The sequence below is a fragment of the Notothenia rossii genome (genome assembly GCF_949606895.1).
Source record: "Notothenia rossii genome assembly, chromosome: 6".
NCBI classification, from domain to species: domain Eukaryota; kingdom Metazoa; phylum Chordata; class Actinopteri; order Perciformes; family Nototheniidae; genus Notothenia; species Notothenia rossii.
In genome coordinates, this window is record NC_136909.1 from 69265120 (window position 1) to 69405249 (window position 140130).

Genomic DNA, 140130 nt, shown 5'->3' on the forward strand with positions numbered 1-140130 from the left:
TTCTTGTGAAAATACCATAACTGTCGTAGAACTGTAAGCAATTGCAGAACGGCTGTGTCTCATGGAAGTGCCGAGTACAGTCACAATCAACAGATGGTGAGCACTGCTTCTTCCCCCCTAGGGCAAAAGTAAAATTGAGCTTGTGAAATCTGTCACAATCCATGGTGGTAAATGTCTCGCAGTTCCTGCAAATGCTAATGAAGCTCATGTGAGGTCCAAAACTGTGCAGGGGTGGGCAGAGTGAGATGGAGTCCAATTTAAAAATGACACGTGTAACAAACTCTTCCTTCGAGAGGCCAGAGTTTTCTCTGCCCGGTGGACATACATTCACAAATGAGTGCCGCTCAAAGATGCCAGTGACATTCAGGTTGCCATTGTGTCCGTATCCTTTGAGACTCCGACACGTTCCATCAGAGGAATGGATAAAACATGCCAATGCTGGCAAACACTCGCCTTCATTGGATGGGACTATAGCCATGAAGTTAATTACGTTCTGCTGCTTTGAGTGAAATGAATTTTAAAACAGTGGGGATGCAGACATTGGACATTTACAAAGACCTCCACTCAGCTCTAATTTAACTTGAAAAAGGATCCTTGACATAAAGCAGAGGTGCCCAGTACGTCGACCGCGGTCGACCGGTCGACCGCGGGGGCAATGCTGGTAGATCGCGAGTCATTCATAAATAAAAAAAAATCCAGCTCCGTTAAAATAGACAAAACAGGTTTTGATCCCTCCTCCCTTGGCCTCCCTGCCACTTAATTCAGGAGTTGACTTGATTGACAGAAAAAGCGACCTCTTGCTTTCCAGTCTGTTAACCCAGAATGCAAAGCGATACAAAATCAGTCAAGTGCCGGGAGAGACAAACAACAAAATGAGTGCGGGAACGAGCAAAAAGCTAAAGACATACCACTTCCACACAGAATGAGAGGGAGAATCTTTTTTTGTGATGTCACATTCAAAGGTTATTTGCCTTATTTGTAAAGCAAGCATCGCTCTGCCAAAGAAAGGTAACGTGGAGAGGCATTATCGGAGTGTTCACAAGGCATATGACAGCGACTTCCCTCCGAGTAGCGAGTTGAGAAAGAGAAAGGTCATGTATTATTGCTACACAAACATTATCTCTTAGTCTTAGTGTCGCCAACTCGTTTCTAAAATGCAAAAAGACAAACAAATGCGTCTATGGTCGGTGTATTTTCTATCTTTCCAATCCAGAAGAGATCTCTCTCCCCCGTCTGTTTGCAAGGGGGCGGGGCAGTTTACACACACGCATCTGCTACATGCAGCAACACACGGAGGAGATGGTGGAGAGAAGCGCTCCAAGGTGTGGTTACATGTTACCCGTCTTGAGGTGGACAATGCTCGTCACCAAAAGTGTTTAGCATGTAAGGGCGGTAACACGAGCAATTTGTCTAAACATTTAGCAAAAGTGCACCACATTCAGACGGAGGAATGCACCGGGTTCGACTGTCTTTCTAGTAGCTCTGTAGCCCCATCCACGAGTCACGTTTCCACGTCAGGTGTTATGTATGCTAGCAGCAACACACAGAGTTAACTCAATTATACAAACATGGGTTAATGATTAGAGGTAACTGAGTTATTTATTTTGTTAAAGTTTCAGCTATTCTGTTTACAGTTCTGTCATCAGATTATTTAATAAGATTTGTTAAAACATTGTTGTTTCTTTTGATGTGAAATATTATTTATTTAATTAAAATAAAAAGCAATGTTAATTTTGTTCACAATTTGTTAAGTTAATTTAATAATATATGTATTTTTGAATCAAGTATTGATCTTTATTGTCTTCATTGTTAGTTTCCACATGCCTAAAACAACCTCAAACTAAATCTAAAAGTTGATGGCTAAATAAGAGCGTTTGAGAAATTGTGCAAGGCACACAGTAATAGTCCGAATAGTCGATTAATCGTTTCATTAATCTATAGATTAATCGATAATCAAATGAGTCGTTTGTTGCAGCCCTATTGTAGTTAACCCATGTAAAAATAAAACGTGTTATTCAGCAACCCTTGCAATTTGGGATTTTATTTTTGGTTGGTAGACCTCGGTTAGCTGGTCATTTCAAAAGTAGCTCACCAGCCAAAAAAGTGTGGGCACCCCTGACATAAAGCCTTCAAAAAGAGAGGCCTGGTGTGACTTTGGTTTTTACAAATGAAAATACTCAGAAGCCATTTTGCTTCGCATCACACATAAATTGCCATTTTCTATTATTAGCAATGTTTCGGTCACTGATTCAAAAACGTCATTATTCAGAAAAGTTGGTTAATGTCTGAGAAAACAATGAATACAAAGACAGCAAAGCAGCTGAAAACATCAAGAAATGAAAACTACCTGCCAGGATACACAATGACATTGCAAGTTTAAGACACGTTTTTAGGCAGAAGCCACTCTACCATGCTGCATTGCGATATATATCAAATGCACCCTATAGGACTCATCATTGTACACTGTATAGCCTAACTGGATGGTCCTCATTTAGTATGCTTAGGATGCAGCATTGGTTTTTATTACTGTATAAATAAATCCATTTTAGGTAAGCTTCCACTGTATATTAGTTGTAGATTTGCTCCAGTTTCTGACTCATACAACCTCAGAACCAGTGCACTGGATACGGATCCAGGTGCCGTGCGGACTGAGGCTGGAAAAAGGAGTCTTTTTTATTATGATCCTTGGTCTTGGAATGACCTTCAATCAAGCCTCAAACTGATAGCACTTGTCCCAATAGCCAGTTTTAAATTGAAGTTGTCTGAGGTCCTTACCACCAGCTGCTCTTGCAGTAATAAGTAGTGCACCTCACTGTCCTAAATGTGCACAACTGCTTTTCATCTTTTTGTTTACTTAGTTGTGTTTTCTGTATTTTATATGTCTCTTTGTTATGTGTAAGAACGTGTAACGTTGCTGCCTTCTTGGCCAGGTCAGCATTGCAAATTAGATTTTGTCTCAGTGTTTTCACCTGGTTAAATAAAATATCAAAGTAGCAAACAACAACTGTGTTTAATGACAAAAGAGGGTGCAATTTTTCGGAAAACGGACCACTTTCAATAAAATCACAGGTGTAATGAATAGCAACCCACTTCTAGTAAGACAGTAGGCTTGTTTGAGACAAGCGAGACCTGCGCAGACCTGCGCAATTTCGATCAACGTCTTGCTCGTGCGTTGCATGATGGTTAGTCATTTTGTCCGACTTGCCCGGTTATGGCTAGAAAGGATCCGTCTAGTGTAAATATGACGACACGTTCTCGTTGTAACTCTCGTTGTAATCGGAGCAGCTCGGAAACACATCTACAGCAGTAACATGATGCAACATACACATTAATGCAGCAGCAATACTAATAGAGAAACATCAGACTTAATAGCAAAACACTGCAAGGGAACATTTTATTGCACCAGGAGCTATCTTGGGACTTTTACTGCGACAATGTTGACTTGCCTGTGAATAAAAAATAAACCATAGTGTTGGTAATCTACAGTGTTGTCATTCTTCTTTGAACACTAACAAGACCGCTAACAACCTATTTCAATAATCACACTCCCTGTCATTGACATAATTAATAGATAGTTTAGCTTCTCACCATCATTTGCTGTGGCCAACTGATGTTAACGATCGTAACTGAAAGGCTGCCTGCCAAACGTAAACATTCAGCCACGTGACATTCAGCCAAACTCTCGCGAGGGTTTTACACAAGACGGATCCTTGCTAGCCATAACCGACTTGCTCTGGAGGCTCGCTCACATGAGACGTTGAAATCTCGCGGGACAAAGACGCCCGCAGCCTTGAGAACGAGGCGCGGCGGTTCGAGGCGAGGCGCGGCAGTTCCTAGGCTTGTTTGAGACGCGTTGCGGCTCGCCTCGAAAGTAGACGAGAATAGCCGATCGCAGCCGGGGGAGGTCTCAAAAAGCTCGCCTGAAGTTGGACAGCTCCGAGTCGGCGGCGGCTTCTTCTTCTTCTTCTTCTTCTTCTTCTTCTTCTTCTTCTTCTTCTTCTTCTTCTTCTTCTTCTTCGGTGGTGGATGTGTGTTTGAAGAGGGCAGAGGGAATTTCAACTTTAACTCTTTTGTTTCTGTTTCAATCGTTTCTTTAACTGTATGATCTTTCGTTGGGATTTTTGTACCCTTTGCAAGTACGGTTAATTTGTTAATTTAGTGTTTTTCCGTGCCTCGTGGCGGGGATGGCGTCCTCCGGGGCGCCGCCGGTGTCTCTGAGACACGGAGTGCGGCTGGTGGCTCAGGCCGCAAGCACAGTGGAGCAGGTGCTGCTGGCTGTGGGGGACCAGGTCGGTCATGAAAATATCTCCTATGCTTCCCGCATGAACAAAGCGGTCGTGGTCTTTTTGAAAGACCAGAAATATGTGACGGAACTTATCGAGAGCGGATTAATGCTAAACGAGGAATACATTTCACCGCTGGCGACACCGTCCACGCGGATCACTGTGTCTGGCGTTCCTCCGTTCATCCCGAATGAGGCGCTGGAACGGGAGCTAAAGCGTTTTGGTAAGTTAGCCAGTAATCTCCGCACTGTTGCTCTGGGGTGTAAGGATGAAAAGTTAAAACATGTCCATTCTCTGCGGAGACAGGTTTTCATGTTTCTGAATTGTCCCACTCAGACACTAGATGTGTCCTTCCGGGTGAGGCACGAAGAGGGTTTTTATATGGTTTATGCGAGCTCAGGGAGCGTAAAGTGTTTTGAGTGCGGGGAGTCGGGTCACAAACGTGTTGCATGTCCACAGAGACGGCACGCCGCTCCGCCGGGTGCGGCTGGGCCCGGGGCCGCCGAGCCGGGGGCCGCCGAGCTGGGGGCGGCCGGGGCCGCTGGGGCGGCCGGGCCGGGAGCCGCTGGGGCGGCCGAGCCGGGGGCCGCTGGGGCGGCTGGGCCCGGGGCGGCCGGGGCCGCTGTGGCGGCCGAGCCCGGGGCGGCCTGGTCCGCGGCAGCGGGACCCGGTGTCGCGGGGGCTGCTGCTGCTGCACCCGCCGGGGCCCCGGTGGCTGCGGAGGAAGTAGGGATGAATATCGTGAGAGATGAAACAGGGACTGTAGAGAGTGTGGCGAGTGTGAGAGGAAAAAATGTGGAAACAGGTAAACGGGTGAGAGATGATGTAGCAGGACAGGTGAGGACTGGTGCTGTGGGACAGGTAGAGGCTGTTGGCACAGAGAAGGAGCTGCCGTCTGGCTCTGGGCGGAAAAATGAGCTTCAACAGGCTGCAGACAATAATGAGGTGACAGAGATGGACACAGACGGTGAGGGGGATTCTGACTGTGGTTCAGTTGCAGATAGTCTCTCTCAGAACGCAGAGATATATTCTTTGGAAGAGATTAATGTCTTTTTAGACGAGTCTTTTGGCAAGTCAGTGGAAGTGAGAGATTTTTTCCCTGACATTGACAAGTTTCTTCATACAGTGAGAACTCTTCAGAAAGTTGTAGGGTTAGACCTGCTGGATGAAAAGAAACGTTATCGTCTCAGGAGGCATGTAACTGCTGTGAAAAAAGATACGCCAGGAAGCAAAAGAGGGAAGAAACTGAAAAGGTCTAAATAATTTCAACATGATCATGCAACACTGGGTGTCTCCTCTCTGCTGTGTGTACCTGTCTGTTCTTTCTCTCTGTCTCCTTCCTCTAATGCAGACTTTAAGGGTTGCTTCCTTGAACATGAACCGGGGTAGAAGTGCACAGAAAAGAGCTTTAGTGTTAGAAGTCTTTAATCAGAAAAAATTAGATTTGATATTTCTGCAGGAAACGCACAGTGATAGCCTGAATGAGACGGACTGGGGGATGTGGTGGGGGGGTCAGTATGTACTCAGTCATGGCTCAAACCTTAGTGCTGGAGTAGCTGTTTTATTCTCCCCCTCTCTAAATGTAAAGATTTTATCCAGCACTGAGATAGTGGCAGGTAGAGCCTTGATGGTGAAAGTGGAACTGTTAGAGTTCAGTTTCACCTTTATTAATGTGTATGCACCCAATCAGGGCCCTGCACGTGTATCTGTGTTTCAGTTATTAAAAGACAAGCTAGACACTAGTGTACAGGGGGAGTGTGTTATACTGGGGGGGGACTGGAACGTTTGCACTAATGTCACTTTAGACAGAATAGGACGGGAGCCTCATCCTCAGTCGTCCCTTTTAATGTCACAGGTGATAAGAGAGGCTGACTTAGTGGATGTGTGGAGGATGAAGCATCCCTCCGTTAAACAATACACCTGGATGAGAATGCTAGATGGGGGCGTCAGTGCAGCCAGGCTAGACAGATTTTACATGTCTTCTTCTTTTATTACTCGTGCAGTGAACTGTCACATCCAACCTGTTGGTTTTACAGATCATCAGCTAGTTTCTTTGGATTTGGTTTTATCCAACACAGAGAAACCTAGATCGTTCTGGCAGTTTAATGTTAACATTTTACAAGATTTGATTTTCTGTGAGAATTTTAATTTGTTTTGGATCAACTGGAAATCAAAGAAAGAGTCTTTTCCCTCCCTGAGTCAGTGGTGGGAGGTAGGAAAGGCTCAGATTAGAGTGTTCTGTCAACAGTATACAGCCTACTCCACTGCAAACACTAGGAGAGCTATAGAGCAGTTAGAGAGAGAGATCAGAGAGTTAGAGAGTGTGTCTGCTCGAAATATAGAACAGTCCCTCCTAAAACAGCTTAACTGTTTTCTTCAGGAGAAAGCCAAGGGAGCTCTGATTAGAGCCCGTTTTACTTCCATGAGAGACATTGATGCACCAACCACCTTTTTCTTCAACCTGGAGAGGTCTGTGGGCCAAAGGAAGCAGATGGTATGTCTGCGTCTTCCCGATGGACAGGTAACCTCTGAACCTGCTGAGATGAGGAGACATGCAGTGTCCTTCTACACGGACCTGTTCAAAGCCGAAGGTTGTGACGTGGAAGCCGCTGATGAACTTTTTCAGGGTCTTCCACAGCTGAGTCCAGCCGAAAGTGACACCTTGGGCTCTGACATTACGCTGGAGGAACTGACTTCTGCGGTGACACAGATGGCCTCCGGCAAGGCTCCGGGCATAGACGGTTTACCTGCAGACTTTTTTAAACATTTTTGGAGCATTCTAGGACATGATTTGTTGGATGTATTGATGGAGTCCTTTGGGAAAGGGACTCTTCCAGCTTCCTGTAGGCGTGCAGTGATTTCACTGTTGCCTAAGAAAGGAGATCTAACCCTGCTGAAGAATTGGAGACCTGTGGCTCTCTTATGTACGGACTATAAGATACTGTCAAAGGTTTTAGCTAACAGACTGAAGTGTTTTATCGAACTTCTTGTTGGTACTTATCAAACATATTGCATCCCTGGCAGATCAATTGTGGACAATTTGTTTTTGATGAGAGACACTTTTGATGTTTGCAAACTGTACAATATAAATGTTGGTATTATTTCTATTGACCAAGAGAAGGCCTTTGATCGTGTGGATCACACTTTTCTGGCTGCCACATTGCAGGCTTTTGGTGTTGGGGAGCATTTTTTGTCCTGGGTGAAGTGTTTGTACAGTGATGCATGTTGTGTTGTGAAAGTGGGGGAGGGCTGAGCAGACCTGTACCAGTTAAAAGGGGGATCAGGCAGGGCTGCCCTATCTCAGGCTTATTATATAGTATTGCCATCGAGCCACTTTTGTGCAGGCTTAGAAGCCGGATGAGGGGCCTGAGTCTGCCAGTGTCAGCTCAGGCCCCCCCGGTGGTTGTATCAGCTTATGCTGATGATGTCAGTGTTTTTATCCAGGGTCAGCGAGATATCCAGGAGCTACAGGACAGTTTAGTTTTGTATAGGAAGGCTGCCTCAGCCAAAGTTAACTGGGAGAAGAGTGAGGCAGTTTTGGTAGGTCAGTGGAGTTTAGAAAATAGGCCCAGTCTTCCTGGTAACCTCAGCTGGGGAAACGAGGGTTTAAAGGTCCTGGGAGTTTGGTTGGGGTCTGAGGACATGGTGGCACAGAACTGGGAGGGATTGCTGGGAAAGGTGCGAGCAAAATTAGCTAAATGGAAATGGTTGCTACCCCAGCTGTCCTACAGGGGAAGAGTTCTTGTAGCCAACAATCTGGTTGCCTCATCTTTGTGGCACAGACTCCAGGTGTTAACCCCACCGCCGGACCTCATGAAACAACTGCAGCGGCTCCTCGTGGATTTCTTCTGGTCGGGTCATCACTGGGTGCCAGCATCGGTCCTGTACCTCCCTGTGGCGGAGGGGGGGCAGGGCCTTGTGGACATTACTGCGAGGACTGCTGCTTTTAGACTGCAGGCAGCTCAGCGGCTGCTGTATGGTGCCTCTCCCTGCTGGCTGGCTATGGCCCGGCTGTTGCTCTGGAGGGCAGGGGGCTTTGGTTTTGATAAACACCTGTTTCTGCTGAAGGCCCCTGCGTACAAGATAACTGGACTTGCACCTTTTTACTGCTCAGTCATCAATGCCTGGAAGATTCTGAGTTTTACCAGACCACCCGACCCCCGGCCTGGGATGTGGCTGTTTGAGGAGCCCCTGTTTGACACTGGTTTTCTTTCCGGAACCATTTTCTCTTCAGCCGCCCTAAAAAATGCGTTCATTGAAGCGGGAGTGGTAAAACTTGGCCATTTGACAGGGATCTCCACGGAAAAACTGGCTGAGGTGACGGGCATTCGATCAACTCGAGTTCTGGAGAACCTGGTAGAAGAGGTGTGGCAGTCGCTGTCGCCATCCCACCGGACTTTTGCTCTGGATGCAGATCTGGCCGACCAGTGGAGAAAGGGACATGATTATGTTTTTCCTGCCTTGAAGGTGGGTCCTGCGGTGGGGGAATGAAGAGAGGAAGATGATCTCCTGCTATCACTGGGGACTCTAACACCTGGAATGTTCAGCTCCTGCAATGGGAAGAAGCTATATCTTAGCTGCGTAAAGGTGCTAAACCTCAGCTCGCTCGCAGGCGTCAGAGAGTCGAGGTGGACAGATGTGTTTGGTTTGGGCTCTTCCCCTCAGGGCAGCTGGCGGATCCTGTATAAGTCTCCCGTTGAAAAACGGATGGCTGGCATCCAATGGAGAATTATACACGGTGCAATAGCCACTAACAAATACAGGGCTCATTTTGACCCAGGCACAAGGGGGGGCTGTCCGTTCTGTTTTATGGCAGAAACATTGGAGCATTTAGTGGTGTCCTGTCCCCGGTTGGCTGGTCTTAAAAAAATGTTACAGGAGTGGGTGGAGGGGTTCGGGGAGGTTTTCTCCATACCACTTTTTGTCCATGGCCCCAAATACATCCTGAAAAAGAAGGAAATCCTACTATTGATCAATTTCTTGTTTGCTAATGCAAAATTAGCAATCTGGAAAAGTAGGAAGAACAAACTTGCTGGAGTAGGGTGGACGGATGGAGTGCTCTGTCTGAGGGGGCTGGTGGCAGCGCGTCTGAGGGTGGAGCATGCATACTATACGCTGATCAATCATCTACAGGGGTTTCTGGATGTGTGGGCTGTTGGGCAGGTTCTGTGCTCACTGGGGGAAAATGACTCTCTAATATTGAAGTTTTAAAGCGTAGGCGAATTTTTTTGTTTTTAAAGTGTGTAAAAGATGATGTTTTGAAATGGGTAAAACGTTTTCAAATGACATTTATTTGGTAGACGTGAAAATCTGTTTATTTATTTGATTTGTGTAATGTTTTTTGTTTCGGTGTATAGTTAAAACAAATGGAAATAAATGTTGTTTTAAAAATCAAATCTTCTTGGTTTTTTGGCGGATTGCAAACAACTTTAAGGTGCATACCGCCACCTCCGGAGTCGGCTTGACTCGGTTTGCATTTATAAAGAATGCACACATGTCTTTAATTGTTAATGTCAGATATGTACTAAGTAAATACATTTGTTCCTGCTCAAGATTAGATTCAACTCTATTGTTATTGCACAGATTACAGGTACTGAGACAAAGAAATGCAGTTTAGCTTCTAACCAGGAGTGCAACAAGCAGTAAAGTGAAAAGTGTACACAATCTACAGAATAAAAGATAGAATGAAGTGAATGATGAATAAACAGTGAGGGGTATGAATACACTAGATCAGGGGTGGCCAACCAGTCAGAGGTTAAGAGCCACATTTTGTCTATGTTACTGCAAAGAGCCACATCAAACACACAGTCACTGATACCACTTGTTTCAGTTTTTTGTTTTCTGGAGACAAGATTTCAACCACGTCACTGATGCATTTTTGTGGCATTGGGATATATATTTTTTAAATCCTCTGAAGCAGAGAGAGGAGCTGTGGATTATTGTTATTGATTAATGCATCAGTGTTTCTTAGGGTCAAAAACACTAAACTCACAACTTAAAATGAAAGCGTTTAGTTTATTTAATAAAAGAGCACATGTTCAATGTGAAAAGTGACAGTACTGTAGTTATAGATTATTTGCAATTTGATGCTATATATATATATATATTTAAAAAAATAAAAATATTTATATTATTTAAACACCTTGAATTTCAGGGGGGGGCGCGGGGCTCAGTTGGCGGAGCGCAGCGCCCCTCCAAGACAATGGTATGGGAAACACTGGATAATGTTTAATCAACGATAGGTTTCCCCCCCCCAAAGGTGATTGGTTCACTGCATCGCAGGTATTATTGTGATTGGCTCTTGGGCCACATCAAAATTAGACGCGCTGTCATCCTCTCATACTGACACCTGACACCACACATACACACGTAGCCGAGAGCCGGGACGAAAGTAACACGGGAGGAAAGTAACAGAGCGATTTTATCCGAGCCAAAACAACTTTAACCGGCCAAATTACGTCCGAATGATCAGCATTCGATACTTAACAGACCTACTAAATATCAGGTTTAACTGTCAGGAGTAGTGTTGTCACGATACCAACATTTTGGTTTCGATACCAAGTCAAGAATTCCGATTCTTTTTCTAAACAGTCTTAAATGTAATTATTGTGCTTTATTTCACACCAGAACCATAACTATAACACAAACTTTTAAACAATGAGAACAATAAATAAAATAAATGACAAGAATTCGTATTAAATAAAATTAAAACATTTCTTACAGACAGGCCTCGTGTAAATACATCAACATTTCGCTTCTGGCCTCTTTTTTGTCAACAAGCCGAGGCGCAGCAGCAGTTGCACTCCCACTTGCAGCCATGCTTCTCGTTTTCTCACATGCTCTGGCAGCTAGCGCGTGCACGAGAGAGGGGAGGGACTTAGAGGGTGCTTGAAAGGGGCGGGACTGTAGGCACGGCTGCAGTGCAGGGAGTGGAAGCAGAGCGCTGAACACACACGGCTCTTAGTAAAACAGCGCTTTCCCACCGGAGTACTTTCCCCCGTCATTCTTAAAGTACCATACTAATGAAACGGAGGAATAGTAACGTTTTTAACGGCAGGGTATCGCGGTATACCTTTCAAGTATCGGTATACCGTGCAACACTAGTCAGGAGTCAGAGTCTCTCCACCAAACTCACACATATAAAATTCGATATGAACTGAAGAGCCGCATGAAACTAGGCAAAGAGCCGCATCCGGCTCTAGAGCCGCGGGTTGGCCACCCCTGCACTAGATATACACAGCAGCCTGTGAGCAGTATGAACAGTGTGTATGAATATGCTAAGATATATAAAGTATAAAAACGGTAAGCAGTGCAAGTATAGTATAACATATATAGATATTAATTTCATGATGATAAACATTGTGGAACAATGATGAAAAATGTGAATGGAAGTGGCGACGTAAAACTGACACCAAACAACAACTTTTGCCGAGCCAATTGGAGTTTCATCAGCAGCACGGGGTAAAAACCACCAATGAGCGCTCAGCTCGAGATACCAGCGAGTCGTTTCCCAACAAGCATTTCGCCTCCGCAGCCCGTGGAGAGGAACTGCGCCGCCTCGCTCTCGCCTCGCTCTCAAGGCTGCGGGCGTCTTTGTCCCGCGAGATTTCAACGTCTCATGTGAGCGAGCCTACAGAGCAAGTCGGACAAAATGATTAATGCAAAAATTATGCAACGCACGAGCAAGACGTTGATCGAAATTGCGCAGGTCTGCGCAGGTCTCGCTTGTCTCAAACAAGCCTAATCTCCACGGGCTGCGGAGGCGAAATGCTTGACGGGAAACGACTCGCTGGTATCTCGAGCTGAGCGCTCATTGGTGGTTTTTACCCCGTGCTGCTGATGAAACTCTCCAATTGTCTCCGCAAAAGTTTGTTGTTGACTGGTGTCAGTTTTACGTCGCCACTTCCATTCACATTTTTCATAATTGTTCCACAATGTTTATCATCATGAAATTAATATCTATATTTGTTATACTATACTTGCACTGCTTACCATTTGTATACTTTATATATCTTAGCATATTCATACTGCTCACAGGCTGCTCTGTATATCTAGTGTATTCATACCCCTCACTGTTTATTCATCATTCACTTCATTCTATCTTTTATTCTGTAGATTGTGTACATTACTTTTCACTTTACTGCTTGTTGCACTCCTGGTTAGAAGCTAAACTGCATTTTGTTGTCTCAGTACCTGTAATCTCTGCAATAACAATAGAGTTTAATCTAATCTTGAGCAGGAACAAATGTATTTACTTAGTACATATCTGACATTAACAATTAAACATGTGTGCATTTTTTATAAATGAAAACCGAGTCAAGCCGACTCCGGAGGTGGCGGTATGCACCTTAAAGTTGTTTGCAGTCCGCCAAAAAACCGAGAGAAGAAGAAGAAGGCAAAGAAGAAGGCGAAGCAGAAGAAGAAGAAGCAGAAGAAGAAGAAGAAGAAGCCGACTCGGAGCTGTCCGACTTCAGGCGAGCTTTTTGAGACCTCCCCCGGCTGCGATCGGCTATTCTCGTCTACTTTCGAGGCGAGCAGCAACGCGTCTCAAACAAGCCTAGTATGCTAGCGCCCACTCTATCACCTTACTAAACGGCTCCATCCAATTATAAACACGTGTGCTTTTCCTGCTACAAATAAAGGTTTAAAATCACCATAAAGTAAAGATAGACACTGCCGTCCTTTATTAAACTATCAGTGTCACAAAATAAAAAAATAGTCGAAGAAAACTTTCCTCAAACATACCAAAAAGCTACAAATTACCTCGATAACACAATGTGTTCCGAACAAACCTCGTGGCTACAAGAACCTAAGCTAGCTGATGACAGTCGTTGCTTTAGCACACGACAGAGCCATTTAAAATACATTAGCAGTAGCAGAGAGTACTTAGCTTGTTGGAGTCAGGCAGTGGTCCCCTTGAGAGAAAACAAAGTGTTACAGCTTTGGTCAGTCATCCAAACATTTGTGCATTTGTGGCGTAACGTTACAGGTGACTCAACACCGTTACAGAGCTCTCAAGTCTCACGCATTTCACTTCATTCACACGCCACACCTTGTATTTCTCACGCAGAGAATTCTTTCCAGGGTACCGCCCACCAAGTTGCGCCGCAATTTCGCGCACTCCACTAGCACCCGTTGACATTCGCGATACAGAGGGCTTCATACTCCACTAGCACCCCACACCCCCCGTTGACTTTCGCGACACAGAGGGCTTCATACTCCACTAGCACCCCCCCCCCCCCCCGTTGACATTCGCGGTACAGAGGGCTTCACGGGAACTTTGAGTGGAGCCAGAAGTTGGAGTACCAAAATCTCACTCTGAACTCTGTTCAAAACTTGAGAGCCCTGCCTTTAGCAGCTATGTGGCAAACACATACATCTATCCTCCAAAACGATGTCCAACACGGCTGGGCTGTTAGCAGTCAAGCATGCAAATAGTAGCAGCAGGTTTAAGTATTTTCTGCAGGGTTTGCAGCGCTTAAATACACTGCCAGATTAGAAAGGGTGCGTAGGATATAAATTGCAATTTGTAGCAGTGGAGTTAACTGAACTGGCCAACAGTGTCATAAGTATAGCACATATACGCCTACTACACATGATGTACACCCTTTATTCTTCAAGAGCCCCATTTTAAACTTTAAAATGTATCTAGTGTTTCAAATGTTATCTAGCAGCCTATTTTGCATAATTAAGGCTAGTGTAACAACGAGGTGCATTTTAAAAGAGTATGTAAAAACACACCAATATAACCTACATTGAATGAATCTGTCCTACAGTAAGTGGACAGATGATCACAAAACGCTGTGCATCAGTAGCCAATTGAAAGAAGCTGTTTGTTTAATTCCAATTAGTAGTTATAATAGTTAATTGCATTTGAAAAATAAAATACAGCAATAGCACCTCAGTATTTTTGGTCCGATATATGGCCTTTAGCCACACAGCAGTTTGTCTTCGCAATATAGGGCAAACCACCAGCATTATAAATGATCTTTCTGATCTGCTGGCCTCTTTTCCAAAGGCCACTACCAGGTTCAATTGAATAACAAGCTCCTTTGAAAGATTAGTTATTGGAATAACAAGATGTTTCTTATTCCAGAGAAAAGCTGAATGTGTAACCATTAAAGTAAGAAAAGTAAAGTAAAGAAGAAACAGTGATTTTAAGATTGCCAATGCAAAACTGATTTGAAACCTATATAAACATCATGAGGAGCAATTTACACCTAAGCAGTGGGTCGTGGATTTTCCTTTAAAAAGGAAACGTTAGTGAATCATTGAATTTATGGGGTTGCTATATGCAGGCAGAATAATAAGGATTGACTCAACAAATATTTAGCCCATCAACAGCTAAGCAATAAGAGAACTGACTGGGTCACGTTCATATTCTAACAAAGGAGAAGGTAAACAAATTATCTTGTTATGTGCTGTCAACGACTGTGCGTATTAGGCCCGGAGAACCCAGTGGGAAATCACACAGAGTAATGATTAGAGATTCAGAGCCTGCCAGTGGGTCTGTGTATCTGCTGTCTGAGAGTGAGCACTTCCCCTTAACCAGGCTGTGCTCATCCCGAGCTCCTGTCTATTTCAGATGCAGGGCGGTCAGTGAACTAATGGGATAGCCGATTTGCAGTGGTTTTTCATTTGGACAGAATAATAAATTCCTAAACATTGAACGATGACAGTTGTTGAGAAATAATTCCCTGGTAGTATTGGGAGATTATTCAAAACCCCTCGATTTACATTCCAGAATAATTGTCTCACAAATAGCACACCGAAAGTGCCACGTGATACAGGGGAGGCGGAAAGTCTAATGAGATATAAAGCCTACCTTGAGAATTAACAAAGTCACCAGCCCACATTCAAGATGGCATGGCAAGAGCAACCACTGATACATTTTGTATTATTTATAATAGTGTTTTATGACACAGAATGAGCTGCTGAACTCCAAATACTGAAACGATTCATTTCCTCATCTGCCGAAAGACAAGATGCAGTTAATATTAAAAACTAGCACCATATTACTGTCATCCTAGCTCAAATCTCCATGCTACAGAGTGTGATGCTTTTTATTCAGACCAATTTTCCATTTCTCACGCTGGTGCAGAGAAGCAGACTGATTGCACTGTATTGTCCAGGTAATTTTCCAAACTGTAGGGGGTCTCAGTCAAGACGTGGAACAAACAGTCTTTGGCTCTGATTCTCCCAATGTGAATCAGACTTGGGTTCTTTCTAAGAGATGTAGCAAGCTCGTCAAGCTATTTAAAACATCTCTCATACAATGAACAAGCTCAGTCCTGGAATAAGACGATGTTGACTGGCAGGGATGAATCCATTGAGAAATTGTGCAGGTAGATACTGTGTGAGAGGGGGCTTACCTTGACCTAAGATTGACTAAGTGTGGAGGTTGATGATAAGATAGGAATACAAATGTATGCAGAATCCTAGATACTGAGGAGGAGGCTGCAAGTCAAATTAGGAGCCAACACCGAAGCTCACAACAGAGAAGAGAGTAGGAATAGAAAGAAAGCCTGATGGATATGATCGCAAAACAATGTATTAGACAAAGCCGTGAAATGCATCAGGCCCCTAATTCTTTGTTTTTGAGCTAACAGATCAACCGTCAGAGCTTATGATAAACACAACTAAAGAGCAGTATTGGATTTAGCATTCTTTTATTTAAACAAAATACTTTATTTAGATTTTTCTATAAAATATTTGAAATTGGGAACATCTTGACATACACATACAATTTAAGTAACCATTTCAAGGAGATTATTTGGTAGGATTTTCTATCTAAAATCCCTTTTTAAAATGTTACAATACCCATGAAACAAACAAAACCAGTACAAACAGGTTTTTAATCCTGAATGTCAAGATAATTATTTATAACATCCCACATTAAACTGACAACCTTTGACAACAATAATAATAGGGGGCTAATGGTTAAAGAACAAAAACAATACAAGTACAAAGAAATGTAAGGGGTTTAAAGATAAAAGTGCTAAAGCCATGTATTATTAAAACGACAAACTTTAAGAAAAACAAATCAAAACGGAAACTTCAAAATAGTTAATAGTTTAACTGTCATTTAGCAGTGAAGCTGTCCTCTGCATTGTCTGGTTGGGATGCACTTTTGCTCCCTGTGATTGAGAGTTTTCGAGCTGGGCTGTTCATTACTGGCTGTTCAGTCCTTGATCAGACATTTGACAAGTGCTTAATCAGGAAAGCGGCCTCAGAGGAGCAACTGAAAGTTAATTTCCACACTTCGGCTTGCGGAGATGAATCTGAAGCGTGTGCAGACGGGCTAGCTGCCTTAGTCATGCTTTCAGGGTGACCCCTGCCCCTCGCATTTGCCAAGATTACATCCAGACTGACAGCACTGCGCTCGTCTTCATCATGCACCAGCACGCAGCGCACATCTGAGCACTGACGGAGTGTTAAGTCATTGAATTGGGGACGGTGGGGCTCTGTCCTGACAGAGCGTGGAGTCGGGTAAAAGACAGCATCCTCCTGCACCATGCCGCTGGGTGTCAGTGACTAAAAGCTGGGCCAGGGGCTCAGTGTAGTTATTGGGACTGATCCGCACCCCAACACCTGTGTACAGCAGTATCTGCACTTCGCCTAGAGATACTGTTCCTTCTTCCATGTTACAATGGAGAAAGTACACCAGATCAGCAAGACTTTTCTGAATCTGGCAGCAGACCTTTAAACCAGCATCCAGCAGCAGGTCAGGTACAGAAGCCTGCCAGTCTAAAGACAGCATCATCGGGTTTCCATGAAGCAGCGGGTGCTGAGACACCCTTCTGTCCCAGGGGCAGATAACACCAAGTATGGCCGAGCACAGGTATTTGCTAAGGTTCTGGCTGTGGGTGTAGACTCCCAGGATGCTCTCCTCTGAGGAGCCCATCAAACGCTGACTGTGGGCTGCTAAGCCTATCTGCACCTCTTTCAGCTGCACCAAGGGGAGCTGATGGAACATAACCAGGTGCCCGGAGTCAGCAGTCAGGGTGAAGAGGCCGGTCTCTGCCAGGACCAGGATGGCGGGGCGAGGCTCGGGTTGGCTGCACTTGGCAACATTCAGCCAATTGAGAGCTACAATCTTCTGGGAGTTGTGCAGTGAGGTGGAGATGAGCGTCTGAATCTGAAGATTTGTACGTCGTTTGTGTTGTGGAAATGTATTGAGTTCTCCAATGCCTGATCTTTGTCTTCAGGCGAATGGATAACCACTGGGTTACTGATGTGTTTCACTGGTAACAGCTCTGTAGTGAGTGTGTGTCCTTGTTTGAAATGAATATCAGCTTTGTCTTGCTCTTGTGGTAGCTGTAGATCCTCAATACTGTTATTCCTTGTCGACGTATCTTGTGGAATTAGCTGAATGTCATTTGGCATTTCTTCTACCATTTTCTGATGCGTCAGTATTTATGCAGCTCTGACTTATCTTGACTTCTTCATGCTGAAGGTATCGAGTGAACTCCGTGTTGATGTGCTGTGTGATAGAAAGATCTTCAACCATGGAGAAATGTGACTATCCTTTACCAGAGAGAAGACCTTGCTGTCCTTCACTACAGACATATATTGACCCTCCCTGACCAGAGAGAAAACATGACCAGCGGGCCCCAACATGCTGTACACCCTCTTTCCTGACATGCTTCAATACTGAGGGAGAGCTCCACAGGAGATGCCCTGCACCCTGGTCCCTGGACCAACCAAGTAACTCTGCTGACCAGAGAGCCCAGCCCAGAGTGTTGAATTGAGGCTGCTGCAGTCTCTACCTCTGTTGTAAACCCCTGCAAACCTCCAGATTCATCCATCTCTGCACAGCCAAAAAGGCCCTCGAAGATAGTTTTCTCAGGCGGACAGCGGGCTGCCTGACTGCAGAGGGGCTTTATGTCGAGCTGAGGATGAGTGCTGTTCTGTGGGAGGACAGACGTGGAGCGAGTTCCTCTGCTGCTCTGCAGGTGGGACATGCTGCTTAATGAGCTCCCACCAGAGTCAGGTCTCTCCTTGTAGCAGTCAGCCACGGCGCCTTTGATCTTGTTAGCATTCCCCTCTGGCTTCGTGCCACATCCATCACCCGGGCCCAGGACACTTGTCTGCTGGAGGCTGGCATCCCCTGACCAAACCTCCTCTCTCGCTTTCCTCCGTGGCCACTCAGACAGGAGCCCCGGCCCTGATTTATGACACAAGTCCCCCTCCTGCTCCCGGCCATCCCTGGTGCTTATCCCATCCTGTAGTGTGTCTCTATCCATCTGAATACTGGTGTTAGGGACAGGATCTTTACCAGGTATGACCTAGTTTGAATTGTGTAAATGGATGAGAAAAGGAGAAACAATGAGGAAATAAAACTTCTGTACAGAGCATTTAAAAAAAGTCCTAGTTAATGTATGCAATGCACTACAAAAATAAGCACTGCCATTGCAGAGAAGGAATTAAAATAACCATTTCATTCAGCCCCATTTAAAAAGGCCTCTTTATTAATGTTTTCAATTATATTTGAACAATAAATACATGCAAAGGAACATTTTGTGAAAAACATCAAGGTACGTGTATAAACAGGAGTACTTCAAAAGTGTTCTCATTGCCATGTGCGTTGGTAGAGTGACTGTCATTTAAACCCTATTACACTTTTCTGTAGGGGTTTCAAGGAAAATATGTGCATAATAAACAAACACAACAAGCCAAGGGAAAAAGTATTTCATGTCTCGTAAAAATCTCTATTGAGCCTGGCTGGAAAGGGGGGTAGGAGGTATTGACATTTTCTGTTTTGCAAAAGACTAAAGGGAATAGTACTTCAGTTGCACAGTGACTTGTTCAAGACTGCAGAAGACATTTCTTACTTTTGCAGACTCTACTTTAGCTCATTCAATATCTTTAAAAATAATCCCAAGTCATATAATTCATGCAGAAAATACCCATGGCTCATTGATTAAATCCTTATTTCATTTAGATCTAATCAAGAGAGGGATTTGTTTGGAAAATTAAAATATGAATACATACTGCATTGATGAGCTTTTCTATTGTGGCTGAGGTTAGACAGCTGTGTGGCACTATGGACGCGGCTGTCTCTGCAGACTGCGTTTCCATCTGGCTGAAAAAGGACACAGTGAAGCGACAAGAATTAAATAATATCTTTTCATATTCTTTTAGAGAACAAAAGTTGCGTCTTGATATGGGGAGGTGTGTGCACAATACATATGTGTTTATATGCCTATCCACAATGCCAGCCTCTTTGTTTTTAAAAGCTAATTTCATTATTTGCTGTGGTGAGACACTGGAGACTTCAGTTTGCAGCCAAAAGACAAAACTGCACAAACCCCAAACCCCGCCTTCACAAAAACCATCCATTAGATTTGAAAAGCAAACAGCCCAAATGGCTGGATGAGATTAGAGCCTCTCTACTAGCTGTGAAATTAAATAGAATGTGTGCATGTTGATTTGAGGATTTACATACAATTCTCAGCACTCTAGAGGGGGGAGCAGAAACCAAATATACAGCTCAGAATGATTTCTGACAGTAAACAGAGGCTTTGGCTCAGCGCTGTGTTGTGGCAGCTCGGTGAGGGAGGAAAGTGGGAGCGCTAAAGCATTGACAACATCAACAAGAGGGATCACAGGCCGGGTCCTCGTGGTGATTAAAGGATTTTTTGCAGATCCTGAGGATCAGTACAGAGGATGTCCTGCACTCGGCAGATGTTTGTCTGCTCGCATGAACAAATTGAGGGAACACTGATCTGAGATTTCTAGTCTCAGAAGCAAGCCACATTTTCTTGATTCCATTTTGCTCTCATGCAGAGGTTTACAGTGATCTTGCTGTGGAATGACTGCTGGTACACAAACAATGATTCATTAACATCACCACAGAGAGCACAGTTCGCCTCCATCTAACTCACCCGTTGCCAGTCTCTTCCATCTCTGCCCCTGTTGCCTTTCTTTCTGCTCTCGATTGATGGGGAGCCCTACTGTTTTCCTTTGAAAGTCTTTTGATGTCCCGGTTGCGTCTGTTCAGGTTTTCTTGGACCTGCAGCCATTCCACCTCCCGCTGGTTGAGCTTCTCTTCCATCCTCCTAGTTATCACATCATGCATGCACACCCACACAGATTTCACGGAGAAGTCCTACATCCCTTCATCTGCATCACATCTCATTGCATACATTTCTGGATCATTTTATGAAACTCCAACCCAGATATTTGAAAGAGACACATGGGAGGTTGACTAAAAAGCTTTAAAGTAACACAATTATGAAAAAGATAATCAAAGCCTTCAGAGCTACATTGTTGTAGGTAGGCTTGCTCTGTCTGCACTAAAGCTAGAAGCTGGAGGTGTGGCACAGGAGCTCCTAGAGTGATGGATGTTAACCAGTGTGAAAACACAATTTCAGAAGATTCCAGTGTCTAATAACAGCCTGTCAGTGGTCAGAAGGCGGCAGAGAGTAAAGTCGCCACTTGGCCTTCTGGCCGGAGTCGGCAAATACTGAGAGGGTTGTCAGATGAGGGACTTTCAGAGCTAAGGGTGCCATTAAAAGCTGCATGGGTCAAATGCCAGCTAGCCTGCTCCATCACTGAGCTCTCAGAGTCCAGACTCTGCCGTGTTTGAAAGAGCAGTATTTGAACTTGGCTCTGGTTACACATCCATTTCAAAAGGAAAGAACACACTGGACCGACTTTTACTAGTGCACATGAGTGTGTCTTTTGTGGGGTCATGAACTAATGCACATTGCAAAAGCATATGACCTCGCAATAACAGACAAACCAAGCTTTCTTGACTCTTCTAGGAGTTTCCATCTCATGTTTCCAAAATAAAAGCGCAATTTAATTGGTTTCCTACACCTCATGCTTAGAGGCAAGGCTACATGAGAAAATCTGCAGTCAGCTGACATAAATGCTTCTTGACATCTCATAAATAAAGATCAGTGACTCAAACATCTGGATAAAGATACAAATGTGAAGTTTTGCAATGTATTGTTAAAGCAGCTAGCCTTTTTCCTGTCCCAAATTTCTAGTGAGCAAGTCTGTGATCCAACTGATGTAGACAATAATAGGAGGCTTGCTTTGTTGCAAAGGAGCAGCCCCTCCAGCATCGGCAGGTCTGTTCAATGATATCTCCTGTCACTTCCAGAGCTGAGCAGATATCCAAAGCAACCATTTGAATTTAAAGTATTTGCTCTTTTTTCCCCACTGAGGCTCATTTCCAAGATGATCGGGCGAACTTAGAGATCAATTCTGTCCTTGCTGCAAGGGATTTTATGCTACATGGACAACAAGCAGAACAAGGATGGAATACATATCCAAGCAATGAGAAGAATACACATTTTAAAAAACCTTCCCTCTCTGCCAAACAGATGATAGTACAGCATGGATGAGAGGAGGTGGGTGTTTAGAGGGAAATTAATAAGCAGTGTATTTTGCAAAATGTGCTATACTTCCGTATTTGCCTCTGTGTATGTACACTGCAAAAATAAATAAATAAACGTATCAGTCCTGCTGCTAATCTTCCATCAAGCTGTCTCAGTTTCCGTCAACCACAGACTCCCGACTTCAATTCTTCTCCATCTTTTCGCTCACTCTGCGATACCGATTTCACACATAAACCAAGTGTTTTGGACACAGTGATGAAAACAGGCTATGTGTTTGACTAATTGGGGCATTGAAGTTATCCTCCAAACACTCAGGTATTTACGCCTCACATACAGGTAGTGTCAGACCAGCAGATCGGGGGAAACGGTTCCAGGTGTCGGACTGAAGGCAGTATGAATCACCTGAGCGGGGATACTGCAATGAGAGGGAAATTACATGTCAGCCAGCTCTACACGCTGTAAAACATCAGGGAGGGTTATCAGATCATGAGACTCGGGGTGTCTCAAATTGCTCACTTTCTTCAGTAGGTGGTGAATCACTAGAGAGTGAATTGGATTTTGGGCACTAATTCAATGAACACTGAGTCACTGACAGATCAATGACCTGTCACACAGTTCCAAGGCAGTGGCAGCGTATAAAGATCAGTCACATTAACACAGTGCCTTTCAGAGTTTGGTAGGCTGTGTAATAAAAAAATAATAGTGAGGAACCATAACTGACAAAAGAAAATATGTCACTTTTTGTTAAAGCTACCGTAAATACGATTTTTATGTATTTTCATATATATATTTGCTTAATATTATTAATGAATGGCAATATCCAGATATAGGTTACACAAAGGCAACTAACATATTTTTTTGCCCAATACAAAACACAAACCTCGACACTTTACCTTCAGCCCATTGGGAAAACCAAATATTAAAATTGTACACTAAGACTAAGGTTTAGGAAAGCATGATTGAATCACTCCAGACATAATAGTGTCAACACTAAACTAACAAAATACTTTCCGTATGAATAAACGCAGTATGACCAAAGGCATTTTGCACACCTAGAAAGTTTGATACATCGAAAAAAAACAGCTCAAATTTTCAAGAAGGGCATTTTGTTTTGTATATATTAACCACATGTGCAAGATATAAATGACTGATTTAAAGACATTAATTTAGTGACATAGATTCAGAAAAACAATTATATCAGGGGCTTATATCGTCTGCAGTTATCACTAGATGCTGAGACACTTAAATGTGGACTTTGAATTGCTGCTATGGCCATAGCTGATGGTATTTCAAAAGAATGCAGATTGAAAAAGAGCTAATGTAAAATGGATCTGGTGGGAGTGGAGCAAACAAATTATGTAACTTCCCATCAGTACTGCTGCTTCTTCTTCTTCACTCTGCATTTTAGGAGTTTAGGGGAATCTGAACTTTAAGTGCACTGCAGTAATTTTGGAAACGGGACAGGGGTAGTTCCCTACCTGCAAAACTCAAGGCTTTTTTTGGACACGCCCTTGGGCTGTAGAAGTGGAGTTTGCCTGCTGTGTTTTCCACTGGCTCAGCATTAAGCATCAAAATGGCTTTTTTGTATGTTCCCACCTCTCCTCACAGAAATGCTGCCATGATTTATGGCTTTGATTTGGTTCATGCGCCCGATGAACATTGCTCAATAAGCAGGCACAGTGTGGAGATTGAGGTGGACAGGGTTCAGTTATGCTTGGGTCACTGAGAGTTGAGAGCTATTACACATGTCTGCATGCGTCTCACCCTGGGTTCTGCAGCATAGCCTCGGACAGAGTCTCTGTAGAGTTGGACATGTCAGTCAAGGGCAAGCTGAAGGCAGACGGCAGCCCGCTCTGCAGACAACAGAATGAGACAGCACTGTGAAATGTAAATCTGGCAGTGTGAGAAGAGTGACAGCTGCCTGTGGTTGATTTGCAGTTATGCGATGATTCAATTAATAGTATAGGCTGTATGTCTTCAGTGTTCATCACACTGTTTTTCACAAAATGTAACAGGATAGATTGAAAAGCTTTGACAAAATTAAGAGGGATGTCAAAATCTCAAATCTGGTTAATCAAAACCCTTCCAAATGAGGGCAAACGGCATGAAGATATTACATATTCCTAAAATAAGAAAGCACCTTTAATATATAACTAGGTCCATTTAGTGGTTCTGTAATATTCACATTTAATATTTAACACCGTTAGACTGCAATTTGCTATTTGAAATATACCGTTTTAAAACCAGAGTTACACAGGGCATTTTCAGTCTGCTGGCATATTTTAAGACTGAGGAAATGTAGAACTCTAAAGACCATCTCATTTGAGATCGATGTTAAAAATGAATGACAAAGACTCTTCTCGAGACCACAGCGACACCATTACAGCCAAATAAAGTGGATGTCTCCACTTTATTTGGCTGTAATGGTGTGCAATTTTCAATAATGCAGAGAGCTGTCAGAAAACAGAAGTACAGCTGTGTCTGTAAAATGGTTCCTGAATACATTTTGCAACATAAAATGTTATAAAGCAAGAGGAAATGCTTAAAGGAGACAAGATTAGAGTTGTAGGTAAATTGTACCAGACTGGAACTTACTTTTTAACTTGCAGGCAGCGTGAGTGTTACAGCAATCTTTTTCAGATTGTGCAACTGCAAATACAAATGCTCACTCCTAGTTTCGACAGAGTTTTTCCCTCTGCCATGAAGCCGAGTGGTGCGGCACCTAGGAAACAGTATTTGTATGCACTTTGTCTACCATCTTTGGAATGGAAACCTGCATACTGGCCTCTTGGTGTAATCTGCTTTGTTTGTGCTCCTCTCACAGACACATTCAGTTTCTGTGGATGGTTAATCTAAATAGATTTAGAGTTACAGACATAACTTCAGTTTTATTTTCCTTCACCCGATTGGGGTTGTTTTTAGTACATTTGGGAAGATTTTGTTTGGAATATCCTTTTATCTTCATGATGTAGGTGTTAAGAAATGGACAAACTTACGGATACTGATGTATTTAACCTCGAATAATTAATCAAACCTGAAAAGACAGAGGTGATCTTAAGAGTGGAGATGGTCTTCAGTTAGAGATTTGTTTCTATTTATCCATTTACCATATAATGCTAATGTGATTTGATACTGTCTAACAATAAAGATGTACTTGACCTGCAGCACACAAGTAAAATGTATACAAAAGTTATTTTAGAACAATATATACACAAAATACTTCTAATCTGCAGTGACCGTACCCCTGTTTTTTATGTGTTCAGAACAACTCCGGGCGTCTGCCTCTCGCCTATAAAAACGTAGTAACCAGATGCCGGATTGTAAAAAATGGCAGACATTGGGTTGAGAAAAACATAGATATAGTTGGACAAAGCTTGTTTCCAAACGAGAGTGAATCGGAGGTTGGTTCGCAACCGCGAGCAACAGAGGCGCGGGAAGGTATTTTGAGTGGGGGTGCTGAGGTGCTGGACTCCAGTGAACACTATTACGGGCACTATAGAGCACGCACAAAAAAACTCCCCACACGCAAACACACAGTAAACCCGCGACTGTTACAATGAAGGCTCGATAATCAGCTCACGGCATATAGGCAGGGGTAAAGTGCTATTTTTTACGAGTGGGGAGCGGACCTCACCTCCTCTAGGGGGGTCCGGGGGGATGCTCCCCCGGGAAGATTTTTTTTAAATATTGAAGTTAAAAGCATCAATCTGGTGCACTTTGAGAGCAACATTAAGAGATCTATGGATACATCTCTCAACACCCAGATGAAACACAACTATAAGCAGATGTTCTTTTTCTTTATGGATATTTTACAAATCACTCCCCTTTCAAACTGTATTCTTGTTTTACTTCCATATAGTATTTCATAACTGTTTTTTCTTTATTCTCTTATGTTTTTTATAACTATAATGATCATATGAAGGTGTGCCCGCGGAAATAATCTTTTGAATAATTTTTGACCAAACCGTTTGAGACCCACTGAGATAACTTAGACTAAAGTTAACTATTTAAACACTCAGAGAGTCCTTTAGCTCACCTGAGCCTCTCAGTCTGAGAGGAGAGCTCTCCTCCAGCTTGTTGTGGAACAAACAGCTCCGTATGTCCGTTAGTGCAGCTAGCTAACCAGATGCTAACAACACGGTCCCTGCTGCTGGCACCGGTCCCTCTCTCTCTCCCCCTCTCTCACACACACTAAATGCGCTATTTCCGCACACACACAGAGCCGCGAGCTTGAATGACACAAGCACACTTTTATTTCCACGCAACTCTCTGATTGGTCTGGTGTCTTGCCTCTGTTGCATTCACTGAACACGGGAAATTACAGTCCTGCCGTCCTTTCTAGTGTCTTGATGAGGTTCACGTAAAGCAAGGTTAATGTATTATATTATTGAGGTAGAATTGTCCGGGGCTACAGAAAAAACATTCGGGGCAGGCCAAAATATTATTTTACCAACAATGTGGAATTTATTGGCTACATATTACACAGATTATGCACAGCGGGAGCAGCAATACCCGTCAAATAATAATTCAGACAGGGGAGCTCCGCACCCCCTGCCTGCCGCTAGGGGGTGCTGCAGCGCCCTCAGCACCCCCCTTCCCGCGCCCATGGCGAGCAAGCATCCTGACCCATAGAGCAGTGATGTGGCTTCTAGTGTCATTGCAATCTGTAACCAGCAAATCCTACTCCTTCTGCTTTTAGTCTGTCAAGCACACAACCATTGTATTATTAATTCAACCACTTATACAGTCTAACTTAAGAATACTTAAACATAAACAAATGATTGCAGAGGAACACTGGTTGTGGTTTCTTCAGAAGAAAGGGTGCCTTCACACACAATGGCTTTTTAAAAAACACATGGAAGTGAATGAGAGCCAAGAGGGAGCTGTTGCAGGTCGGGCAAAAAGCAGCGAGTTTTAAAGTGACTGCACCTGGCTTCCTTTCAGAGAGAGCTTCTCTGAGGTCAAAAACAGTTCAATATTTGGGAGAGATTGCTCGCTGTGTGCAGGTCTGGTGCTTTTTTATGAGCCAATTAATCAGAACAAAAGGAGTAGAGTTTAATGCTAAACAGGCAAAAACAAGCAGAAAAAGCCGAGAAGCGGGCAGTAGTTTGTATTCTGATCAGAAAAAAAACCTGCATGGGTCACACACTGGCGGTGTTATTGTGGAGTTTCTGATGTGGAGTGAAGTGTGAATTAAGTTCCACATGAGCCACGTTTGCTGAAGAAAGAAAATATTACAGCTAGTAGATATGGAAACAAAGTGCATGTTGCTGACTGGCTTTACACAATTAATAATAAGGAGAAAAGGCAGCCTCTTTTCTGAAAGAGGCTCTCAGCTATACAAAAACAGCAGGATGGCATGAAGAAAACACAATAGGACTGTTTGTACCTGAAGTTTCTTTTTGAGCTAGGCAGCTTCAGTCGGCTGGTTAAACCGGAGTGAAGTTCCACCGCCTAGCTTTGGTGATATCACCTAGAGGGGACAGGAGAGGAATAGCATGAAAAAAAGCAACTAATTTAGTGGCTGAAGCTTAATATTTGCAGCACCAAACACTGAATTATGTAATACACTGGGAGAAAGACTGGCAGAAGTAAGAAACCTTCAGGAATGGTGCTGCAGGCCTGCCAGGTAACCTTTGGAGGTGTGGCAGTATCTATAATGCATGAAATCAATCTGCAGTGAACTGTCTCTGCACTGAGCTTGAGGAAAAGTTGACAAATTGCATAGAAAGTTCTCCCAACATTTTCCTCTGTTGAGGCAAAGTGAATGAATTGCCATGAAGAACCCAATCCCAGACTGATTGGCAGTGTCCTAGACCAGGGGGATGATTTACCAGAGAAAATGGGAACTTGAGGAGTCTTGTAAAGCTATAGAATTGAAGTGATATTAGGGTTTATAAATCAGACTCGCACTCATATGGCCACATCCACAGATTTTCTTGAGGTCTCCTCTTCATTCCTCACCTCCGCACAGCAAATACTAATCTTGCCACTACTAATGACTTCTGACGAGTGACAAAGTACCTGAGAGGGCAGCCTGTGATGGATTCCAGCTGCCGTCGGACTGAAAATTACTATCATTTGTTCAAGAAAATACCTTCAGATGCCGCCGTTTCTGAAGGGGATATTGGATAAATTGAAATGGTTATAAAAGAGACTAGCGTAGCCAGGCCCTGCGCCGCCTGGTTCTGTGTGCAGTTATTATCTCTGGAAAGCAAAGCAGTGTGGATGAGGAGGTAGTAAGCGGGGAAAAGCTTCCAGCCCCGGATAGAAGGGTCTGCTCAGGGGGGCAGGAGTTTCAGCTCAGGATCGGCTCTGTCCTTTCAAAGGTTAATGCTCTGGCCCACTTCAAACCTGTCGGGCCTATCAACTCCATCTGCCAATTAAATGGAGGGCCTGAGGCTTTGTCTGGAGCTTTGTCTGGGGTCCCTCGCCCTTCAAAATGTTTAGTAAGAGAAATGGCATCTGCCCTGTGGAGAGCTGTTTTCACAATCCACTCATGCCCCAAGTGTGTGCTGCCGTGGGGGTGCCAGGGACACAAAAGTGGATTTCATTTGCAGATGTGATGCAGTGATCTCATATCACTGCATTCAAAATGGATGAGCGGGTTACTGCGTCCCACCAGCCAAATAATTGGGAATCTGAATGAGAAATCTTCATTATTACAGGCACGCCTCCCTCCCCCCCTCCCTTCAGGTTCATTAAAAAAATATCAAGAGCATATTATTCTTTGTAGAAATACTTACCCTGGGTCAGCTGGCAGGGCTCAGTTACCACAGAGCTGTGGACTGAACACAGCGCACCATCCCGCGGGATCAGATTCACAGGCCCAGCACGGTTCTCCAACACACAATGTTCACTGAGAAGCCCAGGACCACGAAGCACTACAATACAATTAAAAATGAAAGCATAGACATACAGCTAATTATCAGTTTAATACAGAACACAGCTGTTGGGAACATATCGCACTATCCTTGACTCACCAATACCCTGACTGCATGAGGCTTCTTCACTCCCAATCAGCGTTCTGCCCTCCTACAGCGAAGATTAAAAGGTCATGATATAATATGCAAGCTGTTTGGCAATTAACGGAAGCAATGGACCTTGACTGGTAATGATTTGAGACAAATGTTGAATAATTTGCGTATTATGTGAAGTTCAAATGATTCACTTTCAGATAATACAGGGCAATTCCACCGCTGAGCATGTCTTCATCAATGCCTATCAGATGAGGCAACTGGCAGCCCAGGAGCACTCCACTGCCTTTCTTCTTCAGAGCCACAGTCTCCTCCTGCAGTGAATATACCATGGAGGGGAATAAACTCGTTCAATAGCCTGTAGCAGGAATGGCACACAATATAAAATAAAAATGCTGACAGACATTTAATGGCAACCAGCAGAAAACTGAATTCTTTATGACTGCTCTTCCTTGTCTGAAGGCCAGGCAGAATAGCAGCGTTCCAACCATGTGTCGCCGTGAAGCGGCAGAGTGGCTAACGGCAAGAGAGACACCATCAATCATTCAGATTATGGTGGCGAGAGTCGAACTGTACATTGTGTTCAGCGAGCGAAACAGACGCAGTGCTGCCGGTCACATACACATACACACAATGGGTTGTATAACATGCGCCATTGCCTTTATGGAGACAAAGCCATAAACACTGCATGTGAATACTCTCGAGCTTGTATAGTATGTCAACTTTAGATAACAGCAACAAACTTCAGGTAGTTCTATGTCATTTACAATGTGTCTGATGGGAGTATTGCATGGAAGGTCAGACTGAAGTGAATTCCTGTGAGGGAAAATCATGTCATGGCAAAAAATGAGTACTATTTGTTGAGGACAGTGAATAAGTGTACTACAATTATTCATTATAAAACTATTTCATTGGGATTTTTTCATTTCCTCCAATAAAACAGGGCATTTGTTTAACATAAATGCCAAATCTTAGAAATAGAGATTCAATCTCTATATTTCACACATGGGCTATTGATTAAATAGTGACACACAAGCAACATTACAGTTTCATGAGAGCTCAAACTTGACTGATTGCATAAAAAGAAAAAAGAAATCATTTCATACTGCTTGTCCAGAAACCTTTGATAAAAAAAAAGGTATTTAATGGTGTTACAGCACCTCTCTACAGAAAGGCGATAAGAGGTAGAGAAATTGATTTAATCATTGAAAGCCATTTCTAAAAGCACAGGACAGCTACACTTAAAGATCTGATCTGCTTCACTGCCTCCAACAATTGTTGCGGAGGAAATGTAAAAGCCTGAGTCACACCACCTTACAGCATGCGTGTCTGTCAAGGGGCGATATTCATTTAACTTTGTATAAAGAAGTCATTTAGTGTTATATTTGTATTTCTTACTTGCAAATTAAGCTTTAGAAAAGACCAGACAGGCAGCAGACAGAATGACTTTGTTGAGGAGTTAATTTGCCGATTAAATACTCAGCCTTCGACAACCTACAGGGTTCAAAAGGCATTCTGAATTAAGCCATAAAAAGAAACCCAACTCTCGAGGCAAAGTGTTAAGGCCGCTAACCTTTTCCTCCCAGGGCAATGGCTGTGGTTCAATAACCCAGAGTCTACCCAAGCATGAGTGGCCCCTATCAGAAGTATTCTTCTGTTAAGCTGGTGGACTAATGCCTCACATTGCCATGGATTATCATAAGTACCCCCCTAAGAGGCAAAGCAGAAAATCTCACATATGGAGGATTCAGAGGCAACACTCTGCATAAACTAGTTTCCCTCTCTTTCAACCTCCTCCTGCTCTCCTTCGTATAGATTGGGCGGTGAAGTGAGAGACGTGTCCACCACCAGCAACACCTCACTCATTGGCAGTTGTGAGAAATCCTTTTTTTTCTTAATGAAGAAGGAGAGACATCGACCCTGGCCCCTGTACTTAATTAAAAGGGATTCTTCACAGACTTCATTAAAAAGGTGAGGAGGAGCCTGGCAGATTAATGCACTGTGTCACTCTCCACGGACATCAGGAACAGATGAGATCTCCCAACATCCACACACAAAACACAGAGTTGCTCCTCACCACACCCAGTCAGTCAGTCTCGTCTGTGCGGGTGCTATGAGGACAAAATGAAGTCTGCTTTGAGATGGAGGCAGCTGGTGAACATACTGTAATTAACTGTGGCCCAGACCAGCAGCCAGTCTCGGGCAGCATTTAGGCTCACATTAAAGCCATCATCTGTGGTTGTGCAGAATTTTTTATGGGTTTTTCTCAGCGCTTTGACAGTTCAGGTTCCTGCCTTTATTAATATGCATTTCAAAAACACACTATTCCAACTAATCCTTCTTTCCAGACTGCCCATCAGCCTCGTCAAGTGGAGCAACTCGCCAACAGAACAGATAAGCAGCAACTGAACCCAGGCCAAGAAAAATAACGTCTGCATTTCAATCTTTCTGTTACATTAAAAAGGTTAATTTCCATGAAAGAGCTGTATTTATACCCAAGAATATTGCTCTTTATAAAATTTCAAATGAAAGCGCATGAAGGGAAAGGCAATTACATGGCCAGCTTTTTAAATGGCATGAAGCCTTATATTCCACAATGGTAACCAACAGAGAGGGATTGGCATCTTATTAACAGCCGTTTCCATTTCTTACTCGCCCCCCTTTATGTTTTTTTGTGGGTTTTTTGCATGTGAAAACAGAATCTCAAGCAGAGAGTTGTTGTTCTGGCCGTAGTGTGAATGTTCTGTGTAATTAGCTTGATATGCACTCTGGACATCAGCATGTTGCCATGCATGCAGTTTGTTTTAATAACTAGAGAGGGATTCAACTCAATAAAACGATCTGGGCTCCTAATCAGTTTATATATTCTCATCTATGTGTCCCATTCAACTCATTTTCAATATATTATTGAAATTGTAGCCGAATTCTTATTATCTGTGTCATTCATTTGTTTGAAGAATGTGAAAAATGGACTGGGTTGTTATTAGTAGAATTTATATTTGGGCCTCAGTTGGAGATGTTAGTCCTTATGCATGAATGGCATTTATAACACATGTGTTCGCCATGTGCATTTCAGACATGGCCAGATGATTTCTTCAATTTAATTTAAGAAAAAGTCAATCTAGTTTGGAGCTGACTGTGAACAATCAAAAGGTGAGCTGCTGATGAGAATATGTAAAGGTCATGAAATGCAATAATGACCTGAAAACTTATAACTGCTGACAGTAGGAAGTACATTGGCATTAAACAGAGCCAGGCTGAGAGCATTCAAGGCTTAGGTTGCGTCTTTGTGCTGATTGCAGCGTGTTTGGGAAGTACAAAAAACACTAAGATCAAAGAAACCCCGTTTCATTTTATCTTACTGAAATTGAGGTTCCTCCCACCACTGTGTTATAATGGGGAACTGAAAGAGTGGCTGGGGAGCAAACTGCACTCGTGAAGTAGAGCTACTCACAAAATCTGTGCGTGTGTGTGTGTATAACCCTGAAGTAGAACAACATTTCACTTTACCCTCTTCCTGCCTTTTTTGTTCTCTCAATCGGTCGCCGTCTCTGTCTGGTAAGAGGCTGCCGTGGAATCCATCTCATATTAATTACTTTCTCTTTCCCACATGCCCTGTAACCAATCTGGGAAGCTGACGATGAATAACTTTGCATTCTAAATCTGCTTTGAATACAGAATTCTAAATTCTGTTTACACCCCTCTTGGTCAACTTGTCTCCTTCCGGCCCAGGCAGAAATGTTCATCTAGCTCTCAGCAGCAGCATTTACTGAATTAAACCCCCCCAAAAATATGAGAATCGAAGAGTTGAAGAAGAAGAAGCTCTTAATTTAATGTGTTAGGTGATGTAGAGTATGCAATATGTATAGCCCCATACACAAGGCCATTTGTTAGGAAGAAACTACTTTAAATAAATTCCCCAAATGTGATTAAGGTTTTGTTTGTATGGTATGTGTGCTGAATTTTGAAACGGCCACTTCAAAATGGGGCTGGATGTGCTTCTCTGTACCGAGCTGAGCACATACACCACCTCTAACGTCTGTGCAGAATGCAAATGCACAGCAAGACAAATGTCAAATCCATAAAGTCATTCATCAAACACTTAGACTTTCGGCCACAACAGAGGGCTTGCTGGTCACCAGTACAGTGGCCTTTTTTGCCCCGGTGTCACGTTGCATCGTGCATCATAACAGGTGCTTCTACATGAATGGGCACAGCTCTAAATAAGGCATATTTTTCATCTCAGCCAGCAGAGATGGACGATGTTGCCTCCGAGCACAAAGCCATCAGTGCTTGACCATGTGAACAGATTTACAACGCTGTAACTTGAAATAATATGCCGGATAGTCAGAAACACAAGTGCCATATGGCAATAATCAAGACCTTTTCATTAGGAGTACCGACAGCTGCTAATGAGTTCAAATACACTGCCATTAATAAAGGGCTGTCACGCAACCCAATGTTACCTGTGAACCACATCATACAGTATGATAATGTTACAAATCCAACACGCATATATAGCCAACATTCATGCGTAGGGAATTTTAACGTCTTACACAATGGCTTCCTAAATGTGTAGCTTCACTCTGCCATTCTGGTGCAGAAGTCAGAAATGTACAAATCTTTCCATGTCCAGGAATCTGCTAGAAAGAATCATGTACGATCGTGACAACATTTCTCTGCATACTTTCTGACTGGCACGCTTCAGAGTTCAATGCATAATGCAACAGGCTACTTGGCAGAGTACAATGAGTCCCAAACAGATGACATTTGGTGTTATTTGAGAGGTTGGGCACAAATTCAACAGGAGGAAATTTGTTCCGTGTAAACTCTGCAGTTGGCACACAGAGGAATTTTTTGTTGCAGCTCGGGGTCTTATAAAAGATGCTGCCACCCTGTCCCAGCTTAGAGACACCATATTGGGTTGAAAGAGAAGGCACGTCTGTTCTGTTTTTCTTTGTCAGTCTCCCCAAACACTGTCACGCACACTAACTTCACGATCATTACAAGGACTCAGCTTTGGGATGCCATTTAAACCCTAAATAGATGGAAAATTAAATGTAAATGTCAGGTCGACTCTACTCTCATTAGCCTTTCCACTCCATGAAGTGGCTGTGGTTTACAAGACTTGCAGTGACACCAGCTGGTAGGTTGTCTTTACTGCAAGCAGCACCATCTGTCAAAACTGCTGCTGGGAGAATTGTCGCTTTGTTGATTGGTAACTGTTAATAGATTTATATTATATCTATATTTATAGAGAAAACCTTCACACTTTATGTACTCAGTAGTTTCTATTTTACGTGCATATATCCTTCTGTACCAATCTTAAAAAGGAATCAGTTTTACATTTCAAATAATAAATTGCGGTTCGGACTTTGACTTAACTAAATTGGGGCCAAGAAAACAAAGCAGGAAACAAAAACGTAAGGGCACCTAACAAACTGCCGCTTTGAGAGAAACAACAACGCTCCAAATAATATAATTTAATTGTATAAGTGTAGGTGGCATTTTATTCTGAAATGTTAACCCATCTCTGTTCACAAACAAAATGATAGATGCCAAGCAACAGGGTTTTGCAGGAAGTCTTTGGTTGTCTTTAAAGTAGTAAGAAAAAAGTAATGTATAAAGAAATCCTAGTTATCCTCGAGCTCATTTCAAAGAATCGAAACAAACAGAATCTGGCTTTTGTGGGTCAAACTAACTGCTGTTGAATAGGTCAAAGGGTATTTGCACCATAGGTTACTTTTCTTATCTCTTTTTTAGTAAAAAGGGTTGTAAGAAGAGTTTATGTCAACAAATTTGTGAATCAAACTCAGGACAAAAGTATTGTGGAAGTGCCTGGATGTTTTGGTGGACGTAGTTATACTTGTAATATAAATAATTACAAAGAAAACATGGATTTGTAGACTTGGTTAGTCTTTTATGATAAAATAATGTGTCTTTGGGCAATTGTGCATCTTTTGTGGGAGCATTCTCTTGTTTTTCTATACTTAAAAACTGTTTTAATATGATATATTAAATGTTGCTCTACCTGCAAAATACTGCGAGTATCGCCACATTTGCTGGTCGACTCCTTGATCAGTTCTAGGAGCTAGGGGGGAATAGCAGGTGTATTGTTTACAAAGAAAAACATAAAACCTCCCCCACATTTCCGTTTGGGAGAGGATGACTCACCCTCGCCTCATTCTGATGCAGCTCCTCCTCTACCTTCACAGAGGAAGATGGCTCCACACGGGAAACCTGGAGAAGTAGTGAAAAGACAGCCAAACCTACAATGTAACCTTTGGATAAAACACTGTCAGCATTCATATTGCAGTGTGCTCAATGGCCTTTTATGTGAGCTTGAACATATGCACTGCAGGACCTGATCAGCTTCTTCTAGTAGCCCTCAGAGTCTGGAAACCTCTGCCCACAGCTCTCTGATCACCTTCACCTTTTCATCTTAGTTCACCGTGGGAGAGTTCACTGTGTTTTTAGCTCAGCTGGCGTAGCGCAACGTGCTCAGGGTCTCCAGGTAGTTCACATTGGCGGGGGAGATGGCTGCCACGAGGAGGGAGGAAAGCACACATAAGATATGTGGAAGAAGATATGAGCAATGAGTGGGATGCACACTTACTACACACACTACTGGAAACAGCCTGAAATGTCTTGGTGTCAGGTGGAGTTCACATACTTGGGATCATAGCAGTCAAAGAGTTTCCACCCAGGCTGTCTTTCAGTAGCCATGTCAGCACAGAGTCTCTGTAAGGAATGAAGTTATTCTTTTTTGTTGACCGACCTCCCACACTAAGTTCAGCTGGAAGGTCACACAGAGAGAAAACACTGACTCAGACAACTCCAGTAACAAGTGAATGTTTTTCTCAAGGTCTATAGATAAATGTTTTGGGTTGCTGGGTATGCAGACAATACATTGAATTGCATATGTAATTCCAGATATGAATTTGTCAAGTTAAATTTTACCTTCCAATAAATATTTGGAATGAAACCTGACATCCAATTACAGAATAAAGAAACAAATAAAACTGTGTTTTATTTTTGAAAAGAATGGATCGATAAGAGATAAGGAATCATTGTATTCTATACTAGGTCAGCGGTTTTATCCACTAGTCGGTATGGTGGATGAAATTGCTGCCTTCGCATTAAATTATTGATTGGATTGGCTGAATACTAGAAGAAGATTGTGTGTCATGGTGTGTCAGTCCTGCTGTAACTGCCATTTACCCAGAGCAGAGATCACACTGCCCAGGCAGGATGACCTGGGATTTGTTGATGTTGGCGCCTTCCTTCAGCCTGAAGTCTGCTCTCTCGCTGCCTGCCAGGTCCACCAGGTGGAACTTACTCAGCGTCTCACGGGGCACCTCCGCATCAAACCACGCCTGTGGCATGAAATAACACTACTGAGCCATCCCCAGTTCAAAAGAGGCAACTACACATGGGAATACTTGTATGCGAAATGGCAACAGTGCTAGACTTTGAAGATGAAGTAAGCATGTTGGAAATTATCAGTACATAAAACAGATAAACAAGGTTAAAGAGCTCCTAAGGGATAACCTTTACGAACACCCAAAGAGTTTGCAGGAAAACTTTTAAACTGACAACAAGCTCACCTGGGTGAACCTGATGGTGAAGATGCCGTGGGAGCAGCTGCTCGTGCCGTTCATGCCGGTGCTGGCTGTGGTGCGGTTGGCATTGCCGAGATTTATCAGGTCCTCCATGTCATTGTGATTGTGAACTAAGTGCTGGGACAGATCTACAAACGAGTTGTAGTTTGCATTAGATTTTCCTGAAGTTTCTACAACAAGACATAGACATAAGATGGCACATAAAAAATACTCTCCATAGGGTCCATCCCTGGGGTGCACTCTCACTCTCAAGCCTCCATACAGTATGTCGGTATAGTTTTCTTGATGAGAAGGTCCTGCACACATTCATTATAGATCTCCAAATAACTGGTGCCAAGACAGAAAATACAAAACCAAATACAATCTACGAGATTGTACACAAGGCCACAGATTAATGAAGGTTTACAGTGCTATTATTGATGGCAAAGCACCAAAAGGAGAACAAAACAAATTGCTATTTTTCTTGTCTCTATAAAGATATGCACAATAGCTTTAAGGACAAATTGTTGTGCATGCATTGTTCTCCTTGCAATGGCAATGAATAAACAAACATTATGCAAAGTAGGTTTCGGCAGAGCACTTCAATCAATACTGGGTGTGTGCAAGAAGCAAAAGGACTATTCTGAGTGGCTGACTAAAAAACAATTGAAGGCATGGAGCAATCAGGCTTCATGAAAGCGTGACACTGACGGAGTGATGGCACATTCTGAAACAGCTTTATGCCATGACATCACACACACCCTATCACAATATTCGTATTAGTTTAATGCTTTAAATAGCATACAATCATAATAATATCATGCACCAAATGGTTGATCATTTGTAGCCTTATGGAGGATGTGAATGATCAAATAATAAGTAAAGCCATACAATGAAACAGTCACTAAAAATACACTATATGTGAATCGGGTAAACAAAGGCAATTTTAATAATTACCATATTCTGTCTACTAAAACCAAACATTCAAATAACATCTGTCTTTCTGTCTTATCTGCAAGATGAAGGTGATTATTATTATTTGGAAAGTAATGTGTAACTCACATTTCTGCTGGGTATAAACCAAAAAATAAAATAAACTACAAACATATCAGCTGTAAGATGAAATCAAAAAATACTTTTCAAACTATTCAACATTTCTCAGGCAAGGCTTTGCAAAGCCAGACAGTTACAAATAATTCTACAGATGAATAAAACCCAGATAATGTGCCAGCAGCACACATGATACCAAATGGCAAAAATAATACTTTCGCAGTAGCTTGATGGGCTAAAAATCCTCAAATTATCTCCCAATATAATCATTTAGAAGCAGAGCTGGGACATTTAATAATGAAACGGATATTGCGATGAGTCTGTTTATTATCTGGGACATTATTGTAATAAAACCTTAATGTTGTCTTTTATGACAAATGGTCTGCATTATAGTTTGGTCGAGTCATTTTCTGAAGTGAAATTAATGTCTTTACCTGCTTCACCATCATATGATATTTAGATCATTCCACCGACAACAACAAGAACAACAACAGGGAAAAACAGCTCGTTACCTAGAAAAGGACCTATCTTTTCGATATGTTTCACTTCATTCTGACATTTTGCTGTCGGTATCAGCTGGAAGGAGCACAATTGTAATCTACATGTGTGTACTCATTTTTGGGTGGGCACAATGCCTTTGGGCACACATTAAATGCACTGCAGTTTAATTTTGAAATAATGAAAAAAATAGTATCTGATTCTGCTTTTTCTTTATTTACTGGCCATTTTCCCAATTGCATCATAGAGCATAACGTACAAAGGTAGGCCTTACTTTTGTATTGAAACTGCAATACTGACATGTCTATATCCAACACAACATTACCTCTCCACATTTTTCACAAGATAAATGTTTTAACTTGTGTACTCTCAAATGGCATCAAAGAAAGCCAATTGAACTCTGATCCCACATGTTTTTTGTGTGGAGGGCAGACAAGACAAGCTGACATGCTTTTCCACATGATGTTTGCTTTCCATTTTTTTTGTATTTCATAAATGATGAGCAAAAGAGTTGTAGTGGTGTTGAAAAAGGCTTTCAGTAGCAGTTTCTTAACCCTTATATTTAGAGATCTGCAGTTACATCTTCAAGTTTATCATTTTGATGATCGGAAAATGAACCTAGCTTCGAATTCACTTCCATTAACCAATTTGTCTTGCCAACTCTACATGCTAAGTACCAAAGAATGCACATGCCCAACCCCTGCTGCCAGTCTCTAATATGTAATGGGTAAAATACTCTCCTGAAGTCTTTTTGAAGGTTTGATGTTTAATGACTAAAGTGCAGAAGTAGATAAGAAGTATTGCTATATAAATGCATGATGTTGACCTCTGTATGGAAGGACACGGCATCAATCTTGGCTCTACGAGATATCTCACTGAACAAGCCCTCACAGATCTGTGGGATTAAACCTTTGTTGTTCTGGGACAACAACAAAAAATGTTGTTAAAGGTTTTTTCTTTTTAGAAAACATTAGTGTAACAGTGTTGTTTAAAATTATAATTTCATTTTGCTCCTGTTGTGTTCTTCTAAATGTAGGTGTGTCTTTGCCATTATGTGACCCCAACTCCGCATATGCAAAGAGTGCTGAACAACAGATCATCTGATATGGAGTTACTGAAGCATAAAAGCAATTCCACTCTGAGCTGCATGCCCTCTTGTTTTAATTACAAAGTAACAGATAGAAAGCATTAAGAGCCATATATAATTATCTGGGATGTTGACAGCAGCTTTGCTGATGACCTTGCACAAGTCTCCTGGTAGACAAGCAGAAAGGTCATTTGTTATGTGAAATGTCCATTGCCTTGCAAGGTGAAGAGAGAAAAGCCCTGGTATGCTGCCCTCATCACATTTTCTGATTAGTGTGGAGAAACATGGAGATAAATGGAGAGACTGGGAGGGACGTCTGATGAGACTGCCATCACTTTCTAATGTGTTGAGGAGTCAGTGCTATGAGCTCGAGTATTCTGCAACGTAAGCTCTACAGTGAATTTGGTGACATCCTGGGTCTCCCTGAAGATTGAGGGTCTAATTTAAAAAGGGCACGTTTGAGATGCAACTTGGAAAGCTATGAATGTTTGTAGGATAGCTACCTTTCAAGATACATTAAAAACAAAATGACACATTAACCTTGGTAAGAGTGCTGAGAAAGCTGAGAGAAGGCCTTACTGCGTGACCCATCATGGTGTAGGATTTTCCTGAGCTTGTTTGGCGATAGGCAAACACACAGTCGTTGAAACCATAGACTGTATATATAAAGGTTGAAACCCTCAAATGCAGCTTTCAGGACATCAGACCCCAAGTCAAGAAAAATCTGATGCAGCAGAAAAAAAGTTAAAATATCACTTAATTGGCCAACAATACAGTAGGCTACAAATCATTCAAATGGTTGAAACTGATAAAGAATAAAGAAACCTTTTCCTGGGATCACTGGCGGCACATATCAAACCCGGGCCGGGGGGCGGGGCCACATGACCGGGCCCTTTAAACCCAATAAAGCTTGACAAAAATATCGGGAGTCCGGGGTATGGTAATCTGATGCTCGTGCGTAAAAAGTCGCTCAGTCAGTAAGATTAAAATTTAAAACAATGTTTGAAAGAAAAGTAACTAAAGAAAAGGTGTAATATTTAAGATTTCGTTTCTGCAAAGGGTATAGAAACGAAATATATATCAGAGATAATAATGATATAACATGACATAAAGTCCAACAAACCACAAGGACAACGAAAACCGACAGCCAGCCGCCACCATGAGAGCACAGCAGTGTAAAATTGGCACGGCGGCCCATACATTCACGTACAAGTAGGCTACTGTACAAAATAAATTTGAAGTGTACTCCCCACTACTTGAAGGGCACTCGGCGAGCCTTGCGCTCCGCGAACTCGTCCACAATCCGCTGTATGTCCAATTTCTTGGCTCGGTCACTTTCGATGGACAGCAAGGCCAGTCCACTCAGTCTCTCCTGTCCCATCGTGTTACTCAAATAGTTTTTGATGAGTTTTAATTCGGAGAAAGAGCGCTCGGCGGTTGCCAAGGTGACAGGAAGAGTCAGAAATAAGATGAAGGCTGTGCAAACCTCACTGAATGTAGATGTTACTGCTGGGTTGTAAACAATGAGCATTTTTACCAGATCCGCGACAGATTTTAGTTTTTGTATTTTGTCCCTGAAACAGGTTCTGAAAGAAAGCAGCTGGCCAGGGAAGCTGGCGGCGATGTCCCGACCGTAGTGCTCTCTAAGCCGCTGGGCAGCTTGGTGTAAATCCTCATCCTTTGCTTGTAGTAGTGTGTTGGGGTGAATTGCCTCAAACATGTTCACAGTTGCATTTAAGATGGTGAATCTTTGGGACAGTTGCTGGATGATTATATCGAGACATGCATTGAAAACGGTCACCCGAAAGTTGCTCTCTGCGTCAGTGAGGCGGCTGTCTTCAGAAAGTTCATCAAAGTGTCTCTTAACTTTCCTGGCCCTGGTTGTTTCAAACTGTGTTTGACTTCCCCATTTAGTAGCCAGGGTAAGAGTGGCGGACTTCGCCTCATCAAATTGTACCCTATACTCCACCAAAACACTGATGGCATTTTGCAGTAGAGTAGATGCTTTGAGAATATCCGCGTCTTTTGCTTGCATTAACTGTGAAGCACAATTTATGCTTTCCAAAATCTTGGTCTGCATGTTGACCAAAAATAGAAAGCTAAATTTGCTTATGGCATTCTTGAGTACACTTGCTTCATTGCGCTCATCCTTTTTGTCACTGGTAAGGGATATTTTGACGAGGGCTTTTATAATGTCTCCATATCTGTGCCTTAACGCAACAAGCGCATCATGGCGAGATGACCAGCGAGTGGGACATAAGCGTTTTAATGTGATAGTTCTGCTCTCTGGCGTGATTAACTCACTGAGCAATGCCCATCGTTTGATACTGTGACCAAAAAAGTTGTAGAGCGTCTCTACAGTGTCATAGAACTGCTTCACTCCAGGGACATTTTTAACAGAGTCCTTGAGAGCTAGGTTGAGATTATGAGCAGCGCAATGAACATAGTGGGCAAGGGGCTCCTTCTCGGCTATTCCTGCTTGCACGCCTGAATACACACCACTCATATTAGCCGCCCCTTCATAGCCCTGTCCGCGACATTTAGACAGATCTAATCCGTTTTTCTCTATAGAACCAAGGATTTTGTTTTCAAGCTCTGAAGCTGATGAACCTTTAGTCACTTCAAAACCCAAAAAGACTTCATTGATCTGTATATCTGTTGCAATATCCATGTCGTTCTTAACAACAGTTATGTCGCGGTAAACCTGACTCAACTGGTCTATCTTTGACACATCTTGCGTTGTGTCCATGATGACGGAATAAAATGGGGCTTCGTTTATTTCATCAATGATGTCAGCTTTCACACGTTGAGATAATATGTAAATAATCTCATCTTGAATCTGGTGACTGAGGTATTTCACTGACCCTTCTGTTCGGTTGATTAGCTCTTTCAAAACAGGGTCGTAGCGAGCCAATAATTCTATTATTGACAAAAAGTTGCCAGCTTTTCCCTGACCTAGAACCTCTCGATGGCCCCTGAATGCCAAGTTGCTTTAAGCTAGAGTGAGAGTTACATTAACAATGCGCTCCACGACCTGTCTCCAAAATTGGGCGGCATTACGCACATTCCTCTCCATGTCAGCGTCTATTGTGCCGTTGGTTTTCCACTGCTCATATACTACGCATGCACCAAGGTGTATTTGAGTGGATTCATGCCTCTCAATTTTAGTAGAAAGATGTTTCCAGTCTTTTATTCCGTTTACCCATGCATTGTTGTAGAACGGTGCCTTTCGGTTGGCAAAAAGCCAGCAAGGCTCACAGTAGCAGCAGTCCAATTTTGGGGAATAGCACATCCAGCTGCGTGGAAATTTCATCCCAACTTTAGTGGTGGAGGTGTAATAGCTTTCTGAAAAGCAACGGTTATCCTTGTCTTTGGGAAATGTACCTTTGGGTTTGCATGGGCCCATTTTAAGGATATATCTTTTGATATTGGCGTCCTCAATGTTTTCAAAAATAGTTTTCCCGATCAGTCGGAAAACGCTCCAGAGGATAATTGCAGGACACATCATGATCCGTGGTCTGAGTTTCACCCGTAGGAATAGCGTGAGGAGGAGACCTGTTGCTGCTTTCATTACCAGTGTCCAGTACTTCTTCACCTTGCGGTTCAGCAGGTAAGGAGCCGGAGGGGGAGGGGTGCGGCTGGTCAAGCGTCAGGCCTGGCTCTCCTCTAGACGAGCAGCTAGCAGCTGCTGAGTCGTCCCCATTATTATTATTATTATTATTATTATTATTATTATTATTATTATTATTATTATTATTATCATCATCACTACAGCCGAGAGACAGAAAAGGAAATAAGCTAGGCGGCCGAGCTACACGAAGTAACCACAACCATGATATCAACATTTACCACAAACTCACATTTTCTTGTTGACAGTGTGTGTCCGTGATTGTAGCCTACCTGTAAATCTGGCTAACCCCCACTAACGTTGTTGGCGGGCTGGGGCTCGGGGATGAAACACGGCTGGCAGTGGCAACAACTTCAGGTTCATCTCCCGCAGCAGGAGGAGTAGGGTGAAAAAAATATCCATCTAGCTTGGACAATTTGGCTTTTCCTTGGTCCTTTTTATGTTTTTCTTTGCGTTTTGTAGCTCCACTTTTGTGTTTATAACTGCTCATGCTTAGACAGTGCTCTGTTGAATGACAAGTGATTGATGATGACGTTGACGTTCATTTATGTATGATGTTGATGGACGGCTGTTGATGACGATTTTACCCAAAATACATTTGGAGACAATAGAAGGGATTCACTTGCAATTTTTCATGTTTTAATGTTAAATGTGAGTGTGAAAATAGCAGCACAAGTTCAACTCATATTATAGGCTACAATGCTTTATACCTAATATGACCAGGAACGTCAGTGCACTCAGTGGCGCGAGGCAGCAGGGCCCGCCGGCGAATATCTCGGGGGCGGAGCCTGCTGCCTCGGCGACGGGCCCCCATTGGGTCCCGACCGTCCCGGGCCCGGGGAGCCCTGCCCCTACAGCCCCCCCTGAAGCTCCGCCCCTGCCTGGGATATACATGTGGGTTTTCCTCTGTCTGATGAATCATATGAGAAATCATATATAGCTAAAAGTCTTCACTTATTCCTTCGACTCGTCCCCTCGATTAAGTGAAGGCTACAAATTCAAATGCACAACATTTTTTTATTAAAACGTTATCAATTGCAGTACAACGAAGAGTATTTTTTATATTTAGGCCTACCTTGTAAACAAATGTGGAGTTTCCCTTCATGTGAACTATCACCTTGGATGATAACTGCTTTTCTCTGTGGAAAAGTGAATGTGAATGGCACTAGAGTTTATCAAGGAGAAAATATAAGCAGTCTTTTAAATTACCTTTTGTTCAATGGACGAACTCGGACTGCTACTCTCATAGAAGCCATTATTGATCAAAATCCAACGGAACACCTCAAATGGCCAGTCCTCTCCAAAGAGAAGTTGGCCTTCAGTGTGAAGGAATCGCCGTGAGCATTATGCACCTAATTACCTCGCTGTGCTCACTTTCTCTATACACTACCTTATGGCGCTTTTCCACTGCAGGACTTATTACGGTTTAGTACGGTGTTGTGTCAAATTATGCACCCCCTGGCCTGCCGGAAAAAGCGCCTCCCAAAAAAAGATGCTTCTATTAATCCCACCCTCAAGCACTTTGGAGGGTATAGTTGTAGGACTAGTACCAATAAATGGAGCAAGTTTCATGTATGTGACACGTGTATTGTCAGTGATCACCCATACGTTTTCACATTTTTTGTTGAAAAAAACACAGCTCTCTACACACATCAGATGCTAGGTTTTAGCTCCATATTATGTTAATGAATCAATGTATAAGCGTTGAACATCGACGTTAAATTCGATTTGCATGTTAAATATTACACAATTAAAATAATTGTATTTGTCCGGGATGTTCCAAAAAGCAAGCATTAAAATACACGATTCATCTGTAAAAACAGCTTCCACGCCTCACAGGAATGAACCTTTAAATATAGTCTTAAATGTACGAATTTGTATGTATTTGTTAGCACGTTTTAGGGGGACCAACCATGGGACCAACTGTATTTTCAATGGGAATCTGTTATTTTCGATTCTTTCGTTTGTAACTTGAACACAGCATCGTCGTCATTCCACGTTTCCCATGATGCATTGTGAGAAACACACGGTGGGGACATTCAAAACTATGGCAGGAGTATCGAATATATTTAAACTAACATTAAACTCTGAAGACATGGAAATCCCGTCAGCTATTAACAGCGAAGATAACATTATAGCGAGGCGCCTGTCGTTTTCTTCGGAAAAATATGTTATTACAACGGAGGAACCAAACATGACATGTAAAGAAGCCCTAACGTTACAAAGTGTTCCCGACGACAAAAATTCATGCGAACCGTCTGCGGAAGTAGACCAACAACTTTCTACACTAGCCGTAAACACATGTTTTAACGTGAATAATGAAATTGAATTAAAAGATGCCTCCCCTAACCATCGACTTAATTCAAAACAGCAGAGCGTAAACAACTCAGAGGACAAGGAAAACGCCGCTTTACCGTCCACACCCAGCTTGCCCGGTGAGTCACATCCATGGGACATGAGTGTGAAGCTGCATTGTGAAAACACTGCATTTCATTTTGATAGTCGGGGTCAAATTCAGGTTGTTTAGAGTCATCCTGTTCTCTAATTTAAGTTCGATACCGTATGTCTCAATAACATGTTGACATTATCAAAATAATGCATATTCAAGACAGACATTCCATTTTCAACTTAGTTTTTCTATTTTCAATTTAGTTTTTCTCTATCTTCAACTTAGTAGTTACCAAGCACTTTAAACTAGTACTGAACTTAGATTCAGTTTTGGGGTACTTCCAATATTTTAATAAATGTTTACTACTCCATTACAGTTATTAGGATACAGCTGGAGCATATATTCAATTATGTTGAAACGATTAATAGTTTGAAGTAAAGGGTGAAATCATCTGATCCTAGTGTCCAACTGTTATTATTTGTATATCCTTTCTGTTTTTTAAATAATGGTCATTGTATATGAAGATGACGTTTTGCTTTTCTTGGAAACTCGAACATTCAAGGCGATAAGTTATTGAAGTGACTGTTATTTTGTATATATTGATTGTTGTGCTTTTATTGTGTCTTAATGTGTGCATATGTATACATGTGTCTGTTGATATATATATATATATATATATATATATATATATATATATATATATATATATATATATATATATATATATATATGTATACAGAGTTTTATACATCTTTTTATATATCTTTGTTATTGTTTTCGGGATTCGATCTCTGTCTGTACACACAAACTGAAAGATTGACATTAAAGTTGACTTTGACTTGATACTCTAACTTTAGACACATATTTTGCAAATGTTTGCTTACAGAACAGTAATGTCAACAAAGATATTCAGAAAGAATGGCCCTACGCTGACCAGCTGCACTAAAATGCTGCTTTCACATTGAGGCATTAATCATTTTAATCCAGAAGTTTAACATGACTTATACAAACATAAACTATACATTTATAATTTAGCAATACTTGGAAAGCAGGACTTTAACTGATTTGACTGACAATTGCTATTGTTGCCTACGAGTATCTAAATAATGATTCCACTGCTGGCAGACAGTGGTATGTTAAATGGAAGTGTGGACAATGGTTTTATAGGAATACTGGCCTTGCTAAATTGAATTGACCTTAACTAGCTGAAATTGGGCAAGAATGGTCTGTTGCTCACCCTAATGACATTATTCTGGTTCTTATTTGGACAGATAACAACCAAGAAGAGGACATTTCTGGTCAGAGCAGTGTGACTGCCTGTCAACAGCTCAGTAACTCAGAGGACAGTGATATGGAGGTGATGAGACGAGCGCAGGTCAATGACTGTGTGAACGTGGTTTTCCCTGGAACTGTGACTCAGGAAGGCTGCTGCCGCTTCGTCAGTGAGATCCTAAAGTGCATCCTCTATCAAAGACAGCAACTGCCCATGACATATGACCAGCTGGTGTACTCCCAGAAGAAACAGCAAGCCTCCATGCAGGTGAATTAGGAACACATGTGTGCACCTTCAAGATTCAAAGGCTTTATTGTCATATGCAGCTACAGCGAAAACATCCTAAATTCCAAGCTCCTCCAACAATGCAACATATATTATACCATAAAATAATTAAAGTAAAAAATTGTGCAGATCATATAATGGTGCAAGTAAAATGCAGAATTAGGTAAATTATATACAGGTAAACTCGGGTGAGATCAGACAGAATACAAAATGAAATACTGTATATTGCACTTATATATAAGTATGTTAAACATAATCAGATGTATGTGCTATAAACTTATGTAAGTGATTGATACAAATGCATAGTTGGATAGGATCTTGAGACATGACAGCCATACAGGGTGGCATTTTGTGCAAATGTTAAAAAATGAAGAAATGATGTTGATTTGAGATGAACTTAAACAGTTTGTTTAATGTTTTGCTTTTTAGGATGAAGACATAGTAGCTCGGAGGCCGGGGCAGTCTGCAGACGTGAGCTGGCGCAAGTGTCAGCAAACCCTTCAGGAGCTGGAGGAGGTGCTGCAGCAGCTGGAGGTGCTCTTCTCCCTCAGCAGGGTGCCCCGCGTGCTGCTGCTGATGGGTGGCTCCCTCACCCTCCCCAAAGAGCTCTATGAGATCAACATGGAGGCCCTGGTGTTGGCTGGTGGAGACAAAAGTCTACGGGTGTCCGCATGCTTAAGGCAACTCTTCCGGACTCTGTTTGTGGCCGACCTTTTGTCGGACACCAAACCTGTTCGTTTGATTCCCACCACGGTCTTGGTACTGGCCCACAGGGACTGCGGCGTAGGGTGGTTCCGCCCTAAACTACAATTTAAAGTGCCAACCCGTGTAAAGAACCGAATTATCACTCTGTCTAATGATCCCAGCACCTGCAAGGAACCAATGGTCCAGGGGTCCGACTGGGAGGATTATGTGTGGTTTCAGGCACCCATGACCATCAAGGGCTTCGGCAAGTGACATCCGGAGTTGGGAAGCACATAGTCTGAGATGCGGATCTCTGTTTGGAGCCGTTTTCCTACAATTTTATTTTATTGGTGGTTCAAAGGAATTAAAAACTTGAATTTTTAACTGACCTGTCCGTATTTTGAATGAATTATGAGTAACATGTTTTCTACTTGACACTTAAAAACAAAAGTGCATTTATTGACGCCGGCAGTAAGGTGTATTATCCTCTTATGAAATACTGAGATAATTTGTTGATAGGAACCTTTGTTGGCATAATCTGTTTGAGCACATTGTGTATTGTTTATATTTCTGAAGAATGTTTTGCAGAAAATTCTAACACTTGCTAATTGGACATCAAACATAAAAACAACACATTAATGGTGCAATACATTTTTAAAGAGCGAGAACTTGAAGTGTCTATCGTTTTAATAATTTTAATCGCTTTAATCTTATCTTTAGATATATTCAAGTGAAAGTATCATCTGTGTATGTGTTTACATTTTATTAAAATGTGAAAACGATTTAAACAATGCTGACATTTCTTAACACAATCAAGCAATGAGGTGCATTGTAGTGTGGAAATAATCTTAGTAAAAATTAAGTGCATTCATATCTCATTTGGAATGAGTAAACAAAATCGAATAACAGAATTAATAATGAACCGATGTACCATAATTACGTTGGTGTTTAAGTGCATTAACACGGTCAGAACTTCTCCACTTTTTTCACAAACTGGACAAAGTCGTTGGCTAGCAGCTGAGGCTCCTCAAAGGCAGCAAAGTGACCGCCTCGTGGCATGTAATTGTACGACTGGATGTTTCGATACCTAATCTGTGCCCAAGACTTTGGGCAGTGCAACAGCTCGTTGGGGAAGGCGGCAAGTCCAGTGGGTACAAATATTCCTGTCCTAAAACACAAGAGGAAACCGAATCAGAGGTATGACATGGTTTGATTATAAGGTTGTCAAATTTGTAAAACAAATGACAGTTTGGATAATAGGAGCATCCAACCACATACTTTGCATCCACTCTGTTGTCTGGATTTCCCTTGAAGTTCTCTTTGTAGAAGCGCATGGAGGAGACGATGGAGCCTGTGGTCCAGTAGATCATCACGTTTGTCAGGAGGTCATCCAGGCTGAATTTCCTGTATGGATGCAGACATTATTTAACAAACAGCCAGCAACAATCTTTGTTGAATCTATCATACAATATATTTATATATGCCTAAAAAGGCAAAACTGAATGTTGTCTCGTACCTCTCCAGCCCACCATCCTCGAGATCTCTGTTCCTATTATCAGTCCAGGTGGAGAACTTCTCCAGGATGTAGGCCGCCAAGCCTACAGGAGAGTCATTGGCTCCACAGCCTGTAACCACAGAATAAGATATTGGAGAGATAGTTTGGATGTTTCAAATTAGAGTAATATGAGGTACATATCCAGAGTTAGTGTATACAGATGTTAAGCATTGTTCTCTTGGGGCTGGGATCATCAGCAACATTTATTTTATCCCCCTAAAAATACCCTTTTGTCAAAGAAACCTTATTTTACCTTATAGGACACTGAAGTTGCTGGTCTACCGCTGCCACAATCGATCAGTTTGTGATACTGTGTGACTGATGTGTTAAATGATTCGTTTGGATTAATCAGGTCAGGTCAAATGACTGTTTTAGCAAATGGAGTAAAGTTGCTTTAATGGAAGCATAGACAGTAAAGGCTTCAGTTCCCTGTGGATTGATGACATTTGCCCTGTGTTTTTCTCGAAACTGAATATGGATAAATACTTCATACAACACCACCTAAAAAATCGGAACTTTCACTTAAAGCGCTTAATAAATACTCAACTGAGATAATAAAATACTAGCAACTGTTTGCTTGCCTCAGGTGGTTTGTCTTTGGCCTGTCAGCAGTGTCAATATGATCATCAGAATGTGTCCCCACCTGCAGTGTCTGGTTTAGTGGCCTGGATGTGAAAGTAGCCGCTTTCCTTTAGGATTTCCCAGACATTCTTCTCAAAGAAAGGGAACAACCGGCGAACATCTTCCCGACTCAAGCCCACCAGGAAGGGCAGATAAGGTCCAATAATGAGGGAAAGCATCACTTTGAACCCTTTGTTTGACATACACATGTTTAAGTGCAGACCTTTCACGCATCTGGAAAAGATTACAAAAAAATCTAAATTACAGTTAATGTGTAACAGGATTTGAATCTGTAATTAAGTTACAAATTAAAGCTAGAAATGCTAGTTTTGATCATGTTTTTTCTTTTGACCTTTCTCCAGCCTACAGGAAATTGTCGTGCAAATAGTTTTGGTCGATTGTGAACTTTGCACACAGCAAACACTGTTTCACATTTCTGTCAGAATCTCACATTGCTCCCTTTTATTAAATAAACAAGTGGGTGTGGGAAATTCCACTGAAGTGATACAACTTGAGGCATGTTATGGCTTGTTTTTTGTCTTACTGCGGTTTCATCTGTGACATGTTGGTGGTGATGAGAGAGCCCCAGTCTCCACCCTGCAGATAGAACTGGGAGAATCCTAAACGCTCCATCAGTGTCAGGAAAATGCGGGCAGCAGCGAGACTGTTAAATCCTGAAAAGATACAAAAAAAACACATCTGTTAATCTGCTGCTCTAGCAGAAATACATACATTACTTAGAATCCTCTACCTTGTTTGTGGGAGGCTTCTGAGAAAGCGTAGCCAGGGATAGATGGGCAGATGACCTCAAACACAACACCATCCTGGTTCTCTGTGAGAAGTGGCAGAATTCTGTAGAACTCATAGAAGGAGCCAGGCCAGCCGTGAACGAGCATAAGAGGCAGAACCTTCTGGTTGTCACGGTGTGGTGGTCGCACGTGAATGAAGTGCACATCCAATCCTGCATCAAAGCAAAAGCATTGGTGCTTAAAGAAAGTAAATAGTGCGTGGAATGATTCTTTAAAAATGTTACTCAAAAGCAAAACCTGTTTATATAGCTTGGGGCTGTGTGTACCTTCTATTTTGGTTTTGAAGTGTGGATACTTGTTAAGCACCTCCACCTGCTTTTTCCAGTCAAATGTGTGTCTCCAATAGGAAACCACTTTCTTGAGATGTGTGGAGTTGAATCCATACTGGAAGCAGCTATCTTCCAAAGGATCAGCATAGCGGGTTCTGTCAATGCGCTCATGAAGGTCCTGTTGAGTAAGAGCACTGTTGATTACTTGTCATAAACATGTCTTAATGCTACTTTAAAAATATGATTATTAAACAGTTTGTTAAGAGCTCAAAAAGGACCTCTATCTCTTCATCTGAGGTTTGCACTTTGAAGGGATATATTTGATCATCCTCTGACAGTGGCTTCTCTCCTGCTCCCCACCATCCTTCACCAAGGGGGATACTTTTGACTTGTCTTCTCTTCTGCACCATGTATGCCAGTATGCCCCCAGCTGCCACTGCTGAGCCTATTAGGAGTTGCTTTTGGAAGGCATCCAAACTGCAGAATGTTCCCCTGCAGAATGTGGGAAAATAAGAAAACAAACACATTGGAGATAATCACAGCTGTAGAATAAGTATATATAAATATATTACAGATATATAATAGGTATACATAATTAGCCAATTGGGGAATTAGTCGCTTATCCTACTTACCTCAGAACCTGGAGTCTTTCCATTGCGCAGTTCCAAAGGTGAGTTTTTTCTAGCCTGCACTTGTAGGGCAGAGGTAAAAAGTTTCATTTTCCGCTCCGCTCATCGAATTTTGTGCAAAGCAAGCCAAAATCCAAACCACATGCGTTTCAACATACCTTGGTTGCCTCCTCTAAAGTTTTCCCTTCAGATAATGTAGGAATGTGCTCAAGTGGTGGTGGAAAAGGCCACTACGGGAGTCGGGGATGAACAAATCGAACACATTCGCGACTGGCTAAAATGAAAACCAAGAGGGAGGGGTTTGTGTTGCAGAGGCTGATGATTGGCTGCGAGAGGTGTCAATCCCCGTGAAAAAAAACAGCCGCTGCCTTGTTGTTTAGATAAAAGGGAGGAGAGACGTCGAGCTGTTGTTTTGTGGTATTGCTTATTACAGTAAAACAGTAAGAGACATGATGTGGAAGATTGTCCTCCCTGTTCTTGCGGCGGTTTTTGCCGTCGGCTCATCGGAAAAAATGGTCGGGGGGTATACAAACATAGATGTCAATGACGAAGGGGCTCAAAATGCCCTCAACTTCGCTGTCGTCGAACACAACAAGCAATCCAACAGCATGTTCCTCAGCCAGGTGGCGGAAGTGGTGGGGGTGAAGAGACAGGTTGGTAACCTTTAAGCTGGGCTTTAAATGTCTTAAGATTTGACTTTACAGACATGGTCAAATCAAGATACTTTGTTTATATGCAACCGTTGTCGTGGGCCTGCTTTTACGCCTGCGCCCATCAGGCTAAATGTTTCCTTGTCACTCCTTATCCACATAAAGGCACATACAACAGCAGAGGGGAGAGAAGTACTCAGATCTTGTAATATGTAAAAGTACCAGATTTGATTATAATTAATGATGCATTAATGTGTTTATCAAAACTGGTAAAGGTGCAGCTAGTTTTAATTACTTTGTATACTGTAGGGTAGTTACTGAATGTTACTCCAGATGTAATTTAAGTATTATTTATTTTTCTCATCATTAATCCAAGTCTGCAAAGTAACTAGGCAAGGCAAGTTTATTTATCTAGCACCTTTCAACACAAGGCAATTCAAGGTGCTTTACAAAAATGAAAGACATTGTTGACATATTGTGTAGGCAACTAAAAGTAGCCTACACAATAAATATAGTGGAGTAAGAGTACACCATTTACCTCTGAATTGTAGAGGTACAAAGTGTACTCACTCCGTGTCTCAAATTGTACTTTAGTTCAGTACTTGAGTGATAATCTCTGTATTTATGCACGGATACTGAAAGTAAATAATGGATTTGGACATGTTGGCCCTTTGAGCACAGACACCCCTAATCCAATCAAACTCTGTTTATATGAAGTCTGAATGTTTGTCACTATAAGATGTCATGGAAGACCACCCAAGCTTTTAAAAATGCATAAATGAGGCATTAAGAATCTGATCATGATAATTGTTGTGATCTTTTCAACTTTGGTGGGATGTAATAGCTGACAGTTTTGCCTTGATTCTGCATTGCTAAAGGGCTTTATCATAAAGGTTTTCAATGATTTGTTTTTCTAACAACAAGTTCTTCTTACAGTTGGTTGCTGGTTTGAAATACGTCATAACCGTGAGAATGGGGAACACCCCCTGCAGAAAGGGCACTGCAAACGAAGTGTGTGCCATCCACCAAGACCCAGCCCAGGCTCTGGTAAGGACTTTATTAAGAGGCTCCAATCTCAGCTTCAGGAAGAAATAAGCCCCAATTGTATTTATTAATTGGAAGCTTTTAGACGTAATGTTTAAATTCCATACAGTAGACTTGTATTGCTATCCTCAACAATAGACTACAAACTATCAGATTGTGAAATAATTTGGTACTTACTTCCCCTATATGAGTCATCGGGTTTTGTTTGTTGCTTTCTGCAAAGAGAAGTCAGGGAGGAGAACTGCCTTTACATTTTAACTAGATGACTAAGCTTAACAAATAATTCTACATTTGCCTATTAAAAACTAAAGAGGTCCATTGAAAGAGGAAAATATTTGATTACTTAAATAAAATCTGATTCTTAAATAATCAGGATCTTTGAACATGGGGGATGATAAGGTTTGCAAGTTATGCTATGTTGATCTTTGACTTTGATCTAATCTCAAAGTTGCAATGCTATATTCTGTGCTACAATGCTATACATATATATATATATATATATATATATATATATATGATGTCACTCTTTTTCTTTTTCAGCCCTACCAGTGCGAATTCACCGTGCTGGTCGTCCCATGGCGTAATGAGACTAGGATGCTCGGGCAGAAATGCTAGAAAGAGAACTACGTGGAAAATCTCCAGTGCTGGAATTGTTTGCGGAATATCCCTCAATCAGAACAATATGTTTTCGGTTAGATAAACCAGAAAAATATTAACTTTTCCATTTTCTGCCTAAGCTACTATACTTTATGCTAAATTCAGTACCTGTTGACTTTTCCTATACAGTATTGCAATGTTTGACATTGACATTAATTTTAGAAGAGCCACTTTGTACTGCTTAATCACTTAACCTAGCAAATACCAAATAATTATTAACTGAACTGTTGATTAGGCTATTAAAACATGCTGTTTTGAAATGAAAATAAAGCATCTTGTCAACTTACATCAATGTGTTCATGTGGTGATTGATAGTACAAATAATTAGGTCAAATGTATTCAGATTGATATTTTATAGAAACATGTTTTGTTGTGATTCTTTAGCATACATTAAAGGTTGGGTAGGTAAGTTTGAGAAACCGGCTCGAGTTACACTTTTTGTTATATTCCATGGAATGCTGTTAACATCCCGATAGCAATGAATATCTTAAGTGCTTTGACAAAAAATCCATTAAAAAATGTCATCTGTGGAAGCCGTAGTACTGTAAAAAGCACGACCAATCATTTTAGCCGGCCCGGCTAAAATAACTGGATGGCCTACCTGCCTGTCAGCCTTCCATCTGTGGTGCCCTCATTGGTCATGTGCGCGTTCGTGTGTGTTGGAGGGGCTCTGTAAGGAAGTAGCAGATTTCTTCCGGCTGTGTATTTTCAAATTTAAAAATTACCTATCCCACCTTTAACTGAAGTGGCCAATAAGATAAAAGGGTTATTTAAGATGAGAAGTTTAATAACAAAATTAAAAAAACTTCTGCCTCTGCAGATCAATTACCTCCTTAAATATATTAACTGAACATTTCTATTTATTTATTTTTTATTCGAATACAGAGCATGAAACTAGAGTGTTTTACCAGTTCTAAACTCTTGTCCCTAATTGGGCTTTTATTTTGAAAATCGATAGCGGATGTTTGAACTTTAACAGTTGGCAACTTATTAACCATCAATGTTTCAGCTTTATTTATTTTTGAATCATCTCTTCTTAAATAATTGCACAAATGGGATGACTCAAAATGGGATAAAAACAAAAGCTTTTATTTTCGGACAGGAAGTATTTTTCTGTTTAAGTATAGACCATGGTATAGACACGTCACACGCCCATCTGGTATGAGTGACAACCACATATTGAACACAGGCAGGACCAACTGTAAAATGAATGATTTACTAATGCTGAGACCATTTTTATTGTAAGTGAACAGTTAAACCGATACTCAGGGAAACTGCATTATTAAAGAATCTTCACTCCCGAAGCATGAAGGTCCTGAACAAAGACGAACTAAAGGTTGCAGAAGGAGTTCTTCTGAAGCACTTACCCAGGAGTTTAAAGGTAGGCTATACGACACCAGCCAATATGTCAGCGTACTCGCAGGGTCTTTAATCCTAATATAGGTAATTATTGCTCTAAACGACTCTTGTTTTCAGGTATACGGTTTCCTCTATGGCATAAACAGGAATAAACCAAGCACACTGGAGGTAATCGTTGATACATGGCCTAATTTTAACATCATAATTTGTAGACCCGACCCAAAGGTGAGTTCAAATCCCATTGGAGATTTGGATACGTTGTGGACTTTATTGACATTATTTCTAGATCTAGTGTTTACTTCACAGAACAAGCGCGCTCTGGAGTTCATGAAAAAAGTCACGTACTACAGCATGGATGACCAGATTTTAAGAAAAGTGCTGACAGAAGAAAACGCAATTGACTGGAGCACTTATTTTCTTATTGGAGGTGAGTTTATATCAGTGCTTATCATTCCACAGGTAGTGCAGGTTTATGTCATTGGTGTAATGTAACTACAAGTAACCCTTCATTAAACCAAATACTTTAGGCCTACATAGGTAACCGTAATATTTCACTGGTCACTTATGGCTTTTAGCAATACTACTACAATTCAAAGTTAGCCTATATTTGTACATGTTTTATTTGCAGTTTGTGAAGGAACCATATTTTCTCAGTCCACATTGCATGTAGCCTACTTTGAACTCTAAAATATTAAGTGGCTTTATTATTATTATATTACCTCCACGTGACCGTGATATAATGTATATTATTATGAAAGGGGCCATTCTGCATGGTGAGAACTTTTACTTTTGGTAAATTATTTATATTTTGATGACAATACTTGAGAAAAATGTTGAATGCAGGGATTTTCTTGAGAGGAGAGAGGTCGCGTTAACCGAATATTTTCCGTCTATGACAGATTTCTTTTAACAATGACGGAAAAATCTGAAAGCAGTCCGTCATTTTGACGGATTAGAACAAACTCGGAACAGCGCCAAAGTTTCCCCGCAGCGAGGCCCCGGTGTTAAGCATGCCTGCCGGGTAAGGAAATGATACCGTTTCCAAACCCAACTTTGCCCTACAAATCATTGAAATGTCTGTGAGTTTTAGCTTTACACTGTGCGCACTCCCGCGAGGTGCAGTGGGCATGCATAACACGGCGCTAACAGTTCACGAGCGTGCGCCCCCCCCCCCTCGGCCCAATAGTGTAAAGGCCGGCGGATAATACTGCATTTTGACGGAAATTGTACGATCCTGTCCGTCAAAATGACGGGCAGTGAAAAAGTCTAGCGCAACCCTAGAGTCTTCAACATATATCGAAATACTATTACAACATTATGAAAACAATTTTACCCAGGAAACGTACAGTATGACAACAGTTAATACATTATTATCAAATAAACAGTTGAACCATCCAGGCCGTAACAACTGTAACACGGTTGTTAGACATTAAAACATCACTTATATGATCCTTACAACCTTCATTTTGATTGCAATCCTTACAACTGTAATTAATTAATTTTACAATGGGGTTTTACATTTTTTCCTGAGTCGAAGGGGTGATAAACTACATCATTTACTAATGGTGAAACTCTTGCAAAGAAAAATGTCAGAATGGTGTAAACATGTGATTACTCTTTGTCCTACAGGATTTGACATTTCTCATGCCCCCATCCTCAAAGAAGTGTCTTCTAACAGAGGAATCAACAACCGATGCTATACTGCAGTGCGCCTTCTGTATTTGCCAGACAGCACCCATCTGTTTAAACCAGCAGCTGACAGGTACAGTCAAATCATTACAATGTACTTTTAAGGATATGTGTGCACATTTCACTCATCTTTAAAAAGCAAAAATAATGTTGAAGATGACTGTTATCATAATCTGTTTCTCTGCAGTGAGCTTGAATCAAGGATTTCATCTCTTAACCTTTCCCATGTTGACTTGGTGAATAAAACCTGGAAGTTTGGAGGGAATAAGCAGGGTTACAGGAACATTGAAAACCTCATCAGCAACTTCCCATCATGCTGCATCACTGACGGCCAGGGTCAGCCGCTGTCCTGGATCCTGGTGTATGATTACTGTGCATTGGGCTTATTGTACACTCTGCCAGAGCACAGAGGGAAAGGCTACGGCAAAGTCCTTGTCAGCGCCATGGCCAAGAGACTCCACTCTCAGGGCTATCCGGTGTACTGCTTCATAGAGGAGGAGAATGACACCTCTTACAAGCTCTTTAAAAATCTGGGTTTCATTGAGGAACCCTCTTACAGGGCGGCATGGTTGGAATTCAACTTTTGATGTTGTACTCATTGTGATCGAGTTTATAGCTGACATAATATCAGGTAAACATTGTTTTTCTCAGTGAATGAATATGGGAGCAAACTATTCATTTTCCAAATGTTAAAGGCTCTCCAAAACAATGCATCAAAACCTGTTTGGTAATAATGGTTCCCCTAAATAAAGACATGTCATGCATACGTGTTATAGTCATGTTTTGTTAAAAAGTATGTTCTTCTTTGCACTACCTGCATCAAAGCTTCAGCAGCTTCCCACTGACAGATCACTCCAGAGGTTTTTTCAATACAATAAAACTAATATTCACACTTCTGAAACAAGCTTAAAACATCTTTGTTGTATCAGTCTAGTTATACTAGACAGATTTATTGGTGATGGTCAAAAAACATATTAAATAATACACTGGACATCAGTGCTATAAAACTAGCTTAGTAAATGTACACAAGTACTGTACTTAACTACAAATTTTGCTTATATTATATATTATATGCTATTGAATACTATAACTCAACATTTTCTAGCTACAACACTGAAGTCGGATATTAAACATTAACTCATAAATTGTATAAGGTGAAATTATGAAACAGTAATGTCAAACGAATAGCAATATAGGACGTAAGTAAAACAGATCTGTCACGTCCTGGTCACGTCACATGACCAAGATTTGTACTACCTTTTTTAGTCACGTGTCGAAAGTGCGACTCGGATATCCAGTCTATGCTCGGAAGCCAACTTTAGCTTTGCTTTTTACTGGCACGCTCTACACACTTCCATGTGTTCTCGGTCTGTTTACTGCACTTCTGTACAGGTTCATTGATATTCCTGACTGGAAAGACTTTACCAGAAGTGAACATGGAACTGACCGGAGAGCAGCTGAAAATGGCTGAGAATCAGCTGAAAAGATATTTACCTCGGTCGCAACAGGTGTGTCCAGTCAGAACTACTGTTGAACATATCTGATAACATAGCCTATTGCAAGCCGATGATCACTGCCTATTATTCTTTTTTTGCTTGAACAAAACTTTGAATTTACCCACTCCCTTAATAACTGATCAAACAATTATTTAGATTACTAAGTAACCAACTTTTTATTTTAAAGGTATATGGTTATTTGGTCCTCAGAAACAGAGTCAGATCAGACCCAGTGAGAGTTTTTGTGGATAGATGGCCAGAGTTCAATGTCATTGTCTGCAAACCGCAATATGAACAGGTAAGTAGGCTACTTACCATTGTATTAAATATATGTATCTGTATTTCTGAATACACTGCAATTCCTCACATCTCTATTTTCTTACAGAAGGGGGATCTATTCAAAGACATACCAGTTTTTGCAATTGATCAAGCTATTCTAGAGGACATCATAACGAAGTCCAACGTTCTGGACTGGACCCAGTTCATTTGCATTGGTAACACTTTTTTTGTTCTAATTAATAACACTGTAGCCACTCAGTGTCAGTCATTGCTCTTACAAAGTGGCGCTATAATCACTGAAAACAATCATAGCGTAAATGCACTGATCTTTGTAGTCCCGAAGGAATAATGCAGATTTTGCAATGTCATCTTCAAGGCTTTAATTGTATTGTCTTTTGTTTTATTGTGTTCAAAGTTCTCCAACAATTAAGGCATATCATGCCAGCAGTTAATGTCTTTCCAATACCACAGAAAGTGCAAAGCTCAGTAACATAGTCATTACAATACCTAAATGATTATCTAGCCAGATGGCCATAGAGCAAAGTGCTTGTAAAACAATCACAGGTAAAACAGAAAAGGGTTAGGGAGAAGCCATTTGATGAGATAGGGATTCATCTCATAGGGGTAGTGAAAACCTCTATTCCAAGATGATTCAGAAAAAACATATCTATTTTCTACTTTTATCAATAGAGCAACTTTGGGATGTCTTCAAAATATATCATATTCGGATCTTTAAACCTGTTTCAATAAATAAATGTCACTGTAACCAAAAGCAATACACAATTACTTTGTAACACATGTATTAAAGTATTTTATTGTCATATCTTATATCAAAAGGAATCAATCTTCGCCACATGGAGATACTCAAAGCAGTAGCATCAGAAAAAGGCGTGTCCAGCAGCCAACTGGCAGTGTGTCACATGATGATACTTAAGGATGTTTCCAACCTTCCCTCTATAGACAGGTAGAGCCTAACCATGACGTTCATCCAAATCATTATCTTACGTTTAATATTTCAACAATAAAGAACGATGCTCTGAAAGTCCATCTGCTCTGTTCTGCATCAGCCCAGGGATTTCACTAAGCTATCTGGATGAGTCCCACGTTGGCTTGGTGAATCAGATGTGGAAGTTTGCGAAGAACAAGGAAGCTGTGAGGATGATCTGGAACATGCTCGCAAACTTCCCCTCCTGCTGTGTGCTGGACGCAGAAGGAAAGCCTGTGTCCTGGATCCTGACCTATGCCTCATGTGCAATGGGCATATTGTACACTCTGCCAGAGCACAGAGGGAAAGGATACGCCAAAGTCCTGATCAGCACCATGGCCAAGAGACTACACGCTCAGGGCTACCCCGTGTACTGCTTCATAGAAGAGGAGAACGAGACTTCCTACAAGCTCTTTAAAAACCTAGGCTTCACTCAGGACCCTTCACACAGGGAGGCCTGGTTTGGATTCAATGATTGAATGAATGAACACCTCGAAGAAGACGAAGTTGACTAAAATGATTAAAGAACATACCAATTGTAGTCATTGGTCATCATTACATTGACAAATGTAACCCACCTACTGAATGGGACAATGTTATATTTTAGTTAAGGATCAGAGGCGCTATAATAAAAAGGACTTGCTTTAAGGAAATGCTCTCTCTTCACAAATCTCCTCTCTTTTCCACAAAAGAACTTGAAGCCTGACTTGTACTGAAATGAGAAGAAAAACAATCTTAAAGTAATGTCAATTCTCAAATAAAAACATTTGTTTCAATTATTAGTTGTTTTTAAAATGTTAAATGTTAAATATAGAATGAAATTGCCACAACTGTAGCCAAAAGTCAAGTCTGAGACCTGGTTAATAACAGCATTATAAAACAGTATTAATGCATGTACCTCTGACTTATATCAATGATAAAAAAAAAGGGTAAATTAGTTAAAATATTATTTTTTCTTAAACTGCTGCCTGCTTTACCTTTGTTCTGTGAAGTTTTCAAGACGAAGCAGCCAAGTTGTCCAGTACTTCAACATTAGCTCTGAGCTCAACTGATGAGCATGTGCAGGGGAGCCATCCTTATAGGCCACTACAATGAGACCATTTTCAACCTGCAATGAGAGGAGATCAGTTAGGTTGTTCTTTTGTGTGACACACTGTAGCTTACATCCAGTATTTAAAAAGACTAAATCTGTTCCTTAATATTCTATAATGTATCTTTCAAGTAAGTCATCTGACTTCAGGCTGACAGAGATACATAATCTGGGAAAAAAGCAGAGAAATCTAAATATCACATTGTTTCTGTCAGTACCTGGTACTTGTAGTTGCCGTCACTGTTCAAAGCCCCGGCGTAGGCTGCCACCTGAATAGGATTGTCAAAAGTGTTGCTCAAGAATGGTTTGGGCTTCTCTGAAGTCTTCCAGTCAATAAGACATAGCACTCCCCTGCAGAAAAATACAGGCAGTCAAGCCAAGTGTTGAGTGGGAGAAAAAAATCTATCTCCTTGTGTGAATACAAATATCTACCTGTAGCGAGCAACACAATCCACAATCCCCAGATAGTTGAGCTCGGCATGTTGCACAGTGCTTTCAGTGGCTCTCACTGCACTCACATCTGCCAGAACATGGGAGACGCTCTCCATGTATCCCTGTACATCAGGTTGGTACTCTGCTTTCTCAGAGGATTCTTTGTCCATGCTTGTTGCATCTGATATAATTGAGTCCTCCACAGCTGAATGGAAAAGCTTCCCTTGCCTAAATAAATCTGATGAAATAAAACAACTTTAGTCACTTTTTACTCTTAACACATGTAAGTTACCATCCCACACACAATTTATGTTAGAAAACTTACTCTGACTGTACTCTTTGAAGCCTTCTTCCCCAAGTTGTGCGATCATCTTCCTCTTCCACCTCTCCAGGTAGAAGATCTGCTCTCGGGAAAGGGTCTGCTGAAGAATGCGTGTCACACTGGGTACCGGAGACCTGTATTTGCCCCGGTTCAACAAAATCCGGGCTGGAGGTCCTGACTCTGCCTCCTCTGTTTCTACAGTCTCTTCGCAGTTTAAGAAGGGATGCAGATTTTTGGGTACCCTCACCTCTGGTCCCGAGGAGGGTTTTTGAGCTTTCACAACAGGTCCATAAATGTGCTCGTCCTCTTCTTGGAGGTTCTCTGGGGTTTGGGAACTAACCTTGGATGACATAACAGCCTTAACAAGAGAGGAGTATCGCTCACTGTCCACTGAGCTGTACGGGCTGTGTCTCTTTGGGGAACTTAGGCAATGACAAGCAGAGAAATTGCCCACAAAGAGGGAGGTGCATTGAGGGACCATGATGCTTCCAACGCACCCCACGCGTTTAAGAATGAACATTGTTACAACTTCCACACAACAAGCTTAGAGACAATAACCGATTAGACAACTAACTATATAAACGTTCATTGGTTACCGTGTTTAAACAGTATTTTTAAGTTTTTTGCCTCCATGTTGGTCGCGGTACTTGCCCCGGCATGTTCCAGAGTAACTCCAAAGAAACACAATGGTTTCTGTACGACGCGCCTTTTCGGTTGCACCAACTTCCTGTTTTGAGGTGCAACGTCAGAGACTACATTTCCCAGAATTGAAGTGTGTACCTGAGCCGGTGGTACTGCTTTTTAATTATGTTCTCTTATTATGCATTTTACGCCTTACCGGTACTTCGCCTAATAATAACAACACAATAAAGTAGTGTTGCTGGAAATAAGTTGTCATAAAATAAAGTAACAAATGTGGGATGATTGATAACGTTGAGAACCAATCGTAGCATTTGTAAATTCGCCGTCGTCCAATCACTTCACTCGAAGGCGGGATTAAGTCTGACGTTGTCAAGTCGGGATGGAGGCGAAGAAAAAACTGTTTGACAGCTAACCAGTCAGCAGAGGGGGAGCTTCCTGCATATAGTTTTGTTTTTTGGGTTGTTGGCCTGTTCTTGCCTTTTCGTCGATTTCAGTACAATTATGACATCCACCATAGACGAAAGCAATAAGGAAAAGGTAAGTTAAATGGTTCTCGACATATAGCACATAAAGCCAACTCCGTTAGCATCAATGTAGCTAACGTTAATGGTTGCTTTCTGGCCGCTAACTTGTGTTGTTTTCTGTCTAACCTACATACCGCTAGCCTCAAGCTAAAACTAGCTAGTGTTTCATCGATTACACTATCAAGAAGTGGGTAACTTTAACCCCGTGGTGTCAAAATGCATACATGTTGGAACAAGTATAATTTGCAAACATACTGAAAGTGAGGAAAATATGAAACGGTTTACACATTTTTTTCACAACAACACAAGACGTAAAAGTGAAGAAAAGTAACGAAGCGTTAGCATGATTGGCATGTTGTTATCTTAATCTAGTGTTTTGACTAAATTAAAGGACTGTTTTGCAGAATCGTTCAGCAAACTTGCCTGTGGTAGGTCAGTGGACTTGTGAGAAGTTATTAGCATTCTGACAGGTGCTGATTTTAATTTGTAGGTTTAGATTTTTTACTTGTGATCCAACTTTATGGTCGATCTGGAGGATGCAAAGTTAGTTTGTGGTGCAGTTGTGTTATATTTCTAAAATGTTGTTCATTTCCTTGAAATTAACAAGGAAAGAATGACAAATAAACTATCTTAAATGACCACAAACTTGAATTGACACCTTAAAACAAAACTTCAACATAATATCATTTGTGATAGATACACCCTATAAATGAAAAACTGAGTAAAGAAAATATTGTTTATTCTTTATTCCACAATAAGATAAACAAGGGTGTGTGACCATGCCTTAAGCAAAAGCAGGACTGGATTCTGAACCTACTGTTAGATCAAAGGTCAGCTGCCTCCAGACCTTTTAAAACCACACCATGGAGGGAGATGGGCTTCTGGATCGCAACATTGTATCTGATAACAGAACATTCCTCTGGTAGCAGCTATTTGTATTTGTTAGGCTAGGAAAGACCCCAAACACTGAGGAATTGTGGTGTTGCATTACTAGCTAGGATGTTGGTGATACCATTAAAATGTTAATCATGAAAACCCTGACTGATAACTGGTATTATTGATCCAGTATTCAAAATGTAACCGTCCGAACCTGTGCTTGATTAGTGTTTCAGCTACACTTTTTACAGTTGAATGACATCAGTGTGTGTGTGGTGTTTACACAGAAGATCCGCTAGCTACACTGTCTTGGATAACCTTTGTTTATTCTTTCTCTATAGATGCGGTCTGTGTCGGTAGATCTAAATCATGATGCCTCTCTTCTCATCGACATTCCTGATGCACTCTGTGAAAGGGACAAAGTCAAGTTTACTGTCCATACAAAGGTGAAAAAACCAACACAACACTTTCAACCTTTTGAATATTCTATTTGGGTGTTTGCTGTAAGTTTGATAATAATTTTTATCGAAATGCAATTCAATTATTGTTTGTTTCCCCAGACCACCCTTAGCTCTTTCCAGAAGCCAGATTTCTCTGTTCCAAGGCAGCATGAAGACTTCATCTGGCTACATGACACTTTGGTTGAGACAGAGGACTATGCTGGTCTCATAGTAAGTTGGTCTACTTTCAGACATGACTAACAGAGATTGAAAGAGGCTGCAATATCACTATCTTTCTTTGGGCCTGTATAAAAGAAGGAGAAATAAAAAAATAGGCCCAAAGTGTTTGTGCTAAGAATCAAACTGTCATCCTTTTCAAATAATATGCGTGTGCTTAAATACCATATAACACATTGAGGCCATTTAACCTTTTAACTACAGTATCTTAATGATGTCATATTTTCTCTTGCTTTTCATAGATTCCTCCAGCACCCCCAAAGCCGGACTTTGAAAGCCCCAGAGAGAAAATGCATAAACTTGGGGAAGGTGAAGCCACTATGACTAAGGAGGAGTACTCTAAAATGAAGCAGGAGCTGGAGGCGTGAGTGTAACACTCAAAGAAAACACCACATGTATTATTTAAAAAGTGTCATGTTTGATACTTTACAAAGTCTCTGAAAATACACAACAAAACATCTTCTTGCTGTCTTGGGTTTTCTTTTCAGTGAATACCTGGCTGTGTTCAAGAAAACTGTCCAAGTGCACGAAGTCTTCCTGCAGAGAGTGTCCTCCCACCCCATGTTGAGCAAAGACAGAAACTTCCAGATTTTCTTAGAGTATGACCAGGATGTAAGTTCCCCATAATGCTGACTTCCTTTCCTGAGTTGTCCGTTGGAAAAGAGGAAGCTGAGTTTACTGGACACATGTGACACATGGCTTCCATCCTGCTGTGATCAGCACTTATGCTTATCTATGAAGTCTTTGGCAGTCAGTGGCTGTGGTGTTTGTTAACAGAACTTAGCTAAGAGTTAAACACATTTATTTGTACATTACAAACCTGACTTCATACCCTTCTTAGTTCCCACAACATATCATACACTGATTTTTTTCTCATGGATTTGATATGATCAATATCTTAATTCTGTCTTTTAAGCTTACTGTGAGAAGAAAGAATGCCAAGGAAATGTTTGGAGGATTCTTTAAAAATATGGTGAAGTCAGCTGATGAGGTCCTTATCTCAGGAATCAAGGTGAGGTGATGCGATATGTGCAAAAAAACTAAATCACAGCCGCAATGTTGTAGCTACTTCCCCATTCACCTTTGGCTGTGCGTATTTGTGTCCTTAACAGGAAGTGGATGAATTTTTTGAGCAGGAGAAGACATTCCTGCTTGACTACTACAGCAAGATAAAGGATTCTACTGCTAAAGCAGAGAAAATGACCCGCTCGCACAAAAGTATAACTTTGACATTGGCACGATAATGTTAAGTCGAGTATAATTCACAAAGTTATATATTACATTTGTCTAATTTTGATGGCTTTTTTGTTTGTTATTACAGACATTGCAGATGATTACATTCACATCTCTGCCACTCTGAACACTCTCGCTGCTGATGATAGCACAGCAAATAAAAAGTGAGTTTAATGTTCCATTCAAAGGTGAATGATGATGATGATGCCAACTATATTAAATCACATTACTTGCTACGACGTAACTTCACACTTATGTTATGGCTTCACTTTTTTCTCAGGCATCTGGAGAAGTTGTCAGACCTGTTTGAAAAGCTCAGAGTAAGTAGACCTTCAATTACCAACACAGCCTTTGTAAATATTTGTCCTGATTTATACTTTCTATACATTGTGGCGGCTGCTATATGTCATTTTTTGTGTCGCTGCAGAAAGTAGAGGGAAGAGTAGCATCTGACGAGGAGCTGAAGCTCACAGAGCTGCTCAGATATTACATGAGAGATATCCAGGCGGCCAAGGTGAGACATATTTATCTTCTGCCTTTATTCAACATGCACAGATTCACAACATGTATCAAGTTCATTTATTGCTGCTTATCAAACGATTTGCAACCTAAGAAAAAAATACTAATCGAAATAACAAACACTCTTCTAATGGTCAACTACATTTTTTGTCCTGCACATCTTCCACAATCGGTTTTCTGCAAACATGAAATTAGATTTTAAAGTAGTGGATATTTTACAAATGAATGCTAGTCCTCTCTGTCTTCATGTTTCTATTTCTCATGTTAAACTTTCTGGAACATGTCAGGACCTTCTGTACAGGCGAGCCCGGGCCTTAGTGGACTACGAGAACTCTAACAAGGCTTTGGATAAGGCTCGACTGAAGAGCAAGGACATTCCCCAGGCAGAGGAGCACCAGCAGCAATGTCTGCACAAATTCGACAAGCTCTCAGAGTCCGGGAAGAAAGGTTTGTGAATTGGTGCAGAAGAAACTCACACAAACAGTACGTGCTGTGCAAGCTTTTGTTTTCAACTGGACACTGTTTTCCTCATAGAACTCACCAGTTTCAAGGGCAGGCGTGTCGTGGCCTTCAGGAAGAATCTCATAGAGATGGCTGAGCTGGAGATAAAACATGCCAAGGTGAGCGGCACATTAAACACAGATGTGTAAACTCTAACTACATTCCCATAGGCACATAACCACTGTGTTGATTATTGTCATCTAAATGTACTAATCAATCGCCATTACACAGACATTAATAAAGATAAAGACACACCTTCAGAAAATCCTCTGTTGTAATGTCTCAATCATCATACATAATTATAATTATTATCGATAACAAAATCAATAATATTTTTGAGAATGCAAACAGGTTTCTCTTTTGTCAGCACTGGTTTTGTTCGGTTTCAATACATAGTGAAACATTAAAGTGGCAAAGTTGGTTTTTAAATCGTATTTAACGGCGCCAGTCTGCTTGCTGGAAGTTCTAACCGTAGGACCATTCTGAAATTAGGTTTAACACACCGTGTCTTCTTTGGGAATTTCTTCACCCTTGAATCCTCTAAGTCAAGAGACACTCTTTATAAATCACCAACATAAAGGACTGTGAAATTAGAAAAGCTATTCAAATGTATTATAATTTTCACTGTGTTTGTTGTCCTTATCCCAGTACTCTGTTCTGTGTAATGATGTTTATGTACTTTAGAACCGTCTTAAGGATTTCTGAAGTGTCAACAAACTTCGAAAGAATACCTCTGTCTTTTCAAAATCACCCAGCAAGCATAATCCATTTAATTAACTCAAAACTATGATACCAAGTTGTTCAGGGATTTATCGGTAAGATATGTTGTTTACAGTGCATTAGCTGGAAAACTTAAAGGTCCCATGTCATGCTTTTCCGGTTATTATACCCTTGTGTGTTATGTAGCTTTTTCTGCATGTAAACGGTCTGCAGAGTCACTAACCCTCAAAGTACACCCTGTAGCGAGTAAAACTCGAACACAGAAAAGACCTGTCTATGCTGCCCCAGAACGCCTCGTTGGAGATTTCTCTTTTTCTTCCTGGTACTAAGGGACGTAACGACGACCCAAATGGACTCATTGGTCCAAATGGACCAATTCCTCACACACACACATCTTTTCTCAGCTGCAGCTCCGGGATTTCTCAGCCTGAGACGGCGAGGCTGTGAGTCCGTGTGTGTGAGCACACATAAACTCACAGCCAGGCTGTGGGGGTGTGTGTGTGTGTGTGCTCGGGCTGGTTTCGGGCTGGGTTTCGCTGTGTCTCGCTGTCTCGCCGAGCCCACGCAGCAACCAGGAAACCACGCCAATAAGCCAGCTCACACTGTCCGCTCCTCACAGCAGCGAGCCTCTCAACGTCCCGCCAACACGGCACCCAGACCCCACGCAGCATTCTCATCTGTTTATCATTACTGGTGTCATTTTCTGGATGCTAACAAACGCCATTTTAACACATACACACTGATGTTCCGCTGTAACCGTGGTGGACTCATAAGAACAGAGTGGGTGAGCTGACCAATCAGAGCACATGTGGCTCATAGGGAGGGGGGGGGGCAGAGCTCCAACAAGCCGTTTAGGACAGAGTGAATACATATACTATACAGAGATGCTGTATGAGAAACCAATGTGAGTTTGGAAAATCGCACAATATAAATCTATTCTAGTAGACCTCAACAATGGAATTAGGATCAGTAGAAATGGCCATGTCATGGGACCTTTAAACACATGACTAACTGGGATACAAATGTGCTTTGAAATGTTTTATTGCTTTCTTAGTACTGATACTCTTTCCCCCCTGTCTCCACAGAACAATGTGACTCTATTGCAGGGATGCATTGAACTGCTCAAGAGCAACTGATGAGTATTCAAGTTTTCCTGTCCTACCATCACTAAGTGACCAGTCATAGAAAATGGAAGCCTGGCGTCCCCAGGGCCTTGTATGGATGTGACTCCAAGCCCCATCTCTGCTCCCCACCACGGGTCTGATGCCACTTTAAACCCCTGCACGAGACCCAGTGTCTTGAAAGCAGAATGTCTTCATGTTTACAGAGTCCCTGTCCCCAGGTCAACGGTCCATCCTTTTCCATTATTTATGGAAGTCTAACTCAATGTGGCTTCCAACATTAAGGTTTTCCTTTCTTTGCAGCACCATTACATGTGATTATCCATCCCCTTATTTCTTGTTTTCTTACCTTTACATTATGCACATAGAAAGAAATTCCTTTTTGATCATATTTTTGCCTCTAAAAATTCTGATTAAGCCCTTCCCGCTCTCATTTACACGTTTAAATAGCCTCTTTTCTTTCATTAAAGGCGTAACGCATGTTTTTGAATAGCCATAATATGTTTTATTATTCATGCTCAATCTGTTGGGGCTTTTTTGTTTGCAAATGGAACAGTTTTACAAAAGTAAAACTAGTGCCTGCGCTCTTGTGTAAGAGTTAAACCAAACCAACTTTTCAGTAAAGACAAGCTGATGACTGACTTAAGATGAGCGGCCATCTACAAGTGGTCTAATATACCTGTACATCACCTCAGGAATGGACAGTTAGATTGTTGTCCCCATTTCTTTCTATGCAATAAGTGGCCATAGGTCCCACAGTTATCAAAGATAAACAGTATTTTTGCAAATATGGCTGAACCATAGGAGAGCAGAAGATGTCAAACAGTATCTAGCATTTTTATCAAAGCAAAATCAACACTGGTTCTGGCTCTAAATTTGCATTTTGGTTTTATTTGCACTAAGCATGCATGATACCCCCCAGCTACAGCTCACTTTTCCGTGTGTGCTTATTGTTGCTCTTTCTTTATTTTGCCCTAAATTCCACTTGGTTTTTGGTGGGGTCTCATTTATCAGACCTGATATATTTACCAGATCCTCTAAACATTTTGCTTGTTTAAAGCAGTTATAAAAAAGATGCACTAAGAAGATTGAAAAACACTTTACAATCATGACCGGGCTCAGTGGAGTGTTGAAATGCATTATAGTTTTCTAAGAAATTGAATGTATTTGTAATGGATTCCAACTGTGTGAACAGTTTCTTACAGAACATTAGCATTTTTATAAATTTGTAATAATGGCATTGAATAAATCTTACTTTCCCAAGATTGATCTGTGCCAGTCTGCATTTGTTTTTAAAAAGCATATTTATAAGTTTGTTTTCTTTGTATTAAAGAGTGCCTTTTTATTCCACTAGGTGGTGTTATCTATCTGTTCACTGTGTTTCCACTCATGTGTGGGCCCTTGAATTTCCACCCAGCTGTAATGCATGCAGGTTTGTGTTAAATCCATTGACCATTGTGGATCCTGTGATTGGACTGTGGTGTATTGGGTAAGCTTTGAGGAAATGCTGGAGTGCTCATGGGAATCACCACCAGCAAAGTGTCCTACTTCATGAGTAGCACTAGGCAACATAGCCTGAACAAATAATCTGCTGAAAGACACAGCTCTTGTGATATAAATATCTTTATATATGATGTGTATCTAAAGATATACAAGTTATAATGATCATGTGCATAGACAGAATATACTGTACTTGTCAATATTGACATGATCACTACTAGCAGTCACAGTGACCCATTTTGGTCGAGCCTCTGATGGAATAAAACAACACACTTGAGCCAATGAGATCACAACACATTATCAGTGCAAACAGGTTCGTTTGCCAACTGGGATCAGAGCAAATAGTGTTTGAAAGCATGGTATTAAAGAAGTATTGAGAGGGTGGATCCAAAAAACACGGCCTCCTTTGGAACATAAAGACGGATAAGTAGTATAAGAACCAGACATTATGTTGATGTAAGATGCCATTATTGGAACAGAGCTTATTTCACTTCACAGTATGAAATAGGCAGTTACTGATCTGAGCATATCAGCATGAAACAGAGTATCAGTGCTTTTACACTGCTGTAAAATGATGATAAGGAATTTCCTCAGTTCTAGCTCTAATCGGAGAAATAAAACTTCTGAGGCAATATAGCACTGTTTAAAATATGTGCACGGGCGTAAAGGAACACATCTGCCTGCTTAAAAGACTCATTCTGCTGACTATGAATTCCCTTATCTCCCCTAGGCGCGATTAGATAATTTGCAGGCTCTAAAAGGATGATAAGAAGTACAATTTTGCTAGTTTTCAAAGCTTTTGGAGACATTATTTATTGACCATTTATAATTAATCCAGCTAAATCTTTATTATACCAAACCTTTTAGAATACTCAGTCACACGCACTTAGACAATCAGGCCAAAGCATCTGAGGATGCATGATGAAAAGCTATAATAAAAAGGACACATAAAATAAAATAAAAGTCATTTGTTCAGATGTACTTTTGAATGCTGTGTCATGTCATGACATTTTCTGAGTCAAGGATTGATGAACTTCTACTTCTGTTGAGTGAGCTTATGAAAGCACCTGCCTCAAAAGTAGACAAAAGCCTGAGAGCCGGACAGGAGGCATGAAGCATAAAGCCCTCCTTAAATAGAAACCGTGTCCTCTGAAGGGTCTTTCGTTTATTAAAGAACAAAAGTGCACCTGCAGCGCTTGCTGAGATAAGTGAACTGTTTGGACTTCCTTATTGAAAGAGAACAGGATGCTTCTTAATGGTTTGCACACAGAGAATGTGTGTTCTATGACAGGTTCAGGATTTAGCCATCTGCAGGGTGACACATGAGCAGCAGTTATGGGAACTTATTTAATTAAAACTTTGAGGATAATCCCTATCATTATTTCTGATTCTCAAATTGTCTCAAGGTAATTTTATGGAAAAGCTCAGTTTTCAAGCATTACATATCGTAGACAATCTGAAGGACAATTTATTCCTAAATAATGCAATCCTGTCATTAACCCAACACTAAAAGGCTTGAATGACCAAAGGCCAAATCTTTCCTAGGTTAGTGTGCCCTGCCCTGCTCAGGCAATCTATTGCCTTCATGCACACAATACAAACACATAGCAACACAACAAAATGATACATTCAAAGACAAGACAGGTATTTCCTCTGCATGAAAAATCATTATTCAACAGCATACCGTTTATTTATAGGCTGTTTGTCATCTTGATTATCACATTACACATACAAAAGAGCAAGACAAACCTTGGGCCAATCTCATAATGCTGAACTTTCTGCAGCTGGCACAATACTGAGTCAATGTGAGAACAGGGAGTGAAAATGCCACACACCCGTAAGACCAGTATGTACAGTCCAAGTTAACACGAGAAATGCAAAGTGATGTGCGTCAGATGTCAAACACTAGTTTTGAGTTTTAAGAAACCAGGGGCCAAATAAAGACTTATGTGGTATGAGGTTGTAAACTGGTCAGAAAGTTGCATGCAAGGTTACTGTTTTGTAAAAATGATTTGACCCAGGCTTTTTTATCATAAGCAAACAAAATGTAACCTGTTCTATTTTGGTGCTCCTCAAAATGACATATTTGTGTGATGGAAGTCACATTGGAAGTTTTTTTTTGTAAGGCTCTTTATAAAAATCTGTGCGAAGATTTGAGTAACCCACTTAAAAGTATTTCACTAATGTTTCAGGATATGTTGTTTCAAGGATGCTTATGGACACCGTTTTCAATTGAGTGCTTCGGGTATTGACAGAAGAGCATAAGACAAAGACATACTTTGTTTATGCCCTAGGGGAAATTCAGTATTTATTTTTCCATTATGAGTGCAGAGGAGCTTCACATCTCCTTCATCATACATACTTAATGATGTACAACAAAGGGACACTTTCACAAAGTGCTAATGCATCATATTAATACAATTGATTTGGGCGTTCATATAAAAGAGGGTGCGGTAAACAAGTCACCAGTGCTAACAATGTTATCCTGCAACTCACAGGTGACATTTCCAACCCGTTAAGGCGTTGCTGATCATTTCTGGTAAACCTGTTGACTTTTTTGGAAAGCTTACTTTAGAATGTGAAATACGTTTGATGCTCTGATCTGTATAGCAGTGGTAAAAACAAAAAGTAACTTAAAGTCCCATAATAGGAAATAGTTCATTAAAATACAATGACTACTTTGGGTAGTAAAATAGAAGTACTAATCAATAGTTGCAGACATACAGTGTTTTTATCAAACCCATACAAATCTATTTCAAATTCAATTACAATTCCAAACCTTCCAAAGACACCAAATGTGGCAGGCTGCATTTTAGGGATTTTTTTATAAAATGATGCACAAACTTGAATATTTCCATATGATGGAATGTTTTCTCTCAGTGTGACCATCATAAAGCTTTAAAGTAGAGGTAGAACTGCTGATATATCTACATGAATAATTTCACATTCCTAATGTTTTTGGAAACAATAAAAGGCTACTGTTACTGAAACTGTTAAGTCTGACTGTGTACACGTAGACTGCAATCCGGAATGGAGTTCAAAACGCAGGGTTCTCTTTGAAAAAGTAAAAAGTAGTCTCTCAAAATAGCGAACATTACTGAAGGACAAGGTGAATAGCCTGCTTTAAACGATTTCCTTCAGCAAATTCCATGAGTAAAAGTATAGCCTTTTCTTTTCAAACTTAACTTTTGTTTCATTCAAAAAAGGACACGACTTCACAAGCCTTCTTATTACCACAAAGAATACAACTCCCAGCATGCTCATTTCCGGTTTGAGTGCCTCCTAGCCAATCAGAAGCCTCCTGAGTTTATGGCAGCTATCTGGGGCACAGGGCCAGCGCGTCTAGCCAGCTCGAAGTGCCACGACTTCACAGACCACGGATTCTCCAGCGGAGTGAGGGGGACAGCACTGGGAAAAAGCTAGTTAGCTAGATAAATAGGTTGCTTTGCAGAGTGGTCTCTTCACAAGTTACAACTTGAAGCGTTTTGCCCTCTCTCCATTCCCTTTGAAGCCAGCAGGCGTAGCTACATCTCCAGCGAGGTAACGTTGAGTGTGGGAGTCCTGGATTTCTTTTAATTCATTTTAGCCATCGTTAGTTAGCTTGGGAAGCTATCTGCTGCTAACTCCTGATGTAACTGCTGGTACAGAAAGACAGCCGGATAAAGTTATCTAACATCATTTAAGATTTTTTCCCTAATTAAGCATTTAGTTATCTATTTCATTGTAGCTTCTGGAGGGTAGTTTTGTTACGTAAACCGGCTCTTTATAACATAATGTGTAGCACGATAGCCAAGTTCATTGATTCCTAGTGTTAGCTACAATGCTAGCTTGCGAGTAAGGATGAATCATTTCATATAGAAGTATTTACAGCATAACACACATTGTATTCGTTGTAATGTAAGTTGGATGGACAACGAATAAGAGTTGCGTTTAGTTATACAAATCAGACTTCTTTCGGTTGTGTCCTCACTGTTGTAATGTTTGATGTTAAATACATTAATGTCTGTCAAATGCTTTTGTATTTAAAGTACCGTATCGACTAACGTTTGGCGAATATTTCTCATTGTGAAGTATGTCTGCAACTAGTAATGACTGTCCTTGGAGGAAAGAAACTGTATGCATTAACAAATTGACTTCCACGACGTAATAAAATATTTTCTTTTTAGATGAAGACTATTGCATCTCTTATAGGTATTCCAATGCTCATGAATGAAATATAGATACTTTAGACTTAGAAGTTATGTAATGGTTATGCAAACTTAGTTTAATCTTATAGTCCTATCTTTAATGGACATGTAGTTGAAACTTCAGAAAGTCAGCCCAAGTCCTATTTCTCAGTTAATTCGAGATGCACTGACGTGTGTCATCATAAATAAGCAGGCAGTACAAACTCGCACTTACACTTCTTGCTTTTAAACCTGGCATCCAACGTGGACTCTCGACTGGGTTTCGATTACCCTGGAGTTGCTCAGCAGTTTCCCTTTACGAAGTCACACTGTTTGTTTGTTTTAAAACATTAAAGCTCCACAATGTCCCCTCTTAGCATTTTTATATTTCCTGATAGGATAACATTCCTTTCCGTGATATAAACAAGGATATAACACACAGCGCTGCAGGAATAAATCAAATAATGAGTTTTAGTGTCCCTAAGATGCTATCTACTCTGAGCCAACTTTCCTCCCCTGCAGGCTGAACTTTCTGGTTTGTGCCACCCTCCAAGAGTCTTAAAGGGACGGCTAAAAGATCCTTGAGGGGATGTTTTTTTTCAGGGCAGGAAATTAACACTCACCACCAGCCAACTGCTGGACATTTTTGCAGTGTCTTGTAATGTACTTTTTGGCAGGAAACATTTTCACCGCTATGGTTGGAATAGAGTTCACTATCTTAAGTTGTTTGGAAGTCTATGTAGTTGATTGATCTTTCACACGTGCACTCCAAACTAGCTCTGATTACTTCATCAAATATAAAAAATTGTTTTACTTTTTACCTACACCTGATTCAGTAATCTTTCCATCCATTGTTCAATATAGTATCCATTTATTCTCGTTGTATAATGAGTCCAAAACAATGGTGCTGTGTGCTGATGAGTAAGGTGACATTTTCATTTAGAAAACACTGTACTTTAGTTAATATTTTTCCACCTTGCAACAGCAGTGGTATAATAAAATATTGTTTTGATGTGAAAACAATTCAAAACAGTTTCAAGCAAAACCAATTTGAGATAGACATTTGGACAATTTCTCCCACAGGATATTTTCAATTCTATGTTTTTAGGAAGCCTGGGGCTGATATTTAATTGTATTTACTTTTGGCGTAGTTGATTTTGGTGCAATCAGTCCTCTGCTGTTTGTCACACAGGTTGCTGATCAGATTTGCTGGTCTGCATTATGTAGCCAGCCTCGGGGCATACATTTATGGTGGTAACAGTGACACCTTCAGGCGATTTTTCTCCAGACATTATAAATCACAATTCTGTCTCATTACCGGTCTGTTAATAAAGCTGCGTTTCAGTTTGCCATGGCACTGAGAAATGCTTTTTACGGTATCAGTTTTAGGAACAGCATCAGTTTCTTTTGGAAAAATAATATTTGTATTTGTGTCCACTGTATTGACAAGTCTGCTTCTTTTCTTTTTTTGTAGGTCAACTGAAATTTCCAAATGGATATCTACGACCCCCAAACCCTTGGGATAATGGTGTTTGGTGGATTCATGGTGATCTCTGCACTTGGGATCGTTCTTGTTTCCACCTTCTCCATGAAGGAAACCTCCTATGAGGAGGCCCTGGCTAAACAACGCAGAGAGTCAGGTAAAATTCAGCCTACTCGCTCTGACAAAAAGAAGAAGGACAAAGTGGCAGAGAAGAAGGGCCGTGGAAAGAAGAAGGAAGAAAAGCCCAATGGAAAGATCCCAGAGCCTGAGATAATTGAAGAGGAAGTCATTGAGCCTGCTGATGCCCCAGTTGAAGCTGCTGCCCCAGTTGAAGCTGCTGAACCTGAACCTGTCCCTGCTGTTGAGGTTAAGCCCATTGCAGCCCCTGCCCCAGCAGAAGCCGAAGCCCCACCGACACCTGCTGCCGAACCAACTCCTGCTATTTCTGAGCCCTCCCCTGCACCCTCACCGAAAGAGAAGAAGAAGAAGAAGGTGGCGAAGGTCGGGCCAGCCTCTACCAAAACAGTCGTGGCTGCCCCCGCACCCGTCACATCCTCCGCAGCCCCTGTGTCTGCCCTGACTAAAGCGTCTGCCCCTGCGCCAGTCAAAGCTGCTGCAGCCCCAGCCAAGACTACACCGGCTCTGACCAAGACTACACCGGCTCCGACCAAGACTACACCGGCTCCGACCAAGACTGCACCTGCTCCGACCAAGACTGCACCTGCTCCGACCAAGACTGCACCTGCTCCGACCAAGACTGCACCTGCTCCGACCAAGACTGCACCTGCTCCGACCAAGACTGCACCTGCTCCGACCAAGACTGCCCCCGTGCTGGAAGCTGTCACTAAAGACGTCCCTGTGATGGCGGTGCCCCCAGTGGGATCTCAGCCAGCAAAAGGACAAAAGAAGGCCTCCAAGAAAAAGGCTGAGCCTGGTAAGCAGATTTGTTTCAGAGATATCCATTTATTATTTTGCAGCTATAACTGTATTTTGATTTGAGAAAAAAATCGAAATAGTATGCTGTAATTTCTATATTTTTCAAGCGGTTATTAAAGTATTCAAATATTAAAATCTACAGATACATTTCATGAGGGGAAGACAATAATACTCACTCATTAGACCTAAGAGTCCTTTCTGAAGTGTGCATGGCCAAGACCCTAAAGGGCATCCCATGAACTGCAGTTTCTAGTCTGGCCACTATGCCAAAATCACAGCATGGCGTAACACTTAGGTGCGATCTTATTACACTGATTTATCAGTATTTTTGAATAAATAATCAAACTTTTTTAATCTAAAAGATGCCTGTCGTTTGGTCTCTGCTTAATCCCCTGTCAGGTGTGGTGGACTATTGTTGTGCTTGACGTAGTTAGGGGTCTACAGTTATCTGCAAACTTCACTTGCCCATGATCCCTTCTCTAATTATCAAGGATCAAAGACTCTGAACTCTTATCAATATGTTGTTAAAGTAAAACCATCATCGTCAAAATTAGCCCTCTCCTTGGAAGTGGAAACTGCTCGTCTAGACAGGAACTACACTAGCCATAACACTGGTGATAGTACTCGGACATGATGGTGGAGCGGGGGCACGTCTGCAATGTTTAGCCCTATTCACTCACAATATAAGGCAGTAATTCCCTGTCAGTACTGATGAACTTCTAGCTGTGTGCCCGTGGAGAGTAGTGCCAATGGAAGAAGTGGGTGATGTCTGGCACTCAGCTCTGGAGGGCATAGAGCCTGCCCGCCTGTCTAAACACCACTGCCCTGTTTGGTTAGCTAACAAAGGCTCTTAGTGCCCTGACAATGGTGGAAGGCAGCAGAGTACGGTTCTCTCTTGCCTGAGGGCTTGTCTCCGCCTGGTGCCACAGTGCTCCATCATTTTGCCTTTCCGACGCTGCCCGGAGCTCCGCACCCAAAGGAACAAGTCGCAACCTTGTACTTTTCCTCTTACAATGTTGTTGGAATTGATGGTTCACTGTAGCTTTCTGAGCTTTTTTTTTTGCTCCGTTTCCCCTCTTTAGTGGCAGTGATGGATTCCCCTGATGCTCCTCTGTACCTGCCCTACAAGGCCCTGGTTTCCACCATCAGCAGCATGGTGTTCAGCGAAGGAGAGGCCCACAGGCTCATCGAGATCCTGTCCGAGAAAGTTGGCATCATTCAAGACGCATGGCACACGGTATTGAACTCATCAAGAAAAAGACACATGTTAAACTAACTGGAGTGCAAAGGCTCACTGAATGCATATGAGACTTGTAGGGAGGCCCACTTAATGAATTTTTGCTGTTTATCTGTGTACGTTTTCAGGCCTCTCAGAAAGGTGACCCAGTGGCCATGCTGAAGAAGCAAGTCGAGGAGAGAGAGAAACAGCTGGCGGCAGAACAAGAGGATGCTACTGCATCAAAGAATCGTCTCAGAGAACTCACCAAGGTTAGACGTCTCTCAGAAAAATGTATGTGCATGTGGTGTCATATTATTTCTACATCCTTCTGTATCCATGCTGGCACCCCTATAAGACTCAGTACTCATCACACCCTAAACCAAATTGTTACATGGATGAAAATCATGTAAGGCATTAAGTGTTGTTTTGCTTGAAGGTGGTAGTGGAATAAAAGTTAATGTAGTTGCCTACCTCTTTTGTCCTGAAGGTGGCACTAGAGGAAAGTTAACAGTGTGACTGAAATAAACAGGTCAAATACATAAGGAAGAACGCCAGCCTAGAGGCCGCAGGTCCATCCTAAGCTTCGCTGCAAGAATCTTTTTTTTTAAATGACTGATTTGTTCATGATTAGGAAAACTCAGAATAGTCTCTCTCACACATTACCAGGCTTTAGAGAAAATCAGCAGGCTGGATGCAGAATACCAAAGTCTATGTTTTTTTATTTTTTATTTAATGTTGCCCTGATTCCAGAGTTGAATGGAAACATGTGTCGTTCTCTTGGCACTGGAGGAAAAACACAGATTTTGAAATAGCTTTTTTGCCCTTTGTCCATGGACTCTACAGTGAATCTGAATGTGCTCTCTGACCTTGCTGTCTGTTTTTCAGGAGCTGTCTGCTGAGAAGTCAAAGGTGGCCAGTGTGGAGACCAGGCTGAGTTCCCAGCTGAGTAAGAGGGAGCAGGAAATGATTGCTCTGCAGGCCCGCATGCAGGCCAGTTACCAGGACCATGTCGCGCAGACCCAGGACCTGAATGGAAAGGTCTGTCCTTATAAACAATATTACAGTTCAGATTCAGAATCTGGCTGCTAATTATAAATAGATTTTTTGTAAATTACTTCTCTTGACAAGGATGTAATTAGCTGTCCTAAATGACTGTTTTCCTAACTTTTTTTTTATAGATCGTCAACCTGCAGGACCAGTTAGAAAAAGGCCCCAATGCCCAGCTGGTCCGTCTGCAGCAGGAGAACTCCATCCTGCGTGATGCCCTCAACCAAGCCACTAGTCAGGCCGAGAGCAAGTGAGTTTTCCCTGGAGCAGTTAATGAAAAGCAGTGATCCAAACTGACATGCATTTTACCTTACTAATCCTAATTAAAGTGACAATACAATTGAAAAAGTATGTTGTCAAATCTGAACCTTTTTGTGAAGCCTCCTGACTCTTTCTGCCCCTGTCTCTGCTTGTGTGTCTCTGTCCGTTATTCTGTCCTCAGGCAAAATGCGGAGCTTGCCAAGCTGCGTCAGGAATGCACCAAGTTAACCAAGGACCTCGGAGAGAAGACGGGGAGTCTACTTGCTGATGAGCACCTTAAGAAAGGGCTGGAGGCCAAGGTCTCCGCTACTGAGAAGCAGCTCTCCCTGATGCAGGTTGGCCTGGCCTTTGCTTACACCACATTAAATCTCATTATAAATTACACTGGTTGTGATCACGTTACCACATGGAAACAAATGTATTCATCTTTCTTTTCTCAATGTTGTTTCTGACAGTTAGTTACAGAGTCTCTTCAGAATTCAAGTTTAGACCTTTCCCACACATCCCCTAACCCTCTAATGTTATGGTACGTTGAATTGCCTTGTAATCACATAGCCGAGGGCTGGGCTGGAATGTAGCCAGACAATAATGGTGCTGCAGGATAAGGCTCCTCTGCACCAGCTGGAATGTGAGCGAGTCTCAGCACCTCTCCAGCCCTCTGTAACAGGCTGTATAGTATTTACAACACATGACCCTCTTACAGAAGCACAACCCTGTCTTGCTTTATCTGTTCATTTGCTCTTCGTACATATACCATCAGCCTACGCAGTTACCCTCTGATGGAATGCTGTTTGTCTGAACTGTTACGGGTAGTGTTGAGCAAGTCAGTCAGCACTTCCCGATAGTCAACTGTTCATTTGGTTTAATCATTTACGAAACATGCGTCCTAACAGTTCTTCAAACATGTTACGCAATGGATCAGTCAATATACATTACACATGCTCCAGTGATGCAACGTGATCCTTTCACATTTCTTTCACTTTTTGCTCCCTTTGTGAAATAGGTTACTGGTAAAGTGAGCCTTCTGTCTTCAAAAACAAATCTGCTTAGAATGAATCTGACACAAAGGCACAGGCAGGTTAATTATCCCCCAATCCCCTTCAAAGACACTTTCTTCCAAACAAACTTTAAGGCTATCAAAATGTCTGTTTATTTAATTTCTTCTTACATAACTTCTAACCGGAGCTTATTGTGATTATGTCAACGGTGGATGTCCTGTGAGTATTCTCATGTACTTTTCTCTGAATGTGTCGCCATATGATGTTTCAACAGAATAGTTCTGCAATTGGAAAATCACTCCTGCCAAAGCGGGATCATTTTGTGGACCTCTGCCGCCCCCTGTTGTTTAATCATGTCGATTAATGTTGTTGTCAGGCCAGCTATGCGGAAAAAGAGCAGGCGTCCCACAGGAGGATTGAAGAGGTGTGTGAGGAGCTCAGAGCAGCACAGGGGGCAAACAACAGCCTGCAGGCCACTTTGGACAATGCCCAGCAGGACAGCAGCTCATCATCAGGTCAGAATGGAGGGAAACCAAGTCTTAAAGGTCACCTATTATTCAAAATCCACTTTTTCGTGTCTTTTATACATAAATATTTGTCCCCTCTGTGAAAGTTTCAGGAACAAAGACCCCCCCTCTCTTTTTGTCCTGATCCATTTATATAAAAACCTGTCTGAAAATGAGCTGATCAGATTTTGGCCACTTCGTGATGTCATAACGATTCTTTGGCTTGTGTATCCAGCTGTACAATAGCTGCCCGCTGCTCCTACTGCCAGGATGGGTTAAATGCAGAGGCCACATTTTACTGTGTGCTGTGTGCTCTGCATGTGTGACCATTAAAGAGGGTTTCATCCCTCCGATTCTATCTATCTATCTATCTATCCATCTATCTATTAGCCGATAACAAACCAAGGTAACACCTTATCACCTGAATCTCCTCCTAGAGCACCATTGTGTTATTTTTAACCAAATATCTCTCAGAGGGTCGTGGGGTGTGGCTCCTTCTCTTCATCTAAAGTAACAGAGAATCAGCTATTTTGAAACAGGGCTGAAACAGAGGGGTTTATGGGATGCTACAAGGCACGATCTGTTGGGTATTTTGAGCCAAACACTTCAGAGATATGTTTTGTATATAACTGAGAACTGTAATATATATTGATGAATAACAGCATAATAAGGACCTTTTAATGTTGACAAGACGATGGATTGGGGTTGGCTTCTTGTGAGTAAAATCAATGAGAACCAGTGGCATTATCACAGAATATAATACACAGGGTTTTGTCTTAACCAGTTAACAGGGGAGATGCGCCAGCTTACTTTCGGCATGCCCCCTCATTTCAAAATGCCAAGTGTTGTATTCATGGACGAGTGGCAGGCAGCAGGCTTACACTTAAACTTTAATTTCTGAATTAGAATGTTTCTTTTACATTCCTTTTTTTCTGAGGAAGTAAATAAACAGTTATTCTGGATTTATTTGTTGTTTGAGGTGCAATATATGACTCGGCAGCTTTAAAACATGAAGACACTATTATTTTCTGCTTCACTCTAATGCATTAATTTCGTCAAAAAGTGGGCGGGCCCTCATTTTGACTGGAAGTGACGTTGGCGCCCTCATACCATACTTTCTAGAAAACCCCTGTTAAACATAGACTACGTGCTGTCTATTGGTCCCTGCAGAGTTCCAGGTGCGTATTGGGAGTTTGGAGACTGAGATCAGTGAGCGCTCCGCTCAGGTGGACGCCCTCACTGGCCAGCTAGAGGAGACACAGGCAGAGAAAAGCCAGCTTGTACAGCAGGTGGCCACCATCAACTCCCTGCTGGAGGCCAATCAGACCAAACAGGAGGAGGATAACAATCAGGTAGGACAAACTCTGCAAGTTAGAGAATGGCCTCACGCTTTTACCGCACAGCCACCCTTAACAATTTGTGTTTGTCTGATTCGACAGGTGGATGCTGCAGACGTGGAACAGCTCAAGCTCAGGTAAATGTTTTAGATGACTTGTTGACAAAAAGGCAACAATAGACCCAGAGCTTTTCCATGTATTGATTGAAATTCTATGCCATCTGTTCAGCCTTCAGGAGAGAGACAACCAGTTGAACATACTTCACGAAGAACTGAAGCAGCTGCAGATGAAGCAGGAAGCTGCTGTAAGTGTCGCAAACATCTGGTGTGAGATTTATTGCCAAATAGTATCACTTCTTGATTGAAAGAAACATACTTTGCTAATCACAAATAATCTGCTATTCTAACAGGAGAACACTATTGTGGATCTTGAGCAAAAAAATAAGAGGTATGGAACTTTTTGCTATCCATTTGTTTGATTTAAATGTTTTGGATCTTATCAATAGCTTATCCCAAATTGTGTCCTTTTTTTTTTAGTGATGACCTCGGCCTTATTACATCACTTCAGGAAGAACTTAAAAACCTCAAAGAAGAGATGGCGCAACCTAACAAAGCACCAGTAAGTCACTCTCAATGTCTTGCAGCATTCATCACCTTTCCTGCAGGACAAAAATAAGGACCCCTGACTCATTCAATGCATACTCTGTTTCAGCAGTCTGATAGCTCCCCAGAGCTGGAACAACTACAGAACAGGTATGAGTCTTAGAATATGTGAAGAGATCATTCTTACTTATTGTTAAGACTGTTGTAGATCTCCATATTGACTATTTTGTTTCTTTGGCTAGCCTGACTGAGAAGGAGGCCCTTGTCACTTCGCTACAAGAGGAGCTGAGAGAAGCGAGAGAGAAGACGACCAATGATGCAGTAAGACCGTCTGTGCACACTAGTGGCTTATTAATTGAGACCGCTGTTCCCTCCATTACCCTCCTGATTATGTGATCCATTGTTTTAGCAGAGCGTTGCAGCAGAACTGACAGCTTTCCAAACGGAAACCAAAGAAACTCTCCAGACACTCTTCCCACATATACCCATAGAGACAGAGCAGGTAGGAACAGAAGATTTCACATGAGAAGTTGCTGAATGGTTTTAATTTCTAATGAATTATTCTGTAAAAATCATAGACATATTCATTATTTTTTGTATTTTGTCTCCTCATATAGTCAAACTGGTTACAAGTATATACACAGAAAGCTCAGGAGGCACTCAGCCAGCAGAGCCAGGAGCCTCAGTCGAGCACAGAGCTGCCTGTAAGCTACCATTTTCTACTCAGCAAATACTGGTTAGAATAAGCTGTGCTGAAAAACATCTGAATGTGTTTTCTTTGTCTTAGGAGCTGCTTGAGAAACTGAAGGAGGCTGAGGAGAGCCATGGCGTCCTGCAGGCTGAATGTGAACAGTACAGGATCGTCCTGGGTGAAACTGTAAGTGATTGGGGAAACTGAGATGTGTTCCTAATGGGATATATTCAGGGTTCGTACGGGTGCTGGAAATCCCTGAAAATGCTTGAAATTGTACGAGGTGTTTTCTAGGTTTGAAAAGTGCTTGCATTTTGGGAATGGTGCTTGAATTTGGGATAAAGTGCTTGAAATTGTAAATGCTTTACTTCGCTTTTTAGATTAAAAGAAAATAAAGAAGTCGGAGCAAGCTTAATTGCTTCGCTTTTACATAAAACAGCTCCGCTCCGGCCTTCCCGCGCTAAGCGCGTGACCTGCAAGTGTTTTTGTTACGTGTGTGACCTGGGCATTTTGATGAGTGATAGATGACAGGAGGTTGCTGTTTCAACAAGCGTTGGCTAGCAGAAGACAAATACAAGCCACGGGTTAGACAAGGGTCAAGCCCACGAGTAGCCTCCTGCAAAAATAACGATGCGAGAGTCTGCGCTGACGAGCCGCATGAAAGGTACGCCGTAGTAAAGCATTTTAGATTAGGCTAACGTTGCATGTTACGTTTGTTTAAGCTAACGTTAGCGAGCTGAATAGCGAACTCGATGAGGGATGATAATAATAATTGCAGGGGACAATCATTTCAGAGCAGTGTACCTATGTTATGTGCGTTACAGTCGCCATCCTGTGGTGTTCAGAGGATGAAGCACTCACTGTTGTAATTCAACCCACTCTCACAGCATTTCGTGTTACTAAATATAATCTATTGATTCGACACAGAGTGATTTTAAAAGCAATATATTTCTACTGGTAGAATGTTTCGTGCCTAAAATAAATGTGACTTGCTCTATCGAAATCAGTCACATTGACCTGAAGGCGTGTGCGTGTGCGCGCTTGTGTGTGTGTGTGTGTGTGTGTGTGTGTGTGTGTGTGCACACACACACACCGGCTGTTGTTATGCTTGCTGTGAAGCTGGTAAAGGTGCAGCTAGTTTGAATGACTTTGTATACTGCAGGGTAGCTTGTGAATTTACTCCAGGTTGAACTAAAGTCTGATTTAATACTTGATTATATTTCACATCATTCATCCAGAGCTGTAAAGTAACTAAAGGTATTCAATACATGTAGTGGAGTCAAAGTACACCATTTATCTCTGACTTATGTTTACTGCAAGCCTAAAAGTACCTCAAAAATAGTAATCAATATTGAAAAGTTATTTGGCTGATTGTTTTATATTGGCTCAGCCAGGTTATATGGGATGCCCAGTCCACGTACAGATGGGTCACTCATTTTGAAATATTAAACTTTTCATTTTTCATCCTCATGTAGAATTCTATTATGAAACACACATTTGGTTGTTTATAGCATAAAGAACATCTGATTTAATGGGAGGTAGGGAAATGATCATTTGAGTATAAGTATGTGTATATAAATATGTAATTTACAACGGCTGTAAGATGCTTGAAAGTGCTTGAATTTGACTTTGGAAAAGGTGTAAGAACCCTGTATATGCATACAGCTAATTTATTCCTGTCCCCTTTTTCCTTCAGGAAAGAATGCTGAAACTTCTGCAGAATAGTGTGGAGGAAGGAGAGCTGGTATGGAAGTCAAAGATGGCTAACACGGAGGAGCAGCTCAGAGAGGTAAGTGATGATCCCTTCTTGAAATGACTGATTTGTTCATGATTAGGAAAACTCACAATAGTCTCTCTCTCACATTACCAGGCTTTAGAGAAAATCAGCGGGCTGGATGCAGAATACCAAAGTGTAGAACAGGTGAGGATTTTCTTTTTCCAACACTTCAAAATGTCCTCTTGATGTAAACTAATGAGATATGTGTGCTGCTATGTGTAAAACGTGACTTTGGTTCTTTTATGCAGTTGAAGGAGCAGATGATGCTTCTCGAAGCCCAGCTGGAGAAGCAGTCAGAAAACCAGACGACCTCAGAAGAGACGGAGCCGGTAATGAGAAGTTTAGATCTACAGCTCCACCATTAGGGACGATTTTCTTATTACTTGCATTATTAAATAGTGTTCTTGCAGATACAAAAAAAAAAAGCTGTTCGCAAAGTCACGTCTTTTCAATTTGTTTTTAATGTTATAAAAATGTCACAATCCACAGTCCTCTTTTGTTGTATTTCTTTATATCTTGATATTTATCTCTATACTACAACAACATTTAAGAGCATTTTCTACCTTTTTATTGATTGAATAATATGATTTAATATGTTTAATTATTAAAACTTATAAGGAGTTTTTATTAAAAATTAAAGTCTAGAAATGCATTTCCCATATTTTAAACTCTTGTGATGCATTTTTAAAACAAACCTGTCTGACATATGTTCATTTCTGTGCCGTGCTCTGTTATCAGCTGACACTGCAGCTGTCGGAGAGTCAGAAGCAGCTGGATGTGGCCCAGAAGGAGGCCCAGGCACACAAGGAGGAGCTCACACAGGTGACTTTACTTACCTAAGCTGCTTTCCTATCCTTCAGACCAATACTTTCCACAGTCGTATATACCAGTCTCACTGAGATGACACATGGCAAGGAATTCCTGGAAATCCCTCATTTGATCTACAAGCTACAGCATCTTTGGCATGGAAATGTGCGGATGGGGTGGTTGTGTAACTAGTGGCGGCTTCATGTTTCAGGTCAGAGAGCAGCTGGGCGAGATCACGATGCGGGCTCAGCAAGAGCAGAATGGCCCATTTGAGGCTCAACCAAGTCAGGTCAGGGTGCAAAGGTCACAGTGCACCCTTCACTTCCGGTCAGAGAGTTCTGGACAGAAACTCTAAACACTTTTCCTATTTGTTTTGTAACCATTTTTTGTAGAGAATTTCCTAAAAGTAAACGTTGATTTCATTAAGATATTTTCTTTATGATCTGGTTTAACACTTGGTCCAACCACCTGTCCTAAGTCAAGGATGTGGTCACGGTACACGTATACTCAGTGACGCGTCCTGACAAAGGGCTGCAGTTCCAGTCCGTCCAGAATTCCTCTGACATAGCTGCTGTTTATGCTAACCACTGTTTGCATTGACTCTAACCAATGCTTTTTTCTCACCTTTTTCAGCATGCTCACTTTTGTTTTCAGATATTTGTTGTTTGTATGATTCCTAACATCAACAGAAGATTTGTGCTAGGCTTCCGTCTGAAATAGTCTGAGAGGCCAACAACTCTGGACACACGACGAGCAGCGTGTGTGTGTGTGTGTGTGTGTGTGTGTGTGTGTGTGTGTGTGTGTGTGTGTGTGTGTGTGTGTGTGTGTGTGTGTGTGTGTGTGTGTGTGTGTGTGTGTGTGTGTGTGTGTGTGTGTGTGTGTGTGTGTGTGTGTGTGTGTGTGTGTGTGTGTGTGTGTGTGTGTGTGTGTGTGTGTGTGTGTGTGTGTGTGTGTGTGTGTGTGTGTGTGTGTGTGTGTCTTGCTGCTGCTTTTGCACAACAGTGTTTGCATACACCTGCATGCTTCAGCCTTTGTTGGGGAGTGTGTATTTATTATTTTCTTTTTTCTTCCATTAGTTCCAAAATAAGTTGAGTCAGACGACGGAGAAGTTGCAGGAGGAGGTGTCTCACAGACAGCAACTTTCAGAGGAGTTTGAGCAGGTATCAGCCATTGTACATGCTCTTTTCTTTGTTTTGATTTGTGTTGGTCTAGTCACACCCGAGGGTGACTAATACATTCTGTGACTAACATGAATTTGTGTTATCATCCTCTAGGCTCAGAAGACTATAACAGACCTTCAGGCTCAGTTGGATCTTCTGAATGTTTCTGCTGAGTCACCAGAATCTGACACAGAAGATGTTGCACAGCTCACGGTGCGCTAACCAATAACACCTAGAAAATGTTTCACTCTGATAGATGCTTTGTGTATTTAAATACTGTTCACTTTCAGTAAAATTCATCCAGAGCGGTCATTGATCAGAGCTTTATGTTTTTCTCAGCAGTAGGTCATAAATGTCTGTACAGCACTGATCCTCACTAATGTTAAAGAGCCTCAAGTTTTCAATATAAAAAAAAAAACATAATGAAAGACAATAATATGAATAAATATTTAACCAAGAATTTGAGCATAATTCAAAACATTGCTCATTCCTATTATATTGAATTTTTTACAATTGAGTTGTACAAGGCCGTTTTTTACTATGCACTATTTTTCCTAATGAATCTTATATTTCATAATGCCAAGTTTATTAGGAATAACTGTTATATAAAATCTAAATGACCTGCAATGAACTCTGAATGGAAGCATGGAAAAGTAACATTTCAGAAAAATGAACTGAGCTTTATAGTATTTTATGGTTACTGGAGTTTGGCTTTATTCTGCGTCTTATTAATTTTATATTAAACATCTTCATTTTGAGTCTCCTGTGTGCTTTGAAATAACGAATGGTACTGCTGTTGGAACAGGAGCGCCTGGAGAAAGAGAAAAAGCTGTCCAAAGACCTCGGCCAGGCAGCCACCAAGCTCCAGCAGCTTCTCAAGGCCACTCAGGAGCAGCTGACCAAAGAGAGAGAAACCGTGAGAACACTACAGGAGCACCTGGAAGACAAGGTGGAGACACCTGAAGTGGTAAGGCTACCCACACACAATTCTAAGCTCAAACTTTCTTGGCATGCTTGGCGATTTTGACACTATATTTCTGTTTTTCAAGGGAGAATACGTGGAGCTGAAGGAAGGAACTTCTGTCTGAAAAGGAAGTTCACTGCAGACACTACAAAAAAAACCTGCCAAATAAGCCTTATGATTACCATAGTTATGCATTCCAAAACTATTACTTTCTTGTACTGTAGTTGATTGCATTTGTTGCAACTGTAGGAATCAAGTGTTTGATATTATGAAAATTTCAAAGTAAGATTAGAGGAGATGATCCTGCTACAATCTTTATTGAAACCCACATTCAATCAAGAAATTCTGGCTATGTCAGAAGTTATTTATCCCTCTGCCTTATATTCCAGACATTTACCCATAGTTCAGTGTTAAAAAGGGAAACCGATTGTACGTCAAACGTACATCAACCTGTGCAATTACTTTGTATGTCTTTTCTATGTGGTTGAATGATGAGAACATTTTATGGTTCAATGTTTCATTCACTTTAGAGCCTGCTTTCTTCTTAACTGGCTGCCATTTACACACAATTTGTATGAATGAATAAACTACAATGTAGCTCTATTTCCCATTCAGTGTCTGTGCAATGAGTGCAGGCAGTAGGCCTACGCAAAGTTAAAGTTGGTTGTGTGTGTTATATTTGGACAAAGCTTCAGATCTGGTGTGCATTGAACTGTTACATCTGCAAATACAGTAGCCTAGATCGCCCCATGATACTTAAAACACTGTCATTTTAAATTGTAAACAATCCTGCCAGGTTAAAAAAAGGCTGTAGCCTATCCGGAAGAGGTTGATAGGAAGTATGACAACGCAGCAACATCGCATCATACAGACACATGAAGGTCATAAACTAACCAGAGTAGCCCCAATCAATCTCTATAGGCCTATCCTTCAATAACAAGAATTACTTTTTTTTTTAAAAGCCTGTTTTAAAAATGCGTCATTTCCTAAAGCTTACCGACAAGGAAGTATATAACTAGGTGGAGTTATGTTTGCGGGTCTCTTCAACAACCATGTATGGCTTTGTTTCTGCACAATGTTTTGTCATCCTCCCGCCCATCACACACAAGCGTAATTTTCGGGCAAATATCAGGAAGATTTTTAATACGGAAACGAGCGTGTGTAAGGCGGATGTGGTGTTCGTCGACAGCGGGAACTACCTTCCTCAGGATGCCACTGCAAACAGGTTTCCCTCAATTTGGCTTGAATTTCAATAAACACCTAATTGAGACGACTCACGTTGGTTGATTTGCGGTACATTTCACTCGTTTAAACTAAAAATGCCAGTAGACCTAGAACATTTGAAACGGCTATTCCCGTGCTATGGTAATAGTTGGTGCAACAATAGACACAAGTACAAAAATAAAACTGCTCAATAATTACCAGATAAACTCCCTAAAGTCGAAATGGTGGCCAAATGAACATGTGTTCACTTGTAAACAAAATTGTTCAACACAACGTGAATGGAATAGCTATTACCTTTATATTTTTGGAAGTAAAACAGTTTCCTTTCTCTTACATGACTTTATGATAAACATTAAGCCACAGCCTATAAACCGATTTAGAGAATCCTTTTGAAATACATCCAGGTGCTAAGACCAACTCCCAGCTACCTGCTAATTATAGCCTGATCCTTACCTGCTTTAAGTGAGAGAAGAAATAATCACACCCATGTCAAATCGGTTGAATATAGTTTATTTGACAAGACAGAGTCCAACAGCTGCTGCATTTTGACTTTGATAAACGCATGTAAATGGTACTTTTACAAAGTGTAACAGTCTAGAAAAAAACATCAAGTATAGAATGGTTATTTTAAAGGATGAATAAAATTACATCTCAACAAGAATGATTTCACAACCAAATTGGTGTGACAGGGCACATTTGTTTGTGGTACAGGAATCTAACCCCATCTGGAATCCAATCCTTCCCTTTTAGTTTTCTTGGACCAATTCAAAATACACATAATTTGGAAATGTTGCATTTATCTACTCAAATCCCTTCCAATGCACCTTGCCTGAAACGGGAAAGGTAGTTTGTTTAATGACCCTATGCTGCGTGGCCCTCAAGTTTTGATACTTTTTGTTTTAGGCGATCTGTGAAACAGTCAGTGTCCATATCTTCAATGTCATTCACCTCCAGAACATGCTTGACACCTGTTGAAGAAATAAGAGTAACTTAAAATAGAGGGAACACCATTCCACTAGAACTATGTAAAGTCAATTAAATGTGATAAAAACATTCAAGCAGAAAAAGAAAAAAGAAACCCAACTTACCCTGCGTAGTCTTCTGGATAGCAGATTTTGAGCTAGCATACTGCATTCTACCTTTGAGTACTGAAGTGCCAGGAGCCCTGAGGGGAAGAATAATTCCACATTAGTCTAGTATCGCACCCAGGGGCGCCGTAAGGGGGTGAAAAGTTAGAACGATTCTAAGGGCCCGTGACTGACAGGGGCCCAAACAATTTTAGAACATTAAGAAAAAAATGTTTAAGTAATCAATGTGATTATCTTTTCATGGGGCCCAAAATCCCCTCACTTTAGGATTCTCACACACAATAATATAAATCCATAGAAAAAGCTCTCAAATACATGTGAGGATTTTACAAAGATAACATTGTTAGTCCTTCTCTACAGTGTACAGTTAGTTGAGGATGCAGATGGTTTATACATTTAAGCGTATTTAGGGCTTGAATGTATATAATGTGTATGTAAAGTACTAGGACCTACCACATCATAAAGACCAGTTCCTCTTTTTTAATGCCTTCCTTGGTTTCAAAGTGGCAGTCGTACAAGAAGTAGCGGCACTGATCAGCCAGCATCAGATTCTTGACGAACTTGTAGACATCTTCCACGTCTTCCAGATCTTTTTGCCGGTAGATTTTCTCCACTTTAATTTCCACATCGATATGAAGTACCACAATTCTTATCCGTTCCTTCTCGTCATCATCACTTTTCACTACTTTCATTGCATTGAAGATCTGCTTCACTTCGTCAGCTACTTTTACTCCAGACGCCTGTTTTGAGAAGACACAAAACATTAGATATTTAGCACAAAAAATATATACACGTGTTGTCACATTTGAAATGTATCCAATGTTTGACACATTTTAGGTTACAGAGATATCGTGAGACAAAAACAATCAATAAAATGCAGTTAAAATTGATACAGATGGGTAAGATGTTGTATTTTGAAAATGAGAACTACAAATCAAAGAGTAGATGTAAGTGGATGGATTTCATTTAGATTTAGTGACTGGCAAGTTCCGCACCAAATCTTATTTTAAAGATAAATGTTCATAGTCTTGTAAAATGATATTAAATAAAATAAAGACCACAGTATGATCACTTTAGTGAGATGTGGGTCTTGGCTCCTGTATGAGCAAACTTTGTTCTCTCATACTTTGAGACAGAAAGCAGAACTGAAGAGATTAAGAAACAGGAAGTTCTTCAAAACTAGGCTTTAGGGAGAATTGTTAACACTATTAATGCAATTTAATTTGCAAATATTCCATCAGCTTTCAGCAGTAGCATGCCATGGCTGTAACTTCCCTGTGAATTTTTAAAGGCCTTGGCTCTGTCACATTCCAGTCATTGTGGAACAAGTTAGCACAAGAAAGACCGCCCCAAGGGATTCTCTCTGAACAAGTTTGAAGCACGGACAAGGCTCCCTCCATTTTGGAGGCAAAACCACACCTTGAGCATGCCCTTTCAAATTCCAAACTCTCTTTTCACTCAGCAAACTATTCACTCGTAGGAACATCAAATGAACATCTTACACTCTGTAGATATAATGACAACCAAGCTTCACTGGTGTTCAACGTTTTACATGCTGAAATGAGTGTGTTACTTCAAAGTTTCATCATCTCTACATGCATGTGCTTTGGGGCACACATAAGTTGTTAAATGCCACAGCACAAGGTAATCCTGCCATATTCTTTGTGAAAGGTACTCACCATTTTGCTTGTGATGTGTGAAGGAAACAGGCAACTGAGAAAAAATGGCAGCAGAAGTCAAAATGCTGAAGGGTCATAAGGAAGCAGAGCAGGTTGACTCATAGAGGAGGAGCTGGGCTGAAGACACCACCTCCAAAGTAGCCCATCCCCCTCTTCCCAGGTGTGCGAGACAGTTTCAGCTGCAACCTCAGCATTTGCATTTATTCACATTACATTTGATGCCTAAATCACATTAGATTTATGGGCTTCATTGTCCATCACAATTAAAAACATTTTAGTCACACTTTCCATCATCAGTTAGGTAGAGACAGAGGTCTTCCTTTTTAATGCAAAAACCAGGTGAGCTTGAGTCACTCACCGGTGGGCGCGGCACAACACCCTTATATGGAGAACAAACCTGTCCACATACTTAACTTATCTTCTGCTGAGATGCAGCTCAGTGGCCTTATAAGGTAAAAAACAAAGGATGAGTGCTCAAGTTAAGTCAAAGGATTTATCAATCTACCTTAGGAAAATTGAGACGTTACGCCTCCATGAGATTCCAATTGTCGTAATAGTGTTGATCTCCAACACTTAGATTTCCACTAAACACTGTAATATTCAACAGATTTATATACTAACAACAATCTGGACAATATTAACTTCAAGTGTACGTTTTAATTTGTCAACATAGTTCCTGATGTTTTTCATTTTCTGTAAAGAGTGGTGAGTCAGTGCAGTTTACATGATTCACAAAAAGTAACGCTGTTGCACATTTCTCTATAACATAATCCAATAATTTAAACTTTTGTTCTAAATAATTTAAATATCAGTCAAACATTAAAAAAATGAGGATTTTCCTAGCACTCTTGTAAACGAATCAATGTATAGTTTGAAATGTGCAATGTAATGCTGTTGTCTGCCTCAAGACCATGCTTTTTTGTAGGCATTAAATAAAAATACTACAAATATCAATGAACAAAAAGAAAATTGTCTAGTCTGTCTAGTTAAATTACTGCACTTTATTATTATCCATGGCACTCTAATGTTCTTCCTCATTTTTAGATGATGGATAGTCCAGAAACATATTCAAAACTCTTCTTCTGAAACAGCATTCAATAGATACCAAACGCTTCCTCCACAGTGACTATTTTTAAATAGAGATACTCTGCTTCAGCATCACAGTGGCTTTGCTTCTCTTGTGGGGCTCAGTGGCTCACAGAGTCAGAGTCCCGCCCACATCCGGAGTACTGTCTGTTTCAAAAGCAGAGTGCATAAATGTCAGCACATGTCATAGCTTGCCTGCTTACATTTACACTACACGTTGCAAGCCTTGGAATCTGTGACTTGTTAAGAAAAACTGAAATATCCTGTATGTTAAATAGTTGAAAGCCTATTAGGCAAAAGTATGATAGTTAGGTATATAAAGCCATCTTTTGGAAGCCTAAAGTTTTTATTTTTTATTTGTTTTATCATAATAACCAAGGTAAGGCCTGTCTGCCAGTTCTAATGGTAGCGGGTAGTAAAAGGGGAAATAAAACCCTAAACCACACGGAGCAGGAAATGGCTGCTGCATAACTCTGTGTCAGTCGAAAACTTCATGCTGCTGCAAGCACATTGTCAATTTGGCCACAACCCTTTCAGTGACGTTGAAGCAGCAAACCTAAGTCTATGAGAACTCTGACATCTACTGGTAAATTACAAAACCTGAATTGTTCATCTGTGTTTGCTTTGTGTAACATGGGGTGTCTGAATCTCTCATATGTTTGGGGATAACTAGTTTGAGGAAGGAAGAAATGTGAGGAGACGATTTGCATTTGCTAGCTCAACAGAGCCCAGATTTATTACCTCACCAGCAACAGTTAACCTGAGGTTGAGGTGTCCCCAATAAGTCAACTCAATCAGGATGTCTAACCTGCCGCTTCTTTGAACTTCACAAACACAATGTAGCAATTTGCACATATAACCCCTTTGGTCAAGCATGTAGATACTGCTCAGCCAAAACTCAACTGTGGTGAACACCTCCCTCAATAAAACCACAGCTACACATTACTCATAAGCAAGAATTAATACCCAGCATTACAATATTTTTACAACCATCTCCTTTTCTTACTGAAGTGTATATGTTTGAAAGGCTTGAAAGCTCGCTAAACATGCAGATGTATTCAGTTTGTCAATACTGACATATTTGTTTGCCTAAAGCTATCATATATACGTCTAATTGGACAAGCATCTAATTTTGTTTTAGATTTATAGTGACTATTTTTCAAAAAAGATAAAGTGTACCATCACATAGATGGGTTTGCCTTTTTGGAGGATATATTAAATGCAAATGAAACCATGTATGATTTCATTAAAATGAACCCTAAAAATTGTTGAAGGGCCCCCACCCACCTCATGGGCCCTAAGCCTGCACTGCCTGTTATTTACGTCCTTTTATGGCTGTAGAATAACAAGAAATGTGGAAACAATTACAAGAAAAAAACACCAAAGTCTCATTAAGAATGTTAACGAATGAATAAAGTTACACCCGGATAAAACTATTTTTTAAAGCCAAAACAGTGTGCTTGGACAGTTTGGAAGGGTACAATGACTTGATTTCGGAATTGTTGCCATTATCCCCTAACATTCCATCAAATATGCCTTGTTATGAAAAGTGGGAGGAGCAGTTTTGTTTAATTACCCCTCAAAGGGTGCCCCTCCAGTTTGAGAACATTATGTTTAAGGCGTTCTGCAAAACTACCCGGCTCCATATCTTCAACGTCATGCATCTCGAAGATATGCTTAACACCTGTTGAAGAAAACATAGTTACTTAAAATAGATGAAACTCCATTCAACTTGAGCTGTAAAGTCAAGCGTAATGAATGTGATAAAACATTGAACAAAGCAGAAAAAAAACTTACCCTGCACAACCCTGCACATAGCACTTTTTGAGCTAGCATACTGCATTCTACTTTTCATAGGTCCATTATCAGGAGCCCTGAAGGGAAAAATAATCTTATCAAGTGTCCCACAGAGACTTTACTTCAAAACATTCCAACATAGGATAAGAATAGACTTTAAATAGGATTTTAAAAAGTCCTTCTCCTTCTAAATACAGAGTATTTAGGCTTCAATAAAAAAACAAAGACCTACCACATCATAAAGATCAGTTCCTCTTTTCGACCTGACTCCTTGGTGTCAAAGTGGCAGTCATACAGGAAGTAGCGGGACTGGTCCGGCCGCATCAGATCCTTGATGAACTTGAAGACATTGTCCACGCCTTCCAGATCTTTCTCTCTGTAAATGTTCTCCACTTTAATTTCGCCATCAATCCAAAGTTGCACGATTCTTATACGTTCCTTCTCATCATCGTCGTTTTTGACTACTTTCATGACATTGAAGATCTGCTTCACCTCGTCAGCAACTTGTACTCCAGACGCCTGTTTTGAGAAAAACACAAAACATAATATATATAATAATATATTTTGCACAACGAAAATAAAAAACCTGTCACATTTAAAATGTATCCAATATACAAACATTTTAAGTTATAGACAGATCACAAGAGTAACACACAAAGTTACGATTTTCATCGTCATAACTACATTGTAGCAATGTATGCCTACGCATGACCAATAAAAGCCTTGAACCAAAGACAATTTTGAAGAAATGCCTCACGGTTGTATGCCTCCACCAACCAGCCATTTACAGTACATCGATGTCTGTCTAAAATGTGATCACTCTGTTCATATCTCCTAATAGACATTTCTGTGAAATTGTCATAATTATAATGGTTTCTTGTGTTATGGCAAAAAAAACAATGCTTTGTGAGGACATATTGACACTTGACCAACAATAATACTTTTTTCATCCCTGGGACCAAGTGAACATTTGTGGCAAATATGAAAACTGATTTAAGTTGACCCATTTGGATAAGATTTTGTGTGTTCAAAGCATCTGGTACTAACCTGTGAAACAACAGGTAAAGATACTTTGTTGATCAGAGATGGGGTTAACTGTGGTTCAATTTAAGTTAACTGTCAATGCAGGCCCTGCTGGCACTGCTCCCCACGAAGCAGCCTCCCAGCAGTGGTGGGGATGAGGCAAGGGTATGATTCGTTTTTCCTTTTTCTACCTCCCATTTAATTATAATTTTTTTTTAAACTTGCAAAACGTTTGGGACCATTGCAAATCTCAGGTCAGCTCCACCTTCTCATTCTCTAAACCTAGGGCTGTCTGGGGATACAGAGACTCACCATCACCTCTGGAGGAACATCTGGTACTACAAGACAGGCCATACCAGGGCTAAATGGTTAACATATCCGTAGGTATTTTACTTATTTCCGTAGGTATCTCTGGAACCCAACCCATAGACGTCCTGGAAATAACGTCAACTATGTAATCTCTTCACATTCTCTTGGGTTAGATATAATGCTTTCAACTACAATTCAGGCCAAATCTTACACATTAGCACACTAGCTGCTCCATGCTGGGACCCACCTCCACTGTTGGACCACTTTGAGTCCCGGGTGGGAGAAGGAACTGACGTCTAAAAGTATAACGCCAAGTTAAACATTACAATCATATTATTTCTACACTGTAGCTAGCTATTCTATTGTCATTAGCAAAGCAAAGTTAACATTAGCCCAACAACCCAATTAATAATTCAAGTTTATGTTACCTAACTTTCCAAGTTACAGCTATGTCGAAATATTAAAGTTGGGTTTTATATAATAAAATATAATATGGGACATGTTAACATTCTTTATAATAAGGAATAATAAGAACAATAAAACAGACACGATTTTCCGTGATGAAGAAGCGTTCCCAGGATCTGAAGTAGGTCATAGCCTGGTGCTCTGCACTGGGAAGCTATTCAACATGCAAATAAACCAGCTTTGAACTAACAACACGCCATGGGTCTTGTCATATTCTAGTCATTGTGAAATCATTTGGCACAAGACGACCAACAAGCAAGTTTTAAGCACGAACAAAGCACCACACCTTGAGCAATCCCAACCCAATAGGTTTCACAGAGAGCAGAGCTCTCTTTCTCATGAATGCCCTGATCACATTCACACATTTATCCATCGATAACTTGAAGCTGCCCAGTATACTGATCCATTGGCCACTGAGCAGGGCAAGGGCTTTGCAAAAGGTAAATTCAATGGTGGTTATGAGAGAGATGAAACTGCTGTTTTTCACTTTTCCAACCCTGGTCTTCAGCTTAGTCCTCTTTCATTTAGGCAGCCGCTAAACTGTCTTTTTACCTAGCAAACCATTCCATCAAGAGAAACATCTGAAACAAATCTTACACTTGATATAACGACAGATAGGCTAATACAGTTGTAGTGTAGTGTATGTAGTGTTAACATGAGAATTATCACTTCAATCATCTCTATTGCTTGTCCTGTGGGGCACAAATCTGCCAAGGAAGTTTAAATGATACAGCACTACACAATCCAGCCAAATCATTTGTAAACGCTACTCACCATGTTGCCTCTGTTGTGTAATGGAAATAAGCTGCAATAATCAAAATGTTGCAGGGTAATAAGTAATAAGAGCAGGATGACTCATAAAGGAGGAGCCAGGATGAATGAGCACACCTTTCAAACTATTTGTGTCACAAGGGTGTTTCATATCTTACCTGTTTGGCAAGAATGAACACAAAACTACGATTACAATTTGAGTGCACAAAGTGCTCCCTTTGGGTCCTTGTTTCACAATTACTGCAGTCGACACCTACAAATCACAATTATGTCACGATTTTAGTTTTGTCTGTCTAGTCATGGCTTTATTTTGAAATTCTGTTCTTCCCGTGTCTTGTCTTCCTTCCTGTGTTTGCCCTCCTTTGTCTGATTGTCTGATTGTATTCACCTATTGCCCTTGCGTTTCTGCCTCCCCTAGAGTTTGTCCTGCTTCATGTGCTCCCCAGTTCGTTAGTGTTTATTTGTGTCATGTTTTTTCTGTCATCTGCTTTTCAAAATAAAGCTCGCCTTTTGTTCCTTGACCTTTTTGTCCCTTTTTCAACTGCATTTGGGTCCTGATATTCCCCATTCCTGACAAATTAAACTTTGATAAAGTTCTGCTTCTTTTAACATCGCTTTAAAGTTCTCCCTGAAGAATCCCTTGATCTATAAATCCAACCTCCTTTAACTTGTAGATGTAACGGTTTGTAAAGATTTGTGTGAAAAAAAGGACTATACACTAACGCTAAACACTAACTAAGACGAAAATATGGATATTGTTTTGTCTAGAACTTACAAAAATATGCTAAGGAAAAAATAACAACACAGCAACAACAGAGATAGTTATATTCCTGTTTCTTTGTATCCAATTCCAATATCCTGTTTTATTTTGAAAGTCTCTCCTGTTGTTTCAGTTCCTGCCCTTGTGTGTTTCCTGATGATCATCACCAAAGCTCTGCTCTCCTGCACCCAATATCCTGTAAGTTAGCCGATATGCCTACACAAATTGGACCTACTGTCTTTGCTCCTTGGTCAGTTTGTCTTTATTGCACTTTTGTTTGGAGTTGTGTGACCTGCACTTGAATGTGTTTGCCTGTCTTTTGGATACAAAGGCCGTAAGCCATACTTAAGATCATTGTGTGGTTTCTGCTCCCTTCTCATCTTTATCTGTGTTTGGGACTACTGCTCTTTTGGCCGTCTGTTTATCTTGAACTCACCTTTCTCACTTTTGTACTTTTCAAATGAGTAATCAGTGCACTTGCATCCATAGTTACGATCTATTCTGGGAAAATCCCACTTTCTGACACAAGTCAAATGTTTAGTGGTAACTAGTTTGATGAAAGAGGAGAGAATGTGCTTTGCTAGCTCAACAGAGCCCAGATGTATTACCTTGCCACTTGAATCAGGTTTTTCCAATATATGTTTTGTAGGCTACAACAAGCTTTTAATTTTGGTTTGAGATTGCTACCAACTATTTTTCAAAAACATTCTACTATACCTTGTTATGAAACTGGGGAATGTGTTTAACAATCTGCCAAAGGGTACCCTCCTATTTTGAGAACTTAATGTTTAAGGAGTCCCACAAACATTTGTTTGTAATACGTAAGCCCAACCAACCAGATGTTTTTTTGATAGCATATATGTTATTTTAGCATGATTTTAAAAGCCTAACTACCAAAAACTGTTTTTGATGCAGTTTGTTTCTCGAGACTGTGACATGGGAATGTTTTATTTTTGCAAGTGCTTGCAAAGAACCTCTCAATCAAAGGGTGTCCTGCACTAAACTGTTTTATAGAGATCACTACAGTATCTTCTTGATGTTTTCTATTCTATATTTCTATCATGCCTTCTACTTTCCCCCAATTTTTTATGTACAGTAGGCTACTCTTAATATTTAAATGTTTTCATCAAATAAAACGTATTCAACAACACAATTCAATAACGTGCTTTAACCACTAGGCGGTGCGGGTTACAAAGACAGTGGTATAGTTAATAAAACATGATAATATCAAACATAATATGACTATTAACTTTATTGTGAAATTAAAACAGAACGGTAAAGGAAAATACAGTTTCAGTCTCTCGATTTTAAGCTTATGCATTGTACCATGAACCTGTATAGACCTGTAACAGTCAACTGCATGAGGAGCTGGAAAGGTAATTCAGTAAATATCTTTAAAAACTACAAAAAAATCCCTTTCTATCCGCTGTGCACCGTTATAGTGTAAATATAACTTATCTACCAATTGGATCAAATATAAAAGTCAGCCGAATTAGTGTTGATACTGCAAGGAGACGTATTGTGTGAATAGAAATGGAAGATGTTGTTTAATTGTTGATATATTTATGATCCACGTCACGTATTCAGTTTTGGCGGCATTTCTTACAGTTTGTCAAAAGGTCTTCTGATCAGGGCTCTATAAATAAATATCTACGGCAGATATGTAATATTTAATGCAGCCGAACCGTGTATTACAATGCCGTTATGTGATGACTTCCAAAGAGAAAAGCAAGAACACTCGGAATAAAGTATTATTTTATTTAAAAAAAAAGTTTTTCCGATATCATGTTGCATGAACACCATATCCCGACATGCATTGCGGCTAAAACAATCGATGTTTCAAAACCTCTGAAAAAAGAAAGGTGTCTCTCAGAATCGAAAGAGAAAAACCTATGGGAAAAACACAAAAGCATTGTACACAATTTAAACCAATACATGTCGTATAATTAACAAGGATAAACTGATGTTTTTAGTTGATGAGTACTGCAGATATCACTGTTAAATAATTTGATCATTGGTTTTATTATGAAAACGTCGAGACCGGAAATACTGTTTTCAACCCGTAACTTTACATGGAGGCTGCCGCATGCCTCAAATCGTCTTCGTAATATCTATCCAACTATAGATCCTACATATCGACTGGACGTGGATTCTAAAAGTACAATATACACTTCTCGCTAGAAATCTAATCAAAAAGCGTTTTAATGGCCAAACTATCCTACAATTTAGGATTTTACGTTATTTGTGAATAAACTACCATCTATGACGTTTGCATTCAACGGGAGCACTAGAGGGCGAACACTTAATTATAGGACGTATTAAGCGCTTGAGCAAACGGCATATGTGGTCGTAATAAGGGCCCGAACAATCGGCCCATTTGGTCGTATGAGTTGGAGGACTTGTTATGCTAGATACCACAAAGAGCTGTGAATTAAGATATTTTTTCCAATAGTCTTAATTTCTCTGATCTTAGTTTACCAAAAAATCTTGAGAACACTATCAGAACTGTCTGTTGTGCACTTCTTAGGATACGAAAGAACTGAGAGGGCAGAAAGACATTATTAACATTATTATTTCCAGTTAATATGCAAACTGCTCAAAGGGATATCATTTTGATTTAATCCAAATAAAAGGATTCTCATTTGTGTGACATTCTGGTTTTATTATTTTTCTGGAAAATCAAACCCATAGTAATTATTTCCCCCTCACAATACATTGATTAGGTTTTAAATCAAATACAAACTTTAATCCACTTGTCCATAATATTCAGATATGATATCTGTTCAACACATGTCTTGATTCTCCATCAGTTAACAGTAAGAGGATCTCCTCTACAACATCGACAGACTTAGCCACTGTGAATGAAAACACAAGAACGGGTCAGTGTGGTCAATTAATCATTGCTTTATAGTTTTGTGTCATGATTACAGCTCCGCTCTTACCTGCATAAAACCCAGCTCTATCACACCAGACCCATCCTTGTCCAGGATCTTGAAGGTGTCTGTTGTAAATAAAAATAAAAGTAAATCACTTTATAAAATCAGGTGCTAGGGAAAGAGGAAATACTGTTTCTGGTTCATTCTACATATTTCATTAATTTAATAGATCCTTCTTAGTCAATGGGATTCTGTTTTGGACAGGAATCCTTACTTGAATTGTGTGTCACTTTGATATGTTGCTATTAAAGTTGCTTAAAAAAAAAGATAACATCCAAAATGGTGTACGTGCTGTTGGAGTGTCTTAGCGCTGTGGTAACAATGTAAAATGTGGTAACAATGAGAAAGACTCACTGAAGAGTGACTCCAAGCGGATCAGGCAGCACACAAAGTTGTCAAAGTCAATGCTGAGGTTTGGTTCAGAGTAGCGAGCCACAATGATCTGATGGAGAGAGTTGTTGAGAGAGAAACCTGCCGAAATGCAAAAACAATTGACATTTAAAATAATATCTAACGGCACATAATGAAAGAATGTGAAGACAAAGCCATTCACGCACTTCAGAATGTGCACAAAAAATATATGTACTGAGTATTTTCCTTTGCAGTTGCAAGAGATAATGGCTGTGTAGACAAATGTTTTGTGAAATGAACTTCTCACCAGCATCCTCAACAGCCATCCGCATCTCAGAGGCGCTCATACAGCCACTTTCGTCTGCATCTCTGTTTTTGAACAGTTCCTGATGGAGCACACACAGTTAATATGTATTATCACCATACTACCAACACACTGTAACACATTGCATGTTAATGTCAATACAAACGAACAAGAAACACACCAGGAACTTCTCAATCTTTGTCCACAAGATCTTAAATTCCACGATTCCCAGCTTCCCAGTTCCATCTTTCTTTGAAGAGTATGTCAAGGACAGTTATGATGGAAGGAGCAGGCTTTGGTGGTCTATCTGACATGACTTCACTGATGGGCCACTTATCACAGTAATCTTATGCTATGTAGCCTAAATGTGTCCAAACATGCAAGTCCCAATTGTAAATTCTAGTGTAGATCCCCCCAAAAATTCCCCAAAATTCCAAAAGATACCAAATGCGAGGTTTGATTTGGGGAAAATTGTATGAATGAACCCAAAAGACATCTCAAATATCTCCTTTACATTAAAATCTTTGATTATAATTTATTTCAGACATCATATCTTATATCGCCCATCAACTTTTGGATCATGCCTATGTATTCTTCTGGCTAATGTTCAATCGATGGAAAATAAACTAGATTAACTCAGAAGTCGGATTTTCAACGGGACATTAAGAACTGTAACGTGTTAATTTTCACGCAGACTTGGCTCAACTCCGCTATCCCGGACTCCGCCATTGTTCCAGACGGCTTCACTATATTTAGCCAGGATCAGACTGTTAATTCAGAGAGAAGCAAGGTAGGTGGAGGTGTGTGTGTCATGATAAACAATAACTGGTGCAAAGATGTGGGGATTATTTTTTTCGGACTGCTTACAACAACACAGCACTTGATCAGCTGTTTGGAGTGATTGACAGGACAGAGACTTCATGGCCAGAGACGACCACATCTCACTGCTACCTGCTTACAAGCAGAAACTGAAACGGGACAGACCGGTGACACGGACTATACAGCGCTGGAGTGAGGAGTCAGACTCAGCTCTGCAGGACTGCTTCGAATCTATGGAGTGGTGTGTGTTTGAGCCAAGAACAATGACAGATTACAAAGGAGCAGCGGGGGGTGCTGCGGGACTGTCTGCGTGCGCGACTGTCTGCGTGGGTATCTCTTCCAGATGAGCTGAACAGTTTTTTTGCACGATTCAAGAGCAGCCAGGCTGTGGAGGCACAGAAGGATCAGGAGCCCTGCCCTTTTGTTTTAAACAGGGCAGATGTGTGCAAATCCTTCGAAAGGGTTAACCCACACAAGGCTCCTGGACCTGATTGCCTCCCTGGCCGTGTTCTCAGGGTGTGTGCAGTTCAGCTGGCTGAGGTGTTCACAGAAATCTTCAACAGGTCCCTGCTGCAGTCTGTAGTCCCCACATGCTTCAAACACTCCACCATCGTTCCTGTCCCCAAAAAGTAAAAAATCACCAGTCTCAACGACTACCGCCCAGTAGCACTCAACTCCATCATCATGAAGTGCTTCGAGCGGTTAGTCAAAACATTCATCACCTCCTCCCTCCCTGACTCTCTGGACCCCCTGCAGTTTGCCTACAGAGCAAACAGGTCCAGAGACGACGCCATAGCCCCCCTCCCCCGCTCCACACTGCCCTCTAACACCTGGACCAGAGGAACACATACAGTATGTGAGAATGCTGTTCATTGACTACTGTTGAGCCCGAGGTCTCTGAGGTTGATGACCAGCTTGGAGGGCACAATGGTATTGAAGGCTGAACTGTAACTGCCCTCTGTAATTGGATCCTGAACTTTCTGACGGCTAGACCCCAGGCAGTGCGGGTGGGAAACATCACATCCTCCAGTCCACCCTGATCCTCAAAACCGGAGCCCCTCAAGACTGCTTGCTCAGCCCTCTCCTCTACTCCCTGTTCACACACACGACTGCGTGACGACACGACCGTCATCGGCCTGATCACCGACGGCGACGAGACGGCGTACAGAGAGGAGGTCGAAAACCTTACATCTTGGTGCCAGGATAACAACCTCCATCTCAACATCAGCAAAACAATGGAGCTGATTGTGGATTACAGGAAGCAGCAGGGAGAAGGATACGCCCCCATCACCATCAATGGGAGTACGGTGGAGAGTCAGCAGCTTCAGGCTCCTCAGGGTCCACATCACTGAGGACCTGACATGGACTCTTCACACTACCACCATCACCAAAACAGCTCAAAAGCGGCTCTTCTTCCTCCGCAGGCTGAGGAGGTTCAACATGGACTCCAGGATACTCTGCAACTTCTACAGGTGCACCATAGAGAGTATCCTGACCTTCTACAGGTATATCCTGACTGGCTGCATCACGGCCTGGTACGGCATCTGCACCGGCCTCAATCGTAAGGCTTTACCGAGTGTGGTGAAAACTGCACAGCACATCAACAGGACGGAGCAGCCATCCTTATGGCCTGTTTTATTCCACAGGCCATAAGACTGTTAAACACCTGAACTTTTGAAACAACAACCATAACATTCATCTGGCTGCAACTTACAAATTATTTATCTAATATATAATATTCCAATCACTTGTATACTCTTATTGCACTATTTTCTGTTCTGTATTTACTTGCACAATTTTTTCTGTTTTACTGTGTTGCACTGTTGGAGAAGCCTGTGACCTAAGATTTTCATCGACATAACTACACTGTAGCTATGTACGTAGGACAAATAAAAGCCTTGAACCTTCAATGCTTTCATAAATAAGGCGTTTTCAGCCTTAAAAGGGATAGTTTGACACTATGGAATATAATGCTTATTCACTTTCTCACAGAGCTAGATGAAAAAATCTAGAAAATAAAAGGGGAACACAGGATGTTAAGAGGGTCATTGTATTGTACATTTCTCTTGACATAAATTAGTTGGAAGGATACATCCAGCAGATTGATCATGTTGCGGCAAGTCGTCAGGCTAAACCCACTGGTTTTAATGTCCTCTCCTAAAAATGAATCAAAATACAGGGGTCACTTGCTTTGAGTGTCATATAATGAAATGCACATACTGAACTTTACTTTAAGAGGAGAGATAAATCCTTTATCTTACTCTTCCCCACCACTCGGTTGAGGATTCTCTGCAGCTCGAATGCAGAAATCTCCACATCCTAAGAAGCATTTGACAGGGACATATTGTAAGTTAAAAGAAACAATGACTTGGAACTATAAGATGATGTCAAACATAAAAATTGTCAAAATGTCACATTTTACGCATACTCACAGCTCCGGCAAGCTGTCCAAACAGTTTCTTGAATCTGTCACTGATGTCATCTTCATCAATGTTAATCTAGACATGATAAAGTATGCATGTTTGTCCTTCCTTGTTAAAAATCAATCTTCAAAAATATATACATCAAGGATTATGATTTACCTGCTCAACATGGCAGTCCACAGGATCATCTATCTCTCTAAAAACAGTGAGAGATCATATTTAGATATTGAATGATTATAAATAATCTTTGTCAAGGAATTGCACTTATTTGTGAAAGAGACGTACTGGAATGAGGCCGGTTTCTCAGAGAACACCCGCACGTAAAAGTCTCCGTTCTTGTTGGGCTCAAAGGTGGAGGGGATGATGAGGTATTCGCCTGGAGGAAGACAGAAGCGATTGCAAACTTCTCGCAGGTTGATGAAGGTCTCGGAGCGCGCAGCTGAAGCGTGGCGCACAAAGAAGTTTCTTTTCAGATGCACTTGCTTTTGGCCATAGTACTGGAAAATGACACACATGCAGTACCGTCACACAAGGGCACCTTTAGCCTTCCATTGGTGTAATTAGAGAACTTTTAAAGGACAGATAATTGAGCCATCAACAACAATTGGTGATCTGAGAAACATGCTAATGTATTAAAGTGTCTTCATCTTTGTATACATACCTCCTTAGGCAGCTGGAAAAAGACAAAAACAATAGTAAGAATTGGTGCCAGTGATAAATATGACAAATTGAGTACATGACTATTATCGTCTACATCTTAAAAGGCAGCTCCTTACGTCGTAGATGGCAAAGCCGACGGTCTGCATGTCCTGCCCCATTTTCTTCATACGGCGTCTGTTCTTCTGCATCAAGCCCACGATGAAGGTGCAGCCATCCTCACCATCATCAGAGTCATCATCCGCCTCTTCCAGCTTTATGACAAACTGAGGATTCATCCAGAAGGTATCTATGAAGTAAAGCAAGGGTTAGCAAGGAGCTTGTCAACATTGTTACAGCAGCCAAGACACACACACACACACACACACACACACACACACACACACACACACACACACACACACACACACACACACACACACACACACACACACACACACACACCAGTTCTGGGGTGAAGATTGAGAAACTGATCATACTTGGGAAGTTCCTGCAACCACCAGCTGACACGCCTCTTCTCCACGTTTCTTCAAACTCTGACTCTGCCCATTTCTGGAACTGGTCATCTTTGAGGGCATCAGGTGTCAGGTTGCAGATCTCAAGGCGGGAATATTGGCGCAGGAAGTCTGAAAATGACATCCTGTGGACAAAGAAAATCACATCCTTAACTTTAAATGGCCTTTTCCTTTTACTGGAGTATTATAGTGTTTTTGCAGTTCAAACCCAAGAGGTAGAGTATATTCAGATGTTTACCAGAACTCCCCGTCCTCACAACGCTTGATCAGCCTGTCCCGGTCACTGTCACTCACATATCTCCACTCAGAAGACCTAGGATGAAGTGCCAATACATTCTCATTTGTATGATGAAGTTCAAACATCAGAAATAAACCACAGGCTTGCACCTTACTGTGTCACACATTCCACCTACATGCAAAAACAAGCTTTAAAGCCAGAGTCTGAGTAACAACTTTTTACCACAGAATTTACCAGCCTGGGTGTGTATGTCTCCTTGGTCTTACATGCATGTCAGAAACACACACTTAATACCCTTGTCAAAACAAAGGATGTAGATGTTTCAATTAGGCGGGGTCCTCTTATGAACAAAACAAAAGGCATTATTGGGAAATCCTATTTATAAGAAGAAAATGGGAGCAGTTCAAATGATACATGTTGATCAGTTAACAATGTCACCTGTCAGAATCTAAACCAAACCAGGAAAATGTAATACAAATGTGAGTTTATGATAACATGCTCACAGTTACTACGGTAACATGCACATGTGACCATATTCATTCTCACTTGTCACTCCAGGCTCCATTCCACTCCACCTGACCCCATGGGTTTCTAATTCTGATCAACTGCACCCGGTCTCCTCTATACTCCACCTGAAACAGAATTAAGGGTCAATGACTCAACCGGAAAAAAAAAAGCAAAAGGGAAACACTACAGTATAGCAGCAATATAAATATTACAAAAGAGATCATGCCTCAGTCAGTTACCTAATTGTAACATCTATTACATTTTAGAGAACACATGGTAGCCACTGCAGCTTCATTTTATACCTGGAGATCTTTGTGTATAAAATATTTCAAATCTCCATATTTTGAGGTTTGAAAAATTAAGGTTTATAAAAAAAAAAGCATGTACGAATCGACCAATCGTTGCGGCTCTAATAAAATAACTGGTATTCCCTCACCAGCTCCGCTCCTGTCACCGAGTAGGCATGGCCCTTCACCAGCTTGCGATATGTGACGGCTTCTGAGTCCGACGCGTTGGTAATCTGGGATAAAGAGGAAACGTTTTAAAGATTAACACCCTCATATATATCCAGGACTCCAATCTCTGACAGTGAAACGTGAATCTCAAACCAACATCAATGGAGCATCCCAGAAGCGATCCTCTATCCAAGGCCTTCTTAATGGTTTTGAAGAGTCGGGGGCCTGCCTTCCCCAGTTCATGCCTCTCAGCAATGCCTCCAGTGAAGTCCTCGAAACCCTCAATGGTGCTGCCTCCAGAAAGAGCCTCGTAGCATCCATTAACCCTAGAGAAATAAGAAGTTCATGAATGACGCGACCAGAAAACGAGATAGTGAAACATACACAATGTATCCTGATACTTCATTCTTCCATACTTGGCGTAGGCCTTCTCCAGCAGCGCGCTCCAAAACTCTGAATTCTTCTCTGAGTGAACAAACAGCAGCTCTCCATCTTTGGTGGGCAAGCGGTCATCAACCACCACATCCACCCACTCACCAAACTGCCAGAACTGAGAGCCACAGGGAAGAGACACAACTAGTACAAATCAAACCTCACTTTATTTCTATAAGAATGAGGTTGTGGTGTTGAATTGCTGTACCTCAAAGTGAAAAATGCCAGCGTAGTTCTTCTCAAAGCTTTGATCGTGGGGGACAACACGAGACAAAACCTGTTTGCTGAGAGTCAGGGAGGCAATAGCTGCCAAGAGCCAGCAGTCACCTGAAAACAATTTAACAGTGTTAGAATAACGGGCATTTCATCATTCATGACACATCTCCAGAACATACTCTGTATGCATCACACAGACCTTTTGTGAGCTAAGTAATGGCTATTATCTTTTCTTCCTTTGCTTTTAAGCTGTAAACATCTCAATCTCACCCACACATGGAGATGCTTTCTGCCAAATGGGCGTGGAGAGACAAGAGTTAAGGAGTGACAGCTGATGTCAGGGCTCAGGCATTTTTTCAGTTATGAGGTTTGGATCTTCTTCAAGTGGTGTTAAATAATACAATACTGGCAAAAGTTTCCAAAGATGAAACTAAGTAAATGATAATAATGGACATACATACAAGCCAGTCACCTCGTTCACATCTGCTAACTGCTATCTTAGATAAGCAATGCAAAGTCCTTCATTCAAATAACTTAAGATGGAAATCAATGTGTTCTTTGTAAAATACAGTAAATATCTCATTGTGACATCAAAATGCATTTGAATGTGAATTCAATAAGAAAATTACAAAAGCAAAGTAGTGTTTGGCAGTTTCAAAAGGAGTGTTTGTGTGTCTTACCAAGTGCTCCTTGACAGATATCAGTCCTGGAAGCATTTTCAATTATGAATTGTGGTTTGGAGCACAACTCCTGAAGGAAAAACAAGTTTAATTCAACTAGTGCCTTTTATTTTATAATGGTGTTACTGCTTTTACATATTTGTTTTAAGGCTTTACTTTGTATACAAATACACTGGGCAAAACAAGACACTTTATGCCTATGTGTAGCATTTAAACTGACATTTAGTATGTAAAAGTGTACATGACCAAAGTATTACAAATAGCACTTCTGACAAACTGAATTAATTAGATACAATGAAATGCACTGTACTGTAAATTATGCACAAGGGACAGGTATCATCTTCAAAATCCAGTTTCAAAATACATTTCAATAATTTAAATGATTTCCTTCTGTTTGTACCCACCCTTGGTCTTTTCCACTGGATGCCCTGAACTTTGTGGGAATTTGGTCCCAGATCTTTGAAGCCTAAGGATGATGGCAGAGGCTCAAAGCAGTCATCCTGAAAAAGCTGCCCTCTCTCCAGACAGCTGTTCCTCAGCGATTCAAAGTCCTGGTTCAGGTATTTAACCGCTTTTGAGTTGGCTCCTATCCCTTGGGATTTCTCTCGGTTGTGCTGAAGTTTAGATGCAATGCCAGACATTTTTATTTTACTCTAAAAATCTCTGACTATCTACGACTGTCTCCCAGCTGGTCTGTGTGTGTGGATAGACAGGCTTTGTGTAGAATGTACAGCTGAAATGTCTCCACACCCTTTATTATTCATGCCAGACAACACACTAACTCTGGCTTACCTGCAGCATTCAGCCTACTCCATATCTGGCATTGGTTGATGGCATATTTGACCCAGGTGCGGCCCACATGGATGGATTTATTTGATGTCTTTTATCTCATATTTAACACCAGCATTACTGTTTTTGTCCTTAACATATCTGACAAAGATAAAATAACAAAAAAAAAGACTGAGCCGCAAGCAATATGAATATGCAATCTAATATCTCAAACTATTTAAATCATTTGATCTTTCTGGTGTGCACATTATTATATAAAACAAACACAGATAGTCCAGATGTAGGAGCCATATGTTAAAATGTATAGTTTGATATATTTGTATATTATAATCCTTTGTTGATAGTGTTATCATATCATTTATTTGAACCAGCCGTGGAATTGACGGCATAGACGACCGCAGCTGTTTTGTGATTACGAGACGTTATAGCTGACGGCAGCTGCTGGTGATTATGTGTGAGAAGGAGAAAGAAGCACAGAGCAACATAGTTTTTTGAACTGTGAAAATATGTGTTTGTATTTTGATACCTTTTGTTTTAAGTAAAGAGTCAAACAAACCTTCCTGAGATGTAATTTGTCCGAGTCAAGCTTACCTGTGAATCGAATTGGATTAGACGGAACTACACCAGAGGAAAACATTCCTTGTTTTTTCTTTTTTGATTTTCTATCAAGTTTTGCAAAAGTTAAAAGAGCAAAAACACCACAAAAACAGATTAAAAAAGGGTATATTGTGTGTGAGTGATACTACATACATATATCTCCATGTTTGTAATCAGCAAATATCATTTAATTAGACAAATCCATTTTAACAATGTGCATGCATTTGGAACATATTGGGAAAGTCCATGGGTTTTTTATTATTGGAAAGAGTATCTTTGAATGAAATTAATTCATTTTTCTTTCAGCATATATCTCAAAAGTGTCATCCCTGGACTCCTCTTCAGTTTTTTAGTAGATCGCCAGGCACAGCCACTGTAGGAGGAAACTATTATTATAGAAACCAGCCAAACTAGAAGTACCGAAAAAACCGCATCTTTTGTTATTCTCTCACACACCTGTTGCATGTCCAGCTCGATATTTCCTGCGTCAGCTCTCTCCAGAGACTTAAACATTTCTGGTGGAGAGATGGAAATGTTGATATTGTAAACATGAAACAGATCATATCAGATTGTTGGGTTTGCTGACACTTACTGAAGAGCATTTCCAGTTTAATGAGACAGCCTACAAAGCTGTCAAAGTCTATGGCATACTGAGCATCCGCGTAACGACTGACAATGGACTGCAGCACAGCACTGTTGATGTGGAAACCTGGAAAAGAAAGATAGCCGTCAGTTATCACCATAATTTCCTGTTAGCAAGGGTCAGTTTCATAGAGATGCATTATTTCTGATCCTTGGGAAATATAGTTATTGAAAGGTGTCAGGTATTAGCAGGGTGATAATGGAAGAGTACAGTTACACAGCCACGCCCATGCTTGTTTTGTCCCTGCGGTAAAATTTAGGCTACATGAACAAAATCTGTTGCAGGGAGGAAGTCCCCCAACTGGTTTATCTAGTCTGCCAGTAACTGCCTACACAAACACACACACACACACACACACACACACACACACACACACACACACACACACACACACACACACACACACACACACACACACACACACACACACACACACACACACACACACACACACACACACACACACACACACACACACACACACACACACACACACACACGATTTGTCACATGCCATGATATTACCACGTAAATTGGTAAAGGCTTATGTCAACTATGGAGGCACACCTATTCAAAGATAACTAAATTATGCGGGCAACATATCTACATTTGTGATTCTTATCAGGAAAACAAATACCATTCGTGAATTCAAGCCATTCAATCTACACTTGCAGATGTTTTAACTTTTAAAGCAGCAAAGCATATGAGAGCTTTCAGGTCATAATAAATAATAAGAAATTGATTTGTTGTATAAAACACGTACATAACCAGCTGACATAACAGTAGTGTATGAGATCTTTCACAAGGTAATGTTTGTTACCTGCTTGAGTGGCAGCGCCTCTCATCTCGTGGGAGCTCATGGTGCCCGAATTGTCTGTGTCATGATTCTTGAAGATCTCCTGTTTGACCCAGACAATGTGTTGTGTTAATAGATACAGATAGATATTCCTACATGGCCATACATATTTCAAATCACATAAATCCCAATTTACCAGGTATTTTTGGATTTTTCCCCAAAGCAAGTGGAATTCCATCAGTCCCAGCTTGGCACTTTCATCTTTCTGAGGAGTGTTTAGGTCTATAAAAAGATCCTCATGGATTATGAATTTAATTCCTTCGTTCAAATCTTATTCGCCCAATAATAATGCACCCAAATAGAAACAAATATAAAGTTGAGGGATCATTTCTTAAAGAGGATACATCCAGCAGACTGACGATAAGGCGACCAGTCTCAACGCTGAAGCCATCTGTCTTGATGTCAGACCCTGCAGGAAAGTTACAAACATAACTAGCCCCAATTTGGAACTCAAAGAAAATGAAAAGGCTACGTGCGGACAGTATGTATATCAGTATATATAGTATATACATTACATATTTGAAGTATATTACTGTATATATGTAAGAGGTATACTCACGGTGAGAGACAATGTTGTTCAACATTTTAACCAGTTCAAAGACAGATACCTCCATATCCTGTTGGAAAATTGCATATTAGAATGTTTTTTAGGGGTATAGTACATTTGTATCATGCTGCTCTACATACATCGCCAGCAATCTGCTTGAAGACCTCTCTAAAATGAGGATCCACATCATCCTCAGATACCTCCTCCTGTGAGAGCGAAACAAAGAGAGGTCACTCATGTCAAATAAAAGCTTTGACAATTCTTGGATTTTTTAAAATAGTCATGGGTGTTGAATTCAACACACAATCGCGGTACTACATTTTTTGTTGTACAAGACACAGTAAAAATACACAAAGGTGAACACATGCATTTTTTTGGAGAGGCAGCCAGTCGGTGCCTTGCTCAAGGGGCACCTCGGCAGCTACCAGTCCACTTGTGTTTTTTGGGTCCGATTGGGATGTGAACGGGCGGTTCTTCAAGTACCTACACAGACTGAGTCACTGCTGCACTCAGTCTTTGGATCTGACCCATCCTAGTGTTAGGATGGGATTAGGAGCAGTGGGCTGCCATTATGTACGGTGCCCGGGGAGCAGTGTAGGGAACGGTGCCTTGCTCAGGGAACTCGGTAGCACTTGGTCTTTCTGGGACTTGAACTGGTGACCTTCCAGACTTTCCCACCACCGCCCACACTTCATAATCGATGCAAAATCACTCTGTGTATGTACATACCTCCTCGATTTCCGCATCAATGTCCTCCTCCAGTGGACTGAAACATATACAAATGCACAACTTGAGCACACTCTGTTGGTGTGCAGGAAAATAACATTGACGGTGCTCTAAGTTGAAAAGTTGGCGTATGAGCTTTGACCACTAGATGGCTGTATAAGCTAAAGCTCTGAACTTTAAATAATCCTGCAGCTGTCCCTCAGTGTTTATATGTTGCTGTAGCACTGATACCTGGTTGCAGCCTGTTTCTCTGAGAAGACCCTGAGAACAAAGCTGCCGTTCTTGTGAGGCTGGAAGGTCGAGGGAACTATGGCATATTCTCCTGGGGGAAGTTTGAAGCGGTCGCACACCTCCCGTGTGTTGATGAAGGTACTGCTCATGGCCACTGCTCTCTGTCGCAGCAGGACATCTGGACCCAGGTGAACATTGCTGCGGCCTTTGAGCTGAACATCAATAGGAAAAGGGGCTTTTCTATTACTGATAGGTCAAACACCCAAACTCAAGATGCATTCAAATGATCATTGCTTGCAGAGGTGGGAGAAGTACTCAGATCTTGTACATGACAAAAAAGAGGTACCAGAGTGTAGGAATACTCTGTTACAAGTTATAGTAATGCATTCATAAGGTTACTCAAATAAAAGTACAAAAGTAATAGCATCAAAATATACTTAAAGTATCAAAAGTAAATTACTTACTGGTCCATTTCAGAATAATTTGTTTATATATATTATATGTTTGATTATAATTATTGATGCATTAAAGTGTTATCAAAGTTGGTAAAGGTGCAGCTAATTGTAGGGTAGCTTGGGAATTTACTCCAGGTTTAAACAAAGTCTTATTCAAGTGTTGATTATTTTTCACATCATTAATCAAAACCTGCAAAATAACTAAAAGCATACAATAAATGTAGTGCAGTAAAAGTACACCATTTACAAAATTGTACTTCAGTACAGTACTTGAGTAAATGTACTTCCCACCTCTGATTACTTGCATGTACAGTATAAATACAGACCTCGTCTGGGACCTGTAAAAAGGAAACAGACAGAAAAAGTTATTTAGAAGACCGTCAAACATTTTAAAATGGATTAAGTACAGAGAACTTCATATTAAACATGTTATTATAGGACACCTTATAAATGGCATAGCCAATGGTTTCAAGGTTGCGGTTAAGCTTCTTTTTCTGTCGTCCGTCCTTTTGCATCAACCCAACCAGGAAGGTGCAGCCATCCTCTCCATCCAGGGGGTCGTCATCCACATCCTCCAGACGCACCACATACTGTGGGTTGGATGAGAATGTGGCTGGAACACACAACGTGTAATTATTTATATGAAGCAGTGTAACTTCTTGCACAGACACACACATGGTTTCTCTGCTACCTTGGTTATTGCGGCAGCCGCCAGCAGTGGAGCCCACCCTCCACATCCCTTCAAACTGGTAGTGGTTCCAGTGGCCCACATCGTCACTCATGATCGTGTCTGGGGTCAAGTTACAGATCTCCAGCGTGGAGAACTGCCTGATGAAGTCTGAATAGGACATCCTGAGGAGAGGAACACATTTCTTCATCACTTTTAGCATTAGCCTGAGCCTCACAGGACCTAGGATTAGAATAACCTATTGAAATATAGTGTATTACCACCCCAAACAAAACATGGTTCGGTTTTCTTTTGCTTATTAGCTCTCTGTGTCCACATAAAGAGTCCCCTATGTTGAACAGCCATTTTTTTATAAGTCAACAGCAGAAAAGATTAAATTAAAGAAGGCCAGTATTTCGACATGCATATTCAATATTCAGTCAGTTACAATCTGCAAACTCACCACTAGATGCCACTAACTCCTACACACGCCATATACCATTTGCTTTGCTGATTTATCAAACCATATTATGGCATCAACACAATATCTAAAATAATGCATTTATTGTAATTTATGTTTGCTGCTGCATTAGAAGAAGTAAGTAAGTAAATACAAGATAAACAGATTTACCAGAACTCTCCATCTTCAGCCTTATTGTTCAACTTTGACTTCTCCTCTTTACTGACGTGGCTCCATTCGCTGGATCTGATTTATGAAAATAATATATTGCTTTTAGGAAAATCCAAACAAAAAATTGTAGATAATGGTTGAAGGATCTGGAACAAAATGATTTACCCATCACTCCAAGACCCAGTCCACTCAACCTGACCCCATGGATTCCTGATGCGGACCAGCTCAACCTGCCTGCCTAGATAATTAACCTGGAAGAGAGAGCAACTGTGAGTGATGTTTTTCACATGCATTAGAAAAAATAACATATAATTGTTGACATCGGATTGCATACCTCCTCCGCACCAGTCACTGAGTATGCATGCCCCTTGACAAGTTTAAGAGCTGTAACCGCCTCTGTCTCATAGGCATTGGTGATCTGAAAACACAAAAAAAAAAAACTTCAATCTTGGATGCCTTTATACTGACTAATGTTGGTTTGTTCTCTCACAGGTGAGGTTAGCATGCAAATCAATATGAAAATAAGACCTACATCAATGGAGCAACCCAGCAGTGAGCCCAGCCCCAGAGCTTTCTTTATGATTTGGAAGAGCTTCGGTGGAGCTCTGTTTAAGGTGTAAACTTCAGCAATCCCTCCTGTGAAATCCTCAAAACCCTCAATAGTGTTTCCTCCAGACAGGGCTTCATAGCAGCCATGCACCCTGTCAGACAAAGAGGGACGAGAACAGAATCATCATCTGTATGATGTCATGTTTTACCATATTCAGGTTTTGATACGGACAAATATATACTGTAGCTGGAACGATCCATACTTAGCATAGGCTTTCTCTAGCAGTGCACTCCAAAACTCGGATCCCTCCGCTGAGTGAACAAACAGCAGCTTTCCTTCTCTGGTGGGTAAACGGTCATCGACCACCACATCCACCCACTCACCAAACTGCCAGAACTGAGAAGAAAAAAATATTAAACTCAAGGTCGAAATACGCTCATAATTTTATTGTTATTACCTATTAACGTGAAGCTGTTGACATGAAACACTATTTGTTGCGTCAACTCTTATTCAAAGGATGTGTCTTTATGTATGAAATATCAGCTTCTAAATTGACTTTTGAGGATGTGTAGGCAGGCACATTTTGAATTTTTCAACATATAATGAAGTGTTGATCAGCATTGTAGGAGAACAATGATAACATCTTTGTGCCATGATTGAAATTGACAATTATCAAGCTTCATATGAGGAAAGTAGTGATTAAGATTCAAGAGTTACAGTGCAAATTGTGGATTCACTAACTGGAACCTTTCGACTGTACCAGTTTGAATGTTTCTCACATGTTGTTTCTGTACAATGGATAGACATGACAGGAAAAAAGGCAAAGAAAAAAAGAGAAAATAAAGAAAAAAGCCCTCTCGAAGGTCAAGCTTAGGCCTTTGTCTGACCTGGAAGTGAAATATCCCGGCATATCTTTCAGTGAAGTTCTGTCCATGGGGCACCACACGAGCCAGGATCCGCTGGTCCAGAGTCAGAGAGGCTATTGCAGCCAGAAGCCAGCAGTCACCTACACACATTCAGAGCAGAGGCATGCTCTGAGATTGTGAAATAAGTTGTGTACACCGCAGTGCAGAAAAACATTATGTGGCAACAAACCACCTCTGAGATAATTCCATTGTACAGGCCTAATGGCAGAGTGGGTGGAGGTGTTGGATTTTTGTGGTTCCCTTATAAAAAGCATTCATGCATCCATCTGTACATGCAATCATTGACCCGTCCTCATGTTCACTTACCCAGAGCTCCTTGGCAAATGTCCGTCCTTGTGGCTCCATCATCAATGAACTTTGGATTTGAGCACAGCTCCTGAAAAGTTTACCAAACAATCACACTGAGTTGAAAACTTGAGAGCACTTTTGAGAGGTATCACACTACATAGATAGAAGGAGGACATTTCAATTACATGATTTAGATCTGATGACACATAAGATAAGCCACACAAATAGTAAAACTATGATCATACACACAATGAATATGGTGAATGTGGTATTCAGCATTTTTTTCTACATCATTTTATAGTATTTGAAGCATAATTGTAAACATTTTATTCGTAATGTACTAACCAGTTAGCTACTGTTTTTAATATAATATTAAGATGCTCAACAGAAGAGAGTACATTACTTGCTCCCAGTGTGGAACTCAACAACCCTATGATCATATTACAGTACAAACATTGTCACTGTTGTCTGTTTTCATGGCTGTAATAATGCTGTTTCTTCTTACCGTTGGCCTCTTCCAAACTACGCCCCTGGTCTTGGCTGAGTATGGTCCCAGCTCATTGAAGCCCAGTGATTTGCTCTCAGGAAGAAAACAGTTGTCCTCAAACAGGCATCCACGCTCCAGACACTGCTGCCGCAGAGTCTCATAGTCCTGCTGGGAGAACTTCACTGCTTTCTGGTTGGTGCCAATGCCTTCCTCCCTCTTCTTCTGATGGGCCAGACGATCTGCAGTGGAAGTCATCCTCACCTCTTCAGTGTATGTAGACTCCTCGGATGGCGATGTTCTTCTTTGTGATATGAGTTAACGTTGCTTTCTTTGTTCCTTTATAGCTTCCGCAGGTGAGGACAGGATTCAGTGCACCACAGACAGACAGGGGCCTCTAATGGACAGGTGAGAGGAACAAAACAGACAACAGCCACCATAAGCAAATTTGCCACAAGATGGCATTGGCCACAGCTTAAATACAAACAGAGACACGCCTAAAGGCAACTCGAAGCACCACTCTTATTGCCTTATTTTGTTTGTGTGTGTGTGTGTGTGTGTGTGTGTGTGTGTGTGTGTGTGTGTGTGTGTGTGTGTGTGTGTGTGTGTGTGTGTGTGTGTGTGTGTGTGTGTGTGTGTGTGTGTGTGTGTGTGTGTGTGTGTGTGTGTGTGTGTGTTTTTGATTGGAGGGCTGGGCATTTTGTTGAATTTATTGTTTCCCACTTCCTGATGGGTAAATAGTATAAATACCAAAAACACTCATTAAAATGTGTATTTATGGGACCTTATGAAAAAACACAAGTGCTCACTAAAGAACAAGGTTGATATGTGTATTCCAATAGATATAGGAAGGGAGTAAAGGAAGTATATGCAGCTGAGAGTTGTGAAAAGGAAGCTGAAATGCATCAAGTGAAGCAAGAATGGGAATGTAAAGGGATGTAAATAACACTGAGCCTTACGGGTGTCTGCCTTAGTCAACTGTACACAGTCAGGGATCAGATCCTTCAGTCCGGAAACATTTTGGCTGTTGAATACACCACTGTTTGTTTTATAAAAAGATGATTCATGTGTGAGCCTCAGAAGTCCTGCCTAATAAGGATGTGCATCAGAGGTAGTGAATGGGAGGGTCTCCACCCTTGTTTAAAGAATCTCATGGAATGGAAAACAGAGAAGACAATGAATGAAATGCAATACAATCATTATAAAAGACTTACTAAACGGCAGACCATTGGCTGATTTTTCTGAACCAATGCAGAGGCAACGATGATTTACTACATTTGTATTGTGTTACTGCATCTCCACAATCTTATTTAGACTTTTCTTGATTCCAGAGATGGATGCTACTATACAAATATTACCAAGTTTCAAACCTTCCCCACCCAGTGGACTTACAGTATGGAGTGTCCTCTTAAATAACAATGTTGAGGTTAACCACACTGCCTCCACAGCATAACCAGGCTTAACTGGAAGCTGGAAGAAGGGAGGGTCATAAACCACTGAATGTTTTGTGTACACAGTTTTGTTTGTGACATCGACATGACAAATGAGTGCCAATAATAACCATACTCCTCCTCTGTTTTTTAGACACACAAAAGGGAAAGAATACAGGTTGTCCAGCAGAGACAACCTGTATTCTTGTTGATTTTGGGTATTGATCTTTTGATGCAGTCTTTTGTCATGAGACAGTCTTCTGTCTCCCTAACCCAGCCACTGACAGTCAATGATTGATCTGTATTAAGACATCGAATACTCATGAAAGCATTTAATGAGTTGTATGAAATCCATCACAAACATTTAAACATATGTATATCGCTTAATATGTTAGCATGCTTCACTATGGCTCTAATATATAAAAAGTATTGTTAGAGACGTGTAACTAATGGGCTAGTGTTGCATTGCAAATAATTAATTATGCACGTATCCTACTGTAATTTCTTACGAATCATCTATGAATCACTAGTTGTATTTATAAATGAAAGAACTGTTGGACTTGACTACTTATTCTGAGTAGATGAGATACATCAGTTGATATATTGAGCAAGCTTAAAGATTCAACACCACTCTTTTTAGTGTTCAATATTCAATACAGTAGTGAATACAAGCTTTTGACATCACATTTTGCATGTGCTCTGTGTGCACACCTATTAGACTTGAAATACAACGCTGACTGCCATTATTAAGCTTCCATTTTTTATTTGACATTCACAATATTTGAAACGGTTCGAGGCAATTTAGTGGTCCTAAAATAACCTGACAAATGAATAAACTTGAACGGCATTCATTGATGTTTTGGCCACTTTTCGTTCAAAAAGCTAAGCACAACATTGACATATTACCTTATAAAGTTCAAGGTTCAAGCTTCTTCATTTGTCAAACGAACATAGCTACAGTGTAGTTATGTCGATGAAAATCTTGTGTCACAGGCTTCTCCAATAGTGCAACACAAAACACAGATAAACAGAAAAATATAGTGCAAGCAAATAGTAAATTGTAAATACAAGAAGAAAATAGTTTAAAAAAGTGAAATTGTGAAATAGTGCAATAAGAGTCTGCAAGTCATTGAAATATGATATATTAGGTAAATAGATAAATAATTTTTAAGTAGCAGCCAGATGAATATTGTGGATGTTGTTTCAACAGTACAGGTGTTTAACCGTCTTATTGCCTGTGGAATGAAAACTGTCCCTGAGTCTGGTTGATAGTGCAAACTTGTAAGCATTGTGGACTGTGTGGTTGGCAGCCATCACCTATTGACACATCAAACATGCAGATGCAGAGCAACATAAGAATTTATATTTGTTAACTTTTTGTCAAGTCCAATAGCCCTGTTATGCTATTGGCCCAGTTACTTAGGGAAGTGTGTGGCTCTAAGCAATGCTCCTGTTACAAAGCTAATTTAACATAGTTTAACATTAACATCTCAGCTGATCTGCATCTGCCCTGTTTATCCAACTGAATCTCCACCCACTTTAAACCAGGAGGAAAGTAAAAATTTGATAAAGAGAATTTGTTTGAAGGTATTTTATGTAATGGTATAATTTACTCTGCCGGGCTGGTGTTAGAAACATACCACTTTAGTCCTACACTAACCAGGAAGTGTCCTCATGAGCACCAGGATAAGACTATGCTAATATATTTGTTTCTAGTGTGCCACATTTTGTATTTATAGTCTTGCAATAATCTGCAAACATCATGACTTTAGAAATATCTCTTCCATCTGATTTAATCAACATATTAACTGGATTTGTCAAGTCGGAGCATTTGAGGACTTCAAGACATACTCAATTCAACCTTTGAAAAAATCTCATATTTTAAATTCTATCAATTTCTGAATATGGTGTATAGAGTGACACAAACTCCTGGCTGCATTACAACCAAACCCAGGATAGTATCATCTGCAGCTATGGTATATGTATCTCTCCTTAGCAGTCAGCATGCAGATTTGCTGGCAGGTGACCTTTAACCTCTGCAGCTGTTCACTGTACCTTATCTCTCAGGTGATTTTTTTTCCCTTCAGTTTCGGTTGACAGAGATGAGATGATTAATTTCTCCAAGTTACAAAATGACTTAACTGTAGCCTCTCCCCTAAAGCTGAAAAAAAGGGGAAAGTGGGGTTGTTCAATTTGCAAATATGCAGTTAATATATGAGACATAATTTATTCATGTTTCTCTTCGAAACATGAATCAATCATGTAGAACTATGTTAATCTTGAGGGGTGTACATTCTATAAATCTCAATCATGTTAAGAAACTCCGCCCACTGAGCACATACGTCAGCAGCTTGCTTCGCAGCCGATTAATCAGATTCTAATGATTATTTACAAATATTTTATTCACAAATTATATGGTCGGACTCAAACCCGTACTTTAATAGTTTCGTAATTGAACCTGAACAATATGGCACTTTAATGGACAAGATGTAAAGCAGAAAAAAATTGGAAAATATATTTATCTTTAAAAATGTGAAGCTTTTTCTTTTTTAAACAAAGGAGGGGGGAGGGGTTCTACCATATTTTCTTATCGCATCGGAGGAGTAAGCTGGTTCTGTCCCGAGAACATCTCTACAAGGTAAAAGTTATTTAAGGGTTTTTAATGTCATCAAATGTTCGTCATATTTACAGGTTATCAGAAGACGCATTGTTTGCAAAAAGCAGAGTTCACATTTGCCATTACAACGACCAACGTAAATACAGCTGTCAATTTGTAAACATTGTCCTTCACTGGTGTTAGCTAGGATAAAGCAATGAAAATCATAAGGTGAGTTTATATTGATTAACTTGTGTTTAGCGTGTTTTTATACTTTGAGTATTTGTAGAGCGTAAGTCCGGCAGTTGCTTGATTTACAATATTTAAAACTATGAACCTTGCCCAAAGTTATGCACATTAAACTGAGCTGAGTGGGGAGGGGGGAGTCATAGCTGATGGATGAGCTTGCGGCATGTTTGCATGTCTATAGGCTACGTCTTGTTTTAAATTATTGTTTCATGTCTGCTGTCAGGCGTTGTAGAACTTTACTGCGTCGGTCCGGCTCCGCATGTCTACTCTTGTGCCGACTTTTAAGGGCGCTGATGCAGGTTGTAGGCCTACCTTACGTTAAGCGACCATCTTTACCCATTTAAGGTGTTGATTTTTAAAGATACAATATTGTCTGTGGGACCGCAGTGTTTTCCCTAAAAAACCGTGTTTATGTCTCTGCTTTGATCCGCTCTGTGTTCATGTAATACCGTTGTAGTTCCAGTAATCCACAATTCGGCTCACAGATAGCAAATAAGCTTGATTCGGACAAAATACGTCTCAGGATAGTTTGTTTTTTAATTACACAAAAAAGTATCAAATACAAACACATATTCTCTCAGGTCAAAAAAACTATATTGCTCGGTGCTTCTTTCTCCTTCTCACACACGCCAATCACCAGCAGCTGCCGTCGGCTATAACATCTCGTAATCACGAACAGCTGCGGTCGTCTATGCCGTTAATTTCACACGGCTGGTTCAAATAAATAATACAATAGCACTAACAACAAAGGACTACAACATTCAAAAATATCAGACTATACACTTTAACATATGGCTCCTACATTTCCGGCCCCTAATTGGCTAGGCGGGGAGCATACCAATTACTAAAAATAAACTTAAATAGGGCCTTATAATCTAAACATAATTAAGCAACTTTACAAACCTATATTCTTTTACTGGAAGTCCGTTTTTGTTTTCAATATACTTCAGTACAGTAGCACTGTCTGTCCAGAAGATAGATTGCTCCAGCTTAACCTGAAGCTCTCTTCTTAGCATCTTGTCGACCTTGACAGCGACGACATGCTGCTGTCAACACCATTCTCAGGATGGTGATGTGTTTCAGTGGGCGACTCTGGACTTTCCGATCGGCAAGGAAACCTTTATTTTGCCTTGGTTGTTTGCACGATGTAGGTAGCTGTTCTATATGCATCCATGCTGGCATCGGAAAAGTGGTGGAGCTGTGCCATCTTCAGGGGTTCAAACCCTGTCGGTTTGACTCATCTCTGCACATAAACAATGACAGCCGCTCAAGGTCGGCCAGCCACTTCATCCATTTCTGGGCCTGCCCACTGTCTATCTTCTCATCCCAACCTCTCTTTTCCCTGCAAAGGTCTCTCAGAAGGAGCTTCGCTGGCAGTACCAATGGGGCCAGGAACCCGAGGGGGTCGTAGATGGAGCTAACGATGGACAGGATTCCTCGTCTTGTAGCTGGTTTGGCCTGTGGTTGCACTTTGAACCTGAAGGTGTCTGATTCAGTGCACCACTGAGTACCAAGGGCTCTTTCTATAGGAAGCTGCTTATGGTTCAGGTCAAGATCTTTGACTTCCGTTGTTCTGTCTTCTTTAGGGATGAACGACAGGACGGCCCGACTGTTGCTGACCCACTTTGTCAGCCTGAAGCCTCCACTGGCGCACAGATGTCTGAGGGCCCTGGCCAAAGCAACAGCATGATCTTCTGAATCCACAGACTTTAAACAGTCATCCACATAAAAGTGTCTGAGAACCGTTTCCACCACCTTGGGTGTTGTTTTGCCTCCTCCATCTTGTGCTGTTCTTCTTAGTGCATATGATGCACAGCTGGGAGACGATGTAGCGCCGAACAGGTGCACTGTCATTCGGTAGTCTTCCATCGGTTTATTCAGATCACCATCCTGCCACGACAGGAAATGCAGAAGATCTGCATCTCGGTCTTTCTTTGGGTGGTAGAGACCGTGATGAGGTATTTACCACACACGTCCATCTTCTCGGCTAAACTGTTCCATGGGGATTTTGACAGCGTAGCCTTTTCCATTTATACCCGTCATGAAGTTCTTGTAATCTTCGTACAGGTCTGGGTTTTTGCTGAGCTTTCTTTGGAGACTTGCGGCACGTTGCTCTGCCATGCAGCGGTTGTTTGGCATTTTGGCTGTCTCGTTTGGCAGTGGTAAGCCAATGCAGTAGTGCCCATCCCTTAACTCTGCAGATTTTACCACTGACCGCATGAACTGATGATCCTCCTGGGACATCTCTTCTTTGTCTTCACAGCTGAGTTCTGAGAAGTCTGTGTTATATTGCTTGATCAACAGTTCCTCTATGTTAGCTATGGAGATGTGGTTGGCTGTAATGTGGCTCACAACTCCATCCGCTGCCTTGCTGCCATCATCTGTCTTCTTCGGCCCATTCACTACCCATCCAAGGGCAGTCTTAACTGCATAGGGCCCGTCTCCGATGCCGTTTATCACCTGCCATGGCTCCAAAGCTTTAGGGGTGTTGGTTTCTATAAGCATGGTTACTTCTCCTTTTATCTTTGGGATTTTCACCTCCTTCAGATATGGCCACTTCTTTAGGTCTTCCTGCAGGGGGATGTTTTCTTTCTTGACCGGTATATCTTTACAGGTAAAAACCTTAGGGAGTTCAATGTACTTCCTTTCTTGAAGTCCACACACTTCCAGGTCCGACAAGATAAAACTTTGGGCTGGCTTCTCCTGACACATAGTTCGGAGTAGGATCGTAGTTTTCTTGCCTCGAACGTTCAGCTGTGTCTTCAGTGATTCAGTGCAGAAAGTCGCCGTACTTCCTGGGTCCATGAAGGCATACGTCTCCACAACCTTCTCACTTTTACTGGACTTTACTTTTACCGGTACTATAGCCAGTACACATTCTCCGGCCCCAGTGTATCCACATGTTTCCTGCGTCAGTGACACAAGACCATTTGAGATGTTCTCATCTGGCTTTCTAAATGTAGCACTGTCCTTCTCAACGTGCATAATTCCTGGGTGTCTTAGGGAGCAGACTTGACAGGTCATTCTTTTATTGCAGTTTCTGCTAAGGTGTCCCTGTGTAAGACATCCAAAACAGAGGCCTTTAGCTTTCAGAAACTCAATCCTGTCTTTCGGTTGTTGCTCTTTGATGCTTTTGCAGGAATCGAGTGTGTGGTCTCTATGGCAAAACAAACAGTGTTTTTGAAAGGCATTGACAGGGTTTGCGGCTGAGGGGCTGTACTTTAAGTTTGAGGGCGGTGTTTTCTCTTCACTCATTGGAGCGACAGCTGTGGCAAAACTGCTTACCCTTTGCCAGCTTGACTTCCAAGCTTTAGAGTCTGTGGCCGTAGCTTTGACTTTTCCCTCCGTAGTTGTCCTAGTATCATGCATGCTTCCAAAGAGGGGGTCGTTAGCCATTTGTGATTGTCTGTATACAGTATATATGTCACTAGGTCTGTAAACCTTGCTCTTCGTTCCTTTTTCTCTTGAACCTCGAAAGCAGCACTCCTCAATCTTTCTTTCACTTTGTATGGGAGCTTTGAGGCGACGACTCTCATGTTAGTTGGATTGTTCATTTCGTCCATATACTCTATGTCCTCCATTGCATTACGGCACGTAATCAGGAAAAGGGCATAGGCATTCAGAGCTTTTCCGTCTTCAGATCTGATCTGTGGCCACTTTAGAGCTTTATCCATATAGGCGGTAGCAATCTTAAGTTCGTCACCATAATGTTTCTGGAGTAGAGCCCTGGCTTCTTTGTAGCCTCTCTGTGGTGCCATGTGCTCACAACTGCGGACGAGCTCTTGAGGTTACCCTCCGGTGAACTGTTCCAAGTAGTACAATTTGTCGCTGCTGCTCTCTGCCTTGCTGTCAATGACATGGTTGAAGGCTCTTATAAAGGACTTGTAGGTGAGCGGGTCTCCCTTGAACACAGGCAAGTCTCTTTTAGGAAGATAAGACAGGTTGTGCTGCCTTACCAGCATCTCTGTAATCTGGCTTTGACGCTGCATCACATCATAGATGTCCCTCTCCTCTCCTCTACGGTGACCTTCCCTGGGGCCCGGTCCATGTGCTGCATCAGAAGCTCCATCCTGCATGTCCATCCACATGCTTGCCTTTGTTGGGCGTGGCATGACAGTTCCTTTTAGCAGGTGTGCTGAGGCAAGTTTCTCACCATATTTTGCTGGGTTTGAAGCAGTTCTGGATCCGGTGCCATGATGTCTCTGACTTGCCCTGACGTTGGCTGCGTTTGAGGTAGCTGTTCATACCATCCTGCTGGTCTTCATACCCGTCAAGCACCTTTAACTTTGCATCACATTCAGCTACAGCTGCATCCATCTCTAATTGTTCTCTTTGAGCTTTGAGCTGCTGGAGCTGCTTTGCTTGCTGCTGTATTAGAGAGGCTTCTTCTCCCTCAAGAATCTGCTTCTTCTTTAAAGATGCTGCTCGAGCTAGCAGTGCTGGCTTTTCAGCCTTCGCCCTCCTGCGAGCAGAAGAAACAGTAGAGGAAGCCATTGTATGGTTACTGGCTCTGGAGGCGCTGTCAGGCCGCTATCAGGCCTGATATCATCTACTTCAGACGAGCAGGCTTCCTCTTCACGGTCCTCTTTTGTGCCTTCACGTACTCCTTTAATCAATTTTTCAGTAATACGTACAAACTGTTCAATGTTTGCTGATTTGGGATTAAACTTCTTAACTTCTTAAAGGACAACTTAGTTAAATGTATTTTACAAACGAAAAGCAAAGGTAATAAGCTGGTAGTTGGAATCAGCTGATCCATTCAGTCTCCCTCTTCTGTCGGAGAGTAGCGATCTCCCATCCGTCCTCAGACATTAACGTAAGAACAGGCCACTTCACCGTCTTTTGTTCTTCGGATGTCCCACTTAATGCGCCGATCTCCGTGTGTGGAAGAGCAGTCTTTATCTTCACCTTTCATGCGACGCCGTCACTGGAATCCCTCCTTCATAGCTCGGCTTCTCCAGAGCGTAGTTTTTTGACAAATGTAGTTCCAGTAATCCAAAATTCGGCTCACAGATAGCAAATAAGCTTGACTCGGACAAAATACGTCTCAGGATAGTTTGTTTTTTACTTACACAAAAAAGTATCAAATACAAACACATATTCTCTCAGGTCAAAAAACTATATTGCTCGGTGCTTCTTTCTCCTTCTCACACACGCCAATCACCAGCAGCTGCCGTCGGCTATAACGTCTCGTAATCACGAACAGCTGCGGTCGTCTATGCCGTTCATTTCACACGGCTGGTTCAAATAAATAATACAATAGCACTAACAACAAAGGACTACAACATTAAAAAATATCAGACTATACACTTTAAGATATGGCTCCTACAACCGTAAATACACACATATCAAAACAGAGACACAATATTGTGTGTGGGGGTGTGTCCCGGAATGCGACACTTGATACTGGAAAGTGTTCCGCATCCGCATCCGCATCTGTAGCCTGCTATTGTAGAATTATACCGCACTGTGAATTAATTAATATATAAGTCATCATGAACACATCCGTCCATCAGACAGAGGGCTGTTGTGCCTTCTGTCATCATTAATGGACGTCTCTTTAAAATGACCGCTCAGAGGAGAGGAGTTCTCATTTCTCTAACCGCCTGCTTCTTCCCCTCCCCTCTCCTCGGCTCCCCTCCTCGGCTCCTCCGTTCGCATCTCCTGTGGGCGGGACTAAGTCTCGAGGATAGGAGTCGAGGAGGGGAGTTAGAGAAATTAGAAAGGGCACATATTGTACACTTGTGTTTACGGAAGTTCTTCTTCTTCTCTTGCTTTTGGCGGATTGCAAACAACTTAAAAAGTGCATACCGCCACCTACTGTACATGAGTATGAATCATCACATCATTCCAACTCTTTAACCTATGTTCTAATAAAAATAAAAATAAAAATAAAAATAAAAATAAATAAATAAAACCATTAAATAAATAAAACAAAACAAAAAAACAAACAAATCTATGTTCTTTCCTGACCTAATGTTAAATTATTTTTCCTACCCCAGTTTCACTCAAGAATTTAAACAGTGCCTTTCTGGTAGCTTTTACTCCCTCTCCTTTTTTTCCCAAAACACCAACCACACTCCAATCCCTCTCTGCCTCTAAAACTTTAGCCTTTAATTGTTCTCTTTCCGCTTTATAGATGTCACAATGTAACAATATATGTTCTACATCTTCTTTTACTGCACAGTTCCCACACTTGTTACTGTCACTTTTCCCCATGATATACAGCGTACTATTCAAAGCCGTGTGATTTATTCTGAGTCTAGCCATCATGATTTCCTACCTTCTGTTTCTTTCTTTATGAATATTAATTGTAATTGTATTTTGTACTTTGTGATAGTCCTTGCCTTTCTGGTCTTTCTCCCACCTTTTCTGCCAGATCTCCATCCCTTTTTTCTTAATGACTGCTTTTCCTTCTCCTTTACCAAGTTGAACTGGTAATGTTATTTGCTTTTGTAGTGCACTTTTTGCTAATCTACAGTATCAGCACACTCGTTCCCTTTCCCCCCCTCATGTGCAGGCACCCAGCAGAACCGCAGATCTATGCCGCTTCTGTGCAGTCTTAACAGGCTATGATTCAGTTCTATGATAATGTCTTCTCTAGTAATTGTTGTTGATTGTATGCTTTGTAATATGGACAATGAATCTGTACATATAACCACCCTATCTGGTCTGACCTCTTCAACCCACTGCAATCCTATTATTACAGCAAGCATTTCTGCTGTATACACTGATAATTGATCAGACGCTCTTTTTAAAATAGATATTTTAAAGTCTGGGATATATATGCCAACTCCAACACGCTCTTCCTTGTTCTTAGAGCCATCTGTATAAATTTGTAGGTAATTGTAGTACTTTTCGTTCAGATACATACTTGTTTTAATTCCCACTTCATTTATTTGCCACTCTTTTTTCCTTTCTACAATACTCATATCTATTTTAGCTTCTGGAAACAGCCATGGGGGAACACTGCTAAATGGGGTTGGTTTGGCAAACGCGATATTCTCCACTCCATATGCCCTCGTTCTTTCCTTACTCGTCCAGCCAAACCCACGTCCCTGTAATTTTGCATATTCCCAGCAATCCTGTAATATTCTGTTTGAAATATTTTCTTCTCCACTTCCTTGTAGCCTGACCTAGTATGACAGAGCAAGTTTCTCTCTTCTGATCTCCAGAGGTGTCTCTCCTGCTTCTATCAGAACTGTATTAATAGGGGATGACTTTATTGCTCCAATACACAGCCGCATTGCTTTATATTGTATTCTACAGTATCAATTTTTAAAAGCGATGTTTTTGCTGCTGCTCCATATACTATACAACCATAGTCTATTGTGGACCTCATAATTGATCTGTAAATGTCTATTAATGCTTGTTTATCTGTGCCCCAGTTGCATCCAGCTACAGCTCGCAATACATTTAATACTTTTTTGCATTTTGTTTCCACTTGATTAATATGCATTTTCCATGTGTATTTGCTATCAAACCACAGTCCTAGGTATTTGAACTCATTCACCTTTGTCATTGGACGATCATATAGTGTTAGCTGTTGGCCATCAATCTTGCGTTTGTTTGTAAATACCATGTAACATGACTTGCTTTCTGACATTTTGAATCCCCAGTTATATGACCACCTCTCCACTTTTTTAATCGCTCTAACTATATCCTCCATTACGTATGGGGCATTTCTTCCCCTCATCCAAATAGCCCCATCATCTGCGTACAGAGCCGATTGTATGCATGTGTCTAAGCATGTAAATATATCATTAATCATGATGTTAAATAATATTGGACTGACTGCACTCCCTTTGGGAATACCATTTCTATTTCAAAATAATTGGAAATATCTGCTCCAACCTTTACTCTAAATGTCCTGTCTGTTAAAAAGGCCCTTACCCAATTGTACATTCTCCCTCCAATACCCATTCTACCCAATTTGATCAGTAACCCATCCCTCCACATAGTCATATGCCTGTTCAATGTCAAAGTACACCATTGCCATTATCTCTTTCATTTTCAATGTTTTTTCCACATCATTACTCACTCTTACTAGCGCATCTATTGTGGACCGCCCTTTACGAAATCCGCTCTGAAAACTATTCAGCAGCCCTTTCTGTTCCAGTACATGTGAGAGCCTACGGACAATGATCTTTTCCATCCATTTACATAGGTGTGATGTAAGAGCTATTGGTCTGTAGTTACTAGGGTTAGCTGTATATTTCCCTGGCTTATTGAATGGTAGCACGATTGCTGTTTTCCACACACTTGGCATATCTCCTTCTCTCCAGATTTTATTGAAAAGACTCAGCACCATTTTCATAGTTTCCATAGGTAAATGTTTAAACATAGCATAGCATAGCTAGTCTTGTCCTGGGGCTGTATATCCTGTACCTTGTAAGGCTATTTTGAGTTCTGACATTGTAAATTCCACATCCAGAGCTGACCTATTATCCTGTCTCTTCTCCTTCACGTTTTCATTCTCTGCTAGTAACTGCTGTTTTTGCTGCCTATGAATATCACTGAGATGCTCCCCACTATGTACTGCTGCAAGTGTCCTTCCTAACATATCTGCCTTCTCTTTATCTGTCACTGCTAGCCTCTCCCCATCAACCAAAGGATTTCCTTTTCCCACTCATCCGCTTAGACATGGACCAGACCTCACCTAATTTAACTCCTCTGCCAATGGTAGAACCATATTCTCTCCATGTTCTCTTTTTTGTATATTTTATTGTCCTTCGAGCAGCTGCCCTTTTCCTTTGAAACTCTATAACATTATTTTGTGTCATGTTTTTCTTTAATTCTCTAAATGCATTATTTCGCTCTTTAATAGCCCTGCTGTATTCCTCATTCCACCATGGCACCACTTTCTTCCTACCCTTGATTGTTGTTTTGGGTATACTGTTCTCTGCTGCATTTAGTATATGTTGCGTTATTTGGCTCTATGCTTCCCTCTGATGTTCGCAGGTGTACCGACTCCTCAAACCATATCCTACATTTCCCCCAATCAGCTTTAGCAAAGCACCACCTGGTTATTACACCTCCTTCCTGCATATATACATTAGTATTCATTTTAGTAAGCACTGGATAACGGTCACTTCCTACAGTGGAGTTATTCAAAACAAACCATTCGCATGTATGAACCAAACAGTTTGACACTAATGTCAGATCCAGGCATGAGACTTTTCCCCTGTGTACATCTACTCTTGTGCCATGTCCATCATTAAGGCATACTAGTGTTCTTTCCTCCAGCATTTCTTCCACTATATTTCCGTTACTGTCTGTATGGTCGCTGCCCCATAGACTGTTGTGTGCATTGAAATCACCACACCAAACTTCCTTCCTATGTTTATTGCCTGCTATTTCTTTAAATATATCAGTGGTTAGATTTTTACATGGGTTGTATAAATTGATTATCCTAATGTTATCTTGTTTCCTAGGGTTGCAAATGTCCACTATAATACACTTTATATCATCAGGAGATTGCACCTCCCTATATGCCACACCATCTTTGAGAAACGTGGCACACCCTCCACCATTTTGACTATTAGCTCTATCATGTCTTATACAGCTAAATCCTAAAATGACAAAGTCTAATTGAGGTCGTAACCAGGTTTCTTGCACACATATTACCTCAGGGACCAGCTCTAGCTCATATATATATTTTTTGAATTCTTGACCATTAGCTATGAGGCTTCTTGCGTTCCACTGTAGTATGTGTAGAACCATGATTAAGGATCTAACCCTCATCCTGATTTTAATTTTCCCCAGCTCCATTTATAGCTAACATTGCATGTATCTCATCTGCTTTAATATCTTTCATGTCTAGGAATTTTCCAGCTGCCTCGAACCATGATTAAGGATCTAACCCTCATCCTGATTTTAATTTCCCCCAGCTCCATTTATAGCTAACATTGCATGTATATCATCTGCTTTAATATCTTTCATGTCTACGAATTTTCCAGCTGCCTCCACAATGGCTTTGATTCTATCCCTTTTCTTTTTTAACTGTAATACAACATTTACAGTATGATATATGAATACCACAAAATGCACGTTTTTCGCTCCTAGAACATCATCATGCTCTTTACTCTTGGTGGCGCTGTGGGGTTGGATTTGAAGATTACTTTTTGGTGTGTTCCTGCCATTTTGTATTGTAATGCTCTGCTCCATTCCACTAGGGGTCTTATTGATTGTTGTTGTTCCCCTTACTTTCTTTATTGCTTCTGCGTATGAAACTTTGTTTGTAATCTTAACCCTCTGAACCTCTCTGGCCTCTCTCTGCACTTCACATCCTCCAAACGCAGCACTGTGATCTCCTCCGCAGTTACAACATTTAACCTTTGCATCCTTTTCACATTTTCCATACTCATGTTTTCCTCCGCATCTCGCACACCTTAGCTGCCCTTTAGACTGCTGTGCTGTGTGCCCCATTCGTTGACATGCGTAGCACCTGAGAGGTTTGTGAATGTACTCCCTAACAATGAAGTTCAAATATCCCATTTGTACTTCCTTAGGTAATGTTCTCTCAAACTGAATGAGAACTGATAATGTTTCTTTGAGTGTGCCATCCCGTTTGCTTTTAAGCCTTGTGACTTCCACTACTTTGCCTCCTTTTAATTCACTTTTAATATCTTCCACTGACATGTCCAATGGTACTCCTGAAATTACTCCTCTCAGTTTTGCCATTGCTCCTGGTACATGCGCCTTCATTTTCTCCCCATTCAGTGAGTTAATTCCCAGAATCTTTTCCTGCTGCTGTTTGTTATTGGCATGTATCAAAACCCGCTTGTTGTTCATGAATTTAGCAAATTTAATTTTTCCAATCTCTTTTTCAATTGCTTTGGTAAGTTTAATCGGGTGGTAATGCCCACCACCCTGATTGAATTCTATTACAACTTTCCACTCATGTTCTAGTTCTTTATTCAACATTGCTTGGCTGACACTTTGACTGATTTTTGATTTTTTGCTTTGATTAGCCTTGTCTGCTTCACCCGACCAATCCGACCAACTTCTAGCTGTTAAGGCCCAGATACCCCGGTCAGTCACCTGAGAAGTCGCCGACACCGACTTTTGCGTCGCCGGACTCTCCTGCGTATTTGCCGACTTCGCGTACTGGAACACACCGCAAATCCGAGCCGAGCACGTATGAATTGCGCATGCGTGAGTGGCAATAACTCTCCTTACCAGCAGGCGGCGGCAGTGTGTATTCATCATTCAAAAGAGGCAACAACCGGAACAACCGGAAGACAAAGAAGAAGAACAGACTCCGTGATATAAACAAACAACAAATAGCGTTTTTCTTTCCATTTCCACTCTCGTCCATTGAAAACATGAACGAACAGGAGCAGGACGAACGGGAGGTACTGGAGCTAGCAGCTCTTGGACTCACGCTTGTGTTAAATCATTTGTTTACCTCCCTCACTTCCGTTAACGCTTCTCATGCACGGATTCGCTAGCTGCACAGCCAATCAGTGTTATCCCTTTGTCCAACTTCTGGTGGTGTTATCGATGCCGATAGAAAAGGCGTCAGGTCGGCAGAAAAGACCCGACGGTGCGGCGCACACCACTCCGAATAGGGCGTGCCCACGCTCATGTTCGGCCTGACCCCCATTTACTGCCGATTTCGGACCGGTGTATCTGGACCTTTACTGAACTATCTCTTTCTTTCAAAGATCTTTTCTTCCTCGCAGCTTTGGATATCATCCATTCCATATCGTTTCTTTGGCTACCATCTGAGCTGGTTGACATGATGAAACACTCAATGTACAGTTTATGCAAATCCGCCAAAAATAACAGTCCAATGCTACCGTTTCGGTATGTATCCGAGTTTTCCGATTCTCTCTGAGCTTTCTGTCACGAGTCTCCGACTTCACTTACTTCTCCGACCCACTGGTCGTTTACGGAAGTTGAGATGTTTCTCGCTTGTGATTGGTTGTTCCTCGTCACATGACGAGCTGCAGTGCACGTCTCCATTGAAACCAATGGAAATAAGCTCGCAACGCTGATGTGTATGGCTCCGTACAAATAATTGATTAAATTAAATTGATGATTAAACAGAAAACTATAGCATGTAGTTTAAACAAAACATGAATGTAGCTTTAACAGGTACAAATGAAATATACTGAGTATATTAAATGCCTAAAATTAACATTAAAAGTCATGTTGGTTAAACATAGGGGAAATGAATATACCTATATTAAAGGAAATATTCACATTAACAAAACAATTTCGTGTTTCTTTGACATAACATAGTTGTGTGTCTCTAACATAATAGAATAGTTTTGAGTACACATGATTTTAATATGTGCAACCGATGTCCATGTTTTTTATTACTTAAGTCCGAAAGACTTTTTATAGTGAAGCTTAAATAAAGAAATCATGTTGCTTTAACAGGTACAACTTAAATATACTGAGCATATTAAAAGCCCTAAAATGAACATAAAAAAGTCATGTTGGTTAAACATAGGGTAAATGAATATACTTAATATTAAAGGAAATATTCAAATGAACATAACAATTTCATGTTTCTTTGACATAAGATAGTTGTGTGTCTTTAACATAATGGAATAGTTTTGAGTACACATGTTTTTAATGTGTGCAACCGGTTTCCATATTAAAATCATGTGAATCCAACAGCCTTTTTTTTTTTTCAGTGTATGATGGTATTGTATCTGGAGACCTATGTCTTATGTTTGTTTTTCTATTTGTGTCCTTTATTTTGCACTGATGTTGTGAACTGAAGACAAACGTGTTTTATAAAGCCAACTATTTACCTATGACATGTTTTTCTGAGTGAACTTTATTTGGGTTTATTAAAAGCGCTTTAACTATACTTACAGCTAAAAATATAAACTTTTCCTTCAGAGTTAGTTCCACTCTTTATTTTTAAGAACATATATTTTTAATTTCAAAACAAATGTATAGAAAAATAATTCTCCCACTTTATTGGATTCGAAGGGAATTTTCTATGGAAGCCTGTTTGCGCCACAGAAGAAAAAAAGAAATCCTTTAAGTCATTATAATGACTTAGTTATATCATTATATTGACTTACTATCTCATTATATTGACTTAGTTATATCATTATATTGACTTACTATCTCATTATATTGACTTAATATCTCATTATATTGACTTAATATCTCATTATATTGACTTAGTTATCTCATTATATTGACTTAATATCTCATTATATTGACTTAATATCTCATTATATTGACTTAGTTATCTCATTATATTGACTTAATATCTCATTATATTGACTTAATATCTCCTTATATTGACTTAGTTATCTCATTTATATTGACTTAGCTAAGTCAATAGATAACTATCTCATTATATTGACTTAATATCTCATTATATTGACTTAGTATCTCATTATATTGACTTAGTTATCTAATTATATTGACTTAATATCTCATTATATTGACTTAGTTATCTCATTATATTGACTTAATATCTCCTTATATTGACTTAGTTATCTCATTTATATTGACTTAGTTATCTCATTATATTAACTTAATATGTCATTATATTGACTTAGTTATTTCATTATATTGACTTAGTTATCTCATTATATTGACTTATAAGTTTTGGTAATATGAGAGGATAAATCAGGCCTTGTTTGGATACTGAATATATACCAAGGTCAAAGCATACACTGTATTATGACTCCTAATCAAACGTATATCTTTACAATCATATATTTATTTGTTTGTGACTGTAGCTGTACCCACTGGATTGTTTCTGTGTTTTCCGGACATCAAACACTTAAACACAGCAACATGTATACTGTACTATCTCTGAAGCCACAAGAAACCCAGCTTTATTTCAAACATCAGACAATTATAGATCATTTAAAAAAGGATTTTATCATCTGCAGATGAGCGCGTGTGGGCCTATAGTGTCTATAAACGCCTCTATAAATAGATTACACATAACATTGACCAGCTTTTGTGTTAGTTTGCTATACCATAGTGCTTCAGGTGTAGATTATACAATATATAACATGTCCAAATAAGAGAGAAGGCCTAGGTACAAGGAAACGTAAAAAAAAGAAAGAGTCTGAATGAGAGGCCAAACAAACGTCAGGAGAGAGAAAAGAGAGATTTGTCTCAAGTCTTGAGGAAAGCAATGGGTTTCAGTATAATGCCCTACAGACCATCATACAGTTACAATCATTCATTCTCTATATACAAACTTCCTGATTTACATACACTGTACTGCGCCTCAGTTTAAAAATGTCATAAAACTAAATGTGAAATCAAATATATGGTGCAATTTCTTTTTAGAGGGAGGACTCCACGAAGTTTAACGAGGTGGGCGATAATGGACATTATGGCTATTGATGATGGCCTGTTTCCTCTTGCATACGTCACACACACTATCAAATATCTACAACAGTGCAACTTTTCCTGTTCGATCAAAACACTTGCAAACAATTGGCTAAACTGCATCAGCTCATTTTTTGAAGATATTTCGTGGAGAACGGAGATGGCAAACTATCCGAGTGGACCATAGTGTATTCTTTATGTATATATCCTTTGGGCCTAAATGTTTTAGGGGGTCACATCGACTCTGTTTACTGCGTTACATGAATGGAGGAAGTCTAATGTGGCACGGTGGCTCAAATGAAAGAAAATAAAACAAAAAGGAAGCAAGGACAAACCAGCACTCTACCCCTCGTGGCTCCACTGGACGTAGGCACCGTTTTTACTGTTACCTTCTTAGAAGACAAGGTTGAGCTCATAACACGTCAAGCCTATCCCACATCTCTCCGAAACATACGCTGCGCCACCACTGTGTGTCTACTGAGGTAGGCCGGATTTGAGATATTAAGTCAATATAATGAGATAACTAAGTCAATATAATGAGATATTAAGTCAATATAATGAGATAACTAAGTCAATATAATGAGATATTAAGTCAATAATGAGATAACTAAGTCAATATAATGAGATATTAAGTCAATATAATGAGATAGCTAAGTCAATATAATGAGATAACTAAGTCATTATAATGACTTACAGGATTTTTTTTTTTTTCCTGTGGCGCAAACAGGCTTCCATAATTTTCTGCTATGTTTGATATGCCATGTATATTATACATAGACTGTATATTATATATATCTGTATATTATAGCGTACTGCTTATTGTTAACTTGATAGAATTCATCTACTTGCAGATTTGTCTTGCAACATAATCTTTTATTTCTACTCTGTTTCTTCTTGTGATATTTGTATTGTTTTTTTAATTTGTTTTATGTCATATATTTAGGTTGCATTGTTGGAAGAGTCTGGGACTTATAATGAATTGCCATAACTACAACATAGCTACTGTGCATAATGACAAAGGTTTTTACTTGCAACAGAGTACTAATAAACTCTGGTAATTCTACTTTTACTCAAGAACACAATCTGAGTATTTCTCCCTCCTCTGTATAACCTCAGTGAATTACTAAGATAAGATAAGATAAGATAAGATAAGACTTTATTCATCCCGAAGGAAATTGTTGTGCCAGACTAACAAAATACAATAAACACAATAAACACAGCAGCAAAACTGTACACTAAAAGTGGAGCAAAAAGAGCAATTAAACATCCACAGACAACCTGAAACGTAGAAACATAGAAAGTCACACAACCAATGCAATTATTATTAGCAGTACTTAGTAGTTAGTAGTGCAAAAATTAAAACGTAGTGGCAGTTAAGTAATTGCACGTTATCATAGCATTATTAATAATACAAATAAATATAATATAATATTGCACATAGTTATATATATATATATATATATATATATATATATATATATATAGCAGCGAGTGTATTGCAATGATGTTAATTATATTGATATGTATATTACACATAGTGTTGGTGTGGAAGTTCTCAGTGCCCTTTACTCAGGGGTGAAGAGTTAAAGAGTTTGATTGCCACTGGGAGGAAAGACCTCCTGTGGCGCTGTGTGGTGGTTATGGGTGATCTCAGTCTGTGGCTGAAAGTGCTCCGGTAGGAATCCAGTGTGGCATGCAGGGGGTGAGACCCGTTGTCCAGAATGCTGAGAAGTTTCCTCAGCATTCTCCCCTCCGACACCACTGCCAACGACTCCTGATCCACTCCCAGGACAGAGCCTGCTCTCCTGATGAGCTTGTTGAGTCTGTTGGCATCAGCTGTCTTCACCCCGCTGCCCCAACACACTACAGCAAAGAAGATCACACTGGAGACCACCGAGTCATAAAACCTCTGCAACATAGTGCTGCAGACGTTAAAGGACCTGAGTCTCCTGAGGAAATACAGGCGACTCTGGCCTTTCTTATATAGGCGTCAGTGTTTTTACTCCAGTCCAGTTTATTGTCTATGCGGACACCCAGGAACTTGTAGCTGTCCACAATGTCCACATCCATGCCCACGATGGTAATTGGGCTTGGGGCGGTACTCCGCTTCCTGAAGTCAACCACTAGCTCCTTATTTTTTGCGACGTTGAGCTGCAGATGGTTCTGACCGCACCCATGGGCGCGGGAAGGGGGGTGCTGAGGGCGCTGCAGCACCCCCTAGCGGCAGGCAGGGGGTGCGGAGCTCCCCTGTCTGAATTATTATTTGACGGTTATTGCTGCTCCCGCTGTGCATAATCTGTGTAATATGGAGCCAATAAATTCCACATTGTTGGTAAAATAATATTTTGGCCTGCCCCGAATGTTTTTTCTGTAGCCCCGGACAATTCTACCTCAATAATATAATACATTAACCGTGCTTTACGTGAACCTCATCAAGACACTAGAGAGGACGGCAGGACTGTAATTTCCCGTGTTCAGTGAATGCAACAGAGGCAAGACACCAGACCAATCAGAGAGTTGCATGGAAATAAAAGTGTGCTTGTGTCATTCAAGCTCGCGGCTCTGTGTGTGCGGAAATAGCGCATTTAGTGTGTGTGAGAGAGGGGGAGAGAGAGGGACCGGTGCCAGCAGCAGGGACCGTGTTGTTAGCATCTGGTTAGCTAGCTGCACTAACGGACATCCGGAGCTGTTTGTTCCACAACAAGCTGGAGGAGAGCTCTCCTCTCAGACTGAGAGGCTCAGGTGAGCTAAAGGACTCTCTGAGTGTTTAGATAGTTAACTTTAGTCTAAGGTATCTCAGTGGGTCTCAAACGGTTTGGTCAAAAATTATTCAAAAGATTATTTCTGCGGCACACCTTCATTATCGTTATAAAAAAAAATAAGAGAATAAAGGAAAAACAGTTATGAAATACTATATGGCAGTAAAACAAGAATACAGTTTGAAAGGGGAGTGATTTGTAAAATATCCATAAAGAAAAAGAACATCTGCTTACAGTTGTGTTTCATCTGGGTGTTTAGAGATGTATCCATAGATCTCCTAATGTTGCTCTCAAAGTGCACCAGATTGATGCTTTTAATTTCAATATTTTAAAAAAATCTTCCCGGGGAGCATCCCCCCGGACCTCCCTAGAGGAGGTGAGGTCCGCTCCCCACTCGTAAAAAATAGCACTTTACCCCTGCCAATATGCCGTGAGCTGATTATCGAGCCTTCATTGTAACAGTCGCAGGTTTACTGTGTGTTTGCGTGTGGGGAGTTTTTTTGTGCCTGCTCTATAGTGCCCGTAATAGTGTTCAATGGAGTCCAGCACCTCAGCACCCCCACTCAAAATACCTTCCCGCGCCTCTGACCGCACCACTCCACAAAACTGTCCACCACACTCCTGTACTCAGCTTCCTGATCTCTGATGATACAGCCCACAATGGCAGAGTCATCTCAGCAAGAGGGATGAGATGGGAGGAAAGGCTCCCTGGGGATCACAGGGGGTGAGTCACAGGTGGAGGAGGAGCTGGAGGAGGAGCTGGAGGAGGGAGGGGTGGTAACCTCATCGTCAAACCTGTTGAAAAACAGGTTTAAGTCATTGGCCTCCTGTAGATCTCCTCCCATCACCTGGTCAGTCTTGTTTCCATACCCAGTGATGGTTCTCATCCCACGCCACACTTCCCTGGTGTTGTTTTGGGCCAGTTTACTCTCCAGCTCCCTCCTGTAGCACTCCTACTTTTATTGTTGTTTCTTGTGCCGTGATTTGCCCTATTCAAGTTGTATGTGTTTTATGTCATCTCCAGCACCCCTAGCGGCTGGGTGTGAGCGGTGGCCCCTCCTCCTGAGGCCGGTCTACCCGCAGTGTGCAGCGGAGAGAAAGGGCTGGACCTGCACTGCTCCTGTCTACCAAACAACCACCGCCCCCCACCCCAGATTTACACGAGTATCACAATCCGACGAATTCTGAAGAAGCGGCAGGTTCCTTCACGGCGGTGGTGAGTGGAGCCGTTTTCTATATGTCCTTTCACTCCAATGTGCTAATTATCCCGCTGATAGTTAACGGTGCCTCCCGGTGGAATCAGTGTGACATTAGGCCGCGCTTTATTAGATGCAACATACTGTACGCTGTAGCACTAATAATAATCCAGCTGTCATATTCAGGCATATAGATTTCATTCATATGTAACATCCGGTGTGGAATGAGTGTGTTTGTGTGGTAAAATATATATTATTGTTGTGAGAAATGTTGGAAGCAGGCATCAGGCCATAAAAAAAGACAGGCCCATTGAACAGGTGCTAAAACAATATAAGCCTGCATACATGCCAGACATGCTAATACTGTTTGATAGTTAACAGGCATCTAAATTCACAAAGAAATCAAAATAAAGTAGGATATGTGCAGCATTGTTCTGGTTGTAGATGGTTATTATAGGGCATTGTTGAGGTTGAAGTCCTATAGATGACATCATTGTCAAAGGAATGTCTGGATCAGCTTTTCTTTGCCCAATGGGGAAATATAGAGATATCCTTTTAGTCATCAGCCAGCAGTGTCCTCTATCTAGCTGTCTGACAGAGGAGGGACATTCCTGCAGACTCTCACAGCATGAGGGGCCCCAGTGTCAGGGTGGGGGGGCTTGCTCTGTAAACAATGTCCTCGAATGCACAATTGTTTCTATCGAAAGCAAAGCTTGTTTTTCGCAACAACACGTTTTATTCCCTCTTACTCATCACTGAAAGTCAACGGAGTGATTTTCTCCTCATCGATCCCCTGATCCCTCACCACTTTAGCTCCATCAAAGTTGCCCCCTCTTCCTCCACTGTTTACATATCTGAGCTCATTAGGATTCTGTTACAGTGGAGCACAGCCAGATAAAAGCTCTTCTCATGTCCCAGTTTCTTGCAGTAATTCAGAAAGGGAGAGCAAATGAACAACTAAGAACCATCTTCTTGATGTATGTGGTTCTTTGTATCTCCTGCTCTTCTCACAAAGTGTTTGTATCGTCCTGTGAGACTTGGCTGAAAGTTGTGAAACTCTCTGGGATTGTAAAGGAGGTGCATTCAGAGAGGAGAAAAGACCCCCACTGAGTGGTCAACACTAACGTCCGTTAGGGCTGCGCAGGTTCCTGCAACTCAGTGCAATCTGAGTTATTGAAAAGTAAAAGC

The 140130-nt window shown here is 41.0% G+C and overlaps 13 protein-coding genes and 1 long non-coding RNA gene across 34 annotated transcripts in view; 7 read left to right on the plus strand and 7 right to left on the minus strand.

The window, feature by feature from the left end:
- Positions 1-15935: 15935 nt before the first annotated feature.
- On the minus strand, positions 15936-38055 carry kif16bb (kinesin family member 16Bb). 11 transcript variants are annotated; one of them, XM_079688255.1, is made up of 13 exons: positions 36219-38055; positions 35833-35987; positions 35285-35352; positions 35045-35151; positions 34786-34851; positions 28806-28925; positions 28381-28669; positions 27024-27107; positions 23399-23487; positions 21969-22049; positions 20171-20344; positions 19278-19368; positions 15936-18571 (listed from the first exon to the last, which is right to left on the minus strand). In XM_079688255.1, the coding sequence occupies exons 1-4, from the start codon at positions 36537-36539 to the stop codon at positions 35090-35092; spliced, it is 606 nt and encodes a 201-aa protein (XP_079544381.1). In that variant the 5' UTR covers positions 36540-38055; the 3' UTR covers positions 15936-18571; positions 19278-19368; positions 20171-20344; positions 21969-22049; positions 23399-23487; positions 27024-27107; positions 28381-28669; positions 28806-28925; positions 34786-34851; positions 35045-35089. The 11 variants fall into 11 exon arrangements, with proteins under 11 accessions (XP_079544381.1, XP_079544380.1, XP_079544382.1 ...); XM_079688254.1 differs by having other exon boundaries at positions 34976-35151; positions 36219-38054; XM_079688256.1 differs by having other exon boundaries at positions 20171-22049; positions 28381-28518; positions 28618-28669; ... (1 more) ...; positions 35285-35407; positions 36219-36690.
- Positions 38056-44456: 6401 nt separating this feature from the next.
- On the plus strand, positions 44457-47888 carry mad2l1bp (MAD2L1 binding protein). 2 transcript variants are annotated; one of them, XM_079688248.1, is made up of 4 exons: positions 44457-44768; positions 44850-44910; positions 46136-46404; positions 46852-47888. In XM_079688248.1, the coding sequence occupies exons 1-4, from the start codon at positions 44481-44483 to the stop codon at positions 47377-47379; spliced, it is 1146 nt and encodes a 381-aa protein (XP_079544374.1). In that variant the 5' UTR covers positions 44457-44480; the 3' UTR covers positions 47380-47888. The 2 variants fall into 2 exon arrangements, with proteins under 2 accessions (XP_079544374.1, XP_079544373.1); XM_079688247.1 differs by having other exon boundaries at positions 44460-44910.
- Positions 47855-51263, minus strand: ephx5 (epoxide hydrolase 5). Of its 2 annotated transcripts, none has more exons than XM_079688238.1 (10): positions 51148-51263; positions 50993-51051; positions 50639-50852; positions 50358-50538; positions 50034-50243; positions 49827-49956; positions 49305-49516; positions 48623-48731; positions 48385-48510; positions 47855-48274 (listed from the first exon to the last, which is right to left on the minus strand). In XM_079688238.1, the coding sequence occupies exons 2-10, from the start codon at positions 51013-51015 to the stop codon at positions 48073-48075; spliced, it is 1407 nt and encodes a 468-aa protein (XP_079544364.1). In that variant the 5' UTR covers positions 51016-51051; positions 51148-51263; the 3' UTR covers positions 47855-48072. The 2 variants fall into 2 exon arrangements, with proteins under 2 accessions (XP_079544364.1, XP_079544363.1); XM_079688237.1 differs by having other exon boundaries at positions 50993-51046; positions 51148-51256.
- An 88-nt stretch (positions 51264-51351) lies between these two features.
- Positions 51352-53628, plus strand: cst3 (cystatin C (amyloid angiopathy and cerebral hemorrhage)). Its single transcript, XM_079688276.1, has 3 exons — positions 51352-51642; positions 52576-52686; positions 53224-53628. The coding sequence occupies exons 1-3, from the start codon at positions 51439-51441 to the stop codon at positions 53296-53298; spliced, it is 390 nt and encodes a 129-aa protein (XP_079544402.1). The 5' UTR covers positions 51352-51438; the 3' UTR covers positions 53299-53628.
- An 837-nt stretch (positions 53629-54465) lies between these two features.
- LOC307043652 (glycine N-acyltransferase-like protein 3) lies at positions 54466-57154 on the plus strand. Of its 4 annotated transcripts, none has more exons than XM_079688266.1 (5): positions 54469-54721; positions 54817-54924; positions 55006-55126; positions 56329-56461; positions 56561-57154. In XM_079688266.1, the coding sequence occupies exons 1-5, from the start codon at positions 54647-54649 to the stop codon at positions 56973-56975; spliced, it is 852 nt and encodes a 283-aa protein (XP_079544392.1). In that variant the 5' UTR covers positions 54469-54646; the 3' UTR covers positions 56976-57154. The 4 variants fall into 4 exon arrangements, with proteins under 4 accessions (XP_079544390.1, XP_079544392.1, XP_079544391.1 ...); XM_079688267.1 differs by having other exon boundaries at positions 54472-54721; positions 56576-57154; XM_079688264.1 differs by having other exon boundaries at positions 54466-54721; positions 54817-55126.
- Positions 57155-57287: 133 nt separating this feature from the next.
- Positions 57288-59924, plus strand: LOC307043654 (glycine N-acyltransferase-like protein 3). The gene is made up of 5 exons (XM_079688269.1): positions 57288-57896; positions 58072-58182; positions 58270-58378; positions 59001-59127; positions 59231-59924. The coding sequence occupies exons 1-5, from the start codon at positions 57825-57827 to the stop codon at positions 59625-59627; spliced, it is 816 nt and encodes a 271-aa protein (XP_079544395.1). The 5' UTR covers positions 57288-57824; the 3' UTR covers positions 59628-59924.
- mgme1 (mitochondrial genome maintenance exonuclease 1) lies at positions 59662-61808 on the minus strand. The gene is made up of 5 exons (XM_079688250.1): positions 60996-61808; positions 60671-60908; positions 60457-60589; positions 60126-60256; positions 59662-59860 (listed from the first exon to the last, which is right to left on the minus strand). The coding sequence occupies exons 1-5, from the start codon at positions 61510-61512 to the stop codon at positions 59812-59814; spliced, it is 1068 nt and encodes a 355-aa protein (XP_079544376.1). The 5' UTR covers positions 61513-61808; the 3' UTR covers positions 59662-59811.
- A 203-nt stretch (positions 61809-62011) lies between these two features.
- Positions 62012-69072, plus strand: snx5 (sorting nexin 5). The gene is made up of 13 exons (XM_079688249.1): positions 62012-62171; positions 63376-63480; positions 63595-63705; positions 63954-64075; positions 64200-64323; positions 64628-64723; positions 64824-64929; positions 65033-65108; positions 65225-65264; positions 65372-65458; positions 65751-65910; positions 65998-66083; positions 67770-69072. Exons 1-13 carry the CDS (start codon positions 62136-62138, stop codon positions 67818-67820), a joined length of 1200 nt encoding a protein of 399 aa, XP_079544375.1. The 5' UTR covers positions 62012-62135; the 3' UTR covers positions 67821-69072.
- Positions 69073-72622: 3550 nt separating this feature from the next.
- rrbp1a (ribosome binding protein 1a) lies at positions 72623-87862 on the plus strand. 5 transcript variants are annotated; one of them, XM_079688222.1, is made up of 27 exons: positions 72623-72845; positions 74946-75888; positions 76973-77127; positions 77256-77378; positions 77995-78147; positions 78288-78406; positions 78599-78752; positions 79792-79930; positions 81092-81273; positions 81361-81395; positions 81487-81562; positions 81668-81705; positions 81795-81876; positions 81973-82010; positions 82103-82181; positions 82270-82362; positions 82478-82564; positions 82648-82737; positions 84248-84340; positions 84422-84472; positions 84577-84657; positions 85067-85150; positions 85347-85424; positions 86212-86295; positions 86410-86508; positions 87101-87262; positions 87345-87862. In XM_079688222.1, the coding sequence occupies exons 2-27, from the start codon at positions 74964-74966 to the stop codon at positions 87381-87383; spliced, it is 3339 nt and encodes a 1112-aa protein (XP_079544348.1). In that variant the 5' UTR covers positions 72623-72845; positions 74946-74963; the 3' UTR covers positions 87384-87862. The 5 variants fall into 5 exon arrangements, with proteins under 5 accessions (XP_079544348.1, XP_079544349.1, XP_079544346.1 ...); XM_079688223.1 differs by having other exon boundaries at positions 82273-82362; XM_079688220.1 differs by having other exon boundaries at positions 72624-72845; positions 81970-82010.
- Positions 87863-88977: 1115 nt separating this feature from the next.
- cfl1l (cofilin 1 (non-muscle), like) lies at positions 88978-97047 on the minus strand. 2 transcript variants are annotated; one of them, XR_013809426.1, is made up of 7 exons: positions 96860-97047; positions 94366-94652; positions 94134-94210; positions 91251-94020; positions 90025-90311; positions 89572-89648; positions 88978-89451 (listed from the first exon to the last, which is right to left on the minus strand). XR_013809426.1 is itself a non-coding variant. In XM_079688272.1 (4 exons), exons 1-4 carry the CDS (start codon positions 91251-91253, stop codon positions 89345-89347), a joined length of 474 nt encoding a protein of 157 aa, XP_079544398.1. In that variant the 5' UTR covers positions 91254-91408; the 3' UTR covers positions 88978-89344. The 2 variants fall into 2 exon arrangements, 1 of the variants encoding a protein (XP_079544398.1); XM_079688272.1 differs by lacking the exons at positions 94134-94210; positions 94366-94652; positions 96860-97047 and having other exon boundaries at positions 91251-91408.
- Positions 97048-100102: 3055 nt separating this feature from the next.
- Positions 100103-109152, minus strand: LOC307043660 (calpain-2 catalytic subunit-like). The gene is made up of 21 exons (XM_079688277.1): positions 108399-109152; positions 107995-108064; positions 107307-107425; positions 107083-107216; positions 106824-106992; positions 106648-106731; positions 106251-106336; positions 105705-105779; positions 105431-105591; positions 105071-105240; positions 104956-104967; positions 104580-104791; positions 104454-104490; positions 104304-104369; positions 104133-104190; positions 103964-104028; positions 101234-101302; positions 101056-101134; positions 100752-100868; positions 100404-100462; positions 100103-100316 (listed from the first exon to the last, which is right to left on the minus strand). Exons 1-21 carry the CDS (start codon positions 108633-108635, stop codon positions 100293-100295), a joined length of 2103 nt encoding a protein of 700 aa, XP_079544403.1. The 5' UTR covers positions 108636-109152; the 3' UTR covers positions 100103-100292.
- Positions 109153-109489: 337 nt separating this feature from the next.
- On the minus strand, positions 109490-116822 carry capn8 (calpain 8). Its single transcript, XM_079688229.1, has 21 exons — positions 116406-116822; positions 115919-115988; positions 115574-115692; positions 114949-115082; positions 114669-114837; positions 114471-114554; positions 114302-114387; positions 114137-114211; positions 113530-113690; positions 113282-113451; positions 113165-113176; positions 112384-112595; positions 112156-112192; positions 111567-111632; positions 111439-111496; positions 111224-111288; positions 111016-111084; positions 110844-110922; positions 109973-110089; positions 109837-109895; positions 109490-109753 (listed from the first exon to the last, which is right to left on the minus strand). Exons 1-21 carry the CDS (start codon positions 116640-116642, stop codon positions 109730-109732), a joined length of 2103 nt encoding a protein of 700 aa, XP_079544355.1. The 5' UTR covers positions 116643-116822; the 3' UTR covers positions 109490-109729.
- Positions 116823-137692: 20870 nt separating this feature from the next.
- Positions 137693-140130, minus strand: part of LOC307043661 — a 401538-nt gene continuing 399100 nt past the window's right edge. The window contains exon 2 of the long non-coding RNA XR_013809427.1: positions 137693-137724. This is a non-coding gene — a long non-coding RNA (uncharacterized lncRNA). The remainder of the gene's footprint in view (positions 137725-140130) is intronic.
- The window catches only part of capn1a (calpain 1, (mu/I) large subunit a), a 9880-nt gene continuing 8553 nt past the window's right edge, over positions 138804-140130 (plus strand). Inside the window, exon 1 of the mRNA XM_079688228.1 lies at positions 138804-138962. The gene's annotated coding sequence lies outside the window, so the exon portion shown is untranslated. The remainder of the gene's footprint in view (positions 138963-140130) is intronic.

Bases quoted from the DNA above. Each gene is read 5' to 3' on its own strand.
- mgme1 (XM_079688250.1), bottom strand. From the start codon at position 61,512: ATGTTCATTCTTAAACGCGTGGGGTGCGTTGGAAGCATCATGGTCCCT. The intron at 60,909-60,995 runs GTAAGTTTTCTA...TTATTTCATCAG, and splicing joins CTTCAAAGAGTACAGTCAGA to ATTTATTTAGGCAAGGGAAG. The intron at 60,257-60,456 runs GTACTGACAGAA...CTCTCATTGCAG, and splicing joins ACGGCAACTACAAGTACCAG to GTTGAAAATGGTCTCATTGT.
- capn8 (XM_079688229.1), bottom strand. From the start codon at position 116,642: ATGACTTCCACTGCAGATCGTCTGGCCCATCAGAAGAAGAGGGAGGAA. The intron at 115,693-115,918 runs GTAAGTGAACAT...GAATGTGTGTAG, and splicing joins CATTTGCCAAGGAGCTCTGG to GTGACTGCTGGCTTCTGGCT. The intron at 110,923-111,015 runs GTAAATTGGGAT...TGGGTCAAACAG, and splicing joins GAAAAATCCAAAAATACCTG to GAGATCTTCAAGAATCATGA.
- rrbp1a (XM_079688220.1), top strand. From the start codon at position 74,964: ATGGATATCTACGACCCCCAAACCCTTGGGATAATGGTGTTTGGTGGA. The intron at 82,182-82,269 runs GTAAGACCGTCT...CCATTGTTTTAG, and splicing joins AGAAGACGACCAATGATGCA to CAGAGCGTTGCAGCAGAACT. The intron at 82,363-82,477 runs GTAGGAACAGAA...CTCCTCATATAG, and splicing joins TACCCATAGAGACAGAGCAG to TCAAACTGGTTACAAGTATA.
- LOC307043660 (XM_079688277.1), bottom strand. From the start codon at position 108,635: ATGTCTGGCATTGCATCTAAACTTCAGCACAACCGAGAGAAATCCCAA. The intron at 107,426-107,994 runs GTAAGACACACA...AATTGTTTTCAG, and splicing joins TATCTGTCAAGGAGCACTTG to GTGACTGCTGGCTCTTGGCA. The intron at 100,317-100,403 runs GTAAGAGCGGAG...TTTCATTCACAG, and splicing joins TAGAGCTGGGTTTTATGCAG to TGGCTAAGTCTGTCGATGTT.
- cfl1l (XM_079688272.1), bottom strand. The intron at 89,649-90,024 runs GTAGGTCCTAGT...TCTTCCCCTCAG, and splicing joins GAACTGGTCTTTATGATGTG to GGCTCCTGGCACTTCAGTAC. The intron at 89,452-89,571 runs GTAAGTTGGGTT...TTTCTTCAACAG, and splicing joins TATCCAGAAGACTACGCAGG to GTGTCAAGCATGTTCTGGAG.
- ephx5 (XM_079688238.1), bottom strand. From the start codon at position 51,015: ATGGAAAGACTCCAGGTTCTGAG. The intron at 50,539-50,638 runs GTCCTTTTTGAG...CTTACTCAACAG, and splicing joins CCTCAGATGAAGAGATAGAG to GACCTTCATGAGCGCATTGA. The intron at 48,511-48,622 runs GTACGAGACAAC...GCATCCATACAG, and splicing joins GAGGATGGTGGGCTGGAGAG to GAAATTCAGCCTGGATGACC.
- cst3 (XM_079688276.1), top strand. From the start codon at position 51,439: ATGATGTGGAAGATTGTCCTCCCTGTTCTTGCGGCGGTTTTTGCCGTC. The intron at 51,643-52,575 runs GTTGGTAACCTT...TTCTTCTTACAG, and splicing joins TGGTGGGGGTGAAGAGACAG to TTGGTTGCTGGTTTGAAATA. The intron at 52,687-53,223 runs GTAAGGACTTTA...TTTCTTTTTCAG, and splicing joins AAGACCCAGCCCAGGCTCTG to CCCTACCAGTGCGAATTCAC.
- mad2l1bp (XM_079688247.1), top strand. From the start codon at position 44,481: ATGATGCATTGTGAGAAACACACGGTGGGGACATTCAAAACTATGGCA. The intron at 44,911-46,135 runs GTGAGTCACATC...TTATTTGGACAG, and splicing joins GTCCACACCCAGCTTGCCCG to ATAACAACCAAGAAGAGGAC. The intron at 46,405-46,851 runs GTGAATTAGGAA...TTTGCTTTTTAG, and splicing joins AACAGCAAGCCTCCATGCAG to GATGAAGACATAGTAGCTCG.
- LOC307043654 (XM_079688269.1), top strand. From the start codon at position 57,825: ATGGAACTGACCGGAGAGCAGCTGAAAATGGCTGAGAATCAGCTGAAA. The intron at 57,897-58,071 runs GTGTGTCCAGTC...TTTATTTTAAAG, and splicing joins ATTTACCTCGGTCGCAACAG to GTATATGGTTATTTGGTCCT. The intron at 58,183-58,269 runs GTAAGTAGGCTA...ATTTTCTTACAG, and splicing joins GCAAACCGCAATATGAACAG to AAGGGGGATCTATTCAAAGA.
- LOC307043652 (XM_079688264.1), top strand. From the start codon at position 54,647: ATGAAGGTCCTGAACAAAGACGAACTAAAGGTTGCAGAAGGAGTTCTT. The intron at 55,127-56,328 runs GTGAGTTTATAT...TTTGTCCTACAG, and splicing joins CACTTATTTTCTTATTGGAG to GATTTGACATTTCTCATGCC. The intron at 56,462-56,560 runs GTACAGTCAAAT...CTGTTATCATAA, and splicing joins TTTAAACCAGCAGCTGACAG to TCTGTTTCTCTGCAGTGAGC.
- snx5 (XM_079688249.1), top strand. From the start codon at position 62,136: ATGACATCCACCATAGACGAAAGCAATAAGGAAAAG. The intron at 63,706-63,953 runs GTAAGTTGGTCT...TGCTTTTCATAG, and splicing joins AGGACTATGCTGGTCTCATA to ATTCCTCCAGCACCCCCAAA. The intron at 65,109-65,224 runs GTGAGTTTAATG...CTTTTTTCTCAG, and splicing joins GATAGCACAGCAAATAAAAA to GCATCTGGAGAAGTTGTCAG.
- kif16bb (XM_079688257.1), bottom strand. From the start codon at position 20,364: ATGCATGATGTGATAACTAGGAGGATGGAAGAGAAGCTCAACCAGCGG. The intron at 19,369-20,170 runs GTGAGTTAGATG...GTCCTTTTTCAG, and splicing joins ATGGAAGAGACTGGCAACGG to CCAGATGGAAACGCAGTCTG. The intron at 18,572-19,277 runs GTATGTATTCAT...AATTCAAACTAG, and splicing joins TAGAAAAGCTCATCAATGCA to GTCATACCTGGTAAAGATCC.